Source organism: Sphaerodactylus townsendi, linkage group LG16 (genome assembly GCF_021028975.2).
Source record: "Sphaerodactylus townsendi isolate TG3544 linkage group LG16, MPM_Stown_v2.3, whole genome shotgun sequence".
Taxonomy (NCBI): Eukaryota; Metazoa; Chordata; class Lepidosauria; order Squamata; family Sphaerodactylidae; genus Sphaerodactylus; species Sphaerodactylus townsendi.
The window spans coordinates 9,084,916-9,226,542 of record NC_059440.1 but is presented as its reverse complement, the minus strand read 5'-3'; the positions used below and the strand labels follow the sequence as shown (position 1 = coordinate 9,226,542).

The 141,627-nt window shown below is 47.8% G+C and overlaps 4 protein-coding genes across 6 annotated transcripts in view; 2 read left to right on the top strand and 2 right to left on the bottom strand.

Moving 5' to 3' along the window:
* Positions 1 to 15,307, bottom strand: part of TMIGD1 (transmembrane and immunoglobulin domain containing 1) — a 22,101-nt gene extending 6,794 nt beyond the window's left edge. Inside the window, exons 1-4 of one of the 3 annotated variants that reach the window (XM_048518689.1) lie at positions 15,191 to 15,307; positions 5,097 to 5,180; positions 4,203 to 4,481; positions 401 to 679 (exon numbers count right to left, since the gene is read on the bottom strand). In XM_048518689.1, coding sequence (XP_048374646.1) covers positions 401 to 679; positions 4,203 to 4,481; positions 5,097 to 5,157 — 619 coding nt within the window. In that variant the 5' untranslated portion in view covers positions 5,158 to 5,180; positions 15,191 to 15,307. Of the gene's footprint in view, positions 1 to 400; positions 680 to 4,202; positions 4,482 to 5,096; positions 5,181 to 5,421; positions 5,494 to 8,614; positions 8,815 to 15,190 lie in introns of those variants that run through there. The other 2 variants (XM_048518690.1, XM_048518688.1) reach the window with 2 other exon arrangements.
* Positions 15,212 to 56,910, top strand: CPD (carboxypeptidase D). Its single transcript, XM_048518687.1, has 21 exons — positions 15,212 to 15,971; positions 21,499 to 21,746; positions 29,481 to 29,623; positions 30,550 to 30,719; positions 31,688 to 32,052; positions 34,403 to 34,594; positions 35,414 to 35,581; positions 36,863 to 36,972; positions 37,746 to 37,848; positions 38,872 to 39,014; positions 40,240 to 40,409; positions 42,818 to 43,126; positions 44,863 to 45,058; positions 46,150 to 46,285; positions 46,586 to 46,735; positions 47,442 to 47,537; positions 47,620 to 47,684; positions 47,799 to 47,930; positions 48,960 to 49,145; positions 53,440 to 53,539; positions 53,846 to 56,910. Exons 1-21 carry the CDS (start codon positions 15,262 to 15,264, stop codon positions 54,070 to 54,072), a joined length of 4,119 nt encoding a protein of 1,372 aa, XP_048374644.1. The 5' UTR covers positions 15,212 to 15,261; the 3' UTR covers positions 54,073 to 56,910.
* An 8,157-nt stretch (positions 56,911 to 65,067) lies between these two features.
* GOSR1 (golgi SNAP receptor complex member 1) lies at positions 65,068 to 125,302 on the top strand. Its single transcript, XM_048519405.1, has 9 exons — positions 65,068 to 65,149; positions 67,535 to 67,655; positions 69,242 to 69,329; positions 70,826 to 70,933; positions 72,319 to 72,410; positions 74,994 to 75,068; positions 107,186 to 107,215; positions 119,733 to 119,815; positions 123,332 to 125,302. Exons 1-9 carry the CDS (start codon positions 65,107 to 65,109, stop codon positions 123,454 to 123,456), a joined length of 765 nt encoding a protein of 254 aa, XP_048375362.1. The 5' UTR covers positions 65,068 to 65,106; the 3' UTR covers positions 123,457 to 125,302.
* Positions 125,303 to 129,493: 4,191 nt separating this feature from the next.
* TRARG1 (trafficking regulator of GLUT4 (SLC2A4) 1) lies at positions 129,494 to 141,381 on the bottom strand. Its single transcript, XM_048518428.1, has 3 exons — positions 140,738 to 141,381; positions 131,671 to 131,800; positions 129,494 to 130,627 (listed from the first exon to the last, which is right to left on the bottom strand). Exons 1-3 carry the CDS (start codon positions 141,113 to 141,115, stop codon positions 130,608 to 130,610), a joined length of 528 nt encoding a protein of 175 aa, XP_048374385.1. The 5' UTR covers positions 141,116 to 141,381; the 3' UTR covers positions 129,494 to 130,607.
* Positions 141,382 to 141,627: the final 246 nt, after the last annotated feature.

Here is a 141,627-nt window from a genome sequence, read left to right as displayed (position 1 = left end):
AAGTATTTGAAAGTATTAAGTATTTGACAGGCAGTCAATTTTCTGTTGGCAGTAGATGATAGGACTTGCTATAATGAGTTTAAATTATGGACAGAAAGATACCAGCTGGAAATTAGGAACTTTTTTTTACAGTAACAGAGAAATTATTAATGCCCCACCCCTGGAATGCCCGCCCCCGCCCCTGTCGTGCCACGCCCAGCCCCATTGGCGCTACGCCACTGTTTGAATCCCACCACCATGGGAACCTGTTACTAAAATTTTCGGATCCCACCACTGGACAGGGTGGAATGGCAAACATCAGGCAAATTGGGGTGAGCTGTTCAAGCTAGACCCCAGCAGACTGCCAGTGGCCACTTGCTATTGGCCATGTGGCCGGTCAACTTCCTTATTGCAGGATTACCTCCGACAGTCAAGTGAAAATTTCTCGTTGCTGTTCCAAGAGCCGAACTGGCCTCGCACATATAGGCTCCACCGTCAGAATCCTGGGCTTTCTTGATAATCAGCTGAAAGAGGTCGCTGGACTGGAAAATCTGGAAACGGGCAGGCTCCAAGACCAAGGTGTTGTTGTCCTTATACCAAACCATCCGAGCTGGTGGGTTAGCCTTCACGTGGCAGCTGAGGGTCACATCATCCCCTTCTGGTACTGATGGATGATTTTCTCCACTTAGGGAAGGTGGGACTATTAAGTACCAGTAAAGAATCATGTCAACATAATGTCTTTCACTGCCCTTTCCCCCAAGAGAGAACAGGAAAAAAAACCATCTAGAAACACCTTCTTTTTCTAGTTCCAAATGACAACGTGCAAAATAGTTATAAAAATTAAAATCAGCGCTATTAAAATCAGCTCTCAGTTTAAATTTCATGGTGCTTCTGGGGAGGATTAGAGATTTTAAAAACTGAACTCATTTCAGATTCTGTGTTCTCTCCCTTTTCATCTAGGGCAGTGATGGTGAACCTTTTTGAGACCGAGTGCCCAAATTACAACCCAGAACCCACTTATTTATCGCAAAGTGCCAACACGGCAATTTAACCGGAATACTGCGGTTTTCGTTTAGAAAAAACGGTTGGCTCCAAGGCATGCGTTACTCAGGAGTAAGCTTGGTGGTACTCAGTGGCTTTGCTTTGAATCAACCGCGCAACTCTTCGAACATGTGAATCATGACCCTAGGAGGGTTTACTCAGAAGCAAGCCCCATCGCCAGCAACTGAGCTTACTCTCAGGTAAAGGATCGCGCTTTAGTTCTTCCCATAAAAACCTGTGGGGTTTAACAGTGCTTTCCCCCCCCACATGACGCACTCTGTGTGCCCACAGAGACGGCTCTGAGTGCCACCTCTGGCACCCGTGCCATAGGTTCGCCACCACTGGTCTATAACATCTGGAGGGCCGCGAGACCATTGGGTGTGTGTGACTTTGCTGTTAAAACACAGCTAACTTTCAATGCACCCTAAGGGTTTTCAAGGCAGGCGATGGTCAGAGGTGGTCTGCCATCACCTGCCTCCACATGGACTGAGAGTTCTGAGAGAACTGTGACTGGCCCACAGTCACCCAACAGGCTTCATGTGGAGGAGTGGGGAATTGAACACAATTCTCCAGATTAGAGTCCACTGCTCTTAAGAAGCTAATTCCTATTAGCTTCTAAAAGGAGCAGCAGTGGTGTAGCGGCTAAGAGCAGGTGCACTCTGATCTGGAGGAACCGGGTTTGATTCCCCGCTCTGCCACTTCAGTTGTGGAGGCTTCTCTGGGGAATTCAGATTAGCCTGGGCACTCTCACACACTCCAGCTGGGTGACCTTGGGCTAGTCACAGCTTTTCGGAGCTCTCTCAGCCCCACCTACCTCACAGGGTGTTTGTTGTGAGGTGGGAAGGGCAAGGTGATTGTAAGCCCCTTTGAGTCTCCTACAGGAGAGAAAGGGGGATATAAATCCAAACTCCTCCTCCTCCTCCTCCTCCTCTTCTTCTTCATTATAGACACATACAGTATTTTACAAAGATATATTTATTGTTTTGATATGACAAATTTTGCCACAATTAATATGTTATAATATGTATGATGATAATTTAAGAGTTGAGTATGTCTAAAATAGCTTAAGGTACAAAAGCGAGCAGCTTTCTTTCTCTGGTATCCAGTGTATTTGCAAGTTTTCTTCTAGAAAACTAAAACTGCAATCCCAAGCAGGTCTACTCGGAATCCTAATGAGATCTACTCAGTGTGGCTTACTCTAGAAAACGTTCTTAGGATCACACTGTAACAGTGCAGTCCTAAGAAGAGTTACTTCAGTCTAAGCCCATTAACTTCAATAGGCTTAGCCTGGGATAACTCTCTTTAGGATTGCATTGTAAGACTTTTTCATGTTTACATTTTGCAAGTTTGTCAAATAGTACATTTTATATGCTAATTTGGTTAATATATGATGCATTTTATGTTGTTAAACACCAACAAAGGTTTAGGTTTGATAGGAAACTAAGTATTGCTCTTTTTCAAACATCTTTCTCAGCATATCTTTTTTCCCCTTAAAAAAACACACAATAGCATCAAAATTCACAGACATTTTTTAACTTCTCTATTCAAACCCCAAGAATGTTACTCGAAAGCCACATGCCCTAAGGCAGCCATGTGAGCAGGGTTGCCCTGTTTGCTTCAGGAATTCCCTGTTGTGGGATTCCAGGGGAAATGGCCCTTCATTCCAGTCGGGCCATTGAGTGCTCCTTGAACACATTCTTGCTGAAAGGAGCAATTTTGCTGGCTGTAGATTGAGTTTTTTCTCAGCTCTCACCTCCTCAGATACAGGCAGTGGACTAGAAAGGGTTAGAAATAGACTCACTAGTTCTGTGAAGATCTAGGACAGTGATGGCGAACCTATGGCACGGGTGCCAGAGGTGGCACTCGGAGCCCTCTCTGCGGGCACCCACACACAGAGTTCGACATGTGGGGGGCGGAAAATCACCCCCCCACACACACACACACATCTAGGCTGGCCTGGGCCACTGAGCACGATGTGCGCGCACCGCAGTGAGCAGGGAGGACACGGCTGGCAGGCCTGGTGCCTGTGCTCCAGGTGGTTGCTACCGGGGGGGGGGGGGGCAGAGGAGGCTAGAGAGGCACAGAGCGGTGCATGCAGGACTTACTGGAGGCTAGAGCAGGTTGGCCCCTGCTCGAGTGGGTGGGGTGGAGGAAATGGGAGCCAACTGGTTTTTTCTAAACTTAAACCTCAGTATTCAGGTTAAGTTTCTGGGTTGGCACTTTGAGATAAATAACTGGGGTTTGGGTTGCAATTTGGGCACTCGGTCTCAAAAAGGTTCACCATCACTGTTATAGACTATAGTTCCCATCATTCTCTGCCAGCATCATGCTGGCAGGGGATGATGGGAACTGTAGTCCATAACATCTGGAGGGGCACGTGTTTGACACCTGTGGAGATAGTCTTCAATAAAAATCTTAGCAGGATCATTCTGATTGACTAAAACATTGTCGTAAAAGTATTTCACTCATTCGAAAGGAGAAAAGAATTTCACTGGATTTTTTTCAACACTTCCCAAAGTGTCAAATGCATTCCAACATCAAAATTGAAAGGAAATTATTGGAGGGAGATAAGACCCTCTATTTTTATTGAGTCTCCCTAGGTGGGAACATGACCATAGGTTTGCCCAGCTTGTTCTTCACTAACATCCCGAGATCAATATATTGGAAAAGGTTGACAAGTTTCAGTGACTTCAAAGTAAAAGTATTATGTCTGAAACTTGCAACACAAGTACCGGGCATAGAATTCAGCAATCTGGGGGTTTCAGTTTTAATTTTTAAAAATTAAAAGTCAATTTATAGCTGGAATCTTATAGCTTGAATCAGGCCTGAATCCCTGAAGCTACAAATAGGCATAAAAATATGCAGATGTTATTGAGAAATAATGGACCCCAGAGTGTGGGCTCAGCAGTGATGGGGGAGGGGGAACTGGGCGAATCCCTCAATGCCTGGCACATTTTTGTTTGCCCATCTTACATCCCTCCCTTCAACCAGTTTGATTGACTTTGGTTTATCCTATCCTTCCCCCAAGAACATCAGGATGGCATACAAAATAAGAGAATGAGTTACACAGATTGAAAAGTCCAAACACCCTGCTTTTCCCCCCAAACACTCAGCCCGCAGCCCTACAACACTCACACAGTCTTCCCCTCGTTACCTGACAGTCAACCACTTTGGCTACTCACAGATGACATCCAGTACCACAGTGATCTGGATGGACCCATCTCGGGCCAGCTTGCAGGTAAAGGAAACCCCATTGTCTTCCTTAGAGACAGGTGAGATGCAGATGCTGCTGGCGTTCACTCGGTTTCCATCTTTCAGGTCAACCGTCTCATCCTGCCGGAGCCAGACCAGCTCCTCCTCCCGGCTGTGATTCCGTACAGCGCACCAGAGGGACTGACTCAGGCCTGGCTCTGTTTGCAGCGTGTGGTCAGTGTCATTATTGTTAATGGTCAGCTCTACACCTGGGGAAAGTTAGTGCAAGCATTGGACATGAGCAGACTTGGACTGCAGCCCTTTGGGGGTGGGCGGTCTATCAAATTAAATAAATACAGGGCAGACATAAAACAACTATTAAAAGAAAAGAAAGAGTCCCTCTGTTCCTTCCCAGCTCTTCCCATTCCAAACATCAGCAGTAGGCAGACTGATGGGAAGGAGAAAGAGCAGAGATTTACCACCCTAACATGAAGCAGCTCTTGATGGCTACCAATCTGGATCCTCCTTGATCTGAGGTTGCCAATGCCTTAGCAGACCAGGTGCTCGGGAACAGCAGCAACAGCAGCAGAAGGCCATTGCTTTCACATCCTGCATGTGAGCTCCCAAAGGCACCTGGTGGGCCACTGCGAGTAGCAGAGTGCTGGACTAGATGGACTCTGGTCTGATCCAGCAGGCTCTTTCTTATGTTCTTAAGGCCATTGCTTTCACCTCCTGCATGTGAGCTCCCAAAGGCACCTGATGGGCCACTGCCAATAGCAGAGTGCGGGACTAGATGGACTCTGGTCTGATCCAGCAGGCTAGTTCTTATGTTCTTATGATTCCGATACTTGGACGCGGCTCTGCATTTCTGGCTCGTCACTTACCTGCAGTAATGTACAGCAAAAGCTTGATTGCGAGGAATCCTAAAATCACCCTTGAGGCCATCTGAGAAGTGTTCTGGTCCAGATCTGTAATGGGCAGGAGGCAACAGGGTGTCACGGCTGCTGTAGATACCATGCAAAGCCAGCAGAATTCAACCCATAGTCACTATCGTCCATACACACACAGATCAAGCCACACAACAGCCATGTGTTCAGACAAACACACCGGTAAAAGTCTTCTTTCATCCTGGGAGAGTTTTGCAGGCAAATTTCTCTCAAGTGAAAGCTATGCCAAAGGGGCTTAGAAAGGGACTTTTTTGTAGCCTACCTTTGTTGCCCTTCTCTCTGCGGCTACCAAAGGCTGACACTTATATTAAGACGGGGCCCAGTGGCAGTGGACTTGTAAGGAAGAGCAAACCGTAGCCTCCCTGACTTTTATAGGTCCTCGAAGCCGCATGGCTTTATTGCAGGGATGCATCCAATGAGTCAGATGAATTAAGTTCAAGGCCTCCTCTCTTTCAAGGACTTGCTGAGTAAATAGCAGGTCCTCCTTACACTTGTGAAAATGCTCCTTTCCCTGATTTATGGCTGGAGTTGAGACAATGAGTAACAAGAGAGTAATTGCATGTGAACGCTGATTTTGACCCGCAGGGTTGCGCCTTATAAGTCATTTTTAAATTTGATTAGATTTTCAGCCTCTCCTTCCTCCTGTGTAGCATTAATGGGATTCTGAGGAGGATCTAAACTGGACTGTTGGACAGCAGAGGAGAAAGCAGTCCTTCATAGGCCCTGGTCCCAGGCAATTTAGGCAGTGGTGGGATCCAAAAATTTTAGTAACAGGTTCCCGTGGTGGTGGTATTCAAACAGTGGCATAGCGCCAATGGGGCTGGCTGGGGCATGACGGGGGCGTGGCCAGGCATTCCGGGGGTGGGGTCATTAATAATTTCTCTGTTACTGGAAAAAACTCTTACTGTAAAAAAAAGTTCCTAATTTCCAGCTGGTATCTTTCTGTCCATAATTTAAACTCATTATAGCAAGTCCTATCGTCTACTACAGAAACAACTACTACAGAAACAACTACCGGTACTTCTCCTCGAATTGACTGCCTATCAAATACTTAATACTTTCAAATACTTAATTTTGTTTCTAGAAATCAAAAGAAGGATACTTTCCTTAAACAAGGAACTTTACCATATTTCTAAAACATGTTTTTAAAACAGCCCAACAGGGAGAATTATCCCGTTTTCTACCTTCACTAGCCAGCCACATAGGAAACAACAGGACTTTATGATTTTTGGACCTAATGGAATTTCTAACGGAAAAGCAGACCCAATTAGTAACCCCCTCTCGGCACACACCAATAATTAGTAACCCACTCTCGGGAACTGGTGAGAACCTGCTGGATCCCACCTCTGAGTTTAGGGCTCTATTGGTAAGAACTGGCACTTTGAATTATGCTCAGAAACAGACAAACAAGTACAGATCTTTCAAGGCCGGGCTAATATGTTCCCTGTATCCCACTCCTGACTGTAGCCTGGTTGCCACATTTTGGACCAACTTCAGTTTCTAGATATTTTTCAGGTGTTCTTCATAGTGCACTAGGATAACTAACCTGGTTGTGATCACTGCAGCAAGATCATTCTTTCTGAAGAACTGCTTTAGCTAGCATTTTAGCCAAAATTGATAAAAGGTACTGTGTGTCCAGAGGACACCTGAGCTTCCAGCTGCAGGTTGGGGTCCATCCAGCAGCAGCCCCAAACTATGAACCCCCAAACTTCAAAAAGACTGCAATGCTCTCTGGGACAGGTTGGCTCAATCCTATTGACAAGCGGTACCACAGTCTCATCTGGACTGAACATCCGGATATTGGTTCTCATTCGTTTCATTCCATTCTCCAATTACCTCTTCAGAACTTCCCCAGATCAATCCAATTGAGTTGTTCAGGAGAAAGAGCTCGATGTCACCCAAATATTGGTTGAAACTTACACCAAATCCCCAGAAACCTTTCCCAGTGATTTGATGCAAGTATTTAACAGCATGGGGAACAAAATCAAGCCCTTTGGGATTCCATAGCATAAATTCCATGGGGTTGAGCAGCAATCTCCCAGCACCCCTTTCTGGAACTAGCCAGACAAGAGTGAAATCACCAAAGAACAGTACTCCCCTATTCCTAACTTGGCCAGTCTCTCTAGAACAGTGATGGCAAACCTTTTCGAGACCGAGCGCCCAAATTGCAACCCAAAACCCACTTATTTATCGCAAAGTGCCAACACAGCAGTTTAACCTGAATACTGAGGTTTTCGTTTAGAAAAAAACGGTTGGCTCCAAGGCATGCATTACTCAGGAGTAAGTTTGGTGGTAGTTGGTGGCTTTGCTTTGAAGCAGCCGTGCAACTCTTCCAACATGTGAATCACGACCCTAGGAGGGTTTACTCAGAAGCAAGTCCCATTGCCAGCAACTGAGCTTACTCCTCGGTAAAGGATAGCACTTAGTTCTTCACATGAAAATCAGTGGGGTTTAACAGCGCTTAGCAGGGTTACCTATACTGCTTCCCCAAACCTAGGTCTTACATTTAATGCTAATAATTGAGCCCAGCGGCCCAGGCAAGCCTAGATGTGGGAGGGGGGGCACTCTGTGCATGCCCACAGAGAGGGCTCTGAGTGCCACCACTGCTCTAGAATACCATGGTTGATGGTGATGGTACTGGAAGTTGCCAAGTGGTCTAAGACAATCAACAGGGACATATTCCCCTGTCACTCACTTGATAAATATCACCACTCAGGGTGATCAAGGCCAATGGAGGCTTCATCTCCAGCTGTTGCTATATCTAGGCACTACAGAGAAAAAACATCTCAAGGAAGGGAAGGGATGGATCACGCATTTCATTCCCAGTTGGCTTCCTGAGGTCACCTTGAATGAATACGTCTCGCTTGGCTAAGAAGCCCTGGCAAACTGGCTTTCAATTTTGTTAGTCTTTGTGAAGCTGATTCTTTGTCCACGAGGGGGAGTGGAAGCACAATTGAGAATCACTCCTCCGCAGCTCTCTGCCTCACCAATGCATATCTATGGAAAGTTTGGAAAATAGCAGGAATTAAGCGGCCAGGAGATAAAAAACCAAGGCCTTGCTACAAGGGCGATACAAATCGATATTTAGAGAAATTTCACATGGCCATATTAGCCAGAAGATATAAGCACAAACATAGAGGCCATGTAATATACTTTATTAAGACCAACCAAAATGACACAAACCCCTCTGCAAGCAACTTTTGATATTTACAAACAGCTTTGAAAAAGCACAATGTGATCTTTGCAAGAAATTTGCCAGGCCAGTTGGTATTGTTATCCTTGAATTATTGCGGCTGAGAAATGACATCTTGCCTTTGAGCAGGCAGCAAGTTCACAACAGAGCCAAGATCTGAAAAGAAAACTTTCTAGTTCGTGGCTAATGATGCTTGTGAGAAATGGAGTAATTTATTCAGTGAACAAAAGATCCAGTCTCACCATGAAGTTCAGCCAATTACCTTTAGATCTGCAACTGATAGTTCTACAGTCCCGAAGATCATCGCTTAGTTCTGCACTGTAATGTTTCTGCCTTTTGTTCTGAAGATGCCTGGCACAGAAGATGATGAGTTGGTTTTTATACCCCCCCCCTTTTCTCTTCCTTAAGAAGTCTCAAGGTGGCTTACAATTACAATCCCTTCTGTTTCGTACAACAGACACCTGTGGGGTTGTAGGATCGAGAGAGTTTGGAGAGACCTGCGACTGGCCCAAGATCTCAGAGGAGGCTACATGTGAAGCAGTGGGGAATCAAGCCTGGTTCTCCAGATTAAAGTCCCCTGTTCTTAACCACTACACCATGTTGGCTCTCAAAGTTCACATGAGAACCTGGAGGTAAGACAACATGAACCATTTGTCCTATAGCTGTTTGCAACTCTGAGCCAAAAGAGGTAGCCCACCCTGCTATAGATGTTGGAGTTTATCGCACAGAGAAGCGGCTAACGTGCTGATTAAAAGTGTAAAAGGTAAATGTTTATTGGGAAATACATTTAGGATAGGAAAGAGAGAAAGATAGCATGCTGCTATCTTGTCAGCTAGAAAGAGTATCCTTTCTAACTTCTAAGAAGAAGCAGGATATTAGACCTGACAATATCAGTCTAAGGACAGACAAGAGGTGACACTAAAGAACGGAGGAGTTACTAACTTTACAGTCCTCTCTAGCTGACCTCCCCCCCTGTACCCCCGCCCCAGGCTGGGTCTTCTTCTCAGTTCCTTTGCACATTAGACATTGCAGCATCCAACAACAGACACCACGGGGTTGACAGGTGAAAGCAGCACAATTGGAAGGGGAATACTTTTCATGACACTATGTCAGAACAGCCACCAAAAAAACTAATTGGTTAGGGATCACCGAGTGTAACCAAAAACCTTAAATGCCTGAGGAGATCTAGGACATGACAAGCTGAAGAGATGCTCGTTTTCCACATTCTAAGCTCTTAACCTTAGTCTGGCATAGGTTTCAAGCATGTGTACGGGGGATAAAATGACAAGCAGCCAGGTGCACAACCCCAGAGGAAGTGAAAAATGTTTTCATTGTAAAAAGATAGTCGACAACAGGTGAAAATCCCCAAAGACAGACAATCAAAAGGGATATATCCTTCCGTAAAGAAACATGTCTTTCCATACGGACTATTCAGATGTCATCTCACTACAAGCAGCACCAATAAATTCACACCGCCACTGAAATCAACTGGAAAACTGTGGGAATCCCCACAGTTCTCCCTCACTGCAGGGTACAATTCTATCAGCAAAATGTACTGAATTTCTTGCTTGGTAATACTTCCTTTCTTGATAGAAATGTTTGAACATAAAGATTCTGCGGTTAGACATCCTACAGGATCTACATGCACACACATAACCAACCACAAGGATGGGTGTGGTGATTTTAAAGCTGAAAGTGCGTCATTCAAGGCATTAGTCCAATTCGGGGGCAATGATCCTCCTGAGGAATAACTGACGGGTCAACGCCTTCTCCCTACCTGCTCTATTTCCTTGATTTCACAATAACATTCAAGACTCAAGGAAACTTTTCCATTAAAAACATCTGAAGAGGTTTAGAATTACAGGTGTTTTGTTTCCCAAGTGCTCTGCTCAGCCAAGCAGCATATGGATTCGACAAAGTCCTTTTAGTCAAACAGATGACATACATGAAGAACGCTGGCTTCCAGTTACACCTTTCTGCCTATTTGTGAATGCCAAGCTTCCACATGGGGCTTTTCCTCCTGAGAGTGAGAGAGGAGCTCCCTGTTATAAAATCAGAATGAATTCTTGTTTCAAATGCACATTTCCTTTGGAGAAGCAAGATCTCAGAGGGTGTCGCTGTGCAGTTTACTCTATATTTTACAGGTGCTGGTTTAATGGGTGACCTTACTTTCTTAGGTAGAGGGGCTAACATTGGTGGAATGCAAGTGACATGGAACAAAATGGAAACCTCACTACTTCCTTTCATCTAAAATATATAAATCTGCCTTTCTCCTACAATTGTAGACCAGAACAATAAAGATAAAATATATCAGTATACATTGAACATAATATCACACACACACACACACACACATGTATTAAAATAACCAGTATAACATCACTCTTTTCATAGCTGCAAAAACAGCCCCTTCAGTCTGCCCTCAAAGGTTTCCAGAAAAATTATATTTTATTGTCTTGCCAGAAAGGTAGAGGCCACCTGAGTAAAAGCCATGAACGACCCAGACAAAGGCCCCTTTGTGTATTAGAAAAATCTACTCTAGGACCTCTAAACCAGAGGACCATTTCATAGTTCCTCCAACATAAGCCGGAGCTGTTAAGGGAATGCCTGAGTATGAGGGGCCATTAGCCAACTGCTGTAAATTTGCTTTTAACATTAATGCATCTTGAATTTACAGGAAGACTGCCAAATGCAAAGATTATTCTCAGGCCTCCAGGTGATTTCCCCCCTTTCATTGGTGAAATCCTTGTTAACAATATAGTTTTTCTGAAGCACGGACTTCTATTTAAAATTGGCATTCTAAAGGCAGTCAGCTTGTCTCTCTATAATAGTTTCTGGAGAGACAATGACTGATGTAATTATGCAACATGAAAATATTCAAAACACTGCAAATGTGAGCTCATTTTTAGACATGTCAATTTTAAAATTATTGTGCTGTTATGTATACAGTAAAAACATATTGTACAGCTTATATTCATGCCAGTATGAGAATATACTGGCTTGGGTACAAATACTAAAGTTAAGGTTCCATAGGGAAAAACAAGGGAGGTACTTGGGGCCAAATATTTTCTCTAACAGTTTCACACTGTGTGTGATTAAAGTTGTTTATCGGACACAATGTGTTTGCCAAACTAGGGAACTGATCCATATTCATCTCCCCCTGTGGTGGCGAACCTTTGGCACTCCAGATGTTATGGACTACAATTCCCATCAGCCCCTGCCAGCATGGCCAAGCTGGCAAGGGCTGATGGGAATTGTAGTCCATAACATCTGGAGTGCCAAAGGTTCATAGCCCCATTTCTTCCTCATGAATTCTCAGCATACAGGCATCACATATGCCTATGAACTCAACATTAATGTTCTTTTAAAAATATTTGCCATGCAGACGTTAAGAGTTGATGTTAAGACGTGCAATAACCACTTCTGCACAAAATGCAGGTGTGGGTAAGAGAAATTCTCTCCAGGTTTCAACATATTGCCTATCTGCTTCCACATATCTCATGGAACAAGACCTGGAACATAAAAACAAGAATAAATTGTTGTCGGCCTTATTAAAATTCACTGAGGGGGAGGTGGATTCTCAAGAAACTTCACAAACTGAAAGTTGTCATTCATTCATGAATTATAAACATAAGCACTCAGCAGCAGTGGCGTAGTGGTTAAGAGCAGGTGCATTCTAATCTGGAGGAACCGAGTTTGATTCCCATCTCTGCTGCTTGAGCTGTGGAGGCTTATCTGGGGAACTAGATTAGCCTGTGCACTCCAGCACATGCCAGCTGTGTTACCGCGCTGCCCTTGGTAACTTTTACTAACTCCGAAGTACCCAGCTCTCGGCAGCGCCCAGGAACCCAAGCAAGACCCGACACGGCGAGTATAATAAACAAAGAACATAAGAACATAAGAACAAGCCAGCTGGATCAGACCAAAGTCCATCTAGTCCAGCTCTCTGCTACTCGCAGTGGCCCACCAGGTGCCTTTGGGAGCTCACATGTAGGATGTGAACGCAATGGCCTTCTGCGGCTGTTGCTCCCGATCACCTGGTCTGTTAAGGCATTTGCAATCTCAGATCAAAGAGGATCAAGATTGGTAGCCATAAATCGACTTCTCCTCCATAAATCTGTCCAAGCCCCTTTTAAAGCTATCCAGGTTAGTGGCCATCACCACCTCCTGTTGATAGCGGAGCCAGGAGAGAATCCCGCTCCTGGACTATGTCTGAATTAAAACGATTGGAGGATTTATTCCGTTTTGTATTTGTTTAGGTAGAAACTGATTTGTATTAGGTAGAAATAGGATTTGTAAGTTTCCCTGTATTTGTGATTGTATGGAACCTCCTTGGCCCAAGGCAGAGAGCCATCTCTGCCCCACCCGGATCCTTCCCATTCACGTGTAAAAGTCTCCTGATGCACGTGGACAAAGGGAAAACCTCGGTCGAAGCGCCTTGCCCTGCCTAATCCCGTCAGCAGGCAGATAAGGGGACTCACGTCATCACTCTTTGCTTCCTGACCCCGGACACCTGGAGAAAACCTTTGTGTGTCCCCCGTCAGTGGACACGTCATTGCCTCGTCCTGCTCTGGCGCGAAACTTGAGAAGGGGATGCCTATCGGACACTGATTGGTTCCTGCATGTTGCAAATGAATGATTGGTTGTTTTGAATTTTGTTAATGAATGGTGGTGGGCTGTCTTTGGTTCTCCCGGGCCCCCGACGGGAGAAAGTGTACTTAAGGGGTTGCAAGGCTGCTAGGCAGCGCAGTGTTTTGTGCAGAAGGGAGGTGCTGACACTTAGGTCAGCATCTCAATAAATCACTTTTATTTATCCAAGCCTTGTCGGGTCTTGCTTGGGTTCCTGGGCGCTGCCGAGAGCGGGATACCTCTGGAACGGAAAGTGTTATCCTGAGCAGCGCGGTAACACTGTGGCAGCATATTCCAAACACCAATCACACGTTGCGTGAAGAAGTGTTTCCTTTTATTAGTCCTAATTCTTCCCCCCAGCATTTTCAATGAATGCCCCCTGGTTCTAGTATTGTGAGAAAGAGAGAAAAATTTCTCTCTGTCAACATTTTCTACCCCATGCATAATTTTGTAGACTTCAATCATATCCCCCCTCAGCCGCCTCCTCTCCAAACTAAAGAGTCCCAAGCGCTGCAGCCTCTCCTCATAGGGAAGGTGCTCCAGTCCCTCAATCATCCTTGTTGCCCTTCTCTGCACTTTTTCTATCTCCTCAATATCCTTTTTGAGATGCGGCGATCAGAACTGGACACAGTACTCCAAGTGCGGTCACACCACTGCTTTATATAAGGGCATGACAATCTTTGCAGTTTTATTATCAATTCCTTTTCTAATGATCCCCAGCATAGAGTTTGCCTTTTTCACAGCTGCCATGTATTGAGTTGACATTCCCATGGAACTATCAACTAAGACGCCTAAATCCCTTTCCTGGTCTGTGACTGATAGCAGTGACCCCTGTAGAGTGTATGTGAAGTTTGGATTTTTTGCCCCTATGTGCATCACTTTACATTTTGCTACATTGAACTGCATTTGCCATTTCTGAGCCCACTCACCTAATTTATCAAGGTCCGCTTGGAGCTCTTCGCAATCCTTTGTGGTTCTCACCACCCTACATAATTTGGTATCATCTGCAAACTTGGCCACCACGCTACCCACCCCTACTTCCAGGTCATTTATGAAGGTTTATTGAGATGAAGGTTTATTAAGAAGAAGGTTTATTGAGATGCTGACCTAAGTGTCAGCACCTCCGTTCCACACAGCCACTCTGCTGCCTAGCAGCCTTACAACATCTTAAATACACTTTCTCCCGTCGGGAGTCCAGGAGAACCCAAGACAGCCCACCACCATTCATTAACAAAATTCAAAACAACCAATCATGCATTTGCAATGTGCAGGAACCAATCAGAGTCCGATAGGCATCTCCTTCTTGGGTTTCGCGCCAGAGTAGGGCGAGGCGATGACGTATGCCCTGGCGGGAGAATCACAAAGGATCCCAGGTGTTCGGGGTCAGGAAATGGAGCTTGATGACGATGGCCCCTTATCTGCCTGCTGACGGGATTTGGCAGGGCGAGGCGCTTTCCCGAGATCTTCTTTTGTGTGCGTCCATCAGGGACCTTTACACATGAAAGGGCGGGCTCAGGTGGAGCCGGGATGTGTCCCTGCCTTGAGCCAAGGAAGTTCCATGCAGTCAAAAATACAGAGAAACTTATAAATCCTACTTTCCTACCTAATACAGTTGGCTTCTATCTAACTAACATAGCAATAAAACATAGTTGAATCTTCAATTCAAACAAAGTCCAGAAGTGGGATAAATTCGCCTCTGGCTCCGCTATCAGCTGGATGACCTTGGGCTAGTCACAGTTCTTCGGAGCTCTCTCAACCCCACCTACCTCACAGGGTGATTGTTGTGAGGGGGGGAAGAGCAAGGAGATTGTAAGCCCCTTTAAATCTCCTACAGAAGAGAAAGGGGGGATATAAATCCAAAACACTCTCTCTCTCTCACATACAACATGGGAAAAGATTTTAGAGCGGGCCAATTAGCCTCTTGGGGAAGTATTGAACTCTTCCGTGTTTCCACCGAGCCGGACGTCACAGCCTGACACGAAAGACCCGAACCTCTGGACAAGAACGAAGTTTCACAACCAACACTCCCAGCCGGCCGGAACTCTCATTGCCTTGCCCATCTCCTACGTCACGGGCTTCTTCGCCCCTTTCCCTTTCATCCATCTTCTCTAGGCTCCCCATTGGCTTCTTTTTAAATACCGCCTCTGTTGTTCTATTGGGCCCCTTCCCCGTCCCTTTCGTGATTGGTGCGCAGCCGTTCCCTTCTCACCCAATCGGGTGTCGAGTTATCTCAGAACGCTTTTCGCCTCACCGCGGCCTGCCTGAAGCGCTGAGGCGGCGATGGCAGGCCGGCAGCGGTGGTCGAGGGGAGCCGCGGCGCCCTGGCTGCTGCTGCCGCTCCTGTTGCTATGGCGCGCGGAGACGGCGCATATCAAGAAAGCCGAGGCTGCGGCCTCCCCGTCGACGGCGAACGCCTCGGCGGCCGGAGCGAACTCGGCGATGCACTACATGGACCAGGCCGAGCTGACGGCGTCGCTGCGCTCGCTGGCGGAGGATGAGGCTCCGCCGGGCTTGGCGCGGCTTTTCTCCATCGGCCGCTCGGGCGAGGGGCGGGAGCTGTGGGTGCTGCGCCTCAGCCCCGGCCTGCCGGAGGTCGAGACGGGTCCCGACGCCGACCCCGGCGGGCCCTCCATCCCCGGCCGGCCTCAGGTCAAGCTGGTGGCCAACATGCACGGCGACGAGACGCTGGGCCGGGCCCTCCTCGGCCGCCTGGCCCGCGAGCTGGTGTCGGGCTGGCTGCGCGGAGACGCCCGCCTGCGCCGCCTCCTCAACGCCACCGACCTCTACCTCATGCCCAGCCTCAACCCGGACGGCTTCGCGCGCGCCGCCGAAGGGGACTGCGCCGGCCGCAAAGGGGCGGGCGGCGGGCGCGAGAATGCCCAAGGCAGGGACCTCAACCGCAGCTTCCCGGACCAGTTCCAAGGCGCGCCGCCGGACACAGCCGCCGCCCCCGAAGCGCGCGCCCTCATGGAGTGGATGCGGCGCAACCGGTGAGGAAGGGGCGGGGCCCTCTTATGGAGGGGAGGGGCTTCTTCGCCCGGAGAGGCCTGGCATCCTGGAAGGAACCAAGGGTGCCCAGTTCCGGCCTCACAGATATTCATGGACTATGATTCCTATCAACCCCGGACAGCTATGCTGGAAGGGATGGTAAGGACTAGGGGTGTCCAGCTCTGACCTTCCAGATGTTCATGCACTATGATTCCCATCAGCCCCCGTCGGCTATGCTGGAAGGGATGGTGTAGGCCAGGGGTGTCCAGCTCTGTCCTTCCAGATGTTCATGCACTATGATTCCCATCAGCCCCTGTCGGCTATGCTGGAAGGGATGGTAAGGACTAGGGGTGTCCAGCTCTGACCTTCCAGAGGTTCATGCACTATGATTCCCATCAGCCCCCGTCGGCTATGCTGGAAGGGATGGTGTAGGCCAGGGGTGTCCAGCTCTGGCCTTCCAAATATTCATGCACTATGATTCCCATCAGCCCCTGTCGGCTATGCTGGAAGGGATGGTAAGGACTAGGGGTGTCCAACTCTGTCCTTCCAGATGTTCGTGCACTATGATTCCCATCAGCCTCCGTCGGCAATGCTGGAAGGGATGGTGTAGACCAGTGGTGTTCAACTCTGGCTCTTCAGATGAGTCATGGGACTACAATTCCCCCCCAGCCCCTGCTGACTATGCTGGAAGGATGGTGTAGACTAGGGTGTCCAACTCTGTCCCTCCAGATGGTCAAGTGAACTATGAGTTCCCATTCACACTCCTTGCCAGTTATGCTGGAAGGGATAGTGTAGATTGGGGTGTCCAATTCTGGCCCTTCCAGATGTTCATGCACTATGATTCCCATCAGCCCCTGTCGGCTATGCTGGAAGGGATGGTAAGGACTAGGGGTGTCCAGCTCTGACCTTCCAGATGTTCATGCACTATGATTCCCATCAGCCCCCGTCGGCTATGCTGGAAGGGATGGTGTAGGCCAGGGGTGTCCAGCTCTGGCCTTCCAGATGTTCATGCACTATGATTCCCATCAGCCCCTGTCGGCTATGCTGGAAGGGATGGTAAGGACTAGGGGTGTCCAGCTCTGACCTTCCAGATGTTCATGCACTATGATTCCCATCAGCCCCTGTCGGCTATGCTGGAAGGGATGGTAAGGACTAGGGGTGTCCCGCTCTGACCTTCCAGATGTTCGTGCACTATGATTCCCATCAGCCCCTGTCGGCTATGCTGGAAGGGATGGTAAGGACTAGGGGTGTCCAACTCTGTCCTTCCAGATGTTCATGCACTATGATTCCCATCAGCCCCTGTCGGCTATGCTGGAAGGGATGGTAAGGACTAGGGGTGTCCAGCTCTGACCTTCCAGATGTTCATGCACTATGATTCCCATCAGCCCCTGTCGGCTATGCTGGAAGGGATGGTAAGGACTAGGGGTGTCCAACTCTGTCCTTCCAGATGTTCATGCACTATGATTCCCATCAGCTCCCCTGTCGGCTAAGTGCTGGAAGGGGATGGTGGCGGACTAGGGGTGTCCAGCTCTGACCTTCCAGATGGCCATGCACTATGATTCCCATCAGCCCCCTGGGTCGGGCTATGCTGGAAGGGGGATGGTGGAGGGCCAGGGGTGTCCAGCTCTGGCCTTCCAAATATTCATGCACTATGATTCCCATCAGCCCCTGTCGGCTATGCTGGAAGGGATGGTAAGGACTAGGGGTGTCCAACTCTGTCCTTCCAGATGTTCGTGCACTATGATTCCCACCAGCTCCTGGCCGGGCAATGCTGGAAGGGGATGGTGTAGACCAGTGGTGTTCACCCCTGGCTCTTCCAGATGGTCATGGACTACAATTCCCCCCCAGCCCCTGCTGACTATGCTGGAAGGGATGGTGTAGACTAGGGGTGTCCAACTCTGTCCCTCCATAGATGGTCATGAACTATGATTCCCATTCACCCTTGCCAGTTATGCTGGAAGGGATAGTGTAGACTTGGGGTGTCCAGCTCTGGCCCTTCAGATGTTCATGCACTATGATTCCCATCAGCCCCTGTCGGCTATGCTGGAAGGGATGGTAAGGACTAGGGGTGTCCAGCTCTGACCTTCCAGATGTTCATGCACTATGATTCCCATCAGCCCCTGTCGGCTATGCTGGAAGGGATGGTAAGGACTAGGGGTGTCCAGCTCTGTCCTTCCAGATGTTCGTGCACTATGATTCCCATCAGCCCCTGTCGGCTATGCTGGAAGGGATGGTAAGGACTAGGGGTGTCCAGCTCTGACCTTCCAGATGTTCATGCACTATGATTCCCATCAGCCCCTGTCGGCTATGCTGGAAGGGATGGTAAGGACTAGGGGTGTCCAGCTCTGACCTTCCAGATGTTCATGCACTATGATTCCCATCAGCCCCTGTCGGCTATGCTGGAAGGGATGGTAAGGACTAGGGGTGTCCCGCTCTGACCTTCCAGATGTTCGTGCACTATGATTCCCATCAGCCCCTGTCGGCTATGCTGGAAGGGATGGTAAGGACTAGGGGTGTCCAACTCTGTCCTTCCAGATGTTCATGCACTATGATTCCCATCAGCCCCTGTCGGCTATGCTGGAAGGGATGGTAAGGACTAGGGGTGTCCAGCTCTGACCTTCCAGATGTTCATGCACTATGATTCCTATCAGCCCCTGTCGGCTATGCTGGAAGGGATGGTAAGGACTAGGGGTGTCCAGCTCTGACCTTCCAGATGTTCATGCACTATGATTCCCATCAGCCCCTGTCGGCTATGCTGGAAGGGATGGTAAGGACTAGGGGTGTCCAGCTCTGTCCTTCCAGATGTTCGTGCACTATGATTCCCATCAGCCTCCGTCGGCAATGCTGGAAGGGATGGTGTAGACCAGTGGTGTTCAATTCTGGCTCTTCAGATGGTCATGGACTACAATTCCCCCCAGCCCCTGCTGACTATGCTGGAAGGGATGGTGTAGACTAGGGGTGTCCAACTCTGTCCCCCCAGATGGTCATGAACTATGATTCCCATTCACCCTTGCCAGTTATGCTGGAAGGGATAGTGTAGATTGGGGTGTCCAATTCTGGCCCTTCAGATGTTCGTGTACTACAATTCTCATCAGTCCCTGCCAGCAGTTTTATGGCTACTCCCACCATGTCAGAATTCCAAAGATGCCCACTGGCTGAAAATGTTTGGGGATTCCTGGCATAAGTTATGCATGGATGCTAACGATAATCAGTCTTATTCTTATTACTACAACAGGGGTGTCTAACTGGTCCTCCAGATGTTCATGGACTTTGATTCCCATCAGCCCTGCCAGCATTTTTATAGGTACATCCACCATGCCTTAATTCTAAAGGTGCCCACAGGTTCAAAACGTTTGGGGACTCCTAGCATAAGGTATGCATGGATACTAATGATAATCAGTCTTATTTTTATGACTACATCAGGGGTGTCAAACTGTATCAGGGGCTGATGGGAAACATAGTCCATGAACATCTGGAGGGCCAGAGTTGGACACCCCTGGACTACACCATGATATAAGTTTGCAAGCTGTGGTGTCCACGCACATACAACACTGCAGCTTGTTGAAAATGACCTGAAAAGGAGGGAAGCACATCAGCCCATGGCATGTATCTGATCCAGTGGCTCAATAAAAAAGCAGCATGGCATTTTGAAGTCTTCTCACAAGCAGCATGGTATTTGGTCCCCTGGGGTAGATTTCGGTTTGGCGCAATGGGCTCCTTGCGCGGCTGTGCCTCACATCGGGGTCTGGAGGGTTTGGAGTACAGTATGTGGCTGATGCTTGTGTTAGTGAGGCATGGAGGGTCAAGAGGCTTGTGCTTCATTAGGTGGGAGAGAGAAACTGACAGGCTTGTGGGGTGGGGGGGAGTGAAGAATTCAAACATACTTTAGCTACACACCCAAGATCTTCTGTCTGATTCATTACATCCCTTTATACGTGTAAAGAGAGGTAATGAATCAGACAGAAGATCTTGGTGGGTGACCTTGGGCCATTTACTCACCTTTAGCCATTTGGGCTGTTTACGCACCTACCTCATATGGTTGTTGTGATGATAAAATGGAAGAGAGGGGAGTGATGTAAGTAGTTTTGTGTCCCACTGGGGGAAAAGACAGGGTGTAAAACAAATCAATAAATCCTGAGAATTCTAGAGGTGAGTGGCAATTGATTAGGATGTCTTCAAGGTTGTGGCTGGATAAGGTTCTGTTGAGGCTGTTTGAATGTTATGGGAGAGCCACATAGCCAGAAAACAGAGTGCTATTATGACTGGGGGGGCTATTGCAAGGTATGTAAAAAACATAATATGCAACATTACGTTGAGTACAGCAAAAGGCCAACTTTTGCCCAGCTTTCTATACCTTGATGTTCTGCAGCTTGACCTACAAAAACAGTTGGAGCTGTAGGAAGGGCAAGCATTTGAGAGGCTGTTGCAGTCTGGTTACATAAAAATTGTCTGTCAGCTGTGGAAGTATTTCAGTACCCTTCAGTTCACCATTTGTCCAAATCTTAAACTCTCATGCCTGACTGTACTTAACATTATGATATCCAATATCAATCTAAACTGGTTCAACAATTGTGGTTGCTTTCTGCCTTGCCACAGCGCTCGCAGCAGTTGTCACTGGAGTAGTCCGTGACTGGCACGAAACTAAATAAACAAACTGAAGCGTGCATGAAATCTAGCTTCTTGAAATAAATGGAAGACACTGCTCTGTTTTGCGGTCAGTGATTTGTTAAAGAAGGCTCTTCTGGTGCCTTTTGAAATGCAAGTTTTATTCTGTTTAGAAGGAATTGCAAAGTTTGCTTTTAACAGGTGAAAAGAAAGTTAAGATTTGTGTAGTTGCCCATGACGAAGCCCGAGACATCCATGCATCCTTTACTTCTGTTTGGTTTCCTCGTTAGTTTATGAAGTAGCATATATCTAGAATCATAATCAAAACTTTGGCCGAATTGTCTTCCTAGGTGCTGTACTCATGGGTAACCTAGAAACTTCTGCCTAAATAAATTTTTATTGTCTAGATTCCTGTGCACTGATGCCTAATAAACTTGTTTGCTGAAGTTTAATAGGTTTCTGCCTCATTTGCTGGTTGCTACATTGCTTGGGAATTTTTGGTGAGCCTGTTTTTCAAAAGTGAGACACTGGCTCATTCCGCACATGCAGAATAATGCACTTTCAAACTGCTTCCAGTGCTCTTTGAAGCTGTGCAGAATAGCAAAATCCAGTAGCAAACAGTTGTGAAAGTGGTTTGAAAATGCATTATTTTGCGTGTGCGGAAGGGGCCTCTGTCTCCTCCTCCCCTGCCTCCCCACCCCCGCCCCAATACCCTATCCAGTATGTTGCATTTCCCTCAGAGAGATACTACTTCTATGTTGCAGCTTTTGAGAAACTACAGTTCTTCCAAATTGGTTTGTAGCTTCTTTAGTCAGATCTAGAGGAGTGGGGTGAAACATGTCATGTTAACTGGATGTGTATCTTTCCTTTGTAATTCTTTCCTTTATACTGTGGGTGACAGATTCACTTCCGTTTTGCACACAGGTTTGTCCTTTCTGCGAACCTGCATGGGGGCTCTGTTGTTGCAAGCTATCCATATGATGACTCTGCTGTGCACCAGACCTCTGGGTTGTATAGCAAATCTGCTGACGATGAAGTCTTCAAGTACTTGGCAAAGGCTTATGCCTCAAACCATCCAATAATGAAAACTGGTACCCCAAACTGCCCTGGGGAGGAGAAAGAAGTTTTCGAAGGAGGAATCACTAATGGTGCTCAGTGGTACGATGTGGAAGGTAAGTTGCTCAAGGGAACTGCAGGGATGTCAGATTTTTGACAAAAGCCTCCCCTTGGTTTTGAGATGTCTGTGAAATTGTGCCTTCTGAAGGGGCCTTGTGAGTAATCAAGTGTTGTCGATCTAACAAGCCAGGCAGCACTGTGGTGATGCTGATACTTCAGCTGAATCCGCGCGTTGATTTTGCTTGTTTCTTGTACCCCAGAGCTGTCCAAGTAACATCAGAGAACTCTGTTAAAATTTATTTATTTACCATATTTATAGTTCACTTTTTTCACTGTGACTCAAACCAGATCTCACAATGTAAGTTGAAATAATCGGTATGAACACATCTAATCAGCAGTGTAATAGAATTACAGAAGTCTGAATAAGCAGCATGTTATGTATACAGTGTACAGATATAAAGAAGAAAAAGTATATTCAGTAGAAACAGTAGAGAGAAGGTTTTGGATTTATACTCCACTTTTCTCATCTGTCAGGAGACTCAAGGTGGCTTACAAACTCCTTTCCTTGCCTCTCCCTGCAACAGGCACCTTGTGAGGTAGGTGGGGCTGTAAGTTCCAAAGAACTGTGACTTGGCCAAGGTCACCCAGCAGGCTTCATAGGTAGGAGTGAAAAAACAAACCTGGTTCACCAAATAAGAGTCGGCTGTTCATGTGGGGAGTCAAACCCAATTCTCTGGATTAGAGCCCACCTGCTCTTAACCATTACATTACACTAGCTCTGTGTAATATGTACAGCAGCTGATAGTATGTCCAGTACATAGTGGTACAGTCTGCAATCCAATACTCTTTATAAAATGCCTTTCTGTACCTTGGTGTTGTATATCTCGATTATCCTGTAATAGAGTTACAAGTAAGCATCTGCATTGGAAAGCTTTGGGTTATTGTGTGAGACCATGAAATACAAGACCAAGTTTGCAAATTGAGAAGGCACCATTATCGGGCTCCTATAGAGCAGAAGAATACAACTGAGAAGTTACTTCAGAATGTTTTGTTGTATGACACAAAAATGCTCCTACATGGGGTTTTTGTCATTACTTGTTTCATCTATTCCACAGGTGTCAGACTTGCGGCCCTCCAGATGTTATGGACTACAGTTCTCGTCATCCCCTGCCAGCATGATGCTGGCAGGGGATGATGGGAACTGTAGTTCATAACATCTGGAGGGCCGCAAGTTAGAATAGCACTAGGACCCAAACAAAGCATTCTAAAACAAAAATGATTCAGAATGTGGTGAATGAAGTTACAATTTTGGTTTTTTCTTTTGGTGAGACAGAGTAGTTTCTTGAAATAGTTGCTTTTTGTACACTGCCTCAAATGGAGCTTTTAAAGCAGTAATGAAATTATTCGAAGTTGAGAAGATTAGGTGAGGATTAGAGGTTAGCTGTTTGTTGTGATGACAACTAGGGTTATACCATATTTATTTGTCTACTGCAACACTTTTGCCATAGATATACTAAAAATATGAGGAACAGAAGAATTTAGAAGTGGCTGTTGTGCTTGCTGGGGGTAAAATGTAAACCGACTAGGGAAGGCAACAGCAAACTGCCCAGTTGACAAAGTTTACCTTGTAAATGTTGTGATGTGAGATCACCCCATGGGTCAGTAATGATCTGCTGCTTGCACATGGGACTACCTGTACCTTTTTGTTGTTGTTGAAAATGTCATGGGTCAAAAAGTTGTGGATGAAGGGAGGCTGCCTTCCAAGAAAGCACATAGAAAGATGTGTGAAAACAATTGAAAAATCAATATTGGGCGCACTCCAGAAGGAACCCTTTGCTTACATAGTGGTAGAGCAAAGACAATTGGCCTCCACTGTCTAGAGAGGGAGAATGTTGGCGTTTCATGTCTCCAGATGCATCCATAAAGATCAGCTGGGCAAAGCAAGGGGGATTGGGTTGGCTTTTTGCAGGCAGCCACTGAGATGGGGTTGGCCCCATAGCCATCTATGTAATTGGGAGTTGAAGAAATAAAACAGCCTGCTGTTTGTGGAAAAGGGCATGTGGAGAGATAGGAGGGAACTGGGGGGGGGGGGGTTCCTCAGTCCTGACTCCTGTCATTCCAAACCCATTCTCCCAAGAATGCTGACTGTACAAAGTAACAAGGCAGGTGGCTGGTATGTTTCTTTTCTGTCCATTGGAAGCTATTCTGTGCAAGTTGATGATTCCTAGCTTTGCCTGTGTTGGTATATTTGAACAGAATGCATGCTAGTTAAATAAACACTTATTTTTAAAAGGGTGTGTGTGAGAGAGAGGTGCCTTAAACTTCTTGGTTAATCTATCTCGGAGTCCCTGATGTAGTGCCAGTGGGTACCATGGATCCTGCCAAGTGTTTTTAGAAAGTAGGTGTGGCCAGGTTTTCTGCAGGGGCAGGGCTTCTGATTGGCTGTGAAGATAAAATAAAGTTGGTTCAGCAGCAGCTGCCACCAGTGTTAGCATTATTTTCTTTCCTCTTCCCAGTATTTTTTAAATTTGGGGTTCAACTGTATTGTGTGTGCCATCATGTCCTGCAGTGGCTGTTTTTTAATTGTGCCTGCCACCTTGTATCAGAATGCTAAAAGTGCTGACAGGCTGGAAAATATTAGGCGTACTTCACCCTTCCAAGAGCCAGCGTGGTGTTGTGATTAGAAGCGGTAAACTCTAACGTGGAGAACCAGGTTAGATTCCCACTCCTCCACATGAGTAGCAGACTGTAATCTGGTGAATCAGAGTTGTTGTTACACATGAAGTCTGCTAGGTGATCTTAGGGCCATCACAGTTCTCTCCAAACTTTCTCAGCCTCACCTGCTTCGCAAGGTGTCTGTTGTGGGGAGAGGAAGGGAAGGAGCTTGAAAGCCACTTTGAGAGTCCTTACAGTTGAGAAAAGTGGGGTATAAATCCAAGCTCTTCTTTTTCTTGATGACTCCAAGCATCAGAGGATTTGGGGGAAATTAATCTTGGAGTAGCTGCAGATTTTCTACTGCACCCCAAAGTTGCAGGGAGAGTTTTGAGGAGAATAGAGAGGAATCTCTCAGGGGTTGTGAGTTCCCTCCAAACTCTCACAACCTCCCCTCTTTTACAGAAGGGTACAGCATGTGAGAAACCCTGAGTGGGATCATGGTATAGATAAGTTTTATTTTAGTGTTGTCTAGCAGCTGTCCACTGCCTCTTCCTTCTTCCCATCTCTGTCCACTGTAAGTGCATACAAATGTTGACAGAAGCAGTGTGTTTACTGAATCAACAAAGATCACTGTATTTAAGGTTGAGTGAATGCTCGGTGTGAAGCAGGATATCCTGAACAACTTAAGTAATTGTAGGAGCAATTCAGTTACATAGGTCTGTCCTAAAGAATATTATCTTCCCCAACAAGATCTCTGTCTCAGGAATGCTGTCTGAAAAGTTCCTTAATGGTGAAGCATTTTACCGAAGCTGTATAATTTAGAGTCTCCTATAAGTGAATATTTGGAATTGGCCTGTGCTGTTGTATATTTCTTGGCTGATAAACTTTAGCTCTTGGTAATATTTTGGGTCATGTGGCACTGTTGTCTACATCCAAAGGTTGCAATCCTTGGCCAATAAAAGCTCCTGCAAGAATAGATCAGCTGATTAGTATTTACTGTCCAAGCCAATGCATGTTTTCTGGTAAGTAAACCACTGTATTCAGTGGTGAAGCTGTCAAGTAAATGTGAATAGGGCTTGTATCTTTAAGTTTCTACAGGACTCATTGATTTCTCACTGAGAACTTCTAACGTACCTACCAACTTGGTATTTCATGGAAGCTGTTTACCTGATATAAACATTGTGCTTTTGTTAATTTAATTAGTCAGTGTCTCATTTAAAACTTAATCTAATCTGCTTCTTGTAATGTGATTGCGTACTTAAGGTGTTTAACACTTATAATATTGATATTATAAACATTAACATGAGCTTTGAACCAGGCTGCTGAGCTGGGAGGATTAGAGGTACAAAATTTAGTGTGGGAAGGCTGTCAGGATGCCCTTAGCTCGGATGTCCAACTGTGGTGCTTCAGATGTTCATGGACTACAATTCCCATCAGCCCCTGCTGGCATGGCCGTTCCAGCAGGGGCTGATGGGAATTGTAGTCATGAACATCTGAAGCGCCACAGTTGGACACCTCTGCCTTAGCTGATAGGAGTGTGAGTCTACACGTTGCAGAATAAAGTAGCATAGAATGTTAAGTAAAATAGGAACCCCGTACTTCATAGGTGTCAAATTCGCGACCCTCCAGATGTTATGGACTACAGTTCCCATCACCCCCTGCCTGCATGATGCTGGCAGGGGATGATGGGAACTGTCGTCCATAACATCTGGAGGGCCGTGAGTTTGATACCTGTGCCGTACTTGTTACAATGAACATATAGTTGTCAGGGCAGTTGTGCTGCTAATCCATTATGTTAAATGGACTAAATGTAAGATATTAAGCATTAAGAAACTCTACCACTTGCTCAGTTCAGTTGACTCTGGGGGAACGAGAAGATATGATATGACAGCCCCTCCCTGTGCGAAATGCAGTTGGCTCCTGCATTTGGTATATTTGCTTTGTTTGGCTAACATTCCACAGCAGACTGAAGCAAAACTTAAACTGAAGACTCTTTCAAAGTTGCCTTTGCAATTTGCTTTAGCTGCCAGTTGCTAATAGATTTTTTTGTCATTGCGGACACAGCTGTTTTGGCTTCTGACTGCTAGCAGGTTTTATTTACCTTTCCAGACAAAGCTGACTGTGCCCAGTTTGCAAAGGGGGGGGGGGGTGGATGGGCTGAGATTTTTTTTAAAAAAACCTCCTCTCTTCCATTTTGAGTTCTTTGCTTTTCTGAATCACTGTCGTGTGGTGTTTGAAATGTCTACAGTGCTTCTGAAAGTGCCACTCCTTTTCCTGCCTTTTCCCACAGCACATTCTGTTTTGCCTCCACCACCCCTGAATGTTCTAACTTTTGCACTGTAGTGCTGGACAAGTTCATCTACATGGACAGCATTCAGATGCTTGCAGCGCTCACTGAATTGCTTTACTGGTCTAGCACTGCAGCACGGAAGTTAAATTATTTTTAAAAAGCTAAAACAGAATGTACTGTGACATCTGTGTGTGCGCGGGGAAAGCTGCATGGTTTCAAATGGGCAGAGTGCTTCTGACACGGTTTATAAATGGATTTAAATGTGCTGACTGAAATCTCCATCCCCATGTCGCTTTACAAAGAATCAGGCCAGCAACGAAAATGTGATTTAATTTCACTTTTCTCAAACACCCAGAGTAGTGCCTCATTTCTTCTCTTGAGCTAGAGAAGATACATGCATTTATATTGCTAAATGTGGTCTAGGGAGGTGGCATAGGGCATCTCTGTGGCTCCGTTTGCTGACACCCTTAGCTTTTAAATACACTGTGCATTTTCAATTTACCAACCCTGGGAATATTATGAATATGGTGAAATGGTATTAATCCTTGTCCGTGTACAACATCTGTGACCTGCAGAGTTGACATATCCATGGAAGATTCATAGCAACTTGACTTTCTCAAAAGATTGAGAACTTCCAGGGTTGCTCTGAAGTCTTTCTCTCACTGTGATGAATTCCTCTCAGTTTCTACTCTTGACATCTCTAAATAGAGAGCTTCATAGAGGTTGCACATTTTCTGTTTAACAGTGGAATCCATTTGGGCATCCTTATTCTGTTTGGCTCTGATGTTAAAACATACTTACGTGGAAAACTAAGGATTTGTTTATGTATTACGTATTTATGAACCGTGTTTTCCCTAAAATAAGACAGTGTCATATATTAATTTTTGCTCCCAAAGATGCGCTATGTCTTATTTTCAGAGGATGTCTTATTTTTCCGCTCCAGCGCTGCATGCTCTGTTCAACGGGCATGCTTCCAAACAAAAACTTTGCTACGTTTTACTTTCGGGGGATGCTTTATATTTAGCACTTCAGCAAAACCTCTACTACGTCTTATTCTCAGGGGATGTCTTACTTTGGGGGAAACAGGGTATTTGGGCACTTTTTTGTTTTGCCCCCCCTCAAGGGAGCTATGAGTGGCATACTTCATTCTTACCTCCTCCATTTTGTTTCTCACAACAACCCTGTGAGATGGGGTAGAGTGAAAGAAAATGACTGGCCCTGATCATCCCCTGATCATTATACCATAACAGAGAGAGAATTTGAACCTGGGCCTCCCAGAAACATGCCCAGTGCTTTAACCAATACCCCACACACCTCCCTGTTGCAAATGTTGAATAAAACTGTGTCTTTAAAAGCAAAGTGCAACAGATTGATGGATGTTTCTGAGGATCTAAAAAGAAAGTTCAGATTTCAGCTGACATTACCTGAAGATGCTTTTGTCCTCAAATGACATAATCTTTTTAGTTTCCACTCAGTTATATATTTACTGAAACAGGCCAGGCTGAAAGCAAGATGCCTCGAGAATGGCTGCAAATAATCTGCTTTGATCTGAAGTGCTATTTAGTCTGGATAATTAGCATATTAGTCCAAATATTAGTCTGTTCTGATGTTCTGGGCAGGTTGTAACTGGACTTGGACATTTTTTTAATCACAATGTATTTCTAAAGATGCCCAGGATAAGATAATAAATTACGGATAGTTGATGGAGGGCTTGTTTACAGTTCTGTTTCCCCTCTTTGTCTTTCACTTTACCCATCTGATTATCACTTCCCCACATTTACGTTTCGTGCAGGGTGGATGGAAGAAAACTCTTAAGTTTTCTTCCATCATCAGTTACAATTATAAACCTCTGCTATACCTTCTGGTAATCTTTTACAAAGGGACAAAGCTTGCTTTTCACAGAGCGATATCTTCCAGAGAGATGCCTTGCGGATAACAAGGGATGACTCACAATGTGCAGACTGTCTACCAAACAACAGAAAGCTTTGTTATTGTGGTACTGAAAACCCTGTAACTCGATAGTGTTTCAGCGGCAGTAGAAGTCTTTGCTGATCTGACCAGTACCTCTTGAGAGTGACTAATCTTGTGTTCATTCCCAGGTGCCCAACCTTGCAAAAACAGAGTTTGACTGATAAAATAGTTGTGGCAGAGATGCGGAAATGCTTGAGATTGCCTGGAAGAAATTGCCAATGTCCAACCTATGCCAGCATGGTATAGTGGTTAAGGTATCAGACTAGGACCTGAAAAAATCAGGTTTGAATCCCCACTGTGCCATGGAAACCTGCTGGGTGACCTTGAGTCAGACTTACATTCTCAGCCTTGATTTGAGCAAGTATTTGGATGGGAGGCCTCCATGGAATACCACGGGTGTGACACAGAGGCAGCCAATAGCAAACCACCCTGAACATCTCTTGCCTTGGAACCCCTATGAGATTGCCGTATGTCAGCTGTGATCTGATGGCAAAACACACAAAGGCTGTTCTAGGCTCCTTGGACTAGTCACTGAGAAAGCACCATGTTTAGCTGGAGATGCCAAATGTTGATGACTTGTGTTACAGAACGTGGATCTCCTTCTGAATTATTATTTTTTTGCCTTAAAAGATTTTGTGTAATTTTCTGCTGCATGGTTCCTCTTCAAAGGAATTGCAGTAATAACCAGGGACAATTTTCTTCCTTGCTTGTTTAACTTCTTCCCCTCCTTCAACCTGAACAAATGAGCTTGTCCGGCTTGCTGAGAGATCCACTGACCTGAAATGATGGCGAGAGGTTCTGCTGATGCGGAGACATCTAATTAATGACACTTAGTTTGATTACTTCAATGTCTCATGCAATTTGAATTCCTTAGGTGGCATGCAGGATTATAACTACGTGTGGGCCAACTGCTTTGAGGTCACCTTCGAGCTTTCCTGCTGCAAATATCCGCCGGCATCAGAACTTGAGCAGGAGTGGGAAAATAACCGGGAATCTCTTCTCACCTTTATTGAAAAAGTAAGTCTTTGTTTTGGATTTGTAAATGTCACAGGCAGCTTAATATTCTCATCTAGTATTTCTGCACTGTCCTGGCTTTCAGGAGTACCTCCCTTCTACATTGTTCACATGCACTTCGTGTTTAGATAACTTTCTCATTCTTCAGAAAGGTCAGGAGAATGATATTCTAGAATCATTTTCCTCTCTGTGCTGAAGAAAGCCAATGTTCCTTCTGTCTGCAGTGCCCAGGGGCCTCTGGGATTGAGGAGAGGAGACCCTGTTCTGTCTCAATCACATGGGCCTCTGGTTGTCCCATTACAAGTGTGACAGAGTGCCTGGCTATGGTTTTCTATTGCTTCACAGTCCTCTTCCATTGCATTTGTTTTGTTGCAGAATGAATGGCAGCCTCTGTTATGTTATACTGTTGGGGCAGCGTGGAATAGATTCTGTTTGTTGGGTCTTCTGCAGGAAAAAAGGAAGATTCAAGCAGTATTTACTAGCCTACTGCTGCAGCATCTCAAATTTCAGATAGAAGTGCGAGCTGAATGTCTTAAATTATGTCTGATTTTCTGCTGAGCATTATATACTTCAGAGAACCATAAATGTACTGTCACATGATACACAAATATACCAGTTTTCTGCAACTCTATTAGGGCAGTCTCTCTCCCAGGCCCTCCGGTTCATTAGTAGCTTGGTCACGGGTGAGGCCATGTGACATTTTAATGCTTTTAGCTGCTGTACTTTCTCTATGTATACGGAAATGTTTTCCTGCCTGATTAATAGTGTCATATCTATCTGAGATCAAGGTAGACTGTTTGCTAGAGGGTGATTAGTTTGAAATAAGAAGCTCTTTGTTGTTGTGAAGAACTACACAGCCACAGTGCAAGGAAGAATTATTTTATTATTAATAGCTTCATACCTGATCCACGTTGTGTTAATCTGCCCAGGTCCAAATTGGGGTCAAAGGATTTGTCCGGGATTCTGTCAGTCAGGCTGGCTTGGAAAATGCAACTATTGCTGTGGCTGGGATTGCTCATAACATCACGACCGGTCGTTTTGGTGATTATCACAGATTGCTGGTTCCTGGGACCTACAACATCACAGCAGCTGTTATGGGGTAATGTCTTCTAGAACATTTATGGGGCTGGGCTGTTACGTTTTTGGCACCTGGCAAGGGTGGTTCTTGATCCTGGAGCTGAAAGCATAGAAACTGTTGTCTGTTCTTTTCCCATGAGCCAGGTGGGTCCTGCCATTTGCTCATATTGTTTGTACTAAGGGAACTGAACAAGTGGTTGCAGAACAGCAAGAAAGGGGAAGGAGGAGATGGGTATTAAATACTATTTTTATTCTTACCTAAGGTGGCTCTTGAAAGGACTTGGAAATGAATTAATTACTTTACTGGCAGCAAGTACTATATGTCCAGGACCCAGGCCTCCAGACTTCCCCAACTGGCTCAGCAACCCCGCCCCAAGCCACTTACCTGCAGACCTGGCAAGTCACAGCAGCCCAAGGAAGTGCGAGAACCAGGCAGCAGCTATCCCAGGTCAGGGCCAGCAGAGGCAGGGCTGGCCTCGGAGCCCCTCCTGGCAGGAAGCTGGCCCGGCAGCAGGAACAGTCCTTTCCTCCCAGGAGCCAAAGAGCAGAGGAAGGGCCAGCAAAGCTTTAAAGGCAGAGGCCCAGGAAGGGTCTGGATAAAGGGACGGGCTCAGGGGTGGGGCTGTAGGGGAGGAAGCAAGCTATAAAAGCTTCAGGAAGCCAGAGGATCAGGGAAAAGAAGGCTAGGTGGTGGCTGCCTGCTGTAAAGCCAGTCAACCACTAGCAGTGGCACTAGCCAGGTTGAGAATATCTGAGACCTGAGGGAGATCCCTGAGGTGATGGGAGCACCATGGCTGAGGTGACCGGGAGTCCTGGTCATGACACTGCATATACTAAACGTTACTGGTCCCAAAGGGAAGGTGTCTCTGTAACTATCATTGCATTGGACAGTTCATTTCTCAAGCTCTGAAACATTGCACCTGGTGATAGAGTTCAGTTAAATATGATGGAGCCTTTTCTTGACAATAACTTAACATCTTTCTTTTGTAGTTACTTGCCAGTCACTGTAGTAAACGTTGAGGTGAAAGAAGGGAATGCAACTGCAGTGGACTTCTCCTTGGAACCGACAACAGCAGTGCCAGTCTCTGATCTGATCCAGGATACTCTGGTACCTGTCACAGACTCTGCTCCAAATACTACTAATTTGACCTCTACAGAAAGGCCAACCCCTGCCCATCAAGTCATTCAGCCAAAGGACTTCCGTCATCATCACTTCCCAGACATGGAAATCTTCTTGAGGAAGTATGCCAATGAGTACCCAAGCATCACCCGCCTCTATTCAGCTGGCAAGTCAGTGGAGCAGAGAGAGCTGTATGTGATGGAGATATCGGACAATCCAGGCATCCATGAATTAGGTAACTCATTAACCATCTTAGGTCTGTTCAGACTGTATAGTTAACTCCAAGCAAAAAGTGTTCCTGTGTCCTTAGTGGAGGATGTTCCTACCAGGGTACAAGCAAAAGAACGCTGATGGCAAATATGGGGCGGGGGTGGGGGGGGTGGGGGTGGAAACGTTCTGTTACCTGTTTGTTTGGCCTTCACATGAGAGTTCAACTAAGTGTACAAAGGGGATTCTTTCACTGCCCAGGGAAGGCACCGCTTAGGTTTCCATTGTTAATTCCTCTTGTGTGCATGCTGGAGAATCAGGTTCTTTAAACTGGTAAGATCCGCATTTCCCTTTTACCTCAGCTGCAAAAATGGATTACAAAGTTTACTTGAGACTGGAAGTCAACTTCCCTCCCCTTCCCTTGCATGCCACCCCTTCTTCCCTCCCCTTGCATGCCATCCCTCCCTCCCCTTCCCTTGCATGCCACCCTTCCCCCTTCCTTCCTTCTCCCTCTGCTAGGGCAGGTGGGCCATGTCCAGATGCCGGGGCCCCTCCCTTCCCTCCCTTGCATGTTACCCCTCCATCCCTCCCCATAATGTATGCCCTTGCTCTCCAGATATCAAATGACCAAAGACTCAGAAAAAAATCTCACGTTTGCTGTATATGGATGATTTGAAGCTTTATGGAAAATCAGACACAGAAATTGAGCCTCAAGGAAGCAAGTGGCTCTTTCAACACTCTTGCCCTCAGATGCAAAAATGGATCAAAGAGTTTACTTGAGATTGGATAGGGGCGCTAATAGGATGTTATGTATTGATGTAGATCAGTTCATAAAATCTTGAAGTCACAGGAAAAACACATACATCCTACCCCTGGTTCCTGAAAAACCTCAGAATTTTGGGAAAGATTGAAATATATGCTATCAAACCTAAATTTAGTTTATTGATAACATAAAATGCATCATTTATAAATTAATTGGCTAATATATTAATGATACTATTACATTTATGGAGCATAATTGTGTAAGAAAACTGCACATATACCCAATATTTCAGGAGTTGCAAACTGCTGCACTGTGTGCTACCATAGTACATGTGTCTTAATTTTTGCCATTTGACAGTTATGAGACATGTGAAAAAATAGTTGAGAGTTAATTTTGTAATAAACAAAAAAAACTATTATTTGAACAGAAACACTTGCCTATACTTGTCATAGGTAGGGCTATAAGTGTATTTGGGTATTAAACTTGTCAACACTGAGCTCTTTAATAATAAGCACATTTTTAATTATAATTAAGCACATTATAGCTTATTAATTCTTGACCAAATTATTTAAACAAAAGAAACTTGAATTATCATGATCTAATGCTGTAAATTGTCTTTCATAATGTTTTCCATTCTGTGCATTTTGAGTAAAAACCTCATCTTTCATTTTACTCATTGCGACATGAAGAAAAATTATAGGAGCATTTTCAGTGAATCCCAAAATTGCTCAGTTTTTCCACTGGAGAAAAATTTGAGGGGTCATTTTAAAAATCTGGGGTTTTTTTCTGGGCCTTCATCTTCACCCTTAGAGCTGTGCTTAAACTGGTTTTCAAATATTTGAAACTGCTAAAATGAGAAGTTTTTCAAAGAAACATGTTTAATCAGGTATAACATTCCCAGGAGACAAGGCTAGGTCATAGGTGTCTTTGTTTAGAACAGGTGTCTTCGTTTAGAACAGTGGGTACATTTGGAATTCTGACATAGCATGGTGGGTGCAGCAACAAAATAGATGCCACAGGAACAAGCCACAAATTGATTGCCACATCTTAACTTGAGTAACACATTGCAAATCCTTGTGCTGTGGTGGCAGCTGCTGCCAAAGCCAATCAGAGCTTCAATAGTCAACTAGAAGCCTTGCTGGGCAAAAGCCCTACTTGGCCCCACCCTCCTAGAAGAGCTGGCTGGTGGGGGCTGGGCCTGAAACAAAATCTGTGGGGTAAATTTTATGCTCCAAGCTGCCCCCCCCATGTCGTCCAGCAGACATGGGAGAATGGAAATGCAAAAGTACACGTCCTGCTCTGAGCCAGCCCCCCTTCAACTGACTGCTAATGGAAACCAAGATGTTTGTTACTGTGTATCTACTTGAATCGTGAAATTTTAATTTGCTGAAATTTCTGTGAGGATTATGCTTATCATGTCTTTTGATTATTGGGCAAGTCCTAGTTTTTGTGTGTCAGTACTGTTAACTTGTGCTGTTAGCTTCTCTGGTGATATTGACAAAAAAGATAGAAGTGTTGTAGATAAAACAAAAACAGGCTGAGCCTGGTGAGAAAGAGACCGCTTGTGCTAACGGTCTGATCTGGCAGTGCTGAGAAACATCCATTTCCCTTCCAGGTGAACCAGAATTCAAGTACATCGGGAACATGCACGGCAATGAAGTGGTGGGCCGGGAACTGCTCCTTAATCTCATCGAATACCTTTGCAAGAACTATGGAACTGACCCTGAAGTAACAGACTTGGTTCAGAAGACTCGAATCCATATCATGCCTTCTATGAACCCCGACGGCTACGAAAAATCTCAAGAAGGTATCGGAGCTTACAAACATTTTCGGCATTCATAACTAGGTGGTTAAACAGGTACTGAACTCTGGAAATGGAGGTAGAAGATAACTTGTTTGCACCGTTCCCTGAGGAAAGGCTTTTGTCGAAGACTTTCATGACTGGAATCAACTGGCTGTTGTGGGTTTTCTGGCGGTGTGGCCGTAGTCTGGTAGTTTCACCTGCATTTATGGCTGGCATCTTCGGAAGCATGTCACAGTGAGATGTGTTTCTCTCTCTGTGGCACAGTGTGGTGAGGTCTTTGTTTTGTCCAGTTCGCAGGGGGGTGAGGCACATTTGCATGTGTCTGGATGTGTTGCAGTTGCAAGGAACATACTTTTTTGAGCACATAGACTTTCCGCAGCAGACTTCCCTGAAATGTATGCAGGAATGTAGGCTGAAGATTCCAGTCAAGTAGGCCTTCCAGGGTTAAAAAGCAGCTCTTTGATTTATTTGACCACCCCAAATCTTGTTTTTCTGATGAAAGTTTCATCCCAAGATACATTTCTGGAGTGATGATGAAAACAGTGCAGCATGGCAAAAAGTTGTGATTGCTTGTACAAGTAGGTAGATCTCTGTCAAACTTAGTAGCTGATAGAGACAGAGTTTTTTGATAAACCACCTTGAGTTTTCCTCTTAATGGCTCCTGTCTCTTTTAAGCAGAGGAAGGATGGGATAGGAATATTTCGGCAATAATGCCTACCATTTCTTTTCCAGTTTCCTGGGAGGGCAAATTATTCTTGGGGTGCTTACGTTGCCTTGAAACCAAGAAAGTGTCATTTCAACAGATTGTGTTTCATTTCTCAGGAGACAGAGAGGGGACTGTTGGCAGAAATAACAGCAACAATTACGACCTGAATAGAAATTTTCCAGATCAGTTCTTTCAGATTTCAGCCCCCCTGCAGCCAGAGACAATGGCTGTCATGAACTGGCTGAAGTGCTATCCTTTTGTCCTGTCTGCAAACTTGCACGGAGGTAAGAGAATGAAGACCAACTTGAATTGAAAACCTGTGGAGCCTCTTTTGTCGAGGCTGAATTGCACTGGGGTCTCTCTGCTGTATCCTAGAGCCAAAGCTTAAATCAGTTGCAGTAACTAAATTGAACCTGGGATGTTTTTTTAGATGCCGTGCTCCATTTCTTTCTGACATCAGGAGTCACTGCAAGAGAATGCTGAATGGGTTGGAAATCTCTGAGAAATCTCCCAGTGAGGGCATTTTGTGAATAGAGTAATAGAACTTTCTGCAAACTGTCTTTTCTTGTTTTTGAGGCCTTCTGAACTATTTCATAAATATAACAATCCTGGAGAAATATGACTTATGATTTTTTGGGGGTTTTTTTGCAAATTCAAAGTTTTGAGTTTTCAGTGAGTGCCTGCTAGGGCTGCGGCATGAGGTCACCTCTGCCTCGAAGAATTATTTATGGTAGCATTTAACCCGCTGAGCGTGCTGATCAAAGGCCGTTGCAGAATACAACCTTCAGTGAAACACGACTTCTTGAACAATGACAGCCCCCCTTTCTATTGTTTCAAAGTCCATGCTTCTCTCTCTTGGGCATCAATGTGCTTTTTTTATGAAGCTGTTTTCCAGAACTAGTGTGGGGTGGAGATTAGAATGTTGGGCTAGGGTCCAGGAAACACAGGTTCAAGTCCCCACACTACCATGGGAATTTGCTGGGTGACCTTGGGGCAGGAGTGCGGCCAGCGCACACTCCGTGTTTTCTGCCTCCCACGGCCCCTGCCCCCCAGCTTTTTCAGCTTTCTGCCGGCTGAAAACGGGCCAGGCTGGTGGGGCAGGGTAAGGGGTTGGGGGGGAACACGATGATTTTCGCATGCCCCCAGGCACGCATCCGGTGCAACACGCACCCCCCACACCCTTGGAGCTTCGCCACTGCTCTTGACCTAAGCCACCCCACAAGATTGTTGTGAAGATGAAAGAGGGGAAAAGGGAATAATTTAAGCCACTTTGAGTCGCCACCAAAAGAGGAGATACAAATAAAAATAAAATTTTTTCCTCCTGTGTAATGTAAAGCTATTTACATGCAGGTTCTTTCTTCTTTAGAGCAAAAGCATTCCAACAAGGTGGGTTAACTGTTGCTTTATAGTTCATTTGTCACCTGTGTTTATCTCATTTAGTTTTGCTAAGTCCTGGCCCTAGAAAAGCAGAAGCTTGTTGAAAAGGTCCCCCCCCCCCAGTGGCAGGATTAGCTGTTGTTCTGAAGATAAAGCCCTGAAAAATGAACTCTTGTTTTTCTTCGCAGGCTCCCTGGTTGTTAATTATCCCTACGATGATGGCCAACGTGGCATTGCCACATACAGTAAATCCCCAGATGATTCCCTGTTCCAACAAATTGCTCTTTCCTATGCCAAGGTAAAGTATCATGTTGTGTGGTTTTTCTCTGTAAGCATTCCTAAACCCTTTTGGATCTGTGTTGATGCATGGCATTTAATTTTCTCCTTGGGGACTTCTGGCAAAAAAAATGTACAGTCAAATCAAAGTAGGAGTATATTTCATAGTAAAATCACAATAGCAGCACATTTTCCTTGGTCATTCCAATGAATTGCTGGAATGTTTTAATATTTTTAGATGTTCACTTGTATGTATTTTAAATTATGTTGTAAGCCGCCCCAAGCCCGAAAGGGTAGTAGCAGACTGTTAAGTTTAATAAATTTAATTATGTAAAATCATGGCAGGAAAATTAGTTATGAAGAAGAAGAAGAGTTGGATTACTATCCCCCTTTCTCTCCTATAGGAGACTCAAAAGGGCTTACAAACTCCTTTCCCTTCCCCCCTCACAACAAACACCCTGTGAGGTAGGTGGGGCTGAGAGAGCTCAGAAGAACTGTGACTCACTAGCCCAAGCTGACTCACTAGCTGGAGTGCACAGACTAATCTGAATTCCCCAGATAAGCCTCCACAGCTCAGACGGCAGAGCGGGGAATCAAACTCGGTTCCTCCAGATTAGAGTACACCTGCTCTTAACCACAATGCCACTGCTGCTCCTGCTCCATGAGAAGATGGGCGAAAGACATGTAGTTGATTTGGCAGACATGAGGATGTCTGCTTTCTGTGAGAGGCAGGTGAATGGTGCTGGCATAATTCTAGGAAGCGCCTGTTTCATAGGGGATTGTTCTTTTTTTCAGGAAAATGTGGAAATGTACCAGGGTCACCCATGTCCAGAAATGTATCCTGATGAATACTTCCCTCACGGTATCACTAACGGAGCTCACTGGTATAACGTTCCAGGTAAGAAGAATTTGTTGTTTATTTACATCATTTATTGCCTACCTTTCTCACTTGGATTACTCAGAGTGAGTGAATACAGTCAGTAGGATGCCTATATTGAATAAACCGTACCATAGGATTAGGGTTGAACAAACCTATCTGAAATCTAAAAATAACTGGAGCTAGGCATAAGTCTTAACCCGTCACATTAAATAATACAAAATGACACAGTAGGATCCTAATTTCAGTAAGCTGAGTACGGTAGCACAGACCACATTCCCTAATAACTTATCTAAGTAACTTTGTGAATCATTTAGTACAGTGTAACTGTGTTGAGTTAGAGCGAGTCTGTGTTCTGGAGTCTGTAAAGCCATCTTTGCCTATGAATCTTTTTGTGCAGGCCAAAGGAGAGGTCAAAACTCTGCTAGGTATGCTTGTGCATACATATAATTCACAGCTTCTCTGTTTAACAGCCAAGGTAGAGATGTGACGGGAATTGATTAATTTAAGGAAATTGGGTTGGGGAGAGCTAATCTAAGGAAATTGGATGTATAGCACATTGTGACTTCTGTCTGCATTTGCACAGCTCAGTGTCACTTTGGAAAGAGCAGCTGTACTTTTCCCCAGGTTTCCTTACCTCAGGAAACCATTTGTGAACTTTCTCCCTTGACACTCCTTTTCTGTTTTGTTTCATACTGTGCTATAAATCTTGTGTTTGTAGAAAGAGACAGACGTGTTATATGCTAAAGAAACATATAATACATCTTGCCTGTCTTTATTCCAGCTCTCTGAATCCAAGGTGTGACTGGTTTACCTAAGAAGTTTAATTTGCCCTGAAGCAATGTGTGTTGTTTAGTTTGACAGGCTCAAAGCAAATATTTTGCAACTAGAGTTGCAAAAGTCTTTGTGACTTAAGGTTCTGGTTTATTGTGTGACGTGCTGTCAAGTTGCAGCCAACTTACAGGAACACAGTAGGATTTTCAAAGCAAACCTGTTGTTGTTAACCAGTAGGTTCTAATGGCTCTTCTGATGTTTTTGTTTCAGGTGGAATGCAAGACTGGAATTACGTGAACACAAATTGCTTTGAACTGACCATTGAGCTGGGCTGTGTCAAGTACCCCAAGGCAGAGGAGTTGCCCAGGTATTGGGAGCAGAATCGCAGGTCTCTACTTCAATTCATTAAGCAGGTGAGGTATAATGTGTTATCCCACTTGGGATAAGGGATGGTCTTCACTTCTGCTGCAAACAGTTTCTTCCTCTGCAGAACCTTTCAGTGGCTCATATTGGCTTGGATGCCTGCATGTCATTGCCATATCCATCTCTTGACTGTATATTTGGCCATAAACCATGGTGTCCACTTAGAGAAAACAGCCTTAAAACTTAAGCCAGTTTTATATTACCTGTCATTCTCCAATATTACCAAGCATTCTCTATGGGTCTTAGTTGATATCATGGTTTTGTTGATACATAGTGATCAACTCCAAAATCTGTTGCCAGATCTTTTCTGTGAATAAGCCTTTCTCTATATTCCTGTAATGCTAATTCACAAGGGATTTTTTTTCCTCAGCATTTCTCCTTCTGAATCCTGCTACTTGGTGGGTTCATCTTCCATTGTGTGCACCTTTTGGCCACTTTGGATACACAGACTGACAAATCAGAAAGCTACAGCCCTAAATGGTTTGGTGCCTGTCTTTGTAATCACCTGCTGTATGTTTATCTTTCAAAATATCTCAATAAGTCCATCCATTATTTGGATTACTGGGATCAAGTGGAATGTTATTTGGTAGCTGATACAGGAGACTCCCATACTAGGCAGATCTTGTCAGATCTTAGAAGTTAAGCAGGGTCTGTTTTGGTTAGTAACTGGATGGGAGACCGCCAAGGAATGCCAGAGTCATGCAGAGGAAAGCAACGGCAAACCACTGTTGGTTTCTTGCCTTGAAAACCATACAGGGTTGCCATAAGTGGGCTGCAACTTGATGGCACTTTACACACACACATAGGAGACGCTTCAAAATTAGAACCTTTTCCAGAGGTGTTCCCAGAATCTTTGTGTGATTTCCCTTCTTGTGACCAGAGATGAACTATTAACTAGGAATTGTTTCAGTAGGTTTTTTGTTGTTTGCACATAATAACTTGTTCCAAAGCTTTTGAAATTGCCTAGTCCAGAGAAAATCCTCACAGATGTCTTCTGTTGAGTATCTTTTGAACATGAAGGGTTTCTCTTGTATTTCATTCTATATGGCTAAGGGCCAGTAAGAATCGTCTAAAGTAGCTTCTTTGGCCCGATTCTCCGCTGCACTCCTCTTTTTTTCTGATGGAGTTTGGATTGGGGAATAGATGCAGACAAGATAAATGACCATGACTGTGCGACAACTGTTTGCATAATCTCATATTCCTCTCACTGCCCAGGTTCACCAAGGTGTCAAAGGGTTTGTGTTGGATGCCACAGATGGACAAGGCATCTTAAATGCAACGGTCAGCATTGCCAACATCGATCATCCTGTCTCCACTTACATGGGCGGAGACTATTGGCGCCTGTTAACCCCGGGGACTTACAAGATCACGGTGTCTGCTCGGGGGTGAGTATTCAGGCACACAGCAGGATGATCTTTTGCTGTTGTGAATTCCTTACAATGCCTTGAGAGATGGGTGCATTTCTTGCTGTTCTTGGTTTATACCAGTGGTGGCGAACTTTTGGCACTCCAGATGTTATGGACTACAATTCCCATCAGCCCCTGCCAGCATGGCCAATTGGCCATGCTGACAGGGGCTGATGGGAATTGTAGTCCATAACATCTGGAGTGCCAAAAGTTCGCCACCACTGGTTTATACTGTGTCAGGGCTCAGAGTTCTGGTTAGAAAGGTATTCTGGAAATCTTACATATACCTTCTGGCAAGAGCTGGTCCAATAGAAGATGCCACTGAGACTTCTTTTGGCCCCTTGCTGTACCTTATTCCTGCCAATCTTGGTTTTTGCCTGGGGTCATTCTTCTGATTAAGACAGCAAGAACTGAGTTTGCTGGATAAGGTTTGAAAAGGTCCACTTAGGGTCGTCTTTTGCTGCCAGCAGCGGCTGCTTAGATGTGGCTGGAATTCACAAGCAGGACACGATAAGAGACGGCCCTTTCCCAGCAGCTGGTGGTCCGCTGCCCTGGTACGTGATGGATGTCCCATTCCTGGCTGACACAACTTAGAACCTGCTTGTGCATTCAGATTAGTTATGTAATATAAATCTGTTGGGGTCTCCTAAGATTGCATCCTTAAATGCTTTCCTCATGAGAAAAATGTGAGCCATTATAAGCAGCTGTAAGGAGACAATCTCTTTTGAAGGAGGGAGCAGGGCTGGATGTTGTAAGAAGTGGCTGATTTAAATTGAATCTGTGGTCAACCGATCAGGTAGATACGCAGCACTCAAGGACTTGTTTGGCAGGTTCTGGGGCATTTCATCCACAGCTGTTAAAATATTTCTGTAGCTTTATAGCCTTTCTTGGCAGTAGTTGAGTTTCAGTCTGTAGCGCCATCTGCTGGTCAGATGACAATACTGGCTTCCCTTGTTCAAATGCTTTCTCTCGCACATCTGCCCACATCAGGCCTTCTGTTTTCCCCTTTTGACATAAACATCAGTCAGCACTTCAGTTCATTCTTGCCAGTAGACTTGTGAACAATATCAGTAGCCGAGACAGGAAATGAAGCAAGGGAGGAAAGAGGAAGAATTTAGGACAGTGATGGCGAACTGTGAGTGGCACACTTAGAGCCCTCTCTGTGGGCATGCACAAACAGAGTTCATCATGTGGGGAGGAAATTGCCCCCCCCCCCCACACACACATCTAGGCTGGCCTGGGCCGCTGGGCTCGATTCTTAGCATTAAACCTAAGACCTAGTTTTGGGGAAGTAGTATAGGTAACCCTGTTAAGTGCTGTTAAACTCCACTGATTTTCATGCAAAGAACTAAAGTGCGATCCTTTACCTGGGAGTAAGCTCGGTTGCTGGCAATGTGGCTTGCTTCTGAATAAACCCTCCTAGGGTCATGATTCACCCGTTCGAAGAGTTGCATGGTTGCTTCAAAGCAAAGCCACTGACTACCACCAACCTTACTCCCGAGTAATGCACGCCTCAGAGCCAACCATTTTTTCTAAACTAAAACCTCAGTATTCGGGTTAAATTGCCGTGTTGGCACTTTGCGATAAATAAGTGGGTTTTGGGTTGCAGTTTGGGCACTCGGTCTCAAAAAGGTTCGCCATCACTGGTTTAGGATATTGCTAATACTTTGCCCTCTTAGGAGTCTTATTCTGTGCATTGGCTGAGCAGCTCATTATATGTCTACTGCTGTTTGGTATATATCAGGGGTGTCAAACTCGCTGCCCTCCAGATGTTCATGAACTACAATTCCCATCAGTCCTTCCCAACATGAGCATTGGCTATACTGCTAAGGGCTGATGGGAATTGTAGTTCATGAACATCTGGAGGGCCACGAGTTTGACACTTGAGGTATCTATAGTTCCTAGACGTTGGGTGCCTGTGTGCTTAATGTGGATTTTCTAATGCCAATGCTTCGTATTTCTGTAGCTATTGAGTATTTCACATCCTTTGTGATCAGCGATACTTACATGGACCTTGTCATGTTAGCCGTTGTTGTTCTTATTTATTATCTGTCATCACCCCCCATATTCCACATGGAGAGCTGAGACTAGTGAATGTTGTGAGGCACCCTGAACTCATCTTGATGGGAAAGGGTAGCCTATAAATCAAATAAATAAATAAAACAAATAGTGCATGTGAGATTTAAGCCAGAAATTTTCTAGTCCCCAAATCAGATTCTTCGCTGCTCATTGTTATTATCATTCAAATGACTAATGAAGGAATAATTCTTCTTAATCAGCATATAAGCCAGTGTTCACCTCGTCTTGTTAGAAAACGTTAACGTCACGAGCTAGCCAGAGCATTCATTTAAGAAAACCTTTCTTCTTTTTCTTTTCTTCTTTTCAAGGTATAATTCAGAAACAAAGATTGTGAAAGTAGGTGACCAGTCTGCAGTGCAAGTTAACTTCAATTTGACTCGAGAAGATTCCAGAAGGGAGGAAGGGAAAGTCCCTGACATTAACATGGCAGATGCCAGCGACCCAGTGGCCAGGGAGTTTGAGATCCTGATCAAAAACCTGTCAGCTGAGAATGGGATGGAACACCTTCTGACTTCCATGGCAGACGTCCTACCTTATAGGTACCGCCCCTACAAGGATCTGTCCATGTTCCTTCGAGGCCTGAACCTGAATTACCCTCTGATCACAAACCTCACGAGGTAAATGATGCTCTTCTCCTGTGTGTTCTGAAAAAAGGACTCTGTCGTGTGTGTAAGACGGAAAAAGGAGCATCAGAAATCCTTTTGTCTGAGATAGCCCTGTTGCCGGGGCTGTGTACTCTCAGTGTTAAAAACAAAATCCCTTGATATTCTGCATCAAAAAAAGGCAGAATATTGAGGCCTGGATGCAAATGTGATGATTTCTCTTATTTTGTCTTAAATACCTGCTTCTGCTTTTGTGAAGAGGAGCTATGCAGGACTCTCCTCCCCACCACAGCTGTTGTTCATCTACCCTTCTGACATATCTGTGTGTACTTTGAAGTGTGTGTTTGCAACTTTAAGAGCGTGTTCTCGAGTGAAACAGGGTTTCTTCGAAGGCATTTCTTCGCTGTGCATTACGTTTCGTATGACTTTAGAATTGTGGCATGCACGCGGCCGTGTCTGTTGCTGTGGATTTAAACGGTTCATCTAAGAGCCATTTTGAATGTTTAGTCTTGACAAGATTCTTTGAAGTGTGAGGGGAAAGATTCTACCTACTGTTTCTCTTGTAGAATGCGGACTGAAAAGTTTGGGGAAAGTGTATGTAGAAACAAGCAGATACATTCATTTCAGCTTATGGTTGAGAGAACGAGGGTATGACAGAAATCCTAAAACTTGCTCAGACTCAGGGATTTCACCTAGATCAGGGGTAGGGAACCTTTAACACTCAAAGAGCCATTTGGACCCGTTTTCCATGGGAAAAGAAAACACTTGGAGCCGCAAATAATTTTTGACATTTAAAATAAAGATAACACTGTATATATTGGGGTTTTTTTACCTTTTACTCCGCTCATTCTGAGAAGCGCATGGATGCGCCCGCCCTGCTGGCTGCAGGGCAGGCAAGGATGAAGCTGGCGGCTTGGCCTCGCCAGCCGCCGAGAAAGCACCCACCCCGCTCCAATGGGGCAGGCAAGAGGGGAAGCCCGTGGCGCGGCCCAGCCGACCGTGGGCAGTTGGTGCGCCCGCCCTGCTGCCTGCAGGGCGGGCAAGGATGGGGCCGGCGGCTTGGCTCGTGGAGCCACAGTGCAAGGGCAGAAGAGCCGCATGCGGCTCTCGAGCCGCAGGTTCCCTACCCCTGACCTAGATCATCTAGGACCCTAGATTGCATTACAATAAAAGTATTCAGCTCCATCCCGCATTGGACCACCCTGGCAGACTCAATCTCTTTCGGATGAAGGATATACCTGTTTAGACGAGACCAGGTATTTGTCATGGGAGTTCAGAGCCATTACCAAGTGCCTGATGGAGGCGGGATGCGGCTCTGATTGGTAAAAGTAGCCTCTGTTATAAAAAATGGGGATTTGCATGGGACTGGATAAATCCACTTGTCAGTTTAGAAAGGAGGCTGGCTTGGGTTTAAGTCTCTTTGCTATACACATCTGTACATTTGGGATTTTTCATTGTCTTCCATTTTTGAGACTTCTGTGGAAACTGATTCCACAGGAAGCTGGGTAGAGGTTCAGAACTCCTTCAACCTCTTGCTACCACAAGGAACTCTGCACAGGCTCTGAGGAACCAGCTGCAGCATTCGTAACGGTTCTAGCTTAGCTAGTGCAACTGTGTTGCTTTTCATTTCATTTTATACTATTGTCAGCCCTTTAAGTTCAGTGGACCTTTCTGCTGAGGATGGCACTGTGAATTTCCCGCTTGTCCCCTTTAAAAAAAACCAATGCTTCAGGTCTCCTCTGTCTTGGCAGTTTGGGCCAAAGTGTTGAATTTCGTCAGATCTGGTCCCTGGAAATCTCCAACAAACCCAACCAATCTGAACCAGAGGAGCCAAAGATCCGTTTTGTGGCCGGCATCCATGGCAACGCTCCAGTTGGCACAGAACTACTCTTGGCACTGGCTGAATTCCTCTGCATGAACTACAAAAAAAACACGGCCATCACGAAGGTAGGAGGGCATTGAAGGGTCGCTAGTTAGAATTATATCTGTAAGTAAACTTGCCTGGACTTCAGGATGTATGGTATCTGTAATTATGTAACTTCATTGTTATGATTCTTATTCAGCATGATATGATTTTCAGTTAAATTTTGTATATAAATTACAAAGTTTAAATCAAATAAAAGTATAAAGGCAGAGGGGCCACCTTGCCCAACGACCTGCTGAAGATCACTCTTCCTATGGGGAAGTTTAGTTTGGTGAAGAGAAGGTTAAGAGGTGACATGATAGCCATGTTTAGATAACAGAAGGGATGTCATGCTGGTGAGGGAGCAAGCTTGTTTTCTGCTTCTCCAGAGACTAGGACCAGGAGTAATGGGTTCAAGGTGAAGGAAAAGAGATTCCACTTAAACATCAGGAAAAACTTCCTGACAGTAAGGGCTGTTTGACAGTGGAATGCACTATCTCGGAGTGTGGTGGAGTTTTTTAAAGAGGTTTTTAAAGAGAGGCTGGATGGCCATCTGTCAGGAATGCTTTGATTGTGTGTTCCTGCATTGCAGGGGGTTGGACTTGATGGCCCTTGGGGTCTCTTCCAACTCTGATTCTGTAGCATGAAGTCTTAGTGCAGTCTAGGGTACAGCTTAAACTGGGAATGTCTGAAATTGACCGTGTTTCTGCGGCTTTACAAGGACATATGGTCAAAAGATGCTGAGCAATAGCTGCCAGTCTCTGCTACTTGTGGCAGGGCTTCAGGCAAAGCACCAGGCATAAAGCACGGTTGTATTCTGATGCATCTAAGCATCTCATAAGAAAAAAATGTCAGCCGGATCCCACTCATGCTGTAGTTCTCCTTTCTAGGCAAATTAAGCTGTGGTAACCAAATGCATCAGTAGTGTCAGTAGTAGGACGAGCGCTCCCCTTGTGAAAATGCCTGAACTTTTTTTAGTCTCATTTCCAGATCTTGGACTCCTGATACTGTGGTGAGGAAATATTAGGTGTCTCTGCCTCCTGTATTCATCTGTGGTGCAGTGACAGAGGAGGGTAGGCATCTGTATTGTTGGCAAGATACTCTTTGTCTTATTAGCTCTGTGTATGTTTTCCAGCTGATTGACAAGACAAGGATTGTGATAGTGCCATCCCTGAACCCAGATGGGCGTGAGATTGCTCAGGAGAGAGATTGCAGTTCAAAGATAGGGCATACCAACGCGCACGGCAAAGATCTGGACACCGATTTCACAAGTAAAGCACACCACATCCTTCCCTCCATCCCAAAGAAGGGAGGCCCTTGATGCAGGGAGCCACCCATGATATCCTGCCTTGCTAATTGCTTTTGTGTGCAGGAGAGTACCTCCGTTAATTTCTAACTACTTGCTGTGCCTTGTTGTGGCTTGTCTGTGAGATGGTTGAATGCCATGGCAGCAGCCCTGTAGAATTAACATGAGGGTGTGTGTGGAATTTGTTGTTGCTAACCAGCTTCTCCCTGTGGCAAGCCTGAATGGATTTGACTCTTATGAACCTCAATATCTGTTCTTTTGTCAGATAATTCCTCCCAGCAGTCTGGTGTGCGTGAACCAGAAACCAAGGCCATCATCGAGAACCTCATACTGAAGCAAGATTTCAGCCTCTCTGTTGCTTTGGATGGAGGGTCACTGCTTGTCACTTACCCCTACGACAAGCCAGTTCAGACAGGTATGGCTTGTGTCTTCCGCAAGCTCATTTGCAAATGGGCGGTTTAAACTGACTTGCCTTCCTACTTGGTAAGTCAAAGCAAACTGACTTCTTGTTAACAACAACAACAACCTTTATTAGGCATTTAAAATAGGCTCTGGAGCAGGAGTCTGCAACCTGTGGCTCTCTAGATGTTCATGGACTACAATTCCCATCAGCCCCTGCCAGGGGCTGATGGGATTTGTAGACCATGAACATCTGGAGAGCCACAGGTTGCAGACCCTTGCTCTAGAACGTTATCAGACATTTATGAAGTACAAATCAAGTGTACATTCAAAACGCAGACAGAAAGACTGTATCTAGCAGTATACTTTACTTAGAAAGTTCTGTCACTTGCAAAAGACATTTTGCTACCTTTTCCAAGAGCACGACATCTGTATTGTTTAACAGAAGCTCCACAACAGAACTGTCAGTCTCTCAGATTTGTCTAGGGCCAGCCTGGGAGAGAAATTTCTAATGCCCACATATCTCAGACAGTCAAGTATGTGAGCAAGAGTCTCCGCTTGGTTTTTACAGTGCGGACAAACCCGATCCTGGAGAGGGAGACTACTTGTTACATAGTGCAGATGCTTGCTGTCTGCCCAAGCAAGCTAAAACTTACACTTCCGTGACTCTACTTTTCTTTAACATCCTTACTGACTTTCTTTTTCTCCCCCCCCCCCTTCAGTCGAGAACAAAGAGACGCTGAAACATTTGGCATCTATGTATGCAAACAACCATCCCACCATGTACCTTGGGCAGTCCAGCTGTCCAAACAAGTCAGGTATGTTCCTCCATTATAATCAACCATTTCGGGACGGGCTAGCTGCTTATGGAGGAGTGCTGATTCCTCCCTGTCTTTGCAGACGAGAACATCCCAGGAGGCGTGATGCTTGGGGCAGAGTGGCACAGTCATTTGGGCAGCATGAAGGTATTTCAGAGTAATTTTTCTTTTTGCATCTTGTGCGTAATGCTGCAGTTGGACTTTTTCCAGTTAATTCTTTTTTTAAAAAAATATTTCTTTCTTTCCTGCTTGGTTTTTCAGGATTTCAGTGTTACGTATGGGCACTGCCCGGAGATCACCGTGTACACTGGCTGCTGCAACTTCCCAGGTGCAGGACAGCTCCCTGCTTTGTGGGCAGAGAACAAGAAAGCTCTCCTTGCCATGCTTGTTGAGGTGAGTTGTGGGGAGACGCAACTGTGTTGAAAGTATGAAGACTGTAGTTTGGAATAGCTCAAAACGGAGCAGAAGTCAAGTGGGATTTGATTCTATTGGTTCTTGGGCCCAGCCCATGAGAAGCGATGGATGAGCTTGGATTTCGGGATGGGGAACAATCCAATTCAAATTCCTGCTTTCCTCCATAATTGGCTGGATTCCCTGGGGTCAACTGCTTTCTTGCAGCTTATCATACCTCCTAGGTTTAGTGCAGTGCCTCCCAAACTTTTCAGGCTGATTTTGCTTTTAAAAAAATATTGCCTTGTGAAGCAGCAGCCACAGGGCTCTTTGCCTTGCCCCCCCCCCTCCCCCCCCCCCCCCCCGGCAACACAGTGAGGAAAGTTCTGCTGCTACTCACCAGCACCAGTATGGAAATACAAGACCTTTTTCTTAGTAGCTGGCCTAGGAATCCTTGCACCACCCCTCTACTCCCCCCCCCCCAATTTTCTGCTTCCTCCCCACCACTCCAAAATTCCTCGCTGCCCCCCAGTACCACCCACTTTAGGAATCTAGTTTAGTGGAATGACAACGTTCACAAAGCAATTTGTAACAAGTCCAGAATTGGAAGAAGAGGTGGAAGAGTTGGGTGTATATCCCCCTTTCTCTTCCATAGGAGACTCAAAGGGGCTTAAAAACTCCTTCCTCTTCCCCGCTTACAACAAACACCCTGTGAGGTAGGTGGGGCTGAGAGAGCTCCGAAGACCTGTGACTAGCCCAAGGTCACTCAGTTGGCGTGTGTTGGAGTGCAGAAGCCTCCATAGCTCAGGTGGCAGAGCAGGGAATCAAAACCGGTTCCTCCAGATTGGAACACATCTGCTCTTAACCACTACGCCACTGCTGCTCCCCTTAGGGGAGGGTAGTTAAGAAATCTCACTAACTGTAGCATCAGGGACCACTCTCCCTTTTGCATGTCTTTCTCTGTGGTGTGCCTTATTCAGAGAAGGTGCTGTTGGTATGGATGTTATTCCTGACTGTCTTTTTTTATTACAGGTTCACAAGGGAATCTATGGGTTGGTCCATGACAGGCATGGGAGGCCAGTTTCTAAAGCAGAAATTGTGCTGAACGAAAGGGTGAAAGTCTCCACAAAGGAAGGCGGCTATTTCCATGTGTTGCTGGCTCCTGGCTATCATAACCTTCATGCCAAAGCCGATGGCTATCAGCAGCAGCATATTCAGGTATGTTCTGCAGCCTCCTCCAGTCCTGGCAGAAGTAACGTTTGAGCTGCTGTGGCTCAGGGTGTAGAGACAAAGACAGAAAAGCAACAGAACCAGTGATGCCATGATCCCTTTAAAAAAAAACTGATGGCTTTCCACAAAAGACAGAATTGAGAGCCTGGGGCTTTGTGATGGAAACCAGCTGACTAGCCCGATGGGTGGTAGGAACTGAAGCTGGTATTGGTGTAAGGGGAGCTCTGCACTGTTGGCGGTGAAGGAGCTTGAAATTTACAAAATTGCAAGAGGGTTAGTTCATTGTCTAGGATATGCAAAGCTTTGTGAGGAGCTGAACTGACTGAACAGGTTGCAGGAAATGATGGGAGTCAAGGCATGCAGTTGCAAGGGGGAACAGAGGACATGCTGTCTAGCCACCATCACTGGGTCATAAACAGCCTGGGGCAGAGAAGGGATTCTTGTCTGAAATGCTTCTGCCAAAGGGGAGGCCCAACCAGTACTGAAAGAGCAGCAGTGGCGTAGTGGTTAAGACCAGGTGTACTCTAATGTGGAGAACCTGGTTTGATTCCCCACTCTGCTGCCTGAGCTGTGGAGGCTTATCTGGGGAACTAGATTAGCCTGTTCACTCCACCACATGCCAGCTGGGTGACCTTGGGCTAGTCACAGTTCTTCGGAGCTCTCTCAGCCCCACCTATCTCACAAGGTATTTGTTGTGAGGGGGAAGGGAAAGGAGTTTTTTAGCCCCTTTGAGTCTCCTATAGGAGAGAAAGTTGGGATATAATTAAGATATAAATCCAACTCTTCTTCTTCAACTCTTCTTAAGTATTCTTAGGACGATAGCATTTCTACTCTCTGCCATATTCAGGGTTGGCTGCTTGGTTCCCCTGACCTTTACCATTCAGGCCATGTGACAGCGGTGTGTTTTGTATGAACACATAACATCTTTTTTTTTGTCATGTTCACGTTCTTCAGATTTATCAGTGGATAATTTGCTAAAGCAGTAGGAAACATTTCTTAGGTTTCAAGTTCTGGTGGTTGTAACCAAGATGGCTTTTTCGTTTGGGATTGAATGGACCTTTCTCATTTCAAATTTATGTGGCCCATAAGTATCTGCTTGCTGGAGAACTGTTTTTTCCAACATATTTTAAATTATGGTACCTTTTGAAGAAGAACATTTAATGACGTGTAAGCTCAGGCGCTGACCTGGATAGCTCCAAGCTAGCTTGATCTACTTGGATCAAGCTAAGTGGGATCAACCCTGGTAAGTATTTGGATGGGAGACCTCCTTGGAACAGCAGGATCATGATGTAGAGGCAAGGAATGGGCTCAACCATCTCTGAGTGTCTCTTGCCTTGAAAACATAAGAACATGCCAGCTGGATCAGACCAAAGTCCATCTAGTCCAGCTCTGCTACTCGCAGTGGCCCACCAGGTGCCTTTGGGAGCTCACATGTAGGATGTGAACGCAATGGCCTTCTGCGGCTGTTGCTCCCGATCACCTGGTCTGTTAAGGCATTTGCAATCTCAGATCAAACAGGATCAAGATTGGTAGCCATAAATCGACTTCTCCTCCATAAATCTGTCCAAGCCCCTTTTAAAGCTATCCAGGTTAGTGGCCATCACCACCTCCTGTGGCAGCATATTCAAAACCCCAATCACACGTTGCGTGAAGAAGTGTTTCCTTTTATTAGTCCCAATTCTTCCCAGCATTTTCAATGAATGCCCTGGTTCTAGATTGTGAGAAAGAGGAGAAAAATTTCTCTCTGTCAACATTTTCTACCCCATGCATAATTTTATAGACTTCAATCATATCCCCCCTCAGTCAGCCTCCTCTCCAAACTAAAAGAGTCCCAAACGCTGCAGCCTCTCCTCATAGGGAAGGTGCTCCAGCCCCTCAATCATCCTTGTTGCCCTTCTCTGCACTTTTTCTATCTCCTCAATATCCTTTTTGAGATGCGGCGACCAGAACTGGACACAGTACTCCAAGTGCGGTCGCACCACTGCTTTATATAAGGGCATGACAATCTTTGCAGTTTTATTATCAATTCCTTTTCTAATGATCCCCAACATAGAGTTTGCCTTTTTCACAGCTGCCATGCATTGAGTTGACATTCCCATGGAACTATCAACTAAGACGCCTAAATCCCTTTCCTGGTCTGTGACTGATAGCACTGACCCCTGTAGCGTGTATGTGAAGTTTGGATTTTTTGCCCCTATGTGCATCACTTTACATTTTGCTACGTTGAACTGCATTTGCCATTTCTGAGCCCACTCACCTAATTTATCAAGGTCCTCTTGGAGCTCTTCGCAATCCTTTGTGGTTCTCACCACCCTACATAATTTGGTGTCATCTGCAAACTTGGCCACCACGCTACCCACCCCTACTTCCAGGTCATTTATGAATAGGTTAAAGAGCACTGGTCCCAAAACGGATCCTTGGGGGACACCACTCCCCACATCTCTCCATTGTGAGAACTTCCCATTTACACCCACTCTTTGTTTCCTGTTTCTCAACCAGTTTTTAATCCATAGGAGGACTTCCCCTCTTATTCCTTCATTGCTGAGTTTTCTCAACAGTCTCTGGTGAGGAACTTTGTCAAAAGCCTTTTGGAAATCCAAGTAGACAATGTCCACCGGTTCACCCCTGTCCACATGCCTGTTTACACCCTCAAAGAACTCTAGTAAGTTTGTAAGACAGGATTTGCCTCTGCAAAGCCATGCTGACTCTTTCTCAGCAGGTCTTGCTTTTCTACATGTTTTATAATTTTATCTTTAATGATAGATTCTACTAATTTACCAGGAACAGATGTCAAACTGACTGGCCTGTAATTTCCCGGGTCCCCCCTAGATCCTTTCTTAAAGATTGGTGTGACATTGGCCATCTTCCAGTCTTCAGGGATGGAGGCAGATTTCAGGGATAAGTTGCATATTAAAGTGAGAAGATCAGCAATTTCATGCTTGAGCTCTTTAAGAACTCTTGGGTGAATGCAATCTGGGCCAGGGGATTTGGTAACATTTAGTTTATCAATGGCTGCCAGAACTTCTTCCTTGTCTACCACTATCTTCGCTAGTTCCTTGGATTCGCCTCCTAAGAAGCTTGGTTCAGGTGCAGGAGTGTTCCTCACCTCCTCTTGGGTGAAGACAGATGCAAAGAATTCATTCAGCTTCTCTGCAATCTCCCTGCCATCTTTTAGCACACCCTTTGTTCCTTTGTCATCTAACGGGCCTACCGCTTCCCTTGCTGGCTTCCTGCTTTTGATGTACTTGAAGAACTGTTTGTTGCTGGTCTTGATGTTCGCAGCCATGCGTTCCTCATAATCCTTTTTTGCCTCCCTTACAGCTAACTTGCTTCTCTTTTGCCACCATTTGTGTTCCCTCTCATATTCTTCATCAGCCAAACTGGACTTCCATTTTCGAAAAGACATTTTCTTTTTTCTGATAATTTCCTCAACCTCTCTTGTTAACCATGGTGGCTTTCTTTTGGACTGGGTGCTGCCTTTTCTAACCTGTGGAACACATTCCAGCTGAGCTTTTATTACTGTGTTTTTAAATAACCTCCAAGCATCCTGGACAGTTTTGACTCTCTTGAGTCAAAAAACACTAGCGGGGTGGCCAATTGGCCATGCTAGCAGGGGTTGATGGGTCATGAACATGTGGAGCACCATAGGTTGGCCACCCCTGCAGAGTCACCATAAGTCAGCTGTGACCTGATGGCACATAAGAAGCTCTTATGATCTAGAGCCCATCCTTCTGGGTTTAAAGGGATTAAACAAATGTTATTTATTTAAAGTATTTCTATTCCCACCTATTTTGCGTAGGCCAAAGTGGCTCATTCAGGAAGGATGTCCATGAATGGCTGTTGGCCATGGGGGCTAAATGGAACCTCCATATTCAGTGGTAGCATTCCTCTGAATGCTAGTTGCTGGGTTGAGCAGGGTTAATAGGGAAGCTTCGACCTATGTGCAGCTGCATTTCTGGGATATCTGGGAGGAAAGGTGTATACTTCTGTGTGTGTGTGTAAAGTCCTGTCAAGTTGCAGCTAACTTATGGCGACCCCAGCAAGAGGCGTTCAAGTCTGATGATTGGCCTACGCCGCAGTCCTTTTTTATTGCAGATTTCTCTCCCCCCTCCTCTCTTCACTCCTTAACTTGATTTATCCCATCATTTAAAAGCTAGTTCCCTCTCCAATTAAATCTTTGCTGCTTAAGCCTGTGTTTCTGCCAGTGTAGCTCCTCCCCATCCCCAACTTGATGTTGATGTGCATCTAAAGTATTGTTAAGCATTGTACTGTTTATTCTCAGGTCTTAGTTCACCATGACATGGCAACTTTTGTGCACATCCAGTTTGATATGGACAACAAGATTTTTGGTTTTCCAAGGGAGTTGGTGGTCACAGTAGCAGGTAAGGAGCCACCGTGTTTCTCTTACAGTCTGAATACCATCTTAAAAGCCGGGCACCTAGACCACTTCACTATGCTGGTCCATAAGGTCTTGAGCCATCCTCTCTTCCTAAGTTTTCCATATTACTCTCTCACCTGGTATGCCTTGGACTTCATGTTCTGTAGGCCTATAAAATGTTATGTCAGTGGAGAAAGGAATGGATAAAAATGCAATTGGTAGAGGATGGGGAGGAGGCGGGGAGGGGAATATGAAAGGGGGAATGCCCTGTATTAGCAAAGGACTTGACGAGCATGCATGTTTTGTTTAGGTGCCACCATGTCGGCTCTGATCCTCACCGCCTGCATCATCTGGTGCGTCTGTTCCATCAAGTCCAACCGGCACAAGGATGGCTTCCACCGCCTCCGCCAGCACCACGATGACTACGAGGATGAGATCCGTATGATGTCCACAGGATCAAAAAAGTCCCTTCTGAGCCACGAATTCCAGGATGAAACAGATACTGAGGAGGAAACACTGTACTCCAGCAAACACTGACCCATCTGCTGGCAGGGGGGCTCCCTGCAGGGACAGATACTGCAACACTGAGAATTTCTGAAGCGGCTGACCTGGTTCACACAATCCAGAACCTTTGTGGATCACTCTCATTCCTATTTATGCACATGGAGGCCCTGCTGTGCCACTGGCTGCTTTTCCAGTGAGAATCTGAACAGGGACTCTCTCAGAACTGGTATTGGTAGCCTGGTTGCTTGCAGTCCACTCCTGGGAAACAGAGCCGCTTGGTAGCATTTTGCCTGTGAGTCTGAGAATACTCACTCAAGGGAAATATGTTGTTGTGACCGCGATTCTTTCTCTGAGCTGTTAAAGCAGCACAATGGTGGCTTCAGAACTTCCTTCACTTCTGCCTTTGTTCAAATACAGCAGTCTTGCTCCCATCTTGGGAGAATAAAACATCTTCTGATAAAGGACTTCAGAGCGCAAACAGCTGGCAGGTCACTGGCCACAAAGATTACGGGACAGGATTGTTTTATCCAAATGTGAGAGTCTCTGAGGCTGCAGCCTTGTGCAAAATAAAAGCCAGTACGTTTGTTTTCACTTGAATTCTTTTGCACAACTACTGATTTTGAAATATCTACAGTTTTCCATGTGAGAATGTAGAATAGCAAAAGATACTTTTCTGTACCTAACAGGATAACTTCCATACTGCCTAATATTAGCTCATACCATTACCAGAAGCCAGATCTCCCAGATGGAATTTTTTGCGGCTCCTTTTTTGGAGTCCACCTCTGTGCACCTCTAGTCTGGAAATTCTTCTTAAAATGGCCTCCAAATAAACGTATTAACCTAGATACTACTTTGACAGTGCATAGGGCCACTTTTACGAAAATAAATCTTCCCCATCATCTTGTCTCCAGGCCAAAGTTGTTACTACAGATCTCAGCAATTCTGCTGAACATGGAGTGGTTTCTGTTGCTGTCCATCTGCAGTGGTCCTATTTTAGACTAGAGCCCGTGGTTCTTGTGCCACAGGTTCTGAGGTACGTGTCAGTCTAGACTTTTCCTCAAAGCCCTTTTTGTTTGTAGTGGGAAAAGAGAGAAGCTGTTGAACCACAAAATCTGTCTTAGAAGGATAAGCTGTCCAGCTGTGTCATTTTAAAAAAAATTCCACATTTTTAACATCTTGTTTTGTTGAGGGAAAAATCAGAAATCAGTTGAAGGAATTGTTAGCCTTGGTAAGCAATTAAGGTAATCTGCTAAAGAATGAAAACTGACTCCCATGTAGCGGGAATGGAGATAACTTCTCAAATGCTTCCTGGCAAGGACAGAAGGCTCGCATGTTGGTTTATGATTAGATAACAGACTCTTTCCCCATAGTGTATATTGCCTCCCTATCTTCCATAAGCGCTTGCAAAGGAGACTGAACTCTACGCAAAATAAGCAAGTGTCCGTTCATTGGCATGTGGTGACTAATATCTTTTACCTCCACCTCAGGTGATCTGAAACTCTCAAAGTCTGCCTACGGAGATTCTCTTTGGTGTCCCAAGCCTAAAACTAAACTATCTAACAAGATGATTCCCAGCTTGCCAACAGTGTGCTTCTCTGATGTGCTTGGCAGCTTTGTTTCTCGGTTCAGGGGTTCTTTAAAAGAATACCTTTAGCCTCCCTTCTGAAATGTGAGAAAGGTTAAGTTACTATGAACTCATAGTAACATCCGAACTTTGGCCTTGATTTCCAGCAGATGGCTAGATGGCTAAAATTTGTTCTGTCTACAGACGTGTAATGGTCAAAGCACATGTTTAAACAATATAATTTTAATCTTCTATTACTTCAAATTTTAAATTATCGAATCATAGTGTGGGGCCAGTTTTCTGCATTTTAAAGTCTACGCTCTGTCTCCATAGATTCTGTGCAGTGTGACGGCTACCATATTAGATTAGACTAGCACCATCTAGTTTCATAACTCCCTGCTCAGCCATGAAGTGCATCACATGAACATTGGGCTAGTTGATGTTTTTCATCCTAACCTACCTTGCAAGGTGATTTTGTGGCTGAAATAAGGGGAGATAATTTTATGAACATTAACCCTGGAAGGACAGGATTAAAAATGATAATTAGGAGATTTTAGGTAATGGAAATGAGGCAGGAAACCAAGTGCCTGAGCCTGTTAATAATAGCTGGAGGTTTGACCCATTTATTCACACAAAGAAGCCTGTTGTGGGTTTCTGTGACAGGATCCTAGTCATATTCTGCCTTAATTGATCTTCAGGGTGTGGGTTTTTTTTGTATCTGGAGCCATGTAAGCTTTCTTTTAAAATTGTAGATTATCATTTCCAAACGTCGATTCTTCCTGCCACATTTCAGGCTTTGCGGGAGGGTTTTTCTAATGCATATCACGGTTTCCCCACAACCTTCTCTATCAAGCAATAAGTGGTGGCTGAACATCACACTGGTCCTTTGATTTGCTTACGGAGCCTGTTCAACATTAGCTAGTACTGCAACTCTGAAGTAATTTTTTCCTTGCTGATGGGGACTTGGCAACCCCCTTCTGGCAGCGATTGATGCACAGTTTTTAGTCTGATGAAAGGACACCTGCCCAAGCTCTTTGTGTCTGTTGCCTTTCCACCTCAGTGTCCGCCACTCTTGGCACCAAAGTGGAGCCTGCAGCTGCTTTTATGTCACTGACCTTCGATCCACACACAGCGTGCCTTTTGAAAACAGATTTTGCAGTGAGGCGCTTGAATGGAGAATGACACCCAGTTGGTGTAGCTGATGACAATTTTGTATCTTTTCCCACACTGACAGTCTCATCTGCGTGTGTGTATTGTTTTGTGTGTACGTTGGGATCTAATCATCTGTATAAAACTATTTTATGATGGCTCTTCTTCCCGTGTCATGTTTGCATCACTGATTGTAACATTCTTTAAAGGTGGAATAGAAGTTGTAGACCTGGCGCTCCCGAAGTCTTCTGGTTTCCTTCTTTTTGTTGGCCCTTAAAGGGGCATATCCCTTTCAGGTAGAGCTACACCTAGCCTATTCCTGCTGGTTATAGGCATATTCTAGAATCTAGATTGTCACTCTCTACCAAGATAACAGGAAGGCTAACAGAAGAATCTGCCCTGAAGTAGTTGTTGAAACATTTTAAAAGTCTTTTTTATTGAGTAAGCAAGTTCCCCCTATTTCCTCCTCTCCCTATCTAACTTAATCTGGGTTTCCTAGAATATGCTTTATTTATCATACTGCATTTAAAGTCTTACCCCCCCTTCTTTTGGCTAATTTTGCAATAAATACCCCCATTTTGGGGATGCCAGCAATAAAAAGGGCTCCTTACAACATCTAAAATGAAAAAGTGGTGTATTCCATACTTGCAATGCATTGATGCCTGTACGTTTGTCTGGGAATTGTAAATGGGCTGTGTTGAGATTCCTGCAAAGGAGCCCTAGTTTATGTATGCAACCCATGCGCAGGTTCCTCGGAACATGAGAGACAATGCAAGATGGAGTGTTTCACACCATGTGTAGCACTTGTTAATGGCACTCCTATAGATTACTATGCAATGCTTGCAAACTGATTGGATGCCATAAAAACTACTATAAACAAAGTCACATTGACCATCTGCCTCCAATTCCAGAATCCTTTGCTTAGGCGGCTAACAGTGCAATCCTATACACTGTCTCCAGTCTGAGTCATTGGTTTCAATGAGGATTGCACTATATTCTATAAACATGGTATTTTGTAAAATCTTGGGGATAGCCACATGGGTCCCAAGGCAATTGAGTTGGTCCTAATTAAAAACTGAGCAGGCTGAGTAGTCCAACTTAGCTCAAGCGTGTCAGAACCTTGGAAACTAAATGTAAGGAATTCCATAGAAGCAGAAATAAAAGGCTTTTTTGGTGTAAAAGACCGTTTATTCAGACATCCTAGAAAGCTCACGTACACGACGTGGCAGGAATAAAGTCTCCCGCCAGAAGCACAGGTTATAACTCTGTCCATCCCATCCCCCCTCCCGGATTCCCATGGGAACGGAGTCCTCATCTCTCTCGCAGAGATAAGGTCTCCGCCGCAGATGCTGGCCCATCGCCCGGGTTGTGGAATGCAGTCAAGGCCAGGCGGCTGACCCGCTCATCAACACCATTGAATCCTTTACACTCTGCCTCCCTTAAAAAAGACTTCTCCCCCCCCCCAGGTTTGTGCGGAAAGGTGCGATGGAAAGCAGAAATGAGGGCGGGGCGCCAATATTTTCGGATAAACCCATTGATTATACCCAGAGGAATATCCCACCCAAGAGACTAAATATTGCAAGCGTTTGCGATTAAAACGAGAGTCCAGGATGGTGTCAATTTCGTAATGCTTGTGGCCATCAATTATAGTCGGTGGGGGTCTCTCCGGTGGGTCGTGCCAGGCATCGGAAACGGGAGCCTCCTTGAGCAAACTGGAATGGAAGACAGGATGGATATTACTTAGAGAATTAGGCAAGTCCAATCGGGCAGTGACATCATTAATCACTTTAGTAATCTGAAAAGGTCCCACCTAATCTGCCCAGTTTTGGTAACAAATTTATGCACGCCTCTGAGATTTTTGGTAGACAAATACACCCAGGCGCCCACACGCAAAGGGAAATCCGAAGGTGCTTATCCGCTTGAAGTTTTTGGGGAGTCTTTAGCCCGCCGTAAGGCAGAAGTCTGGACCATTTTCCACCCCTCGGCCAGAGATGAAATCCACTGCTGAAACTCCGAGGATTCAACGCCCGCAGGTAGTTGCGGCAACGGAGGGAAGGACCGACCAGACACAATTTCGAAGGGGGGTTTTTTTGTACTGCTATGAACCGCATTATTATATGCGTACTCTGCAAACGGAATTAACTCGCACTACAATTGTCTTGGTGGTAGTTGGTGTAACAACGTAAATACCGCTCTAGGTTCTGTTCGCTCTCTCTGACTCACCGCCACTTTGAACGCGGCAACCGCCGGGGCGGCCCCAACAAACCCAGAAAAGCTTTCCAGAACTTTGAAATGAATTAGCCCGCCGTCGGAGACCACCTTAACGGGGGCGGAGTGTAGACGATAAATATGCTGGAATGAACAGACGCGCTAACTTAGGAGCGGAGGGGATGGAAGCACATGGGATGAAATGGGCTTGTTTAGAAAATAAGTCCACCACCACCCACAAGACCGCGGTTGCCCTGACTTTCTGGCAAACCTGTAATAAAATCCATGGAGATGACTTCCCAGGGGCGGGAGGCCACCAGGAGAGGCTTCAACAGACCATGGGGTTTTCCCGGAACGTTCTTGGCTTCCGCGACAAACAGAGCAACCTTTAATATATGTCTCGATGTCCTTGACGCATCGCGCGCCACCAAAATTGACGGCGGGCCAAATGCAGAGTTTTTAGGAAGCCAAAATGTCCAGCCGAAGGGTATCATGACAGGCCCTCGGTGAACCTGCTTTCACGGAGGGGGGAGGCATCGCACCAACAATCCCCCCGCCGCCAAACACCATTCTCCAGGGCGCAATTGGGAGTCACCTTCCTCCGCTGGCGGTTCGCTGCCAGCCCCGCCTCCTCGAAGTTCCCGTCAGAGAGGAAAGGAGAGACCAGGCTGGGAATAGGTGGAGACGGAGGAGTGGACGACCGAGACCGGGTGACAGCCAGCCCCAATTGGGAGGGGAGAGAACAGTGCGCTGAATATCCCGTAAGGCAGCTCCACCCCTCCGGTAGGCGCGAGAGCGCATCAGCCAGTTTATTGGTTTTTCCGGGGAAAAAATGGACAGTGAAAGAGAAACGAGAAAAGAAATCGCCCAACGGAGTTGTTTCGCATGGACATCTTGAGGGGTGGAGAGGGCGGCCAAGTTCTTGTGATCCGACCAAACTTGAAAGGGGTGTTTCTACTTCCAGCCAGTGGCGCCAAGTGGAAAGTGCTACTTTGATGGGTCGTAGTCTCTTTATCCCCTACAGTCCAGTTGAGCTCAGCAACCGGAGAATTTCTTTGATAAATAAGCAATAATGGGAACCTAGCTTCTCTTATCATTCCTTTATTTCTCTGCAAACAGGGAACTTGCCCCAAAGCGCTTTGTCCAGAGGCATCCACGTGAACCACAAACGGAAGATCTGGGTCAGGGTGTTTCAGGATAGGTTGATTCGGGTAGTAAAAGCTGATTTTTAAAAGCTGAAAGGTCTGTCTGACATCTCTTTTTTAGACCAGGGAAAGGGGGGTCCCGGGCTTGGCAGCCTCATGGATCTTTACCCTTAGTGCGTAAGAGGTCTGTGAGTGGGAGAAGTCAGTTCAGCGAATTGGGGAATTATAAAGTCCACGATAGAAATTTGCAAAACCCTAGGGAACGCATTGGAGTTCCTTTCGATTGGTAGGGGCAGGCTACTGGAGGACTGGGCGCGCCAATCTTAGCAGTGATCCATTTTTAGCCCCTCGGAAGAGATCCGGTAACCCAAATAGCTCTATTGATCAGAGGTTTGGTGGAAACAACATTTAGAAAGTTTGGCAAGAGAGCGGAGTTGTTGAGCAAAGCGTTGCTTCAATACTTCCCGAACCAATGCTTCCTGCTCTTCCATGGTTTGTGAGATAAATTCAAAAGCGTCATCTAAAGTACACCACTACTCCCTTTGTATAATGGAAATCATTGGAGAACTCTCGCTTGATAAGTGGGCCATAAAAGCTCTGGGGCCACCACTTAACCCGAATGGCATTATTAAGTATTCAAACTGTCCAAATTTACGTGGTTATTAAATGCAGTCAAATCGTCTTCATAGCCTTCCGCGAATTCTAACTCTGTGGTGTAAGCTTCCTCTTAAGTCCAACTTGAAGTAAAAAATGCCGTCCCTTGCCCAACTTGATGCATCTTGGGTAAAAGGTCCTTGATTAATGGCAAAGGGTACTTATTGGACAGGGAAACCGCATTGAGTCCCTCGGTAATCCGTGCAGAGCCTTAAAGATCCAAACCTTTTTTTTAACAAACAATACTAGGAGCAGCATGTGTGTGTGTTTGGTAGCCAGTTCGACGTATGAACCCGGGCGAGCGAGGTTCTTGTCTAAGAAGGCACGAAGTTCCCTTCTCCTCATTAGGACTCATGCGGTAGATTCTACCTTTGGGCAGCTCGCTAAGCACCTGGCTGTAATACGATTTTGCAGTCTGGCGAAGTGTCTCTATGGGAGTGGCAATTGATCGCATTCTTTGCTCCTGAAATACTCTGGCTAAAATCTTGGTAAGCCGGTGGAATGCCGGTAGAATCGGGAGCAATTAGAGCGTGCATCGCTGATGAAGCCAAGGGGGGGGGGTTATGTCAGGAGAAGGGGAGTTTTCCCCCCAATTCATGTGTTCTCCGCAGGGAGGGTCAGTGAATTCTAAGATCCTTTCTTTCCAGGGATGAATTTCTGTTCATGCAACTTAAATAAACCATGGCATGCCCAGAACTATGGAGTGTTTGGCCACCGGCGCCAGAATAGCAAAACTAATTTTCTCCCAATGGTCAGCGCAGCGGAGGAGAACCGGTTGCGATTTGAACTGGCCCGGTCGTTCGCTCCGGAGAGGACTGCCGTCCATTTGGGTGGAATGGTATGGAGGCTTAGCCAGGGGGGACTCGGTCTAGACCAAGTTCCTCCGCCAACCTGGGAGCCGCATTAAACAATGGGAGCACCCTGAATCTACAAGGGCTGAGGCTATAATAATGGAGGTATGCTTAAGCGAGGTTGGCTGGGTAGGAAACGCTTGAATCAGTAATGGGAGCTTCTGCCTTCACTCACCGCATCTGGAGTCGAACCCATATCCATGGGGGGCTGAAGAGAGGCAAACAGCTGCTTCCCTCCTCTGGGTCGCCTTCGGTAACTGTCCTTAGACGAGCCCGTTAGCGGCCCGGATCTTGGCGTGGTGGCTTGCAGAGATGGGGTGCGCGCGGCGGGAGCGGTTGGCTTCTGTTTTTTCGGGCAGTTATTGGCTAGATGACCTGGTCCCTCCGCGAGTAAAGAACACAATCCCAGACGGGCGACGGGCGCTCGGAGGTGGTCTCGGTAGAAGGCTGCTGGAAGCTTGGCTTGGGAGTCGTGAAAGCGGGTGGAGTGCGTAAGCGGCAGAGTTTTGGGCGTGGGCGGCCCCCGGCACGAAAGCGTACTCCAAAGCGAGACGCCACCTGGGGATCCCAAGTCGATCCAATCAGCACAATAGTCGCTGGGGATCCGAATTAGAAACACCGCTTTCACGCAGAAGTTTGCCGTCGACAGCATCCGGTGAAGTATCTCACATTTTTCATGCGCTCAGGCCACTCAGGGAGGGGAGTCGCAGCAGCCGCCCGCGACGTAGAATTCACAGGCAAAATTCTGCAAACGAAAGCGGTTGCCTTGCTGGAATAGATTTGATGAGTCGCTGGATGGCTTCCATTTTTCAGCAACGGATCTTGGAAGCGCAGCCCTTAAGGCTTGGAGGAATGCCGGCACTGCGTCGCGAAATTATCCTCATCTCTACGTAGATCTCAGAAAAGAGTCACAAACCAGTCGGCTGTCCGCCCCATCTAAAGACGGAACCGATGTCCCGTGATTTTTTTAAGCGTTCAGACCCGGGTACAAATCGTCATAGTCCCTCCAAGTGTGGGCATCGAAGTTGTGGTGGATGAAGCGTAGGGAAGTTTAAAGCCGGTCCCATCGAAACGGGCAGGTATTGGAGGTCTGTAATATCCCTCTCTCCACGCCGGTATGGCTACTGGCTGGGGCGGGCCAGTTCGCGCTGAAAGGGTTGAGGCAGCGAAAGCGCAGCGGGGGGGGGGGCGAATCGAAGTGGAAGGTGGGGGGGAGTGATGCAACAAGCGCCCGGTGCTGCTGGTGTTCTGGTGGGAGCCGGTCCTTGTAAGGTGCGCAGATGCGCTTAGTAGCAGGACCCAACAGCGTCGCCCCTCTGGCGTTAGCTGTACCATGTGCGACAGCGTAGGACTCTCAACTTGGGGCATCTTGTTCTGCTTGCTGCTTCTTCAGTTCCCTCTCCAAAGGCGGCAAGCAAATCTCTCTCACTTGCGAGTCAAAGGCATCCTGAAGATGCGCATGCAAAGCTGCTTTCTCTCGTTCCAGTTTGGCCAGTTCGGCCCTGTTGAACAGCTGCAGTTAGTTCACTTTGGCGTATCGCGCCAAAGGCCTGAGAGCAGCTTTGGCGTTGACGCTGTAAGTCCAGTTTGGAGTGTTCCAGGACTTTATCATGGACTGATAGGTTCTGCATATACTGCCATTGCCGTAAGCGCGTCTTTGGCACGGTCCAATTCGAAGGTTGGATTTCTTTCGCTGCTGTTGCCCCGGTCTCTCTTTGCAGGTTTTCACGCTCTTGCTGCAGCTGCTCTGCGTTCCTCTTCCCATAGCTGGCGCCTTCACGGGCCCATGCTTCTTGAGCATCCATCCGCAGTCGGCCCACTTCCCTGCTATCCCAGCTCTCTTTTGATGGGGAGGGGAATAGATCCGGATGGGGAATGCAGGCTTTCTCTTCCGGATTCCTCTTCATCCAGAGCGTATGACATTAGGTGCCCACCGGGTGGCTCCGCGGGGGGGCACCTCAGGAATGGTGCAGCTGCTGATCCGGGGATCTGGGGGGGTCCGGGATCGGGAAGCTGGTAAATGGGATAACCCCTCCCAATCCCGATATAGTCCGGTTTCAACGGTGGTCTTCGGCGGGCCCCAGTGCTATGCCACGGTGGATTCTTGGGAGCATCACCAAAATACGAGTCCAGGAATCGTTCAATGGACTCCTGTGTTGCCGCATGAAAGGTGGTCAGACCCGTCTCCTCCGTGACAGGTTGCATCTGAGGTTTGTAATCCACACGGAAACGGGCAGATATCCGATCCACAGGCGCTCGATCCATAGACAGCGCCCCAAACGACTCATGTAAGTCCACATGATCGTCTCCTCGTCCCTCGTCCCAACGGAGTAAGGGAAGACTCGTGTCGATACGAGGACAGGAAAGAGTTACCAGCGAGACCCGTTCTCCCGCCGGTTCCTCTAAATCCAGAAGGGAAAGCTCGGAGCCCTCTTTGGGGGCTACCGCACCTTCCACAGGAATATTCGACCTCTCCATGCCGAGACACCAGAGGTCCACTGCACTAGGAAGATAGATGAACTAGGTTTCCTGCCACAATGTAAGGAATTCCATAGAAGCAGAAATAAAAGGCTTTTTTGGTGTAAAAGACCGTTTATTCAGACATCCTAGAAAGCTCACGTACACGACGTGGCCATTGAATCCTTTACACTAAACCAGGTTGGCCTTGGTTAGCACTTGGATGGGAGATCACCCAGGAAGGCTCAGAGTGCTGTCGATTGTGCTGTCATGCCTCAACACCGTGATCTCACACTGCATAATTTAATGGTTGTGTTTATTGCCAGGACTACTTCTCCTGGTGCCTTCAAAAAGAGATCACACAGGCGAAGAAAAGAGGTTGTCAACTATGGCTTGGGAAACTCTTGGAGATTTGGGGTGCCTGAGAAAAGATGCTTGGGAAGGGACTCGAATGGGATATAATGCCATGGAGTCCCTTCCCCGTTTGCCATTTTCTTCAGGGGAACTGATGCCTGGAAATCAGTTGTAGTTCTGGGTGATCCCTAGGAATCCTAAGGCCGTCTATCAAAGGCTACTCCTTATAATCGCTAAATAGACTCTCCCGGCGCTCAGTGAAAACAAGAGGATCGTCTCACGCATTTCCACTTCCTTGCTTATTATGGGGCTGGTAGTGCAACAAATCAGGGGTCTGTAACCTGTGGCTCTGCAGATGTTCATGGACTACAATTCCCATCAGCCCCTGCCAGCATGGCCAATTGGCCATGCTGGCAGGGGCTAATGGGAATTGTAGTCCATGAACATCTACAGAGCCGCAGGTTGCAGACCCTTTCCACGCCTTTAAACCGCCTTAAGGGGCACGAGGACGCCGCCGCGATTTCTTCCTCCAGACTTTGCGGCCAGGGGGCGCTGCAAGATATTCGAAGAGCCGGCTTTCTCGCGCCTCGGAAGCCGGAAGGATGGTCAGGAGAGGGCGCTCTGGCTCGCTCCCTCTCTATGGTTCGGCGCACCAGCCGAAGAGGGCTGACGTTGGACAACAAAGATGGCGGCCGCGGGAGGGAGCAGCGGCAGCAACTACTGGGAGGGTGAGGGGGCAGCGGTGGGGCGGGGAAGTCGTGGGCTGGGGGGCAGAATATGTAAGAGGAATGGGTGGGGCTGCGAAGGTGGGCCGAGGAGGCCTCGAAGGGGTCTGGTGGCCCCGGGTTGGGGGGAGGCTGAGGTAGAGCAACGCTCAGGGAATGAGAGGACCTGAGAAATATGGGGCAGGAGAGGCGGGGTGTCATCAAAGCCCCAGCCTCGCTCCACAACAGGAATCAATACCTTAGAAGCAGAATTCGTGTTCTATGATAATAGCTGTGTTGTCTGAACTGGCCAGGTCTTCACAAGGCACACATCATATACGTTTCCAGCAGTGACACGTCAGGTTTGCCCTCCTCCCCGCGACCCTCAAGCGGGACATTCCCGGAAAAGAACGAACCAGGGAAAGGGGGGAGGAAAGCAGAGGCGGTTTCACCCGGACAGACACAGCCCAAAAGGCGGGTGACACCCTTGACTTGATAACTCTCTTTCTCAGGCCGAAGGCGTGAGAAGGGCCGCTTGACAAACGACGCGGCAGGGGCCGACCCAACTTTGGCGAGAGTCATGACAGGAATACGCTGAGGGGGGCTGAGAGGGAAGTTAAGGTTCGGGAGGAGGGTTATAGCAACAGGTGGGGAGCCTGTCTGACTAGAGAGCCAGCGTGGTATAGTGGTTAAGAGCAGGTGGATTCTAATCTGGAGAACCAGTTTGATTCCCCACTCCACCTGAGTGGCAGAGGCTTATCTGGTGAACCAGGTGTGTTTCTGTACTCCTACATTCCTGCTGGGTGACCTTGGGCTAGACACAGCTCTCTCCGAACCCTTCAGCCCCACCTACCTCACAAGGTGTCTGTTGTGTGGAGTTGAAGGGAAAGGATCTTGTAAACCTCCTCGAGTCTCCTTACAGGAGAGAAAGGTGGGGTATAAATCCAAACTCTTTTACTACAGGGGATCTACTCTTATTGGAGAGAAACTGTGAAGGTGCATCATCTGATGAGTTGATGGGAGCAGGAGCCCGGCTAGTAAAAGAATGGGACAGCCTTGTTGATTCCTTCATGTTTGCCTTGCCCTCCCTCCAAGGAGAGGGAAGATTTTGAAGAGTGTAATTGCGAGGGAGGGAGAGAGGATAGGGGTCAGGGAGTGGTACCGTTGCACTCTGAATGCCAACTTCTGGCCCTAGAAGGGTGATCTCTGGAAGGAAATAATCTTGAGGGTAGAGGAACACAGTGTATGGCTGTAAAGGGGTATGCCATTCTGTATTTCGGTTTCGTTGTTATCCTTTTTTTTAATCCAAGGAGAGGAGAAATGGAAGGGGAAGGATTTTGAAAAAGGAGGAGAAGATTTCTGAAATATAGTGGGATGGAACTGAAACCAAGCCCGACTCTACGCATGAGATCATTTGTGCTCAGAAGTAGCATATACAAATAAAACATGGGAGTGGGGGAAAGATCTATATGTGTGTAGAATGGCAGTTATCATGCACACCACTTTCATACTTTCCCAGGAGAGAATGTGATACGTGTGTGTGGAATAAAACTAAGGTTCTTGGCAAATCACACCACTGCACTGTTATAATTCTCTGATGCTTCCTGTGTGCCTTATTTTTGGTTTCTTTTTATTTTCTTTGGTGACTTTGACTTAAGCCATCAGGCCAACCAAAATGGAGTCCAGGTCTATAGTTGTACTAATTCCTTGCTTAGGTGTCTCCTGCTCTTCTCCCTTGTTGAATTCCCTACTTTTAAATTTTTGTTTGTAAACTCCTTGGAGTGGAGACATTTTCTTTCTTGGTGGACTTATGATGTCTCCTTATCCTAAATCAAGGCATTGGTCAATGTATCACTGAATTGCCTGCTCTGACTGGCAGTTGCTCTCCAGGTTGTTAAACAGGGATCTTTCACAGATCTGTTTCCTAGGATCCTTTTAATTAGATGTATTGGGGCTAAACCTGGAACTTTCTGTATGCGAAGCAACTGCATCTACTGTTGTTTCTATTTCTTCATAAAAGGACTCCTTTTCAGTGGTGGGATTCAGCCGGTTCGCACCACTTCGGCAGAACCGGTTGTTAAAATGGTGTTTGTAAACAACTGGTTGTTAAACTATTTGAATCCCACCACCGAAACTAGTTGTTAAATTATTTGAATCCCACCACTGCTCCTTTTCTCATTCCTTCCTACCATCACATTATTTATGTTACAAAGGCAGTAAGCTTTCCTTTTGAGGGTCTGTGATGGCTCATATTAATTGCTGCACATTTCAGGCTAATGAGGCAACAAGTTTCTTGCAGAAATGACCCTGAACCTCTCAATTTTCACCCTGGGGAGGGATGCAGGGAGATGTGTGGAAGACAGTCGATGAGTTGCTCACTCTCTCTTTCTCTGAACCCTCATTGTGCAGATCTGCGGAAGCAGGCTCGGCAGCTTGAGAACGAGCTGGATCTCAAACTCGTGTCCTTCAGCAAACTATGCACCAGCTACAGCCACAACAATTCCCGAGAGGGGAGAGCCGACAGATATAGGTGCTTGTGCCCCTTGAGTTACTTTTATTTTGAATGTGAAATGTACTTTTTTTAAAAATTGAACGTTCTTGATCTCTTTGGTACTCATTTGTTGGCTATTTGATTGCTTGATGCTTCTGGACATTTGTTCTGCAAACCACAACTTATTGGTGGTCCCTGGCCCGAAAATAATCCTTCTGTCCTTAAGCAGGGCCAGAATCTTTTTGGCTCTGGCACCAGCCTGGTGGAATACTCTGTTGGATGAGACCTGGCTTCTGTGGAATTTATAGCAGGGTCTTCAAGATGGAGTTGTTCCACCAGGACTGAGGTTGAGGGCAGCAACAGTTTCCGTCTTAGCTGACCTCCCGTCTCCTTTTTGTTCCTTATTTCTTTCTGTGACATTATCTCTTCCTGATTGTCCCCTCCTTGCCTGAGTTTGTTATATAGTTGAAGGTGTCAGTAAGTTAGGATTGAATCTGTATTAAAATTGTATCAGCATGCAGTACATTTTTACCCTGCAAATGGAGTGTTGTAAACCGTTCTGAGCCTGCCTAGATTTATTTATTAAATTAATAAACCATTTGAAAAAAACTGGTTGTGGTGGGCTTTCCAGGCTGTGTGGCCGAGGTCTGGTAGATCTTGTTCCTAACGTTTTGCCTGCATCTGTGACTGGCATCTTCAGAGGTGTATCACAGAGAGGATGTAACACACTTCTCTCTGCGGCACACCTCTGAAGATGCCAGCCACAGATGCAGGTGAAATGTTAGGAACAAGATCTACCAGACCACGGCCACACAGCCCGGAAAGCCCACAACAGCCAGTTGAGTCCGGCCATGAAAGCCTTCAACAATATTTTTTTTAAAAGTTCAGGAGCTCTTAGCGTTATTAAGAGGGTCCTCAGGGGAGAAGGTCCTCTGAGTTTTCTCCAACTTTGTTGCTATTTTGCAAATTTGACTATGTCTCACAGAAGCCAATGCTGTAACAACTTTGTGGGTAGTTTGAAAGGTTCTGTATGGGGATATTGTTTCAGGCATAGCAGATTAACCCCTCTGGGCAGTCCGATACAGCACTTGTAAGCCATGCTGTGTTTTTCTTTCCAGTAGCGGAAACAGCTAGTTAAGTCCTTTTAAGACCAGGAAAGTCTGTGTATACCTGTTTCCTCTGTGGGTAAGAGCCACATGCCTGGATATATGTCCCAACGAATGAGCGCATAGAGACAATGAAACCCCTTGTATACAGCCATCAGTCCAATAGTTCTGAAACCTTTGCTAGTGTGGCTCATCAGTAAAAAATAAATTAAAATGGATCTGAGCATTCCTCAAAGCACAGGCTATTTGTTGTTTTCACCCTGGGACTTTGGAAAGGGCAGAAAAACTGGGTCAAGGGCCTTTTCCTCATCTCCCTGCCCCACTTTGTGACCTTTGAATGCCATGAAGGCTGCTGGGGGGGGGGGGGGGGTTAGCAGATTTGCAAAGGAGAGCTGACCGTCCCTTGGCCAGGTGTTAGCAGAGCTGTCTGCATTTTCTGTGTGCTCCGTTTGGCTTTGGGAGACTGAGGTGTGCTTTCCTGTTCATCTCTCCTCTTTCATGTCATTCTTCTCCACTTAGCTCTGACACAACTCCCCTCCTGAATGGGTCAAGCCAAGACCGAATGTTTGAAACAATGGCTGTGGAAATTGAACAGCTTCTGGGGAAGGTGAGTGGCACATTGGCCTGGTAAATCCCTAGCTCAAATGTATGAATTAAGTTAACAGTAATGGTTGTAAAATGTGGAAAATGTGCTTTGAGGGTGCAAAGTGTGTTTCAAAGAATACCAGGGTGGCGTAAGTCAGGGCCATGGTGCCACTGGTGCCAAACCCAGGATGGAAGCTGACTAACGTCAGCTGCACCCCAGGAACTTCCCAGCCATGCCCCCATCACGCCGATGCGACTGGGGGCGGTGCGGGAGTGCCGACATGAAGCTGGGGACTGCGGCTGGACATCACAGGGCTCCACAGCACCTGATGTCAGGACTACAACTCCCAGCATGCACTGGCTCCTGGTTTTTTCCAACAAGAGCGGGAAAACAAACTGAGAAGCTACGTCTCACCGAAGCTTCACGGCCAATGAGAGGACAGAGACTGGGTGGGGGGAGAAAACTGATTGGTTGTTGTTAGATCAGAAATAAAATAAATACTGGAACTGAGCTGTGGTAAGTGCCCTGGGAAGAGCATTTCTGCCTGAGTAGACCCACGCCACCTCCAGAAGGAGATCTCCCTCCCCCGCCCCACCCCCTCCAGATTGGGCTGTAAGGGAGCAATCCAAAGCAGGTCTGCTAAGAATCTTGCTCAGCTTTCTTCAGTGGGGCGTTCTCTTAGGAAAGTGTTCTTAGGATTGCACTGGAAGGCATTTATACTCTTTAACTTTAATTAATATATTAGGTAGTACAATTTTATATGCTGTTATAGGAGGAGGATTTATATCCCCCCTTTCTCTCCTGTAGGAGACTCAAAGGGGATTACAATCTCCTTTCCCTTCCCCCCCACAACAAACACCCTGTGAGGTGGATGGGGCTGAGAGAGCTCCGAAGAACTGTGTCTAGCCCAAGGTCACCCAGCTGGCATGTGTTGGAGTGCACAAGCTAATCTTGGTTAGAAGAGGAAGAAGAGTGTGGATTTATATCCCCCCTTTCTCTCCTGCAAGAAGACTCAGAGGGGCTTACAATCTCCCCCCCCCCCCACAACAAACATCCTGTGAGGTGGGTGGGGCTGAGAGAGCTCTGAAGAACTGTGACTAGCCCAAGATAACCCAGCTGGCATGTGTTGGAGTTCACAAGCTAATCTTGGTTCACCAGATAAACCTCCAGAGTTTATGTGGCAGAGTGGGGAATCAATCCCGGTTCTCTAGATTAGAGTGCACCTGCTCTTAACCACAACACCTTGCTGGTTCAATAAATGATACATTGTATGTTATTAATAACATGGCCTACTGGTCAGGATTGTTGTAAGGATGGTAGAGGCTCCTCTAGGCCGCAGTCTTATTTAGAATTGGATTTAGAAGTATGCCAGATTACACTGTAATCTGTGCTTGGAAGGAGGGTGAAAGGTCTGAGCATCTTTTGTGGAAATGCTCAGTGCAGGTGGTCTTTCTGTCCAAACACATGCTTAATGTTTCTTCCAAGGAAGTTGAATTGTTCTTTGCTCTCCACCACAGCTTACAGGGATAAATGACAAAATGGCCGAGTATGCCAACAGTGCAGGAGTGCCATCCCTGAACGCAGCTCTGATGCATACCTTGCAGCGGCACAGAGATATTTTGCAGGTAAGAAATGTAGAATCTGACTTTTGTATTTAGTTTGACCAGGACAAGATGATATTCTCCTCCATCTTCTAAGAGATTCATGGTCTTCCTTCTATTTCTTTGTTGTTTTTCTCTCCATGGTGTAACCTCCCCCATCGAGGCAAGTCCAAATCTGGACCTGATCTTATTTCAAGGAATCTTTTAAAATGGTCTCAAACTTTTCCCTGTGTTGTCAGCAGTGAGGGTGCTGTTTGCCTGGAAATTGCCTGGCTTAAGAGCAGGGGGATCTGCAAAGAAGGGTTTTGATCCTTCTTTCATAAATGAAGAATGCAGGATCATATAGGGATCACCCTGTTTCCACAGTTAACTTATGAAATTTGCTTGGCCTGTTAAAAAATGCTTTGACAGATTCATGGAGAAACCAGACCATCAGTGGATTCTAACTGGAGCAGCAATATAGAACTTCCATCTCCAAAACAGTGCATTCTGAATAATGTATGCTGGGTCTAAACCAGGGGTCTACAACCTGCGGCTCTCCAATTGGCCATGCTGGCAGGGGCTGATGGGATTTGTAGTCCATGAACATCTGGAGAGCCACCTTGCCTGGTGGAATGAGCTCCCAGCTGAGATCAGGACCCTGCGGAACATCCGTGTGTTCCGCAGGGCCTGCAAGACCGAACTCTTCCGCTAGGCTTTTATATCGTGCCAGCCGGCCTGTCTGGAACATGGCTGCCTCCCATGGGCACCTCCCAGATGGAGTTTTATCGCCATCTGCTCTATTTGATTGTTTTTGGTTGTTGTTTTTTTTTTGAAGTTTTAATTGGTGAGGTTGTTTTATCTGTACTGGTTTACATTGTATTGTATTGTTTTACATGGTTTCATTCTGCTGTTCCCCGCCCCGAGCCCTGTTGGGCAGAGCGGGATATAAATCTAAAAAATAATAATAGTTTCCTAGAGTCAGCTGTCTGATCACCAGCAAAATACTAGTTGAGATGAATAGTTTGTCTCGTTCCTCAGACCTATTCTTCTATGGCTTTTAATGAATTCAACAGAGGTAAAGGCAGGAGAAATTTGCACCTTATTACCCCATCATTTAGAGTCCCAGACAAGCATTCATTCATTAGGGGGTAATTCTAAACGCAACCTCCAGTCCTGATCTGGACCAGGTTTCCAACAGGTTGCCCACATCTGTGAACATAGACTGAATCTTCAGTGAACTGAGCAGTCACTGGTAGCAATGATTATTGTCCTGAACTTTGGACCTGGTTGATATCTTGAAAGATGCTGACCGGATGCTTTGCTGACTAATAGCGTCTTTTGGGCCTTGATTGCCAAGTTAGGCCAACTCTTTTCGCTGGGGTTGTGCAACAGGCTTAACATGCTTGGAAATACTTGTTTTCCTACAGGACTACACACACGAATTCCATAAAACCAAAGCGAACTTCCTGGCAGTACGGGAAAGAGAGAATCTTTTGGGGTCGGTTCGGAAAGATATTGAGTAAGTTCTGCTGCTGGTTATGGTGGGCAACATTAAACTTCACCCCAAAATGAAAGAGTATGGTTTTATGGACCAGTCTCTCCTCTACTTGAAGTTACCTGCTTCGCAATGCAACAGGATGTGAAACTGTATACAGTGGTCCCTTCCACATTAAGAATATAAGAAAGAGCCTGCTGGATCAGACCAGAGTCCATCTAGTCCAGCACTCTGCTCCTCGCAGTGGCCCACCAGGTGCCTTTGGGAGCGCACATGCAGGATGTGAAAGCAATGGCCTTCTACTGCTGCTGCTGCTTCTCCTGATCTGCTAAGGCATTTGCAATCTCAGATCAAGGAGGATCAAGATTGGGAGCCATAGATCGACTTCTCCTTCGTAAATCTGTCCAAGCCCCTTTTAAAGCTGTCCAGGTTAGTAGCCATCACCACCTCCCGTGGCAGCATATTCCAAACACCCATCACACGTTGCGTGAAGAAGTGTTTCCTTTTATTAGTCCTAATTCTTCCCCCCAGCATTTTCAGTGAATGCCCCCTGGTTCTAGTATTGTGAGAAAGAGAGAAAAATTTCTCTCTGTCAACATTTTCTACCCCATGCATAATTTTATAGACTTCAATCATATCCCCCTTCAGACGTCTCCTCTCCAAACGAAAGAGTCCCAAACGCTGCAGCCTCTCCTCATAAGGAAGGTGCTCCAGTCCCTCAATCATCCTCATTGCCCTTCTCTGCACTTTTTCTATCACTTCGATATCCTTTTTGAGATGTGGCGACCAGAACTGAACATATTGTGGGGGGTAGGAGTGCGGCATCCCCCCTGCGATCTGGAAAATCCATGTAAACCCCTGTTCTGGCTTGCCTGTTGGATGAAAGAGCGGGGTGGGGCTGCTTAGCCTGGTGGTGTTGCTCAGCGGTTGCAGGTTGGTACAGGGTGACGGGAGTCCTCTCTGGCAGCCAGTGCGCTCGAATCCTGGACAGCGGCATCTGCTTCAGAGCCAGGACCAGCCACTGCCCTGGGACATTTCCCATTTACAGTAAAATTTTATGCCGCCAACCTGCGATGAGCTGAAACTGTGGTGGGGAAAGTTGTGATGTGGCAGGTACTGTACAGTAAACACCTTCCTAATCAGCATCATTGGGAAAATTGATGTTTGGATATCGTTGTCCACCGCCCGGAGCCCTTCGGGGATCGGGCGGTATATAAATTTAAGAAATAAATAAAATAAATAAAATGGGTTTGTTTCTTAACCAAAAATATTAACTAAGTTTACTGTAGCTGTGTCTGGGACCCACTACCTGCTCCTCCATAGCTTAAAAGCAGGTAGAGGAGGAGCGGACACCTTGGCTGCTGCTTTGTAGAAATGTCATACTTACAAAGTTGAGGTCGAGGTCACACACGCAAGAGCACGAGGCGATAGGATGGACTTCATTTTGAGGATCGCATTTTGGAATTCAACTGTATGTTAATAAAACTCACAAAGCAGGCAAAATGTTGAAGTGGGGAGGGGATGAAACTTACTATCTTGCTGTGCTGGTTTTCTGTTTCCAGGGAGTTATTTTTTTAAATGTTGAAATCTGAAATCCCACTGCCTCATAGTGTCAAGTGTCGCAGCCTATTCTATTATCCCAGGACTGGACCACTTGATTATTTCCTCCTCCTTTTGCATGCATGAACCAAGCATTGACCAGCGACCTACAAAACCTCCAGCTCATGCTTCACTTGAGCTCCGAATTCTCTGGGTGGCTGTTGGCGAGCAGCCTCTCTTCATAAGAGAAGGGTTATCCCCCTTTCCCTGGGGCGCCTTTCATGGCTTCCGTCTGTCCATAGGTGAGGGGTGGGATTAATGAGGTTTGTTTGTAACAAAGGTCTGATGTGAATGTAGAGAAAGGGAAGAGGGTCTGATAGAGCAGTTGGATCAGATTCAAGGACCAGTTGGATCAGATTCAAGGACCAGATTCAGATCCATGAAGATCCATGAAGGTGATCTTAGATGAGGCTGATCTACCCTACAGGATTGTTGTGAGGATAAAATAGGGGAGAGGAGAGACATGCACGCCACCCTGAGTTCCTTGGAAAAAGGCAAGAGAAATTAGATAGGATCTTATCAAAGTTTCTTTTGCCAGCCACACTAACAAGGAGGAGGCTAAGAACTTTAGAATTATAGAGTTGGAAGAGACCATCAAGTCCAACCCCCTGCCATGCAGGAACACATAATCAAACACTCTTGACAGATGGCCATCCAGCCTCTCTTTAAAAACCTCCAAAGAAGGAGACTCCACCACACTCCAAGGTAGTTCATTCCTCTGTCAAACAGCCCTTACTGTCAGGAAGCTGAAATCAAAAATTTGGGGTGCATGAGAAAGGAAACGGGGGGGGGGGGGAGAGACTATTCCTTGTATGGATGGGGTGGCTGAGGTCTTCAGGTGATTTGGGGGGTGTCTGGGGTCATCAGGTGGGTTGGGGGGGCTCATCAGATGCAACCCCTGCTTTGCAGTCTAAATGTGGTCTGTCTGGGTCAGTAGAAATGATCCGTGTGAGGAGATATGATACTCTTTTCTTCTGCGTCACTTCTTGCTTTGAACCAACCTTTCAGGTCCTACAAAAGCGGGTGTGGCGTGAACAACCGGCGGACAGAGCTGTTCCTGAAGGAGCACGAACACCTTCGGAAGTGAGTCTTCTTGTTGTCTTCTGGTTTTGGGGGGGCCTTCCTTGGAGCGAACACGACGACGGTGGGAGATTCTGGAATCTTGGGTGGTGTGTTTATCAGCATATCTCCTATTGTCCAATAGGAGACTCCTCTTTCTTCAGCTCCCTTGGGCAGTACTGATGATCTTACAGTATCTGATGATGCATGGAGATATGATGAAGTAATTCCAGTGCAAAATGGAGCAAGGTGCAATCTAGGTGATTAGCTCACTCTTTACATTTAAATCCCAGAAACTAATCACGATACTGGAGAGCGGAGTTAGCAAAATGTAGGTTCTGGAGGTAGTTCAGTAATTCTGTAGCAGGCATTGAATTCATCACAGAGGCTTTTCGGTTGGCTGGTTCTAGATAAGAATAAGATTAGAAGAGAATTAAGAGATGAGAGAGTTAGGCAAACACCGGGGACTGGAACACATAAGATTAATCATTTTGAAGATAGTTAAAAATCATTGGATTTAATGGATCTCCCCTCAGGGCAGAGAAGCCATGGTAGTGCAGAAGAAGAAGAGTTTGGAGTTGTACCCCACCTTTCTCTTCTGTAAGGAGACTCAAGGTGGCTTACAAGCTCCTTTCCCCTCCTCTCCCCACAACAGACACCTTGTGACGTAGGTGGGGCTGAGAGAGTTCTGAAGAACTGTGACTAGCCCAAGTTCACCCAGCAGGAATGTAGGAGTGCAGAAACACATCTGGTTCACCAGATAAGCCTCTACCACGCAGGTGAAAGACTGGGGAACCAAACCTGGTTCTCCAGATTAGAATACACCTGCTCCTAACCACTACACCACGCAGGGAAGAGCAAGGCAATTCCCAGGACGCAGGTGGCAACTTTAGTGCTGGGAGAGGAAGATTTGCCAGCTCTGGCTCTGGGCCTTGCAGGAGCAGAGTCAGGGAAGATAAGGAAGACACAACCACCCCAGAATTACTCTTCTGTTGGAGACTGCGGTGATCTGAGGGGCAGACAGACTCAACCTTGGTAGGGGTGGGGTGGGGAGAGGCAGACTGTTGCCTGTGGCACTAAAATAGAACAAATAATTAAAAAAAATAACATGGAATTAAAACCAAGCATAGAAATCGTTGTGAAGCTTTCATACATCTGTATCATCTGATTTTACAACATCTTAAATTCCAATCATAATTTTAAGACTCAAGAAATTAAAATACAGCCTCAATTGTTTATCTCATCCATATAGTTATAGAATCATAGAGTTGGAAGAGACCCCAAGGGCCATCAAGTCCAACCCCTTGCAATTCAGGAACACATAGTTAAAGCACTCCTGACAGGTGGCCATCCCGCCTCTCTTTAAAAACCTCCAAAAAAGGAGACTCCACCACACTCCGAGGCAGTGCATTCCTCTGTCAAACAGCCCTTACTGTCAGGAAACTGAAATCAAAAATTTGGAGTGCATGAGAAAGGAAAGTGGGGAGAGCCCTTACTGTCAGAAAGTTTTTCCTGATGTTGAGGTGGAATCTCTTTTCCTTCAGCTTGAACCCATGACTCCTGGTCCTAGTCTCTGGAGCAGCGGAAAACAAGCTTGCTCCCTCACCAACATGACATCCCTTCAAATATCTAAACATGGTCATCACGTCACCTCTTATAATTCTTTTATAGTCCTTATAATCTCTGTATAACTGTCCAATTCATCAATTACTGTAATCCAAAAAGGTTTTCCATCTTCTTCCTTACTCTGCTGCGCACCAGAGGCTCTACTGCGCACCAGAGATGTCAGAGAAAATAAAATTCCTTGAGTTGAAAATTAGCCATTTTGCTTCAGGTTTTCAAGGATTTGTACAACAAAGTCGGTCGCACTGAACAGGAAGAGCTTTCAGTGCTAACTTTAATGTGTTCAGAGATGTATGTCATACTCTTCAGGGATTTGTTCCCAAGGAGATTTTTACATAACTAAGTGAGAATCTTACCTTCAGGCCCTCCAGTGCATCTTGGCTGCTTTTCAGGAGACATGCAGCGGGAGGGGGGGTGGGGGGCGGAGAATATCCTCCCTCCCAGAAGATGGCCAGGTGAGGACTAAGCAGCAGCTGCTTCCAAGTAAAATTGGCAATGTTGGGCTGATGCAGAGTCCTCTTCCGTTGTCCTGGCAGCTGCTTCCTGCTCTTGCTACTGCTTGCTTGGAGGAAGGGAATCATTCTGTTTTCTGGAGAGTGACTGGCTGCTGATGAAGTCTGGCAGAGGCATATTGGGGGGAGATGGTGCCCGGCGACAACACCTGCTCTGGGCACCCCCCTGCCCCTGCCCCACGCTCGAAGGCAGGGCTCGGGGGCAGCTTGAACGGGCACTGCAGCAGCAGCAGCAGGCCAGTAGTGTCTCCGAGCACTGCCTCCGAGGGCCTGGGGAGGGAAGGAGGCAGCTCGGATGGGCACTGCGGCAGCAGGCCAGCTCTGTCTTTAGGCACCTTCCTCACACTGTGTCTGGGGTCTTTTGACAACCTCCCCACCCGCCGCCCATCCCTGTGGGTGGTACACCACTGGATTCTGGCCATAGCTGAACATTAAACACAAGATATGAAGAGCCATGTCCCATTCAAGTTGAAATATCTCTAATCTTCCCCAGTTTCTGAGAGTAATTTTTCCTCATGCCTTGATTAAAACTTGGGACAGCCACAAGGCTCGGACGGGTGGAAAGGATTGCGCATAGAATAAATGGCCTTGAATCACTTCTAGTGAATAAAAGTGTTGTGGATTAACTGTACTGAAAAATACCGGTCATTGTCTGAATTCGTAGGAACTGGGGATCAGGCAGCTAAAACTTAACTGTTCGTCGATGCACAAGGGGGCGCTCGTTCCTTGTGGACTTTCTTGGCTTTCTGTTCCTGAAGACAGTTTTCTCATTCTGTAATTGAAGGTGCATGAAAAAGCCTTCCAGGAAATTGCTGGTTTTCTCTGCCGTATTGGAGTAGGCTGAGAAGTGGGCTAGAAACACACAACAGTTGCGTATCTCATTCTTTGGCTCTGCCACAGCCTTCTGTAGGTGCTCGGAAGACTCGGTGAAGATTCCCTCGGTGGAGATTCACTTGGCTTTTGCTCCGTTTGCCTTTGTCGCAGTAAATTAATAACGGTTGAATGTTGTTAAATTTCACAGATATGATAATACTGTGGGCTTTTCAAAGGTTTGGAACTGAAAGCTCACTTTCGAAGGGGAGGGGGCGTCTACTGGTAGAGCGCCTACTGATAGAGTGATGCATTTTTCCATGTTCTCTCCCCTCACTCCGCCCCTCCGCTTTAATGTAATGAGTTTTATTTTTCATAGAACAGGGTGATGCTTGGCTGAGTGTGTATGCACGAGAGAGTGTGATTAAGAAAAGCAAGGGGGGCTTTGAATTATGTCTCCTTCTTAGCCAGGAATTCCCTTAGGCAAGCAAATACCTTTGATTCCATGCTGGTAAAATGGGGACAGTCATTGTAGAGTTTGAATAGGTCTTTTACTTTATTTCATATTTATACCCCGCCCTAACCTGGGAAAAACCAGACTCCGGGTGGCGAACAACTTCATCATGGCAAGTATAAAAATACATAATGAAACATCTAACTACAGTGGTACCTCGAAAATCGGTGCCTTCGACAATCGGAAATCGACGATTGCCAGGTGCCGATTTCTGCCCTTGAAGATCATCGGCTGCCTCGATTTTCGGTGGCCGCCAAGGGTATGCAAACGCTGTTGCGCGTGCGCAAACGGTGTTGTGCATGTGCAAATGGCGTGCGCAAACAGCGTACCTCAAAATACGCCATTTTCAAAAATCACCGATAATCTCTGGACGGATTATCGACGATTTTCAAGGTACCACTGTATTGCATTCCAGCTTAAAACCTACATCATTTACATACCAACACTTTCCTGCATTGAACCTCTTTGATTCAGGATTAGGTGAACCACTTTCTGTTGTCCTAATCCTGAGAAGCTATCAGGGCAAATGTCGATCAGCTAGGCTACTGAGATTCTGGGTAAGGTGTACAGGAGCTCAGTGGTTCTGTGGCTGTGGGATTTCCAAGTATCAATCCCCCTCCCACCCTATGACTTTTTGCAGGAGAACTTCGTTTTTAGCTCATTTTCATCACAACCCACTGGGAGGTTCTCCAGTGCAGGTTCAACCAAAATGAATAGGGAGCTTTTCCTGTGTGACTCTCGTTTATTGTGGTGCAGTTTGTGCAGGGAGCGCTCCTTGTGGATCCTTGCCTCTTGGGCATAATTTGGAGATGCCGCTTTTCTCTCATTTACAGTCCGGCGCCTGTCAGGTGAGGCACCGAGTGTCTGATTTATCTTCAGCAGGGCAGCGTGAGGCTTTAATTATAAAAGCTTGGCTTTCTGTTACTAAAAAAGGTGGCTATTAATCACCCCTTTTCACATTATACTTTTGATTGAAAGGTGATGGAGTGGGCCTCCGGTGCTTGCCGGCACTTGATGTGCTCCCTTTGTAGAGGACAAGCCCTCCTTTGTTTTGGGACTGATGGAGAGCAGGCGCGTTTTCTACTTGACTATTGTCGTGGCATGGGATTTCATCCGTTAATATGGGACCAGGTTTGTGTGTCAGTGAGAGAGACCATGCTCTCTACGTGGTTTGCTAGAAAGAGTCCTCTGTTATCAGGAAAAGGGCTGTGAAATAGTGAAAGAATACCTGCTTTTCCTCTGAGGGTGTATCCATTCTTCTTTGCTTTGGAAAATACTCTTCTTGCCCCTTCCCCCCCTTCTTGCTCTTTCCAGTGTGGTGTAGTGGTGAAGAACAGGTGGATTCTAATCTGGAGAACCGGGTTTGATTCCCCACTCCTCCACCTGGGTGGCAGAGGCCTATCTGGTGAACCAGATGTGTTTCCACATTCCTGCATTCCACACTTCCTGCATTCCTGACCTTGGGCTAGTCACAGTTCTCTCAGAACTCTCTCAGCCCCACCTACCTCACAAGGTATCTGTTGGGGGGAGAGGAAGGGAAAGGAGCTTGTAAGCCACCTTGAATTTCCTTATAGGAGAGAAAGGTGGGGTATAAATCCAAAATTCTTCTTCTTCTTCTTCTTCTTCTTCTTCTTCTTCTTCCTCTTCTTCCTCTTCTTCCTCTTCTTCTTCTTCTTCTTCTTCTTCTTCTTCTTCTTCTTCTTCTTCTTCTTCTTCTTCTTCTTCTTCTTCTTCTTCTTCTTCTTCTTCTTCTCCTCCCTCTTCCTCCTCCTCCTCCTGTTTTTGCTCTTTCCTCCTTTTCTCCTTTTTCCTCTTCACCCTCCCACAGAATACCTGCAGAGGGGCAGTGCCTGCTGATCAGATACTGCAAGAAAGAGGAATGTGTAAAAAGCTGTGAAGGGAAAGTGGTTACTAATCCGAGCGACCATCTTCTAGAATTCAAAAACTATAATTTGGAGGCTCCTCCCCCCCAAGGGAAATCGACAGAGAAACAGCAGTTCTTCATGCACTGAAGAATTCACTGTTTCAAGTTGGTGTGAGGCTGGATGCCTTCAAGTAGAATCTGTTAAATTTATTGAAGCAAAAAGGAGCTCGGTTGCAATTCTGAAGTTTCTCCGGGGACTTTTGCATTTGCTCATTTTGTCTTGCAAGTCGGAAGCTGCTGAGGTTTGGAAGCCGTAAGCTGATTTTAGTTGATCATACTGGGAGAAGAAACATGCCCACTCGTTCAAATGTACATGCATGCCCACAGCTGCCATAGATATTTGGCAGCAAGGGTGGAAAACCCCAAAGATATTGTTGTTTAGGACACCCCTGCCTTTCTGTTTTGGGGGCCCCTTCCACACATGCAGAATAATGTACTTTCAGTCCACTTTCACAACTGTTGGCAAGTGGATTTTGTTATTCCACACAGTAAAATCCAGCTGCAAAGTGCATTAAAAGTGCATTATTCTGCATATGTGGAAGGGACCGGGGTTGATGTGGGGAGAGCCAGAGGGTAGATCTGCCTGCCATGTATCAGAAGGGAGGGAAAACCCCCGTGGGATCCCATTGGGCCTTTTCATCCTTTTGTGACTTCAAATTCATTGCTGTTCGCTGTTCATCTTTCTGGTCCACTGTTTAGTGGTTTTGCAGACTCTCTTTTCAAGTTGCTTGTTTCTCTTTGTCGGACTGCTGGAGGTCCCCGCCCTCTGTTGATCTCATGTTCACAAGCTTTCAGGATGGTTTGGCAGTCCTCTCTCCTTCCCTGACACATGAGACAGTTTGGATATCTGTCCACTGAATACATGTTTGCATATGTGAACAGCTGTTCTAGCCCACTCCACACCCACTTCTGTTTGCACTGCCACAAAGGAACCACCTTGCCTGTCTGGCTCCCGTGCCAGTTGGCAGAAGTTTATCCTGTTTGGGATAATTGCTTTATTTTCCATTGCACAGTGGTGTTTATAACTGAGCCATGAACATGAAAACTGACAAGGCTCGGTAGTTACAGTGGCAGATTGGGAAGACCCAAGTTCCGATCTCGACTCAGCCGTGGAATGTATTTTGTGCTGGTCAATCTCTGTCTCACTCCCAGGGTGGTTGTGAGGGAAAAAATGGAAGGGGAAACCAAGTATGCCGTCCTCCTTGTCGGGAAGGGCAGCATAATCATATAAGAGCAATTATATGCAGGACACAAAACAGGATGCTTTGGGGATAAGAAGACAGCAGTCCAAAAGGGGCACATGTGTACATTCACCCCTTGCCCAAAGAGAGAGAGGTTAGCCAAATGTGTTGGGTTCTCAAGGGGTCTGCAACCTGTGGCTCTCCAGATGGGATTTGTAGTCCATGAACATCTGGAGTACCACAGAGTGCAGACCCAATGGATGTTACGTTCTGCTAAAGTTGCCTCGAAGAGTTCAGCCAGGTGGATTCCTTCCTGTCGGGGCTTCTGTCGCTTCCTTACAGGAGCCATGGCCTGTGCATGTTAGGAATGTTGGCAGCCTCCTGATTATGCCAATTAGCATTCGATTCTGGTCAGACAAAGAGAAATTCCTCTTCATGTAAGGAACTCAGGGCAGGTCTTGGCTGGCTTTTCTTTTCCGGCCAGCATTCCTTCCTTCCTCTGCGGCCCTCCAATATTTAATGAATTGGCCAAGTCAGACTTCGGATCCCCGAAGCGGTTCTGCATATCCCTTAGTACTGGATTGTTTATAAGAACCCTAGTGAACTGCAGGCTTATGGGAGTCAGCCATAAGAGGCAATAGGGGCCACTGGTTTAGAGGACTTTTAAAGACAGGTGCCAGATGCATGAAGGAGAAGATATCTGTTGGGAGCTGAACGACAGCTCCCATGCCCAGAGGTGGGCCGCTGTCACAAATGGGGCGAGCTGTTGCTCTCACATTCTCCTTTGTAACGAACTTAGACCAGACAATCAGAATCTCCATAGAAGAAAGGGATCTTTATTGAAAGGCTTAGATTCCATCCAAAGGCTTGCGAGCAATGAGGTGAAAACGTCAAGGAAGTGTCCAAGAGAGTTTTGGTCCAACCCCCACAAAAACCTTCACACGCCAGACCAGGCCAGTCTGGGAAAAGTGCCAAAACAATGCAGATAACACAGACAGCAAAACTCTACAGCAGGTGCTAGTCAGTAACTGCTGCTGATATGGCTACCTGCTACTTGCTTGCTGCTGATACAGCTATGTGATACTTGTTACCATTGCAGCTATGTGCTGTTGTTACGAACTGTCTTACTTGTGTCTTGCATATCTGTTGCTCATTACGTGGTGTAGTCCTGAAAAATTACTTACCTGTATGAAACTGAAGCAATTGCGGAACCATCACGTCTTTGGACTATACTTACCCGCATGGAATTATCACTAATGTAAAACTCTATATATTTATGAACGGACTACCCCCATTGATGTTTGCTTAATGCACTTTAGTTTGTGAATGAACTATTCCATTGATTCACTTTATTTCATGTTATTCACCTTAACAATATAGGATTTCACACCTTCCCTTGTTGTTGGGCGAGTAATTGGGTCTTGGCCGATCTTGTTGCTTTGCTTTGAACTGAACATCATTCCAATCCACTCTTCACATCCTTAAGGGGACCCAGAAGCACTCTTCGGATGGGCCTTTGGTCTGATCCAATAAGTGTCACTCACCTTAATTCATGAGAGCCAGTGTGGTGTAGTGGTTAAGAGCAGGTGCACTCTAATCTGGAGAACCGGGTTTGATTCCCCGCTCTGCTGCTTGAGCTGTGGAAGCTTATCTGGTGAATCATATTAGCTTGTGCACATGCCAGCTGGGTGACATTGGGCTAGTCACAGAGAGTTCTTCAGAGCTCTCTCAGTCCCACCTACCTCATAGGGCGTTTGTTATGGGGGGGGGGGAGAAAGGAGTTTGTCAGCCCATTTGAGTCTCCTTACAGGAGAGAAAGGGGGATATAAATCCAATTCTCCTTCTTTCAATGGTCGGTCCGAAACTGCATTCAGAGAAGACAGGCCTCTCTGTGTGTGTCTGGATGTGTAATAGAGTAGCCTGGTTGCCTGCCTGTCTCTCCTCCTGCCTGCCCTGTCCACTTCAGCTGTTAATACTCTTTCAGGCAAAGAGAGTAAATAATGCATGCGTTCTGTGGTTCTTCTCTCCACCTGCCCCCATCCGTGATGAGGCTTTCCATCAAACAGGACTTGGTAATGAACGGACAAGCTGCTCATTCTGCAAAGCACTGGGATAAGAGGAAAAAAGAGAGGTCTGTCAGCTCAGCACTTGTATTTTGGGAGAACAGAATCCCTGACAAGTTCTAAAACTTAGTGATGGATGGCAGGGTTGGGGGAGTAGATTTCCTGAATCGACAGCTGAGGGACCAAAAGGGAACCTCCATGTCCAGGCGGAGCAGCATCCGGGACAATGTTTGTGTCCTACTCCTAGAATTTCCGGGATTATGTTGCTGATCGCTGTTGGAAACAGAGCACTGGGGGAGACGGCCCTTTGAGCTGATCTTGTGCTGCTGCAGAGGCCCAGTTTGCAGTGGGAGGCCTGGGTGACTGATCCAGTCCTTCTGAAGTTCCTTGAAGCATAAATTGCCACTTTGCTTTCTATTGTTTATCTACAATATTTACATCCCACCTTTCCCCAAAGTATCCAGGTAGCTTCCCAGAAACTTGCCAGTAGCCGTCAGAATCACACTGAAAAGGTCATCAACAGTCAGATTAAAGTGTGCTCCTAGAGTTTAGGGAGCCCTCCACACTCAAAATGGGAGCAAAGTGGTGGACCTTAGTGGAATGGGTGATTGAAGAATATCCCCCAATCCCAAACGAAAGTCACTTCTGATAGAAGAAGAAGAGTTTGGAGTTATACTTCATCTTTCTCTCCTGTAAGGAGACTCAAGGTGGCTTGCAAGCTCCTTTCCCTTCCTCTCCTCACAACAGGCTGAGAGAGTTCCGAAGAACTGTGACTAGTCCAAGGTCACCTGGCAGGAATGCAGGAGTGCAGAAACACATCTGGTTCACCAGATAAGCCTCTGCCACTCAGGTGGAGGAGAATGGAATCAAACCCAGTTCTCCAGATCAGAATCCGCCTGCTCTTAACCACTGCACCACGGAATGTAACAGTAGGAAACAAGCACTATAGAAATGCCAAGTATTTTTAGTAGCAAGATTTCCACACAAGCAGCACTCATTCTTTTAAAACCTGATAGCAAAGCTTCTTGGTTTGCTTCCCTGCAAATAAGTTTTCTTAAGTTTCTAACTCGTGTCCATTTTTAATAGCCTGCCACCCTGTACTTGTCTTTGTTTAAAGTATTTGTTAAACTGCATTTCCCCTCAAGTCCTCTTCCCCGCAGCATTAGATACTTGTTCCCTGAAAGCTGAAAACAGGAGAAGAATAGTTTTGTGGGGAACCCCCCCCCCCGATCACTTAGGTGTCAAACTCACAGCCCTCCAAATTTTATGGACTACAGTTCCCATCATCCAGCAGGGGATGATGGGAATTGTAGTCCATAACATCTGGAGGGCTGTGAGTTTGACACCTGTGAGACTATTTTTCAACATTGGTGAGTGGCAGTTTATAAGCCTGGATAATGCTGGTTCACATCACTGTTTACTCAATGAGTACTTGTGAAACTCACTGCTAGTAGAAACGCACTGCTGATGACTACAAACACAGGTGGCTTTAAAAGGAAATTAGACAGATTTGTGGAAGAGAAGTCTGTCAGGGGTTTCTAGGTGTGATGAGTAAAGGGAACTTTCATTTATAGAGGCAACAGACTTCTGTGCCGTGTTTCTTGGTCCACCAGGGCAATTGGTTGGGTGTTATATGGCACAGGATGCTGGACTAGAGCAGGGGTAGGGAACCTGCGGCTCTCCAGATGTTCAGGAACTACATTTCCCATCAGCCCCTACCAGCATGGCCAATTGGCCATGCTGACAGAGGCTGATGGGAATTGTAGTTCCTGAACATCTGGAGAGCCGCAGGTTCCCTACCCCTGGACTAGAGGAATCACTGGTTTGATCTGGTAGTGTTCTTCTTACATCCTGCACTTTTTCAACAAAAGGCTGGTTCTCAGTGCAGAAGAATGAGATGACAGAATGGTCTGCACCACTTTGGAATGCAGGAGTTATATTCCTGCTCAGCATATTCCTTTCCACATGTAGTGGTTAAGAGCAGGTGTACTCTAATCTGGAGAACCGGATTTGATTCCCTCCTCTGCCACTTGAGCTGTGGAGGATTATCTGGTGAATCAGATTAGCTTGTGCACTCCAACACATGCTAGGTGGGTGACCTTGGACTAGTCACAGTTCTTCGGAGCTCTATCAGCCCCACCCACCTCACAGGGTATTTGTTGTAGTGGGAGGGGAAAGGAGGTTGTAATCCCCTTTGAGTCTCCTTATAGGAGAGAAGGGGGGGATATAAATCCAAACTCTCCCTCTTCTTCCATTTAAAAAAGACTCCCTGCAAGTAGAAAAGTTAGCCCAATAGGGAGAAAGGGTCAGTCCCCTGATTTATTGACTAGTTACGTACCTGCAAAGTGTTTTTGCCAACTCATTTTCCTGCATGTGTGGACCAGACTTCTAGGTGTGCGTGGTGGAAATGATTGTGGTAAAGAATGCAACTTGATTGGAGGGGGGTCTGTCATTACGTAAGCAAGGGGGTGTAAACTTGAGTAGTGAGTAGACCATTTCTTTCTTCTTTTCTTTGGCGGACATTCCAAGGGGGAGACCGACTCTCAAGGGCTTCATTATTATTGTGTATAAATAACCTACATGAAAGCTAAAGACAGTTGCCTGCTGGCTTTGGCGTTTTAAAGCGAGCCTCTGCCTTGTGCTTCATTTGCATTTGAAGCAGGCGTTGTTCTCGTGTTTAATCTTAATGCTTTTTAATGAGTCCCCATCAGAATACTAGTAGGACAGCAGTTACTGGCAACTGAGATCATACTTGTGCTGGGATTGTGACTGTAGAAAGTGACTGTGCTTTGTGATGGTGAAATTTTGCCATTCCCTTATCTGGGATAGGGGGACAGAATGTGGCAACGAGGTCTGCCGTTTGATTTCTCATCCCTCCCGCTTTCACTTGGAAGTTCCCATTTAGGTGTTGCTTCCTCTTGGTATACTGTGAACCTGTGAATTCTTTATTTGTGCCATTTTTCTGTGGCCTGATTCTGGATTTTTCCTTGAAAATGTAGACAGCTTTAGGAGGAGGAGGAGGAGTTTGGACTTGTATCCCCCCTTTCTCTCCTGTAAGGAGACTCAAGGTGGCTTACAAGCTCCTTTCCCTTCCTCTCCCCACAACAGACACCTTGTGAGGTAGGTGGGGCTGATGGGAGGGTTCCGAAGAACCGTGACTAGCCCAAGGTCACCCAGCAGGAATGCAGGAGTGTGGCAACACATCTGGTTCACCAGATAAGCCTCCACCACTCAGGTGGAGGAGTGGGGAATCAAACCCAATCCACCTGCTCTTAACTACAACACCACGCTGCCTCAGCATAATAAAAGTGGTGTAAAGGATTCAATGGTGTTGATGGTGAAGTAACCTTGAGTGCATTCCACAGCCCGGGCGATGGGCCAGCTTCTTCGGCGGAGACCTTATCTCTGCGCGGGAGATGAGGACTCCGTTCCCATGGGAAGCAGGAAGGGGGGATGGGGTGAATGGTGTTATAACCTGTGCTTCTGGCGGGAAGTGTCATTCCTGCCACTGCGTGTACTTGAGCTTTCTAAGATGTCTTAATAAATGGACTTTTACTCCCAAAAAGCCTTTTATTTCTGCTTCTATGGAATTCCTTACATTGTGGCAGGAATCCTAATACATCTATATTCCTAGTGCAGTGGACCTCTGGTGTCTTGACATGGAGAGGTTGAATGTTTCTGCGGAAGGTGCGGTAGCCCCAAGAGGGCTCCGACCTTTCCCCTCTGGATCTGGAGTCACCCACAGGCCAACCGGCCCCTCTGGTGCCTCTGTCTCGTCCTCCTATCAGCACGAGTACTCCGTTCCTCCGTTGGACCGAGGGACCTGCCGACCACCATAGGGACTTCCATGAGCCGTTTAGGGCGCTGTCTATGGATCAGCGCCTGTGGATCGGATCTCTACCCGCTCTCGTGTGGATTACAAACCTCAGATGCAACCTGTCATGGAAGAGACGGGCCTGACCACCTTTCATGCGGCAACCCAGGAATCCATTGAACGGTTCCTGGACTCGTATTTTGGTGATGCTCCCAAGGAACCACCGTGGCACAGCACTGGGGCCCGTCCAAAGGACACCGGGACTAAACCTGGAATTGGGAGGGGTATCCGTATCGGCTTCCCAATCGGACCCCCCTGATCCTCGGGCCAGCGACCGCACCTGAGGTGCCTCGGGGAGCCACCGGTGGCTACGGCGGCTACGGTGTCTCCGATGTCTCGCTTCCAGATGAAGAAGAGTCCGAAGAAAGCCTGCACTCCCAGCCGGATCTGTTCCCTCTCCCTTCGAAGGAGACCTGGGATGAGGAAGTAGGCGACCTGCGAGATGCCCAAAGAAGCATGGACCCGTGGAACGCCAGCTATGGGAGGAGGAACGCACAGTTGCAGCAAGAGCGTGAAAACCTGCAGAGGGACCGGGAGCAGCTTAGCGCAAAGAAGTCAACTCGAGTTGGACCGCGCCAAAGATGCGCTCCAACGACAATATGCCCAGAATCTGTCAGTCCATGATAAAGTCCTGGAACACTCCAGACTGGATTTACAACGGCAACGCAGCGTTCAGGCCCTCTTGGCGCACGCAAAGTGAGCTCACTGGAAGCCCTTAAACGGGACGAACTGGCTAAATTGGAACGAGAGAAAGCTGCTTTGCATGCGCACCAGGATGCATTGACCCAGCAAGGAGAGGGAGCTGGCTGCGTTGGAGAGGGAGCTAAGGAGGCCGCAGACCAGGAAGCCCCAAGTTGGAGTCTATGCTGTTACTGATCACGCCGGTGCCAGGGGCCACGTATCTGGGTCCTGCCACTAAACGCCAGCTGCACCGCCAGCACCCCCGATTCCGGCCCCCCCCCGTACAACAGCTGCCTGCCCAACCTGCCCAACCCGCGCAACCACCACCCCAGCAGGCACCAAGAGCCGTTGAACGGGGCTACTATCGGCCCCCGATACCAGCCCGCTTTGATGGGACCGCTTCCAAACTTCCCTACTTCATTTTGCAACTCAATGCCCACTTGGAAGACTATGATGATTTATACCGGTCTGAGCGCGAAAAAATCCGGGACATCGGCTCCGTCCTGGATGGGGCAGCAGCCGACTGGTTCGTGACTCTTCTAGATTTGCAGGATGAAGACTCTGCGCGACGGTGCCCGCATTCCTCCAAGCCTTAAGAAGCTGCGCTTCCAAGATCCAGGCGCCGAGAATGAAGCTATCTGCACCATCAAAACTATCCAGCAAGGCAACCGCCCGTTTGCAGAACTTGCCCGTGAATTTCGTGCGGCGGCTGCTCGACTTCCTCCTGAGTGGCCTGAACGCATGAAATGCGAATACTTCTCGGATGCTGTGGACGGCAAGCTGCGTGAAACGGTGTTTTTAATTCGGGTCCCTCGTACTATTGCAGATTGGATCCAGTTGGGATCCCAGGTGGCATCTCGTCTGGAATACGCCAAAGTGCCGGTGGCCGCCTTCACGCCCAAAACCCACTACTGTGTCCACCAAGTCAAGCTTCCAGCTGCCCCTACCGAAACCACCTCGGAACGCCGTCGCCGACTGGGATTGTGTCTTTACTGCGGAGGGCCAGGTCATTCAGCCGCCAACTGTCCCAAGAAACAAAAACCAACCGCTCCAGCTCCGCGCACCCATCTGCCAAGCCACCGCGCGGAGTCAGGGCCGCCGCCGACGGTTCGGCTCTAAAGCGGTCATCGAAGGCGACAGAGGAGGGGAAGCAGCTGTTTGCCTTTCTTCCACTCCCATGGACATGGGCCCGACTCCTGACGCGGTGAGTGAAGGCAGCGCTCCCATTACTGTCCAAGCATTTCTGGCCAACCCCGCTAAACACACTCGCATCATAGCCTCGGCCCTTGTGGATTCTGGCTGCTCCCACTGCTTAATGCGGCCCCAGGTGGCAGAGGAGCTAGGTCTGGACCAAATTCCCCTGGCCAAGCCCATACCATTCACCCAAATGGTCGGCGGCCCTTGGGAACGAAGGACCGGCCCAGTACAAAACACAGCCGGTTCTCCTCCGCCATAGCGACCATTGGGAGAAAATTAGTTTTATCTTGGCACCAGTGGCCAAACACTCCATAGTTTTGGGCATGCCTTGGTTACTGTTACATGAACCAAAGTTCATTTGGAAAGAACGATCTTAGAATTTACTGACCCTCCCTGCGGTGAACACATGAACTGGGGAAAACCCAACTTCTCCTGACACACCCTCCCTCCCTGGCTTCTTCAGCGATTGCTCCCGATCTTATTGGCATCCCACCTGCATATCATGATCTAGCCAGAGTTTTTCAGGAGCAAGAATGCGATCAGTTGCCACCCCACAGAGACACTGACTGCAAAATTGTTATACAACCGGGGCGCAACTACCCAAAGGTAGAATCTATCGCATGAGTCCCAATGAGGAGAAGGAACTCCGTGCCTTCTTGAACCAAGAACCTTGCTCGCGGGTTCATACGGCGGGCTACCAAACACACACACGCTGCTCCCCGTTTTGTTTGTAAAAGAAAGATGGGTCCTTACGGCTTTGCACAGATTATCGAGGTCTCAAGGCTGTCTCCCTGTCCAATAAATATCCTTTGCCTTTGATCAAGGACCTTTTAGATGCACTTTCGGCAAAGGGCGCATTTTTACTAAATTGGACTTGAGAGAAGCTTACTACAGAGTCAGAATTGCTGAAGGCTATGACCACTTGACTGCGTTTAACACAATGTTCGGCCTGTTTGAATATTTAATAATCCCATTCGGGTTATAGGTGGGGCCCGGGCTTTTATGGCCCTTATCAACGAAGTTCTTCATGATTTATTGTACAAGGGAGTTGTGGTATACTTAGATGACGTTTTAATTTACTCGCAAACCATGGAAGAGCATGAGACATTGGTTCGGGAGGTGTTGAAACGCTTGCTCGACAACTCTCTCTTTGCCAAACTCTCCAAATGCAGTTTTCACCAGACCTCCGTTGACTATTTAGGTTACTGGATCTCGCCGAGGGCTTGAAAATGGATCCTGCTAAAATTGACGCGAGTCCTCCAATGGCCTGCCCCCACCAACCGCAAGAAAAGAACTCCAATCTTTTCTTGGTTTTGCTAATTTCTATCGTGACTTTATACCCCAATTCGGCTGGAACTGACTCTCCCTCTCACAGACCTCTTACGCACTAAGGGTAAAGATCCACTGTCCGCTAAGCCCTGGGCCCCCCTTTCCTGGTCTGAGGAGTGTCAAACAGCCGTTCAGCTCTTAAAGTCTGCTTTTACCACCGATCCTATCCTAAAGCATCCTGACCCAGATCTCCCGTTTGTGGTTCACGTGGATGCCTCGGACAAAGCACTTGGGGCAGCCCTGTTGCCAGAAAAAATAAAGATGAAGTAAGAGAGCTGGTTCCGTGTGCTTATTTGTCTAAGAAATTCCTCTGGTGCTGGAACTCAACTGGACTGTGGGAGATAAAGAGACTGTGGCCATCAAAGTGGCACTCTCCACTTGGCCACTCTGGCTGGAGGGAGCCAAACACCCCTTTCAGGTTTATCGGGTCGGATCCATAACAAAACTTGGCGAAAGCTCTTTCCACCCCCCCTCAAGATATCTGCAGGTAAAGAGCAACCCGTTGCAAGGGCCGATTTCTTTTCTCGTTTCTCTTTTACAGTCCATTTTTTCCCTGGAAAAACCAATAAACTGGCTAGCCAGCGGCTCAGCGCGCCTACCCGGGGAGGGAATTGGAGCTGCCTTCACGAGACATTCAGCGTACTGTTCTTTCCCCTCCCAGTTGGGGTTGGCTGTCCACCCGATCTCTTCAAACGGGCCTTCACCATCCTCCACCCCCCATTCCTAGCCTTGTCTCTCCTTTCCCTGCAGTGGAACGCAAGAGGCGGGGGCTGCCACGAGCCTTCAACGGAAGAAAGTGACTCCCACCATTCTGCGTTTGGAGAATGGAGTTTGGCGGAGGGGGGACTGTTGGTACGATGCCTCCGCCCCTCCGCAAGCAGGTACTCATTGAACAGCTTTGCCACGATGCCCGTTCGGCTGGACATTTTGGCTTTTTAAAAACTCTTGCATTTTAGCCCGCCCGGCACTGGCAGTTCTGGTGGCGCGCAATGCGCAAAGACGACATTGAGGCATACATTAAGGGCTTGCCTTCAGTTTGTGCAGAAGCCAAAACCATCCCGGGAAAGCCGTCCATGGGCTGCTGCGTAACCTCTCCCGGTAGCTCCAGCCCTTGGGAAGTCATCTCCATGGATTTTAATACCACAGATTTGCCCGAAAGTCATGGCAACACGGTTTTATGGGTGGTGGTAGACTTATTTTCTAAACAAGCCCATTTTATTCCATGTGCGTCCATCCCCTCCGCTCCTAAGTTGGCACGGCTGTTCATTCAACATATTTACCGCCTCCATTCCGCCCCCATTAAGGTGGTCTCCGACCGCGGCCCCCAATTCATCTCAAAGTTCTGGAAAGCGTTTTTGGGGTTGTTGGGGGCCGCCCCATCGCCGCCCTACCACGTTCAAAGTGACGGCGAGACGGAGAGAACGAACAGAACCCTGGAGCAGTATTTACGTTGTTACACCAACTACCACCAAGACAATTGGTGCGGGCTTATTCCGTTTGCGGAGTACTTGCCTACAACAATGCAGTTCATAGTAGTACAAAGAAAACCCCCTTTGAAATTGTGTCTGGTCGCTCCTTTCCACCGTTGCCACAACTACCCGCAGCAGCTTTGGACCCCAGAGTTTCAACAGTGGATTTCATCCCTAGTCGAGGGGATGGAAAACGGTCCAGACCGCTTTACAACAAGCAAAGGACTCCCAAAACTGCAAGCGGATAAACACCGCTCGGATTTTCCTCTGCGTGTGGGCTCCTGGGTGTATTTATCTACAAAAAATCTCAGAGACGTGCATAAATACTCCAAACTTGGCAAAAGATTTGTGGGACCTTTTCAGATTACTAAAGTGATTAATGATGTCACTGCTCGCTTAGATTTGCCTAACTCTCTTAGTAACATTCATCCTGTCTTCCATTCCAGCTTGCTCAAGGAGGCTCCCGCTTCCGATGCCTGGCACGACCCGCCGGAGAGGCCCCCACCGACTATTATTGATGGTCACAAGCACTACGAAATTGACGCTATTCTGGACTCTCGCTTTAATCGCAAACGCTTGCAATATTTAGTCTCTTGGGTGGGATATTCCTCTGGGTATAATCAATGGGTTTATTCCGAAAATATTCCCACCCTTATTTCTGCTTTCCACCGCGCCTTTCCGCATAAACCTGGGGGGGAGGGGTCTTCTTTAAGGGAGGCAGAGTGTAAAGGATTCAATGGTGTTGATGGTGAAGTAACCTTGAGTGCATTCCACAGCCCGGGCGATGGGCCAGCTTCTTCGGCGGAGACCTTATCTCTGCGCGGGAGATGAGGACTCCGTTCCCATGGGAAGCAGGAAGGGGGGATGGGGTGAATGGTGTTATAACCTGTGCTTCTGGCGGGAAGTGTCATTCCTGCCACTGCGTGTACTTGAGCTTTCTAAGATGTCTTAATAAATGGACTTTTACTCCCAAAAAGCCTTTTATTTCTGCTTCTATGGAATTCCTTACAAGTGGGGGAAGAAGCACGGAGTGATATTTGCAGCATAGGATCACAGGAACTAATTATTCTGATTTGAATGCACACAGAACCAAGCCATGCAAAGACGGGCACTTCTTCAAACAGAGCCGGCATGCTGATGCAGAGCCACAACTCTGAGAGGATTGTTTTCTCTTTGCTTTGCTTTTACAAAAATGGGGAAAAGGGAAGCAGCTGTGCGGGCCTTCTGTTGAAAACTTGATGTCTGGAGAATGAAGGCTTTTATCCCAAATAATGAGCAATTTTGTGTCTGCAACAGGAGGGATTACTGTGGATCTTCTTGGTGCTGATCTGCAGGTAGCCCCTGATTCTCAGGTCTGTCAGCAGGTGCCTGGCTCTGTTCTTGCCAGAGTCATTAAGTAGCCACGGCATTAGTGACCTTTGGGTTCCCCCACACTTATGCACACTCTACTTATATCATACAAGGGCTGCACCAAACAGTGGCTGTAGCTCGCTGTGGAGTTCCTGCTTGCCAAACCGCAATGTATGCTATTTTAAAAAAACAACAACCTTAAAATCCAGCTTGGCTGTTCATCCCACCCAGTTAGCAAGACTGCAAATAAAGTCGTCTGATGCGTTCTTGTGCGTCTTGTTTCCTTCCAGATGGCTGGGCTGCTTCTGAAATGCAGGGTTTGGCGTGCCAAAAGCAGCGTTTCAAACACTGACATTTTTAACATTCCTGCAGATTAAAATGAAAATAAACTTGCTCTTTGAAGAAACGCCCGATCTGGAGACCAACAAAGACTGCGGTTGGACCTGCTGCAGATGCTAGTAATGTTTGTATTTGTTTATTTGAAATAGTCGTACGCTTCCTCTCTGTGTCCCAACAGAAGCAGCTCACAATCGATTAAATGGGGTGGAAAGGAACCACTGACTTATGGCTACCCTGTACGGCAAATATGTCAAACTCATTTGTTATGAGGACTGAATAGGACACAGGTGTCAAACTCGTGGCCCTCCAGATGTTATGGACTACAGTTCCCAGCATCATGCTGGCAGGGGATGATGGGAACTGTAGTCCATAACATCTGAAGGGCTGTGAGTTTGACACCTATGGAACAGGACATAAATGAGATTTGCTTGAGCCGGGCTAGTGGCGGGGGCTGCCTCAGCTGGCGAGCCCCCAGAGCAGCATGGGGAGAGGCGCTTGGCTCAGGGGTGGGGGTGTCTGCCTCAGTCCAGCCTGCCCAGATCAACCGGGGGGGGGGGGGGGGTTAGCTGCCTCAGCTGGTAAAGCTGCATTAGGCTCGCCAGTCCAGATAGGCACTGGGAGGGTGGCTACCTCAGCTGGTGAGCCCTGGGGAAGATGGTTGGCACTGTGGGGTGCTTGCCAGCCCAGAGCAGCATTGAGGGAAATGGGGAGCACTTGTGGCCAGGAGGGGGGAGGGGAGTAGCTGGCAAACCCACAGCTTCCTTGCCAGCCCAGATCAGCACTGGGGGGTAGCTGCCTCAGCTGGAGTGCCCGCATCGGGTTCGCCAGCTCAAATGAGCACAGTGGAGTTGGGGGGGGGGGCGTGGTTTGCCAGGCCAGATCGGGAGCCTAGCGCAGGGGTAGGGAACCTGTGGCTCGAGAGCCGCATGCGGCTCTTCTGCCCTTGCACTGCGGCTCCACGAGCCGAGCCACCGGCTTCATCCTTGCCCACCCTGCAGGCAGCAGGGCGGGCGCACCAACATGCCGCAGGCTTCCCCTCTCGCCAGCCCCGTTCAAGCGGGGCGGGCGCTTTCCCGGCGGCCGGCAAGGCCGAGCCACTGGCCCCATCCTTGCCCGCCCTGCAGGCAGCAGGGCGGATGCATCCATGCTCTTCTCAGAATGAGCGGAGTAAAAGGTTAAAAAAAACCCAATATATACAGTGTTATCTTTATTTTAAATGTCAAAAATTATTTGCGGCTCCAAGTGTTTTCTTTTCCCATGGAAAACGGGTCCAAATGGCTCTTTGAGTGTTAAAGGTTCCCTACCCCTGGCCTAGCGGAATGGGTGCCTGGACTGGCCAGCTTGCAGTGGCCTTGCCAGGCTAGATCAAGAGCTGTGGGGAGGAGCGTGCCTGAACTGGAGCAGGGAGGGGGGTGTCCCCTGGACTGGCGAGCTGACAATGGGGGTGAGGAGCGCTTGGACGGGAGAGCCTGTATCGGGCCCACCAGCTTGTATCGGGCCTGGGGAGGGAAGGAGGCGACTCGGATGGGTGCCGTGGCAGCAGGCCAGTTCCCCCGCGCCGTTGTACCCCGGGTCATTTGACACACACACACCCCGTCCCTGTGGGCGTTGCGCCCATCTTTCAGTGGCTTTCACCAGGACTGGACTGAGAGGTCCTTCAGTGGCTGGCTGCCCTGAAGAGTAAAGGGAATTTCTGTTTGGAGGCAGTCTACCTCTGAATGGTAAATATAGGGCCAGCCCTGCTGTGCCTCCTGCTGTGGACACTCCAAAACATCTGGCTGGCCACTATCGGGAACAGGAAGCAGGACCCAGTTGGACCGTTGGTCTGATCCTACAGGGCTGTTCTGATAATCTTGTGTCCAGCATTGTGGAGCACATCAGGGTTTTTATCCCTGCTTCTTAGAGCTGTTGTGTTGGCCTTTTGCTTTACTTTGAGATGAAGAAAATGAGGAATATATTTTGTAGGGTGGGAGAGGGTTTAGAATCCAGGAAAGCATGTCAGGTTAGGGACAAAAAACAAGACGCTTCCTGCCTGCCTGACCCCAAAGTCTGTGTTCATCCTTTCAAGAAACTTTGTAAAGGTCTGATGGAGCCAACTCTGGTAAGAGCTGCTTTCAACCTTTTTAAAGGTATGCATCGTAAAACTCGTACTTTAAACTGTTGTTCCTTGTTGTTCATATTTAATGCAAGTGTGGCGCTTGCAGAGGGCAACATCTTGCCAACCTCAGTTTTGGTTCTGGTGGGTTTTCCGGGCTGTGTGGCCGTGGTCTGGTGGATCTTGTTTTGTCTGGTGGATCTTGTTATGTGGCCACACACGGCCCGGAAAACCCACCAGAACCAGTTGAATCCGGCTGTGAAAGCCTTCAGTTTTATTTTGTTTGCAGGTAAGTTTCAAGCCCTTAATAATAAGGACCGTTTGTATTCCACTGTTTAAAAAATGCATTAGGTAAAGGTTGTGACATTGCACAATCCTGCAGTTTTAACTATCAGATATCAAATAGAATTAGGTATCAGATAACAGAATTTTTGGAAGGGTGATCCTGCCCTGATTTCTCTCTCTCTCTTTCTTTATGTTTCTGTGTCTGCTTATATCGAGTTTCTGGCGTGCCTTCGCAGTCCCTTCTCTGAATTTCAAAATAATGAACCCCCATGAAGGAAGCAACGGTGTATATTGAGGAAGAGAGCTTTCCGATCCAAACTTCTTTGCAGTTTTCAGTAAAGCAGATTCTCTAGCTCTTAGTAGCATAGGCTGTGAAAAATGTATTGGGGGAAGGGGAGGCTTGCATAGTCCATTAGTGAATTACCGGAATTTGTTCTGACAGATGTGGTTGGTGGAAATGACTTACATTAATGCCCGTTGTGCTGTTTTGAAGTTCATTTAGCCCCTTCCTTTGAGAAATCTGCTGCGTTCATTTGGGAGGGTCAGTTCCTTTGGTAGCTGGTTTTCCTAAGAAGGAAAAAGCGTTAGGTTGTCAGCACCGGCGTTCAGAGGCAGCAGAGTATTTGGAGGGGTGGGGAATGAAAAGGCTGAAGGTGGGGGGGACGCCGAAGCAGAGTCAAACGAGGGCAGCACAAGCTGTCACCGGCCCGCAGCCAAACTGAGAAACCCATCCTAGGAAGATGATCCAGTGGTTAGCATGATAAGCAAAAGTGCAGTGCAGCGAGCTTGCAAAGGGCGGGCAGCGAGATGGGGGTGAGGTAGGGTAGGCCTCGGGACAAACCTAGAGTCACTGGGGTGTGGTGGGTTTTCTGGGCTGCATGGCTGTATCCCAGTAGCATTTTCTCCTAACGTTTCGCCTGCATCTGTGGCTGGCATCTTCAGAGGATCAGAGCTCCTGTGATCCCGGCCGTGAAAGCCTTCGACAGTAAACCTAGGGTCGGTTAGGGAAGCACGTAAATAAGACCGGAGCAGATCTGCCCTCTCTCCCTCCATTTCCCTATGCTGCTTTCATGGAGGTCAAACAGTCTGATATGCTCTTCTTGTAAGTGCTTAAGTGTCCTCTATTTAGCTCTTTGGTAGGACTTCCCTTCAGAAGCACAAAAACAAAGTTTGCAATCTAAGAGTCATCCTTTGGGTCATACCTGATTTTCTCATGTCTTCCCCTTGTGTCTTTCCCTAGGTTATTCTGATTGGGTTGCACACAAGCTAACTGTGGATAACGCTAGCTGATTCACTGGACTTTGAAGTGGGTTTGCATTTGGGTGAGGGGTTCTCTGTCTCCAAGCTGTGCTGGGGCACGTGTGCAGGCACATCCTGAACGATTGCAAGGGCGGGTCTTTGTGTCCTGCCCCTTTGTGCTGAACCCGGCAGATTGTTATCTCAGACTAGCCTGAAATGTTATTGTATAAAGCAAAATCATCTTGCAAGCTTGTGCTTTGACTGGAAATCCGCACTCTTGTCCTTTTGCTCTGTAAACAGAAGCTGTTCAGTTCTAGACGCATCCATTTCTTCTCGAGTCATTCCTCTCTCTCTTTAATGGCTTCTGTATCTCTCTAAACCAGCAAGACTCTAAAATCCTTTTTTGGGAGGTGGGGGGGAGGACTGAAAATCACTTGGAAGTCATTTATTAACTTAGGGAACAAATGTAATATATTGCACCAATTGACTCTAAACCAGGTAGTTTTATGTCTGCATATTCATAGTCATGCTCTATTGCTAGCGGCATTGACCGCCAGATGTCACATATCTATCAGCTGATTTTGTTGTTGTTGTTGTTGTTGTTGTTGTTCACAGCTGCCAGATCTTTAGCTGGTTGTTGGCCTTCATTACAATTCGAGTCTCACCCAAAGGCCTAGGAATTTGTAATGTATCTGCGTAGTATTCATTCGGATCCCAGCAGGGCTGCCTTCTGAATTTGACAGATGTTAATTTTATCAATTCAAAAATGTTTTAAGTGCTGCCCTAGTGTTTTCAGGATGGCGCCCAGCGTGCCGATTACCACTGGGACTACCTCAGCTGGTTTGTGCCATAGACGCTGAAGCTCGATTTTCAAATCGCGGTATCTAGTGACCTTCTTGTGTTCTTTTTCAATGACCCTGCTGTCACCGGGGACTGCTATGTCGATGATGGTCACGTTCTTGTCCTCGATCACGGTGATGTCTGGTGTATTGTGTTTCAACACTTTGTCCGTTTGGATTCGAAAGTCCCACAGGATCTTGACCTTCTCATTTTCCATAATCATTTCTCTGGACAATGTTCCCACCAGTTCTTAGCTGTTCTTATGTTGTAATTCTTGCATAAATTCCATTGGATCTTCTGCAAGAATTACAATATCATCGTCGTCGTCGTCGTCATCATCATCATCATCATCATCATCATCATCATTATTAATTACGTTTGTATACCGCCCTCCCCCGAAGGGCTCAGGGCGGTGAACACAGAATATACAGTCAGAGCACAAGGTAAAATCAGCAACAACAAGGAATAATTAAATTGTGGCTCTGTACATTTTAAAACTAAACCCCATTAAAACACAGCGTTCTAATTACAAAAATGTCAGGTATCATAAGAGGACAAGAAAGTTGTTTACAGCCCTGCGTCCAAATGAAAGACCCTAGAACCAAGAACAGGCAGCCAGCGTGGTGTAGTGGTTAAGGTGTCGGACTAGGACTTTGGAAACCCAGGTTCGAACCCCCACTTCCTCTAAGGAAGCTTGCTGGGTGACCCTGAGCCAGTCACGCACTCTCAGCCTTCCACCCTGGCAAGCATTTGGATGGGAGACCTCCGAGGGAGACCAGGGGCATGATGCAGAGGCTGGTAGCGGCAACCCAACTCTCAACCTCTCTTGCCTTGAAAACCTTGCTGGGTCTTCCTAACTTAGCTGTGACTTGATGGCAAGCGCCCCTGCCCGCTTCTAGAACACAGGCCGAGACAGGGCCAACCCGGGGATGCACAAGAGTGGGCAAGCTTTTGTGGGGGAGGAGCAAGAGCATCCAGCCTGAAGAAAAGTTCTGGCGAACCCAAAAGCTTGCATGCAGCTATGTGGCATTGGCTGGATCCTAATAAAAAGCATTGCATGGGTTATGTTTTTCATTCTTGCGTGGCTAACAGTATAAAGCTGGAGCCAGTCATTCTAGCTTCTCAGTTCGATCCTGAACTCTGCGAGGTTTTGCTTAAAGCCTGCAGTTTAAAGCTGGACCCGGACAAGCTGTGCCCAGTATCGAATGTGCCTGCCCCGCTCCGAACTCTACGTGGAGTTCAGGGTGGGACGAGCTCACACTGACTGGCTCAGCGTTCAACTGCATCCCTTCTCCTGAACTCTACGTGGAGTTTGGTACAGGGCACAGTTGGGGGGGGGGGGGCTGGCTCAGCAATGTGCCCCCATGTGACCTGGATAAGCAGCACCCAGGGCTCCACCCAGAGGCGTAGCTCCAAGGGGGTGGGGGGTGACACACCTGGTGCGCACCCCTATGGGGGGCGGGGGGCGTGTGAAGGATGCATCGGTGCACCAGGTGCTTCCCCCCTTGCTATGCCTCTGGCTCCCCCCCCCCCCCAACACCCCATGGTTACGCTATTGACCTCTCCAGGTTTCTATTGTGGGAAGGCATAGGGCATAGTTGTAAGCTGCTTTGAGACTCCTTGTGAAGGAGAAAAGCAGGGTTTAAATCCAATTCTCCTCCTTTATTCTATCCGTCCTCCATGCAGCTCAGGGTGTTCGTGTATGTCTATCCCCTTCTCCTTTTTTATCAGTTTAATTGCCTTTTATTGGCTTATTTAAGTGGCGGTAAGCAGTTCCGAGAGCACTGTTTGGCCATAGGACGGGATGTAAATTTAATAAATGAAAATTCACAAGATGAGAGAGTGCGAAGCATGGAGAAGCCATTGCAGGCACTGGAGGAAGGAGCAGGCGAGGAAAAGGAATTGGCAAATTTATGGAGAGTAGAATGAGTGGGCGCCTCGGTTTGGCTACCGTTCCTAATGGGCTTGCTTTTCTTCAAGCTCCTTTTCCGCTGGCACAGTGGCCCAGGGCTCGTCCGTACAGGAATTGCCTAATGCAGGCTGCTTGGCCGAATCTAAGTTGGCAATCAATCTTTCCGCTGGAGGAATGACAGGATAAAATTGCAAGCTTAATAAATGAGCTTTGGCTTCAAAGGAGTGAAAGAAGGAAGTGCTGCGCTGGTCATTTCGCTTTGGGTGTGTGTTTGTTCCCCTCGGTTTTCATTTTTAAGTTTCCTCTTTTTAAAGTAACATTGCTGGGGGAAGAAGGAAGATGCTGGGTGTTGTGCTAGTTGGACCTCTGGCCCGATTCAGCAGGACTCTCCTTACATCCTTGAGGAAATTAGCAGTGGGCAAATTCAAAACAGGAACCCGCTGGCTGGGGAGGAGCAGATTGGCTCTTGCCTTGCTTGGGGCTTGGTCACTGGGAGAAACGAGGTGTGGGAGGATATGAAGAAGACGAGTTGGATTTATATTCCTCTTTCTCTCCTGCAAGGAGACTCAGAGGGGCTTACAAACTCCTTTCCCTTCCCCCTCCCAAAAAACTCCCTGTGAGGTAGGTGGGGCTGAGAGAGCTCGGAAGAACTGTGACTAGCCCAAGGTCACCCAGCTGGCGTGTGTGGGAGTGCACAGGCTAATCTGAATTCCCCAGATAAGCCTCCGCAGCTCAGGCGGCAGAGCGGGGAATCAAACCCGGTTCCCCCAGATTAGCGTACACCTGCTGTTAACCACTGAGACTGATTCAGAAGGGCTCATATTTTGTACTTAAAGTATCTGTCCAACACAGGATGTACAAATGTGGCCTTTTTTGTTTGTTTTCCTTTTGATTAAAACAAAAAATGCCCCGTTGGGTCAAACCAGTGATCTATCCAGTCCAACATACTATTTCACACAGCAGCTAACCAGTTGTCCTGGAGGACCAAACAGGGCATAGAAGTTGAGGCCTTCCCTGATGTTGCTCAGGTCCATTTCAAAATAACTGATGAATAAATTAAATGCCGCTGGTGTGTTGTGGGTTTTCCGGGTTGTATGGCCGTGTTCCAGTAGCATTTTCTCCTGACGTTTCGCCTGGCATCTTCAGAGGATCTGATGGTAGTAAAGCAAGTGGCGTGTATATACCTGTGGAATGTCCAGGGTGGGAGAAAGAACTGTTTGCATTGGTTAAAAGTATTAAGGGTTCTATTTGCAAGCGTAATTTGCAAATCGAACCCTTACCACTTTTAACCAATGCAAAAATGCTACTGGAACACAGCCATACAACCCAGAAAATCCACAACACCCTAGTGATTCCAGCCATGAAAGCCTTCGACAACACATAAATAACACTGGTCCCTTGTGGGACCCCACTTCTCATTTTCCTCCATTGCGAGAACCGTACATTTATTCCTGTTCTTCTTCCTGTTTAATTGATTGTTAATCCATAAAACAACCTGTTCTGTGATCACATGACTACTAAGTGTACTCAGGAGTCTTTGCTGAGGTACCTTGTCCAAAGCCCCTTGGAAGTTCAAGTACGTAATGTCTACTAGATTTCTATTATCTGCATACTTGTTAATCAGCGCAAAGAACTACAAAAGGTTGGTGAGGTGGACTTAAATTTTTTTTAAATTTTATATAAACCTTTATTAGGCATAGAATCCATATAACAGCCAACATTGTCCAAACAAGTATCCCATACATGAGAACCATCGCAGATAATCATTTCAAAGTTTCTATAAGGAACCTAGCTACAAAAGTTAAAATCTCGGAGGCGGAATTGTTTAGTAGAAACGTAATCTTCCCCACAGCAGAGTATTCATTAAAGATTACAGGACAAAGAGCAAAAATTCTGGTCCTAGATCCCTCGTATTCGGGGCAGTCGAGCAATATATGTTCCATGGTTTGAATCACTGTGATACATTGAGGACATTTCCGCTCTTGCAGGTCGATTTTTCGGAACCTTCCTTGTAGCATAGAGCAAGGGAAGGAGTTACATCGAGCCCTAGTGATTATCCATCTATGCTTGGGCTCCTGAAGTAAACTCAAATAATCTGCCATGTGATTGATTTTAAATTTGATATTAAAAAAGAGGGGGGAGCAATTGCTTCTCGCCTTGTCCTGCAGAACCTGAAACTCTTGATCTAGCAGTCGCCTTTTTAATTGAGAGAAGATTTCAGAAGCAGGCAGCATTTGCAAGGCTTCCCAGGAAAATCCCAGGGAAAGTATTTTAGTTTCCACTGCCCGAGTGAGGCGGACTTCAGAGAGCCATCAAAAGCCTCCCCTTTGGTTGGAAACCCTGGTTAGTTTGCCTCTGAACTGTTATTTTTGGTTCCGCCTCTTGCCATCCCTTTTGGAGGCTGGGTTTTTAAAAAGCCTGTTCTGTCAGCTTTCCTTCCGCCTTGCCAGGTGAGAAAACCACCCTCCCTGGCATGTGAGTCAGATGGCAGATCCTGTATCTCAGCAGTCTGTGGAGAAAAGTTGCTGCTTATTTTTAAATCCTTGAACTTAACGTCTGATCCCGCCATCAGCGTGCAGTTTTTCTCTGCAGAACGGTGCACGGCAGTCTCACAGAGGTTTTGGACAGTGACCTGGATTTCTCCTCCCCCTACGGTGACTTAAAATTTAAATGCAACTTTCTTGGCTCTGCTGTTAATTACTCCTTCAGAGCAGATGGAGGTAATTTATTTCTTCTCATCAAAAAACAACATTGCTACCTACTAATGAAGGCATTGTGGTCTCTCTGGAGCTGCTTTCTTCTATCAAAAATTATATGAAGCCCTCAGATCTAAATCCCATGAACCCATATTTGGGTCTCAGTGGTGTTTGGAAATGTAGGGCTGTCTTAAATTTTAAGGCACGTTGCACCTACTTTGTTCTTAAAATCTGGATAAGTGGTTTGCTAACAGAAGTTTTAAGCATTGTGTTGTGCTGTGGAAAAATGGGTGGGACTTTCTAAACCCAAACTCATTTGTAATTTTAGTCTAATTATTCAGTGGCCAGTGATCTACCAATTGTGACTGGGTTTTCTGCCTGACTAGTATTTGTGATTCCTGTTAGTCTGCATGCGCTCACACACACAGAGGGAGTGACTCAGTCTAGTCCTGGGTCACCCCATCTCAAAAAAGTACCACTGACCTAGGAAGGGTGAAGGAAAAGCCGGTCCTTAATGACCAAAGGATCAGAGCATCTTTTTCTACCAGGAAAGGCTAATGAGAAAAATGTAAGATTGAAAGGCAGGGGAAATACGACAGCAGTGTATAGAACTGTGCCTGGAGAAAGCTAATAAAGATTGTTTCCTATTCTTACAACTTGATGTCAATTGACAGTATGCAGTCAGTTGACAGTAGGTTCATGATGGACCGAGGCAGAAGTAAATTATATACATAGCTCATAATTGGCTGATAAAATTCACAGCTGCAAGATATGTGGATGTCTGCAACCACAGAGGATAATCATAAGATGTTATTTTTTTTTTTGTGCCAACCAATTGCACCCCATTTATGGTGACCCCGCAGGGTTTTCAAGGCAAGAGACATTTGGAAATGGGTTTGCTCTTGCCTGCCTCTGTGTCATGACCCTGGAATTACGGTGTCATGACCCTGGACTCCTATCCAAATAGTGACTGGGTTGACCCTTCTTCATTGTCAAGGTCTGATGAGATCAGGCAACCGGGGCTATTCATATCAGGGCTATCATAAGACGCAATAGGGTAAATTCATCAACAGCCATTAGAAGAAGAAGAGTTTGGATTTATGCCCCACCCTTCTCTCAAGTTGGCCTACAACAGTGATGGCGAACCTTTTTGAGACCAAGTGCCCCAATTGCAACCCAAACCCCACTTATTTATCTCAAAGTGCCAACCCGGCAATTTAACCTGAATGCTGAAGTTTTAGTTTAGAAAAACCGGTTGGCTCCCTCTTCCTCCGTCCCACCCGCTTGAGCAGGGGCCAGCCTGCTCCAGCCTCCAGCAAGTCCCACGTGCACCGCTCTGTGCCTCTCTAGCATCTCTGCCTCCTCTGCACACCCCCCCCCCCAGGCAGCAGCCACCCGGAGAGCAAGCACGCGTTGTGCTCAGTGGCCCAGGCCAGCCTACATGTGTGTGTGGGTGTGATTTTCCGTCCCCTACATGACGAACTCTGTGTTCACGTGCCCACAGAGAGGGCTCCGAGTGCCACCTCTGGCACCCGTGCCATAGGTTCGCCATCACTGGCCTACAAGCTCCTTTCCCTTCTTCTCCCTACAACAGATACCTTATGAGGTAGGTCGGGCTGAGAGAGTTCAGAGAGGACTGCGACTAGCCCAAGGTCACCCAGCAGGAATGCAGGAGTGTGGAAACACATCTGGTTCACCAGATAAGCCTCTGCCATTCAGGTGGAGGAGTGGGGAGTCAAACCCAGTTTTCCAGATTAGAATCCACCTGCTCTTAACCACTGTGCTGGCTCTCTTAAATAAACAAAGCCTCCATGTTGAGATGCAGTGTGCCTCTGAAAAGCAGGCGCCTTGATGCCCTGCTTCTAAGCTTGCAGAGGTGTCAAGTTGGCCACCGCTGGAGACAAGATGCAGGGCTCGTTGGACCTTCAGTTTGGGTACGTCAGTGCCTGATTGTTGAACTTAACATGGGGGCAAGTCTTGATTCGTTAGCATTTAAAAATGTGGCTGCGGCTCCATTCATGTTTCTCCTTCCCCTGCCCCCCTCTCCGTTGCAACTTGGATGTTGAAATCTTTCACCCAGGCTGTAATATCGAGCCTCTTCCACTGGACAGTTTCTGCGATCTCATCTCTTGATTAAATAATGAAAGCTGACTAAAAAGCATCCGCAGAGAGCAGCCGCTCACTCTCCCTTTTGCCAAAAGAGGACAAGAGAGCTCTCCATCTCTGCCGGAAAGCCTTCATAATTAGAAAACTGCAGAGAGCCCCAGGAACATTCTTGGTGCCGCCAATCAAAGCCTGCTTCCATTCAGTAGTTGCAGTTTCTTTTGCCCAGTCCAAAACTGCTTAACTGCCCCGTGCCTGCTTTGGGGCAATGCAGCCTCCCCCCCTCCCCCCGCCAAGGTCTCTGAGGCACCCCTTGGGACATGCCTGGCCCCCATCAAGGGGCAGAGTGGGTGGAGGTGGGCTTATGCCCACAATCTCCCCCCCCCCTCAAACTTGCACTATGAGGGGTACTTCAAAATACTTTAGGCCAGCCCCAGCCTTTTCAGGAGCGGCAGTGGCGTAGTGGTTAAGAGCAGGTGCATTCTAATCTGGAGGAACTGGGTTTGATTCCCCGCTCTGCCACTTGAGCTGTGGAGGCTTATCTGGGGAATTCAGATTAGCCTGTGCACTCCAACACACACGCCCGCTGGGTGACCTTGGGCTAGTCACAGTGCTTCGGAGCTCTCTCAGCCCCACCCACCTCACAGGGTGTTTGTTGTGGGGGGGGGAAGGGAAAGGAGATTGTAAGCCCCTTTGAGTCTCCTTACAGAAGAGAAAGGGGGGGTATAAATCCAAACTCCTCCTCCTCCTCCTTCTTCATCATCATCATCATCATTCAAGTTTAATAAAAAAGACAGGTTCCGCAGTGCTAGATGTCCTCGAGGCTGCTTGGAGGTGGATCCGCAGATGTTACCAGCCATTAGTCTACTGGGTGTGCTCTTCGGTTCTGGCACTTCGACAGCATGAAATGAGAAAGACCTGCCCCTTTCCAGTTTCCACCCGCCTCTCAACCTGGAAGCGGTCCTGCTGCAGGCAGGTCGCTATTTTCAAAAGTCTGCTTTGGGTTTTTTTCCCTGACTCAAGTTACCTTTTTTTTCTCTGCTTAAAAGTCCGCAGGCTGGCAAGAAAGAAAAACCATCTCGTTCTCTCAGTTTTAAGTGCACGCATTTGCCGTTTTCTTCCTCTCTCTCAGCATAAGGAAGGAATTGAATACAGTTTTTAAAAATGCAGCTAGCATCTCTCTATTTCTTCCCAGGCAAACCATTGCCATAAACAGGCAGCTTTGGCTTTCTGTGCCAAAAGAAGATCTCTTGGTGTGTCTCCAGGGCAGCATTTCCCCAGTTCGGGTTGCCAAGGTGTTCATTATCCCTACTTTACCCTCAAAAGGTCGTGCCCTCTCGTCCTAATTGTCCACTTTCAGAGAAATCCAGCCACGATCACTTTTCCACTGGAAGAAGCAAGCTCAGCGCAGCGATTCGCTCTGGGGTGCAAGTGTTCGCCTCTGCTGCGATTGATTACTGGATGACCATATTTCTCATTGCACACAAGTGTATTTCTCTTGTTCTGCATGTTGTGGCAAATAGTCTGGGAAGCTCACTAAGCAACCCAGTGAGATTCTGCTGGGTGCACAGAAAATTCTTGTGAGGGCAGGGTGCTTAGGATTAACTTTAGAGCAGTGGAACAGTTTCTGCAAATTCCAACAAAGCATGTTAAAATAACTCAATCTTTGAACATAAAAGAGAGGCAGCGTGGAATAGTGGTGAAGAAGAAGAGTTTGGATTTATAACCCCGACTGGCAATGGGGCTAGCTTCTGAGTAAACCCTCCTAGGGTCGTGATTCACCCATTCAAAGCGCCTCGGAGCCAACCGCTTTTTTCTAAACGAAAACCTCAGTATTCAGGTTAAATTGCCGTGTTGGCACTTTGCGATAAATAAGTGGTTTTGGGGTTGCAATTGGGGCACTCGGCCTCGAAAAGGTTCGCTATCACTGTTCTATAGGTTCTGAATATTCTGAAAACTGTACACCGCCCAGAGTGCTCAGGGGATGGGGCGGTATATTAAATTGAAACAATAAATAAAAGAAAGTTGGGGAGCCGAGAGCAGTTCCCAGCCCTGCTCTGAAGAGCCTGTTTCTCACTCACGTGTTTCTTTTTTCTTGCTTTCAGCTCTGACCGACTGATAGAAGAGACAATAAGGTAGGAACCATCATTCCCAGTGTGTTGTGAACCTCCTTTGTTTTACAGCTACTCACGTGGAATCAAGGCTTTCCCTACCTGCGCTGGGCTGTGGGAAAATCTCCTGAGAGTGCATTTGCGCAGAAGTGAGGGACCAGTCCATTTAGCAATGTAGGCTGTGATGAAGAGTTGTTTAATGGCAGAGGGGTAAAAGCGGTCCTGAGGACAGTATCCTACCAGCATGGTGTAGGGGTTAAGAGCAGGTGCACTCTAATCTAGAGAACCAGGTTTGATTCCCCGCTCTGCCACTTGAGCTGTGGAGGCTTATCTGGGGAATTCAGATTAGCTTGTGCACTCCAACACATACCAGCTGGGTGATCTTGGGCTAGTCACAGTTCTTCGGAACTCTTTCAGCCCCACCCACCTCACAGGGTGTTTGTTGTGGGGGTGGGGGAAGAAGATTGTAAGCCCCTTTGAGTTCCCTTGCAGGAGAGAAAGGGGGGATATAAATCCAAACTTCTTCCTCTTCTAAAAGCTGGCCTTTTTTTCTACATGTCTCAGTAGGCATTTTCTTAAGAAGTGGGAGTGAGATCCCGATAACCCTTGGGCAGAGTTTATCCTGGCAGAAGCAGATAGCGAACGAGAAGTTAGCCTGGGTGGAGGTATCCCTGTCATGTCCTATCTTGGTGGGCAGCATCAAGTGGGACTCAAGATTTAAAGACACGATCTCCAATCTTTTGCTTCAGGACCGCCATCTGCTCTCCACACCTGCCAGCATGTATGATGGTTCCATGCCTGTCCATAGAACGGGAGAAGGGGGCCAGCCCAAACAACACTGAGGTTTTGGCATGTTTGGGGCGGGGCTCTCCAGATAGGAGGAAAAAAATCATGAATCAAAACATCATCATATATGCGAAGTGGGAAATATAAATACAGAGAGAGAAGGGGATAACATCCACACAGAAGATAACAATCCTCAGGGCAGATAAAGCACAAACATAGAAGACAACCAACGGGGGGAAAGAGGTGTTTTGGTGCTCCAAAGCCCCTTTTGTTACAGGGTGATCCTGTTTACAGGTTCCTGGGTCTTTCTTCAGTGAGCAGATCCTAGTGAAAAGCCCTTTGTATGAAGGCAGCCCATTGTTGGTTCTGCCTTCGTAATAGCCGCACCTGCTTTCCAAAAGCACGCGACAGGTGCCTGGGGAAATGTTGGTAGGTACCCATGATCACCACACTGTGGAACCCTGCCTGAACACCTTTAGTATCCTAGTGGGAGGGGGTGGGATTAGAGCTGGGGAGAGGTATTCATCTTGTCACGCCTGTTTCCTCTGCTTTTATTTCCTGATGTAAGAGACTCCAGGCGGCAGCAAGGCAGCCAGGTGAATTTATATTACCTGGTTTCCAGTGTTGTTTAAACAAAACACCCTCGAGAAAGAGATGCCAGTTTTCGTGTGCGCTCTCTCTCTCCTTCATCCCCCCCTCCAATTCTCTTTCCCTCATTGCAATTGCAAACATTTGTATATGTGATTAATTGGGGCTCGAGCTGCCTGCTACTGCAGCTCTGGGGAATTTACTTCCAAGAAAATTACTCGCCTCCTAATGAGCCTGCGTGCCCCTTGTCGCCCAGTTAGGGGCGCAGGGGGATTTTGCATGAGCTTTGCTGAGTCACAGGGAAATGCAGCAGCTCAGCTGCTGTCCTGATTGAGGGCTTTTCATGAGCTCCTTGATGGCACGAGGTTTTCTCCAAGTGCCTGGGTGGGAAGCTAGCCAGCCTTGGGCCATGAAGACCTGAATTGGGATTCCCGTTCAGGATAGCACCCAGAACTGTCTAGTGCCAGCTGGTATTGCTCCACTGAACCTGCCTCAAGGCAGCACATGCCTTTTGTCTCTGGTGGGTGTCTTGGCCCCCAGCTCGCCTCCTGGGGCTCATTGTGAGGAACTGGGGCTCATTGTGCGGAACTGTCCCACCCTGGCCCTTTATTTCAAAGATGCCCAGAGCATCTCCAAAGGAGATCTCTTTGATGCCCAGCACTAAATGCTGGGCATCAAAGAGATCTCCTTTGGAGATGTTCTGGGCATCTTTGAAATAAAGGGCCAGGGTGGGACAGTTCCGCACAATGAGCCCCCGGCTCAGAAGGAATGGGGTTTTTCCGTATCATTCTGCTCACGAAGACCAGAGCAGCCCTCCTCCCGTATTAGGAAAGGGGTGAAGGATCATGTCTGGGCTGACACTAAGCTTCAAAGGAGCTGTGATTGCCTCCAGGTGACCATGAGATGGCAGGTGGACAGCACTGGGGCAGGTGGATTCTAATCTGGAGAACTGGGTTGGATTCCCCACTCCTCCACCTGAGTGGCAGAGGCTTACCTGGTAAACCAGATGTGTTTCCGCACTCCTACATTCCTGCTGGGTGACCTTGGGTGAGTCACTGTTCTTCAGAACTCTCTCAGCCCCACCTACCTCACAAGGTGTCTGTTGTGGGGAGAGGAAGGGAAAGGAGCTTGTAAGCCACCTCAAGTCTCCTTACAGGAGAGAAAGGTGGGGTATAAATCCAAAACTCTTCTCTGTAAACCCAAACTCTAAAACCAGCAATCGTGAGGTTCCCACTCCAGAGTTCTTCCCCATAGTTAAATAGATAGTATTGAAACCCTATTAAGGGTACAAGATCATACTAAATGGGAGGCTATTCCAGGTTTACTGCTTTCTTTGATACCACCTTGGCTCTGATCTTATTGGCTGCCAGTGTGACCGCAACCATCCTATAGGATACAAGCAGAAAGTTTAATTTATCTACGTCAGAATAAAACTGTGTCAAAGCCCTGCAAAGAAATCTGGTCCTCAGTTCTACATACAGAGGACAGTCGAAAACATAATGTGGCAATTCTTCCACCACTGTTTCACAGCTACAGAAAACGCTGTTCCAGTGGTGTGTGTTTCCTCGACTGTCTTAGTTCTAGAATGCTCCATTTGGGTCCTGATGCCCACCTGTTCGTGGCGCACCTGTGCAGGGATTAGAACCCAAGTGGAGCATTCTAGAACAAAGACAGTCCAGGAAATGGAGGATAAATTCTCAAATCTGGTGTCATCTTTATCCTGAAAAGGGTATAGTACTTGGATGGGAGTCTGCCAAGAAAGTTCAGGGTTGCTACACAGAAGCAGGCAATGGCAAACCACCTCTGTTCTCTCTTGCCTTGAAAACTGTGCAAACCACCATGAGTTCGCTGCCACTTGTTGGCCCTTTCCAGTACTGCTGGAGTAGGTGATACCTTTTGTTATGGTGAGGGAAGAGGGAAACACTTTCTTAAGAACATCATGAAGAGCCAGCTGGATCAGACCAGAGTCCATCTAGTCCAGCACTCTGCTCCTCACAGTGGCCCACCAGGTGCCTTTAGGAGCTCACATGCAGGATGTGAAAGCAATGGCCTTGCTGCTGCTGCTCCTGAGCACCTGGTCTGCTAAGGCATTTGCAGTCTCAGATCAAGGAGGATCAAGACTGGTAGCCATAGGTCGACTTCTCCTCCATAAATCTGTCCAAGCCCCTTTTCAAGATATCCAGGTGAGTGGCCATCACCACCTCCTTTGTCCCATTCATAATTCCTCTGGTTTCTCAACTTTGGTAGACAGTTCCTCTTTGGTGGAAAAAGCTCCTCTGTCTTTCTCTCAACACAACCGATTATTTTTTTAAAAATCTCTCAGTGGGGGAGTTGTTACTCCTTGCCTGTGGAAGCACAGAGCCTCCTTTGTCTGCCCCCCTGCCTTCTCTCTGTCACCTTCCCTTGAAATGAAGAGAAACAAATGTCAGATTCCGCTTCTTGCCCTTCTTAAATGAAGTAGCGTTTCCAGTGTCTCTCTGCTTCCTCGCCGGCTCCTTCAGAGCTTTATGATGGGAAAATGGGGATAATGTGCAGGAAAGCAATAAAGCATTTGCTTGTGTTTTGTTTTTATTTGCGTCCTGGAAAAAAAGTGGGGGTTTTCTTCGCCCGTCAGGCTACATTAAGCCAGACAATCCCGACAGGGAGGGAAGGAAATGGAGCGTGCGTGGCTTCTTTCAGAAGAGTCAGCTGGTAAACTGTTTCTGCGGCTAACTGGAGCTCTTGTGCCCAACACAAATGCCTGCACACACACCAGGGCAAAAGACAGACAGTGGGGATTGCAGGGAGGTGGGGGTGCGGTGAGGGGGTGCCGCCACAGCACCCAGAATCTGTATTTCCTCCTCCATGCTTCCTAGAAAATTCATGATCCGTTGACCGCTTCCAGCAACTTGGTAAAATCAGTTGCTCTTTGGAGCAGGAAGTAGCAGTCAGATCGTAAACTGTCTGGCTTCTCTTGAGGAGTTGAGATTCTTGGGAGGGGGTCACCCACAGAATGAAGGTGGCTTACAATTCCAGAGCCCAACAAGCTGCTTTGAAGCACTTAAGAAAAAGAAGAAGAAGAAGTAGTAGTAGTAGTAGTAGTAGTAGTTTGGATTCATATCCCCTCCCTTTCTCTCCTGCAAGGAGACTCAAAGGGGCTGACAATCTCCTTTCCTTTCTCCCCTACAACAAATACCCTGTGAGGTGGGTGGGACTGAGAGAGCTCCAAAGAACTGTGACTAGCCCAAGGTCACCCAGCTGGCATGTGCTGGAGTGCACAAGCTAATCTGCTTTACCAGATAAGCCTCCACAGCTCAAGTGGCAGAGCCAGGAATCAAACCTGGTTCTCCAGATTAGAATGCACCTTCTCTTAACCACTATGCCACGCTGGCTCTCTAAGAAGACTTTGTGAGTGTGTATGGGGGTGAAGCACTCATCTTTTTGCTTAAATAGAACATCCTCAATCTCAGACACATACTCAGAACTCCCCAACTTTTGGCCTGCGTGATTTTGTGATTTGTTTCCCAAGGAGAGGGCAAAATGTGGCTTGTCGTGTCACACTAAGAAACACACTGTAAAGTCTGGGATGACCCTCCCCCCAATGCAGGAGGAAGGCTTTCATCCCTTCCCCTGGCACTGCTCCCTGTGAGTTTGGCCGGAACAGCTACGGCAGCTTTCTTTTCCCGCCTTCACATGGGCTTTGGAAGGACATTCACCAGGTGAGAGAGGCTGCTTGCCATGGAGATCCAGTGTGTGATCCTGCATAGGTGCACCATAGACTGTAATGAACTGAGACCAATCAGTATCACCTTAGAAGAATGGGATCTTTATTAAAAGGCTTAGACTCCATCCAAGCAATGAGTTGAAAACTTCAGAAAAGTGTTCAAGAGAACTCTGGCCCAGCCCCCACCGAAACCTTCACACGCCGGACCAGAAATGCGCCAAAACAAGACAGATAACACAGACAGCAACATTCCACTGCAGGTTCTAGTCCCATGGTGGCGAACCTATGGCACTCCAGATGTTCATGGACTACAATTCCCATCAGCCCCTGCCAGCATGGCCATTTGGCAGGAGCTGATGGGAATTCTGATCCACTAACATCCTAAGGAATTATAAAGGATTCCTACCGCCACTATGCTAACATAGTCTGTAACTGAACAACATTCCAATCCTTTGGTACATACCTTTGGCTTATTCTAGGGCAGTGGTGGCGAACCTATGGCACTCCAGATGTTCATGGACTACAATTCCCATCAGCCCCTACCAGCATGACCTTTTGGCAGGGGCTGATGGGATTATGTGTGATCCAGCTGAACATCTGCTTCCATAAACTTCATCAAGCACGAGTTCTATAACAGCATAGCAATGCAGTAAGTACAAAGCTCCCCAAAGCACCTGTCCCTTTGGATCCTGGTGTTCTTGGTCTTCTCTGTTGTACCATTTGGGAAACGGGGGCCACGCTAAACACGATGCAGGTTGTGACTTTGGCACCTGGTCGTTGAAAAGGTACGCCCACCCTTTTCTGCTCCCTCCCCCCGCTGCTCCAAACGGGAGCTTGAGGCCCTCGCTCTGCAAAAGAGGGTTTTGCTGGCCGGTGTGACTCGAGGAAGCATTTTTAATTGGCTTTTCGGGAGAGGCTTCGCGTTCAAGCTTTTATTTCCCCCCTTAATGGGTTTTGTTTGTTTGTTTGCTTTAATAAATGCAAGCCAGAGCATCTGGCAGCGTTTTGTTCGTTGCAGCTTAGAGCAGCATCTGTGGCCTTTGCAGGGAGCAGGTTTGAAATGTATTTAATGCTCCTGCTTGGCCGAGGGCCCTGCGCTCAGCTCTGTAGGCTGGGTAGGCGTGGCAAACGTACTGGGAAAGGGTGTCACAGTTGGCACCGTAGACCAGACTGCTGCTATGGGCTCCTATGGTGGACCCAGAGAAGGGCTGCTTTTCAGAACTTCCTACTGGAGCACCAGTGGCGTAGGAGGTTAAGAGCTCGTGTATCTAATCTGGAGGAACTGAGTTTGATCCTCCGCTCTGCCGCTTGAGCTGTGGAGGTTTATCTGGGGAATTCAGATTAGCCTGTACGCTCCCACATATGCCAGCTGGGTGACCTTGGGCTAGTCACAGCTTCTCGGAGCTCTCTCAGCCCCACCTACTTCACAGGGTGTTTGTTGTGAGGGGGGAAGGGCAAGGAGATTGTAAGCCCCTTTGAGTCTCTTTACAGGAGAGAAAGGGGGATATAAATCCAAACTCTTCTTCTTCTTCTTCTTCTTCTGGAGGCAATAGGAGCAGCAGTGGCGTAGTAGTTAAGAGCAGGTGCACTCTTATATGGAGGAACCGGGTTTGATTCCCCGCTCTGCCGCCTGAGCTGTGGAGGCTTATCTGGGGAATTCAGATTAGCCTGTGCACTCCCACTGCGCCAGCTTCTGGGTGGCTTGGGCTGGAATCACAGCTTCTTGGGAGGACTCTCTCCAGCCCCACCTACCTCACAGGGTGTTTGTTGTGAGGGGGGAAGGGCAAGGAGATTGTAAGCCTTTGAGTCTCTTTACAGGAGAGAAAGGGGGGATATAAATCCAAACGCTTCTTCTTCTTCTTCTGCTTCTGTAGGCAATAGCGGGCAGCTTGGTGGCGTGGTAGTTAAGAGTGGGGTGCACTCTTATGGAGGGAACCGGGTTTGATTCCCCGCTCTGCCGCCTGAGCTGTGGAGGCTTATCTGGGGAATTCAGATTAGCCTGTGCACTCCCACACACGCCAGCTGGGTGGCCTTGGGCTAGTCACAGCTTCTCGGAGCTCTCTCAGCCCCACCTACCTCACAGGGTGTTTGTTGTGAGGGGGGAAGGGCAAGGAGATTGCAAGCCCCTTTGAGTCTCTTTACAGGAGAGAAAGGGGGGATATAAATCCAAACTCTTCTTCTTCTTCTTCTGGAGGCAATAGGAGCAGCAGTGGCATAGTAGTTAAGAGCAGGTGCACTCTTATATGGAGGAACCGGGTTTGATTCCCCGCTCTGCCGCCTGAGCTGTGGAGGCTTATCTGGGGAATTCAGATTAGCCTGTGCAGCAAACCTGGCTAGGTGACCTTGGACCGTGCCTATTCTTTGGAGGACTCTCTCCTCAGCCCCACCACCTCACAGGGTGTTTGGTGGGGGGGGGAGTGGGAATAGGGAAAGGAGATTGTAGCCCTTTGAGTCTCCTTTTGGGAGAGAAGGTGGAAATTATAAATCCAAACTCTTCTTCTTCTTCTTCTTCTTCTGGAGGCAATAGGAGCAGCAGTGGCGTAGTAGTTAAGAGCAGGTGCACTCTTATATGGAGGAACCGGGTTTGATTCCCCGCTCTGCCGCCTGAGCTGTGGAGGCTTATCTGGGGAATTCAGATTAGCCACCAATGCACTCCCACATAGCTTCTGGGTGGCCTTGGGCTAGTCCACAGCTTCTCGGAGCTCTCTCAGCCCACCTACCTCACAGGGTGTTTGTTGTAGGGGAAGGGGCAAAGGAGATTACAAGCCTTGAGTCTCTTTACAGAAGGGGATATAAAATCAAACTCTTCTTCTTCTTCTTCTAGGAGGCGGCGGGCAACAGTAGCATGAAGTAGTTAAGAGCAGGTGCACTCTTATATGGAAGGGAGCCAGGTTTGATTCCCGCTCTGCCGCCTGAGCTGTGGGGAAACATCTGGAATTCAGATTAGCCTGTGCAGCAAACACCAGCTGGGTGACCTTGGACTAAGTACTGTTCTTTGGAGCTCTCTCAGCCCCACCTACCTCACAGGGTGTTTGGTGGGGGGTGGGGGAATAGGGAAAGGAGATTGTAAGCCCCTTTGAGTCTCCTTACAGGAGAGAAAGGGGGGATATAAATCCAAACTCTTCTTCTTCTTCTCTTTTCACCCAGCTATTTGACTAGCCTCTGAATTTCTGTCTTTGGCAGGAGAGTGTTGTCAAAATACCAAGGAGACTCTCCATCCAAGCTCTTCTTCCTCTTCCTTGTTGCTCTCTCTCCTCCTCCTCTCCCTCCTCTCTCTTCTTCTTCTTCTTCTTGTACTTCTTCTTCTTCTTCTTCTTCAGCCAGCCAATAGGAGCAGCAGTAGAGGCAGGAGGTGGGGCTTTTGTATGTCATCTGGAGGAAGCAGTTTGATTCCCAGCAGCTCACCTGCCGCCTAAGCCCTAATGGGGAGGCTTTTAACTGGGGGATTCCAGAATCCAGAATAAACCTCCCTCATTGCCATCTTCAAATCTTTCTCAAACTAGTCACAGCTTCTACCAGACTCCTCCTCAGCCCACCACCTACCTCACAGGGTGTTTAATTTGCTTGCCCGAGGGAAGGCAAAGGAGATTGTAAGCCCCTTTGAGTCTCCTACAGGAGAGAAAGGGGGGATATAAATCCAAACTCTTCTTCTTATTTTTCTTCTTCTCCTTCTTCTCCTTCTCCTTCTTCTTCTTCAGCATGTTGGTTGTTTTGGATATGACTGTGATGAGAGCTTGTGAATGGGGGTGGGGGGAACTCCCCTTTTCTCCATTACATTCAAAAACTCAAGGAGGCAGCTGGGTCTCCATAACGGTTCAAATCTTACCCTGCAGGGTGTCTTTAGAGACTCTGCTGTTGTCTGCCTCTCGGTCTCGTTCACTGTCACCCTCTGCCACGGCTCGTACGAAGATAAGATCATTTGGATCGCCGAGACAAAGTTATGCAAAGTGCTTTGAACACTTGGGATTCGTTCCAGAAACGCCTAATACTGTTTGTATTGATTCATCAAAATCAAGCACCGGCGGTTTTCCTCAGCTGTACAGTTTCCGAGTTTGGGCGGGATTGCTTTGTGTGCAATCAATGCTGGGAGACTCCTGATTTTAAAAACTGGCATGTCAGAAAACACAGGCTCAAAGGTCACCCCTCTGCCCACTATTGGGGTATTCCGCAGGCAGGGGAGCTGGCTGCTTTGGGTGGGGAGCATTGGGAGAAGAATTCCCTTCTCCTGCCTCCAGACTGAACTGGTGCCAGCCCACAAAAACTGGACCTTGTGATTTTTCCCTTCTTGAACATATCATCCAAATCAGAGTAGTTGCTGAAATCATTTCTAACCTATCCCAGCCTCAGACCCGGAGTATGTTTTATATCCCGCCTTTCTGCAAAAGTGCGGGGGTGGCTAATGTGAATCTAAGCCGCCAAACTAGCGAAGAAAACCATTGTGCCCCAAGAACACCAGCTGCCTAAACGTCTGGGGCCCTGCCTGCATGAAGGAGCACCTAGGCCAGCGATGGCACACCTATGGCACGTGTGCCAGAGGTGGCACTTAGAGCCCTCTCTGTGGGCACGCACAAACAGAGTTCATCATGTGGGGAGGAAATGCTACTTCACACACATCTAGGCTGGCCTGGGCTGCTGGGCTCAATTCTTAGCATTAAACCTAAGACCTAGTTTTGGGGAAGCAGTATAGGTAACCCTATTAAGTGCTGTTAAACCCCACTGATTTTCATGCAAAGAACTAAAGCGCGATCCTTTACCTGGGAGTAAGCTCGGTTGCTGGCAATGGGGCTTGCTTCTGGAGTAAACCTCTAGAATTTAAGTGATTCCACCTGTTCGAGAAGAGTTTCATGGATTTTGCTTCAAAGCAAAACCAACAACAACCACTGAAAGCCTCCTAAATGCTTGCTTTTACCTCTCAGAGCCAACAATTTTTTCTAAACGAAAACCTCAGTATTCAGGTTAAACTGCCGTGTTGGCACTTTGCGATAAATAAGTGGGTTTTGGGTTGCAATTTGGGCACTTGGTCTCAAAAAGGTTCGCCATCACTGACCTAGGCCTGTATGTACCTGCCCAAGCCCTGGGGTGGGGGCACGTAGGAGGGCTTTCTCCACGATTGACCCCAGGCTCTGGAATAGCCGTCATAAATTCACCATACGTCTACCCTTTATGGGTGTGGGTGCATGGCGAAGACCTTTCTTGAGAGCCAGCATAGCGTAGTGGTTAAGAGCAGGTACACTCTACTCTGGAGAGCCGGGTTTGATTCCCCGCTCTGCCACTTGAGCCGTGGAGGCTTATCTGATGAGCCAGATTAGATTGTGCACTCCAACACACGCCAGCTGGGTGACCTTGGGCTAGTCACAGTTTTGCGGAGCTCTCTCAGCCATACCCACCTCACAGAGTGTTTGTTGTGGGGTTGGGGGGGGGGGGAGGGAAAGGAGATTGTAAGCCCCTTTGAGTCTCCTTACAGGAGAGAAAGATGAGGTATAAATCCAAACTCTTCTTCTTCTCTTTTCACCCAGCTATTTGACTAGCCTCCCTGGAAACCCCCTCTATAGCTACTGGTCTGGGGAGTGGGAAGATCTTGGGGCATGGAGTTTGGGGTTAATTTTATGTGGTTTGTATTATTTCTTTTAACTGTCATAGTGTACAAGGTTTTATAATGGTGTTTTTTTTATTTTGTGGTGTTTTATTGCGTGAGCCGCCTAGAAACTTGGTATAAGGTGGGGTATAAATATTTTTAAATAAATAAATATCCAGAAAGAAGTTCTGTCTTTGGCAGGAGGGCATTGTCAAGTGGGTCCCTGAAAACAACCGTGTGCGGTTCATGCTTTTTGCAGCCTTGTTTGCAAGCCTGCCTTTTGCACCGGGGCTCTGTTGCGTTACAAATCTGCCTCTGACTGCTTTCATTGTGAAGGGGTGGGGGCCTTGAGCTTTCCTTCCTGCCTGATAACAAATTTACTTTGCATTTCCTCTGTGACATCGCAACACAAGAGTGCGTTTTTACATTCAGAGTTGTCGTTTCTAAATAATAGTTTGTTTTTATGGTTCTGTGACTTAGAAAAATTGCCCTGTTCACCGGTGCTAGTTTTGGAAGAGGTAAAGGGTCAAGCAAGCAGCTTTCTGGAGAGGGGGGCAAATAGTTCATCAGCAAGCATCATTATTTATTTACTTGAAACATTTGTTATCTGCTTTCCTTTGTTGTGCGGCTCACAGTAGCTTGGAAACAGATTGAAACCGCTGCAAAAATAGACATTCAAACCACAAATCCAACATTTTAATCCCTAGCAGCAGTGGCGCAGTGGTTAAGAGCAGGTGCATTCTAATCTGGAGGAACCGGGTTTGATTCCCCGCTCTGCCACTTGAGCTGTGGAGGCTTATCTGAGGAATTCAGATTAGTCTGTGCACTCCCACACATGCCAGCTGGGTGACCTTGGGCTAGTCATAGCTTTTCGAAGCTCTCTCAGCCCCACCTACCTCACCGGGTGTTTGTTGTGAGGGGGGGAAGGCTCCTTTGAGTCTCCTACAGGAGAGAAAGGCGGGGGGGAGATATAAATCCAAACTCTTCTTCTTCTTCTACCTAAGACAGCTACTAATCTTTACCAAATGTGGTCCTAAATAAAACTGTCTTCAACTCTCTCCTGAAGACGGACAATGAGGGGGCCAGGTGCACCTTCCTGGGGAAGTTGTTCTATAATTGTGGGGCTACCACTGAAAAGGCCCTTTCTCACCCACCCACCAAATAAACGTATTTGTTTGAGTGCTGTATGGTTTCCGGGCTGTATGGCCATGTTCTAGCAGCATTCTCTCCTGATGTTTCGCCTGCATCTGTGGCTGGCATCTTCAGAGGATCCTCTGGCATCTTCAGATCCTCTGAAGATGCCAAGCCTGGAAACAAAATACAGCGGAAGAAATACAAAGCCATACAACCCATGAAAACTTAAGCACAGCATAAAATTGATTCGACACGCGTGAAAGCCTTCGACAATACATTAAGCGTATTTGGTTGATGCAACAGTCTCCCTGTGATCAACAACATGCGGGAGAGGACGGTCCTTTGGATACCCTGGTCCCAAGCCATGTAGGGCTTTACAGGTCAAAAACAACACCTTTGCATTTGGGGGTGGCTTGGTAGCCCGTGAAATTACTGTAATATCAGCATCACATGTCTCAATAGCAGGCCCTGACCTGCCATCCAGCTGCACCAAAGAGGTGGGTAGCTGTTCAGTGCCCTGCTGCTCTGCAGCACAAGTTAAAGCTGTTATTTGGGAGGAAGAGGAGGCTAAACTACAGTTCCCAGAATCCTCTTGAGGACCCCGTGATGGCTACAGTGGTAGAACGCTGACCAGAGTTCTTAGCATAGATGTGCCCCTGAGTCACATCCTCATGCTCTTCTCATTGCTTCATCTGAGAGGTTTCTTCTGGGTACCAATTTTATAAACCTTTTCCTCTCTCTTGTCTGCCCACCAGCATTGCCATGGCGACAAAAGAAAACATGACCTCCCAGCGAGGGATGCTGAAGTCCATACAAAGCAAAATGAACACCTTGGCCAGTATCCTTTCGGAAGAGCCTTGTTCTGCCAGTGCCCCCGCTTGTTTCGATCTACAAATCCATGTGTTCCCGTCTATGCGTTTTGAAACCTTGCTGTTTGGCCCAGGTGCTAATGGAAGAAACATGTCTTTGGAGGGGCGTCTTGCAGCAAGTTTAGGGAAAACAGCACCACCAGCTCCTCCCCAATATCTGTCACCACATCAGTGGGTGTGGATCTGTAAGGAATCATAGAGTTGGAAGAGACCCCCAAGGGCCGTCAAGTCCAACCCCCTGCCATGCAGGAAAACACAATCAAAGCACTCCCGACAGACGGCCATTCATCCTCTCTTTAAAAACCTGCACAGAAGGAGACTCCACCACACTCCGAGGTAGTGCATTCCACTGCCCAACAGCCCCGATAGTCAGGAACTTTTCCTGATGTTGAGGTGGAATCTCTTTTCCTTCACCCCGAACCCATGACTCCTGGTCCTAGTCTCTGGAGCCGCAGAAATCAAGCTTGCTCCCTCACCCACGTGACACCCCGACCCGGCTTCTCCTCGCACAGTCCAGATAGCGCACGGCTCCTGGCTCACCCCGTGGCGAAAAGAGTTGCTGGTGGCCCAGTCTCCTTTTTCACGGAAGCCAAGAGAAGTGGCCCTGCGTCCCTGGAGCAATTTCATACAAAGCGTAGCCTGGCATTGTCAGTAATTGCTGTCTGATTAGACCCATGCGGGGAGCCTTCGGCAGGGCTGCGTTTGTTTTGAAGATGTGCCTTTCAGTCTCGTGATCTTCAGCTTTGTCCCGTGGGAGAGGCAGCGGGGGGTGGGGGTAATTCTCATCTGTTCATCCTCCACTTGCTCCAGCACAAATCCATAATCTAAGGCGGGCTCCCCAACCTTTCTGAGCCTGCACTTTTGGGACTCTGACACAGCGTGGTGAGCACAGCAGCAAAGTAGCTGCCACAAGATGGCTGCCGCGGGCGGTAGAACCAACGTCAAAATGCCCTGCACTCAGGCTGGGTTCGCACGCACGCGCACGGGAGAATGGAGTGGTAGAATGGACGGCGCCTCTTCAGAACGCTGTAGTGGGTTCCGGCAATCCACATGGGCGTAAAAAAAGCCCATGCAAATCTAGTAGAGAAAAGAGAAAGAGTCTGTCTCTTGTTTACTTGCTGTGCTCCTATTCTGCTATCAGGGATGTGTTTTCTTTTTTGAACAGGGAGCAGTACTCCTCCACCTGCACTTGGAAGTGGCGCGCTCTGTTCTGCCACCCCATTCCCCAGCATACATGGGCCAGGTTTAGCAGTTGAAAGTTAGCCCTGCCTATTGGGGGCGGGTGAGCATCCAGGTGGTCTGTGTTCCACCATCACTGCGCATACAGATTAGCGTCCCCCTTCCCACATTTCCAGCAAGGACGAGCACATGTCCCCTTCAATAAAGCATCCCGTGGGGCTTTATGCATCCTGGACCCCGTGGGCTTCCAGGTCTGCCTTTGGGCCTCTTCCTTGCTCTGCTGCAGGGTCATCTCAGGCTTGCTATGTATGTGCTGCAGGTGCCATTCCTAACCCCAGGGCCGTGGTGGCGAACCTTTGGCACTCCAGATGTTATGGACTACAATTCCCATCAGCCCCTTCCAGCATGGCCAATTGGCCATGCTGGAAGGGGCTGCTGGGAATTGTAGTCCATAACATCTGGAGTGCCAAAGGTTCGCCACCACGGCCCTAGGGTATCGTCTTCCCAGGGTCCTGGTCCACACCTTGTGTCTGCTTTGCCCCGTTTCTCTCCAACACTGAAGAGCGTGCATCTGGCTTCCCCTCCTCCTTTTGCTGCGTCAGCCTTCAGAAAAGCATCCAGCCTCGTTAGATTAGATGGATTTCATTCCAGCGATATGCAAAGCGATGAACCATGAATTTAATTCAGACTCTCCCCATTCCCCCTGCCCCGCCCCGCTTGTAGTGAGTGGAGGAAAGAGCAAGAATCTTGCAAGATTCTTGAAAGCAAAGATGACAAAACTGGAATCCCGGTTGCAGTTTGGGATGCTGCTATTCGAGGCTGACCTTTTATGAGTGCTAGAGAGCTAGAGCAGGGGTCTGCAACCTGCAGCTCTCCAGATGTTCATGGACTACAAATCCTATCAGCCCCTACCAGCACGCATTTCCTATCAGCCCCTGTCAGCACGCATCTCACACATTTCCACTTCCTTGCTTATTATGGGGCTGGTAGTGCAACAGAATCAGGGGTCTGCAACCTGCGGCTCTCCAGGTGTTCGTGGACTACAAATCCCATCAGCCCCTGCCAGCACGGCCAATTGGCCATGCTGGCAGGGGCTGATGGGATTTGTAGTCCATGAATACCTGGAGAGCCACAGGTTGCAGATCCCTGAGCTAGAGCAACATGAGCTCTGTCCACGTAGGATCCACCAAAGGGGGTCTCGAACCCCCTTCTACCCAAAGTGAGCAGCAGCAGAGTTCTGTCTTCACACTTTAGAGCTGCACATTCCCGTTTCCCCGACAATTGACTCAGGGGAGCTAGCCAGCGAGGGGCATGAGAAGCAGCATGGGGAGAGAGTGGCTAGCATCTGGGGCATCTCAGTTCATATCCCTACTTTGCCTTGGAAGCTCATTCAGAGACTTTGAGCCTGTCGCACACACTCCATTTCGGCCGTCTTCCAGGACGAGAGCGAGGCTCAAATGGAGAAGGACCAAACAGTGTTGCCAGCCATTTGAGGAGAAAAACAGGCTGTCAGTATTTAGGTAGCACAATGTCCTCAGCGTGCATGAGAGCCAGTGTGGCATAGCAGTTAAGAGCAGGTGGATTCTAATCTGGAGAACCAGGTTTGATTCCCCACTCCTCCACCTGAGTGGCTGAGGCTTATCTGCTGAACCAGATGTGTTCCCGCACTCCTACATTTCCTGCTGGGAGACCTTGGGCTTCTTCTGTAAAGGAGCAGCAGTGGCGTAGCGGTTAAGAGCAGGTGCACTCTAATCTGGAGGATCTGGGTTTGATTCCCCGCTCTGCTGCTTGAGCTGTGAAGGCTTATCTGGGGAATTCAGATTAGCCTGTGCACTCCAACACACGCCAGCTGGGTGACCTTGGGCGAGTCACTCAGTGCTCAGGGGCGTGGCTCGGAGGTGTAGCTCAGGGGCACCGAGCCCTGGCCTCTGGGCAGGCCAGCTTTTGCCCTCCCTATGCCATGGAGACCCCCCCCCCCGGCACCATGCAGGCCAGCTGGGGCTGGGGAGGGCAAAAGCTAGCTGGCAGGGGGGCGGGGCTCAATGGCATGCGGTTGGGGCATGCATCTTTTGGTCACGTGGGGGGGGGGTACCTGACCCCTGCCATGTGACCAAAAGGCATGCGCCCGGGGACATGGGCCGTAAGCCTCTGCTTCTACGAGATGAGAATTTTGTATTTCATGCATTTGTTTTCTGCTTCTTTGTAGTGCAGCGCATTTCTCCATAGAAGGGGGAGGGGAGGGGCCCCCAGATGTTGAGAATCACCAAAGTGCCTTGCTTGGCAACCTTAACCCTTGCCTCTCAAAGATCGTTTTCCAGCTGTGAACAACCTGATCCAACGAATCAACCTCCGCAAGCGGCGAGACTCGCTCATCTTGGGTGGCGTCGTCGGCATTTGCACCATCTTGTTGCTGCTGTACGCATTCCATTGACGGCTGCTTTCTGTAGAGACTTCTGCGTCTGGGTTCTGCGTCCTGATCCAGGAGGCGAGGGCAGGCAAAGACTGCGGGGCGGCTCTCTCTCTCTCTCTGGCTAGACCAAGTGCGGTGACCTACGGCAGGTGCTCTCTCCCTCTCCGATGCTGCTCACCTGTTCCGAAGTGACAGCATGTGAATTAAAACTTTGCTCTTAACATTTTTCCCTCGCCCGTGAAAATCTCCTCTGTTTTTGACTCATGGTGAGTAAAGCTTAATTGCATCCCAGCAATGCTCACAGTTGCCTTTGAAATTAAGGGAAAGACAATGATCTGCCTCCTCCAGAATAGAAAAATGTCTGCACACCGTTCTCAAGTCTGTGTCTGAAACCCCCCCAAATCTTTCATGGCCAAGCCCTTCTTGAACTATTCTGTTTTCTCTTGGTTTGTAGCCAAGGTTTGGTTAAATACAAGCGGGCAGCTAATTTCCTGGTTTGCCATTAACTTCCACATTCTGTTGAAAGCTTCAGAGTTCTGCCACTCTCCTCCCAGACCTCCTGAGGGAAATCAGATTGCTTTGCATACTGTGCTCAAAACTCCAAACTGTGTTTCAGGAGAACAACTGGCAGGGAATTGTTGGGTCACATGAAGAAGGAAGACCTTCCAAAGAGAGGGTAGGAGTGAAACGTAGAACTCCTGCACGCACACTTTAGTGAGACGGGAGCAGGGGAGTTCCTTCTGTAGGTCTCTTGTCCACAGCGTTGAGAGTGACCAAAGTATCTCAGATCGCATTTTGGCTTGGGTCAGACTTCACGCAAGAACCGACTTGTTTAAAGATTCTATTTTAATTTAGATGCGAAGCTACTCTGAGTTTTATTTTTAAGTGTAAAAAAAAATTGCACTGGCTAAAAGGAAGGCGGAGGAGATGGGAGTGTGAGCCCCTTGTAGGGGGAAGCCGTCCTGGTGGGGCGTGGCCCTGCCAAGGAAAGTTTTTTTGGGGAGGCCTCTCAAAAAAGCTGAAGGCACCTTTTGGATCCAGCTCTATTCTGGGGGAATCTTCTCAGAGGCTTTCAGCGTTCCATGTCCTCCTTGTCGCATTTACCTGGGGATGGTTATTTTCTAATTTCAGGTGTCTCCTTAACAAGGGAACTCAACAAACTTCAAGTTTTTTCTGTGTGTGCGTCCCACTCTCCTAACTGACGGGTCTGTTGTCTAATGGGCTGCTAATCGTATTCTCACATGGACACACACACTGAACTTCCAGAGCGGTGGGGGTAAAGATGAATGGGCAAATTCTATTGCAAGTTCTCCCAACTGAGCGGATTGGGCTGCTTCTCTGCCCGTATCTTTCCTCTTCTGGACGGGGCCTGACCTTTGCAGCTCTCATTTTAAAGTTCAGAGTCTGTGGAGGGCAACACAGGGAAAGAAATGCTAGATTGGCACACGTGTTCCAATCTGCGTGGATTCTGGAAGCGTCTGCTGTACAAACGAGCATCCTCCGATTCCAGGTAAACTGATTCATCAGCTGTTGATTCTCTTTGAAGTTTGGCTGGCAGTTTTCCGCAGTGGGGAAAATGAATGGTGGGTTTCATCTCTTTTGTTGGTAAGAGGTCTCCTATCTGTTGATTTAGAGGCAATGCCTGGTTTGAAATGAACGTTAGCTTTTTAAGAAAACACAGACAAAATGATAAAGGCTGTGATCAGATCTCTGTGTTTGGAGAAGGAGTGCGCTACTCCTGAACATCTTATTTTCTTGTGTTACCCTCAAATTGGTGGTTCTGCCCTGCCGACTCGGGAAGGGTTTGGTTGCTTCGTGTAGCTGGCAAAGTAATAAGTACTATACTAAATAAAATGCATTTATTTAATCTTAGAATTTGTTCTTTTTTTTCCTTCCCTGAATGTCAGTGAATGATTATTTGCCAAGTATCTTAAACTTTTAAGGGGGGGTGGGGGGGAACCAATAATAAAAGTTGCTCTGAAATTCCCAGTCAGTGTTACCCCCTGCATATGGAAAGCCAGCACAACAAGCCAGACTAGAAACTTGGTCTGCATTGCTAGCTGCAGGTAGGTGTGTGCTGACGTTTTAACGTGCGGAATGATAAAAGAAAAGACATGTGTTCAGTGTTTTATCGAAGGCTTTCATGGCCAGAATGAACTAGCTGTGGTGGGTTTTCCAGGTTGTGTAGCCATGGTCTGGTAGTTCTTGCTCCTAGAGATGCAGGCAAAACCTTAGAAGCAAAAACTACCAGGCTGCAGTCGTACCACCTGTAAAACCCCCAACAGCCCAAAAGCGTGTTCCTCCTGAGATGTTGCCATGGGATGCTAATTCATTCTGCTTTTAGAAGACACTTCTCCCTCCCCCAACAGGGGGCCAGATTCCCCCCCTGCACCCCACAAACTCATATACGCATCTGCACCCTTCAGTAAGTACTGCTTCCAAAACCCTGCTTTGTAGAGGGAGCAGCCGGCAACCTGAATCCCTCCATTGCCGGCCCAGTGAGATCTCTGTACAGCTCACGTAGCGGCTGATCCAGGAGCTCCCGGAAAGCCCTGCCAGGCAGCTGCCCTTGCCTACTGGCCAAAAGTACTTCCCAGTGAAGCCAAGCCGCTCTGCAGCAAAACAACTTCGGGCCGCAGCCCTCCGGTGACTTTCAACCCCCCACCCAACACACACACACACAAACTCTCTCTCCTAGGAATTTATGAACCAGTATCTGACGCAGCCTGGGGAAGACGCATCAGTTGCCATCCCTGGGGACGGGGGGTGGGGGGCGCAAGTTTTCACTGTAGCGGAGTATATCCTTAGACTGCAATATTTGCATGAGCGCAGTTTGGGAGGCATGTGAACCATTTGTCTGCGTGTTCTAGAGCCCGGCAGACCGACCACTGTCCGCTCAGTTCAGATTTCAGATGACTATAGTTTTAGAGGATTGTCGTGTTTGTCTGCAGTAAAACAGCTAGATTTGAGCCCAGTGCCATAGAGACCAAGAAGATTCCCAGAGTATGGGCTTTTGCCAGTCCGAACTCCCTTCGTCGGATGGCAAGCGTTGACTCGGAAGAGCTCAGGTCTGGAAATCCTGTTGGGTTCTAAGGGGGGGGGGCTGCTGGTCTGGAATCGAGCCCCCCTCCTTGACACTTCTTCCCCTCACCCCCGTTCTGAACATCACAGGCTCAAAGATCTGTTGGGGGGGAAGATTTCTGCCCCTCTCCTCCACCAACGGCTAGAAGTCCCGTGCTCCTCCAATTCTCTCCGTCCAAAGCCTCTTTGGGTTTGATATTATTTTTTACAGTTTTAGCTCATGCGTAATTTTGCTCAAAGAAATGGCAAAAAAGAGTCAGCAAACAAATTAGATCCTTCAGATCTTGAGACATCGGAGCAGTGAGCACAGTTATTTATTTATTTTGCTGCCCCCGTGGAGTCTTCGAGGCAAGAGTTCAGAGGTGGTTTTTACCTTTGCCTGCCTCCGCAATAGCAACCCTGACATTCCTCGATCGTCTCCCTTCCAAATACTGACCAGAGCTGACTCTGCTTAGCTTCTGAGATCTAGATCCCGCTCACCTGGGCTATCCAGGTCAGGGCAATGGGCATTTGTAGCATCCTAAAAAGCATCCTATAAAAACCCTGAAAGCTGTTGAATCAAGACTAGCAACAATAAGATGGCAATAAAAGAGAATAAAGTGATGTCGAAGGCTTTCACGGCTGGATTCAAGTGGTTGTGGTGGGTTTTCCGGGCTGTGTGGCCGTGGTCTGGTGGATCTTGTTCCTCACGTTTCGCCTGCATCTGTGGCTGGCATCTTCAGAGGTGTATCACAGCGGGAAGTCTGTTACACACTGTGTCCAGTGAGAAGGGACTGATAAGCCCCACCCGCAATACAATACTACCAACCACATCTTTGCATAGCAAGTTCCACCCAAACACTTACTGATTGGTTCCCCACCCTGGGACATGGACAATATATACCCTACTAAACATTCACACAGTTGCACATCATACAGAGATGCAGTGGGCAGCCTCCATTCTTAATATGTACATTGGCCTCATGTGAGCCTTCTACGATGATTCAACTAATTCCTTTCTCCTGGCATTTCGACAGACTCAAGCAAAGACCAAGTTTTTTGACCATGCATGGTAAATTTTTATTTCCTCATGCCAAGTGATATCAAGAAAAATATATATGATACATCATCCAGAAAAGTTTAAAAAGAGAAAGTTTTATCCTGAACAGGAGTGCCCCCCCCCCCCCAACACCACCCCAGAACTCTGGAGAGCACTCAAGGAAGGCAGAATAAGACAAATTTATCCTCCTGGCCTAAGCAACACCTGGCTCACAAGAAGCACCCCTTTCTCAAGCTCCAGAGGTTTGTCTTGACAGCTCAGAACCCCAGACAGAGTTGGGGGAGAAGTAACAGCGGGGCATCTATTGTCCTCTCTGGGCCAGTGGAACGAAAGCCGGACTCTTCATGCGCGTGAGTTGTTCAGTTGGGTCAAAACCACACGTTGGATGTCTTCTCTTGCACAGCTTTGGAATCGAGCCTCTGCTCAGAAGCACCCTGGCACCAATCCTGGCTCCTAGACCCTTACGACTGGAGGATGCCCAGATTTCCATACACGGGTCATCCCCTCAGAAGACACCATGCCGGAATTCTCTGTCCGGGCTTCGTGAGCAGAGCTAGTAATGTGGACTTGACATATGACAGGTGGACAGGCATTTCCGGGCAACATCTGTAATCAGGATGGGACTAAGATCCCCAGGCAGGAGAGTGGAGTGGGTGGGGCAGTCTAGCTGGGCCAGGAGATAATGTGCAATGTAGGGTTACTGTGTCCCTTTCCCTCCCTGACAATCATTTTGGCAAATGTCTCTTGGACTCCCTGTTCGGCCTGCCAGCGGCTACGAACTCCCTGTCCAAACGCACTGCAGCAGAAATACTATTGAAGTGGATCTGCCTGGGAGACGCAACTAGCCGTCGGCTTTTTGTGAAATAAACTACTTCTTTAATGGGTCCTGATTGCTAGAAGGTGCTTTTTGTCGACTGGCGGCTACCGCCCGCATCACACCCTACTTGCACGGGTGGGGGGGGATGAAGATTCAACACTTCAGCAATCGGAATGACCCAGTTGCAGAGACGGGGCACGGCTGACTCTCCCCCTCAAGAGGCCGACTGGAAAGAGCTCAGCCGCCCTAGATCAACAAATCCTGCAGAGACGCATTGGGCTTTTTAATTTTTAACCGGTTTCCTTCGTCCCAGAACGCAAGCAGCACTCTTGCGGTGTAAAGCTGGGGAACTGCTGATCTGAAAGTTCATTTCAGAAAAAAAATATATTGGGTGGGGCTAGAGGATTTTGTGCAACCTGAGTCTTCACGCCTTTGGAAACTGTCACGCTCCAGGGAGTAACCTCTGGGGCTTTGGGTATCACTGTTTACTAGCTAGTGGCATGCAGCGTCTTTCATGCACGCACAACTAGCAAGTGAAGGATAGCACCAGAGAGGTGAAGGGTTCAAGGAAGGGAAAGTGATTATAAGCCACTTTGAGTGTCCTTAAGGCACAGGTGTCAAACCCCTGCCAGCATCATGATGGGAGCTGTAGTCCATAACATCTGGAGGACCGCAAGTTTGACACCTGTGCCTTAAGGTAAAGTAAAATGGGTTGTAAAGACCGACTCTTCTTTAGTTAGGCAGATAGGGGTTGTTTCATTGTGGGCAGGGCATGTGTGCCATAATTTTCCCAAGGGAAGCCCTCACAAATGTGACGGGTTTCAGTTGCAGCTTTGTCAGTGGCAAGTTATTTCCCATGGACATGTGAAGACTAGTACAACAGTAACTCTTTGGAGCCCTATCAGGTCTGGCTGTCAAAAGCAGACATTATAAGAAGAAGAGTTTGGATTTATATCCCCCGCTTTCTCTCCTGTAAGGAGACTCAAAGGGACTGACAAACTCCTTTCCCTTCCCCCCTCACAACAAACACCCTGTGAGGTAGGTGGATCTGAGAGACCTCCTGAGGGAACTGTGACTAGCCCAAGGTCACCCAGCAGGAATGCAGGAGTGCGGGAACATCTGGTTCACCAGAGAAGCCTCTGCCACTCAGGTGGAGGAGTGGGGAATCGAACCCGGTTCTCCAGATTAGAGTGCACCTGCTCTTAACCACCACACCGCACTGGCTCTCTTACAGATGAATGCTCATGGTTGTTTTGAACAGGACATACATCAGTACAAAAGGGGGAGATGCGTTTGCAATGTCCATGTCCAAATGCTCAAAACCACATGCTCCAGGCTAACAGTGTGCTCATCCTTGTGTGTTTGGCTGCCCGCAGCTCCAGGGTGGGCAGGGCAAAAGAAGAGGTGTGGAGCTATGCAGGGAAATCTACCTCCTCCTGGTCAGAACTCTCCATGCCGATGAAGTTCACTGCCACCGGTCATGGAGTGCCCTCACGTCCCAAACCGCTGTCGTGTGTTAGCTGCTATTGGAATTCAGCGCCAGGGTTGAAAGGAAGGCCCACGGCATCCTTTGTCCGAAACGGGGGGGCGAAACAGGATCTCTTGTGAAAACTCAACACCCGCCATGCAGAGCCAGGCCGAGAATCGGCAGTCGAACCAAGGAAACGGTCCAGTGCTTACGTCTCAAAGGGATATTCCTACAAGGCATGCAATTGGTCAGATTTTTTTGTCATCAAAAATACAAAAGTCCCCCTTGGAGCCCAGAGCTTTTGTGCCTCCGTCCAGGGTTGGAGCGGCCATGAGAAGTCTGCTTCGGATGCACCGCTGTGGCTGCTCTCCTGCTTCTTCGCTGGGTCTCTGCCTCACCTGGTGACGTGTCACCTTAGAGCTTGCGGACTGTTTTCCTCACTCTGCAACAAACGGGCTTCGTCCCAGTGGTACGCCTGTTGCCTCTCTCTGCTGCATCTTTCTCTTCCTTGGTGGCAACAGACAAGATGGATAATCCCCTTGCAGGAAAGACAAACGCTTTTCCCAGCCTCTTGCAGTAAGCCTCTCTGCCCATTCATTTTCCAAAGAAATACAAACTCGTGCTCCAAACAGCTATGGGGATATGGTGCATGCGCTCCTTTTGGGTGGAGACAACTTCCGGGGCCCCTCCCACTGAAAAGTCTCTTCCTTTACTGCTGCTCAGGACTGGAAGACCTGCCACGCCCTTCCTCTCAGATCTTGCTTGTGCTAGTTGCCGTCCAGGACACCTGGAAAACAGACAGGCCAAGGGGAAAAGCAAATCAGCAACCACCAGAAGGTGACAGAAGGCTTTGTTTCTTTTATGTCGTTTTTTACTCTATATTTATGCAACAAAACAGGTGTTAGTTTTATCAAGCAGGAAAAATACTTCAGAGTGGGATTTCCTGAATGAACTGGGAAATTCAGAACATTCAATAACACCATATGTACATAAACAGGGCCCTGCTAGATCAGACTGGTCATCCATCTTTCTCTCCAGTAAGGAGTCTCAAGGTGGCTTACAAGCTCCTTTCCCCACAACAGACACCTGATGAGGTAGGTGGGGCCGAGAGGGTTCAGAGAGAACTGTGACTGGCCCAAGGTCACCTAGCAGGAATGTAGGAGTGCGGAAACACATCTGGTTCACCAGATAAGCCTCCACCACTCAGATGGAGGAGTAGGGAATCAAACCTGGTTCTCCAGATTAGAATCCACCTGCATCCTGTCTCACACAGCGGCCAACCAGTGACTCTGGAGGACCAACAGCAGGGCATAGACCAGGGGTCTGCAACCTGCAGCTCTCCAGGTGTTCATGGACTACAGATGTTCGTGGACTACAATTCCCATCCGCCCCTGCCAGCATGGCCAATTGGCCATGTGGACGGGCGTTTGGGAACTGTAGTCCGTGAGTCACTGCCCTAACCTTTCCAATCAGCCTGTGCTGGAGGCAGGTCATTCTGTTACATCTGTGTACAAAGATGCACAAATGGCAGCAGAATCATTCCTAAATCAGAGGTGCAAAAAAAATTATCCATGCTCCGGAGGATAGTGACCATTGTATCTCTGCATGAACCACTGCTCTAACTCGCTCTATTCAAACCAAAAGCCAACCCAGAATAATGACCCAAGCAAAAGCACAAAGGGATCGGTTCCCTTGAGTGCAGGTAATTCTTACTCAAAAGCAATCCTTTACACCTGTAAAAATTAAGGGGAAAGATTACCATGGTAGTCAGAAGTATACAAAAAACCCTGTCAATCCCCCCTGCAAAGGATCTTTTGCAGTGGCACTTACCTGCCAATTTCAGTGAGCAGAAGATGATAATGACGATGCCCAGAACAATGGAAAGGATGCTGAGATACCTGGCCACACGTCCAAGCCTGTGCGCACCGTCCACATCTCCCTGCTGGCCACTGTTCCTAGACTGGCAGAAAGGAAGAGAGACATGGGACCATCTCATAGAAGGACTGCTTGGTACTCCCTGTCTGGGACTCTCTCAGGGCCCAGCTGGGGCTGTGGGAAGCCACATCTGGAGCTGGATGGGGAGGCTGATGCTGCGGCAGGCAGAAGGTGCAACTCAGTCAGTAGGGCAGGGCAGATGGCCAAGTCCCCGGTTGGGGGAGGGTGGCTGATGGCGCACGTCCCTGCTCCCATTCCTGCAGAATGTATGCAGTCTCAGATGTTCCCCTATTTCCATGGTGGTGAACCTATGGCACTCCAGATGTTCATGGCCGTGCTGGCAGGGGCTGATGGGAATTGTAGTCCATGAACATCTGGAGTGTCATAGGCTCGCCACCACTGCCCTATTTAGATTTCCGACATCAAGCCATGAAGTTTCCGGTCCAAGTGCAGGGGAGTGGCTAGATTGGCAGATCTGGCCAGGGGGAGACGTGGGTTCAAATCCCTCTCAGCCATGAAGCTTATTGGCCTATTTATTTGGCTCTTGCTCTTAGCCTAGCCTACCTCACTGGTCTGTTGTGAGGACAAACTGGAGAAGGGGACCATCATGTGAGCGATCCTGATCTCTTTTTGGCGGAATGCAGTGCACACGATTCCTGCGATGTTCATGATTCCGAAGCTCCTCTAATGCGCAATGTAAAATCATGCGCAGGATTAGAAATTACTAGCAAGCAGTTTCTCTCTCGACTCTGACTCCTTTTTGCCTAGAATCTGGATTTCAGGTGTGTTTTCTCTGAGCTTGCCCTGTCTTGTCCCTGCAACGAACCTTTTTCATTCTTGCAAAAATCCCTCCCGTTATTTTGGGCCTCCCTGGACATCTGAACCTGGTCCCCATGGCGGTCGCTCATCCCTTTGGTTTGTTTTTTTAAGTCTTGTGCCAAGAAAAGCCAGATTCTGCAGTGCATCAGAGGGCCAGCTGAACACATTGGCTTATTTTGCACCATGTGATTCTTTTTGAGTAAGTCACAGGGGTGGAACCAATAGGGTCTTGCACAGAATTTGGGACAGGGACCTTTGAAAAGACAGTTGCTTATCTTACAGGGTTATTGTAATGGAATAGGTAATGGTTGTGAGGGTTTTTTCCAGATTGAACGCTGCATGATAAAGCATAACAATCGTTACAGTAATGTAGGCAAGCAGAAATGTTAACCCTAACAGCGGAATCCTAAACAGAATAATACGCCCTCCTAAATCCAATGAAGTCAATGGAGGCAAGAAGAAGAAGAAGAAGAGTTTGGATTTATATCCCCCCTTTCTCTCCTGTAGGAGACTCAAAGGGGCTTACAATCTCCTTGCCCTTCCCCCCTCACAACAAACACCCTGTGAGGTGGGTGGGGCTGCAACCTGAGAAGAGTTTACTTCCGCTTAGAATCACACTTTTAGCTTCTTCCTCTGTCTGGAGCAAGGGTCTGCAACCTGTGGCTCTCCAGATGTTCATGGACTACAATTCCCATCAGCCCCTGCCAGCATGGCCAATTGGCCATACTGGCAGGGGCTGATGGGATTTGTAGTCCATGAACATCTGGAGAGCCGCAGGCTGCAGACCCCTGGTCTGGAGCAACCACCAATGAAAACTGACCCTCCATCCCCTTACTACAACTAAAAGACTCGTATTACAATCTTGGAGTGATAAACGCCTGCCTCTGGTAAATAAGTGGGTTGAAGATCTTAGAACTCTATCAGTATTTGAACACATGCCATATAGATGACAATTACAGATGAATTTTTTTTAGATATTTGAAAGGCTTTTTAAAGAAACTGATATATAACTTTGCCACCACTGCTGTTATATTTTTATCTCTAATTTACGTATTCATTTTTTCTTTTTCATTTAGTGGCTGGGTTTTGAGGTTTTGTTCCTTTCTTGTTCTTTTCTTTTTTGCTTGAAATATTTTTTTGTAAAGTCCAGGGGGACCACAATTTATAATCAACTTAATTTCAACCCTATATTCAGAGATTTTACTGGGCGGGCGGGGTGGGGGTGTAACGTAGGTTAAGTCATATGCTTAAATTGCACTAAACTCCCCTCCCGATCCGTCGCTTTCATTTTAAAAAAAATCTAATCCCAGATGTTAGTTTGCAGCAATAAAACAAAACAGTCCCACGGCACCTTTTTTGATTGACAGATGCATGGGATCGTACATCCATTGGATAGTTCCATTGATAAAAAACAACGGAAAAGCTGGGGTGGAGCATTTCACAAAGAGAAGCTGATTTGAAGCAAAATCCAGTCCAAACAGTATCCAAGATGACACTGTGACTAATTGTCATTAGACAAACAAAACAGGAGAAAGATCTGTCTACTACCAAATAAGCAGGAAACAGCATAAAGCAACAGAGAGATGAACCAACTAACATCTGCAACGGGGGGATATATACAAGATAACAATGCAGCCCGGACTAGCCCAATCACGTCAGAGCTTGGAAGCTAAGCAGCATCGACCCTGGTTAGTGCTTGGATGGGAGACCTCCAAAGAAGACGCTCCGAGGAAGGCAATTGGCAAACACCTCTCCTCATTTCCTGCCTTGAAAAGCCCATGAGAGGTTGCTATGAGTCAGTTTCAACTTGATAACATACAATTATTAATTATATTGTGTGTATTGATTAGTCCAGCTCCGCCTCCCTAGCGCTTCTCCTTCGCTTGTTCCATCCTGCCTTTTCCTAACTAAGATTTTACATTAATGCAACTTTGCCTGCCTAGTAACCAACTCTGATGACGCTTTGGACTGGATCTTGTTTTAAAACGGCCTTGTTTCGCAGCATTTCCCCTCCTCGCCCACAGCCTTTCTGTTCTGTATATAAAAAGATCGCCCCCAAAAGATGTATACTTCATGTGTGTTTGTACTCCAACGAAGCAAGCTCCGACTTACAAAAACTCCTGTACCAGAATGCATTTGGTCTGGTGCCAGGGGCCTTCTATTTATTTTGAATATTTATATACCAACTTTCTGTCACAGAAATGGTGCGCAAGGTGGCTTGCCCCATGAAACTAAAACAGTCCTCAATTATAAAACAGATAGTCCAGAAGCTGCAGAATAAAAGCCAGCATGAGACCAGCAATTACATTTTAAAATGAAACAAAACGCCAGCCAGTGATCAAAGTCAGAAATTTAGTAATGGGATCCACAGACTGGACCAGCATCGAGGAATTCAGAACCCAAGCGCCCTCTGTTTTACAAAGTTTCAGAAGACCAGAGGCAAGATGCTAACAGATCTCCTGATCAGGGAGTTCCACAACCTGCAACCATGTTAGCATGGACCAGGGCCAGAGATAGGGGGAGCTGTGCCCAAGCCCTGGAACACCCATGCCACACCACACACGGTTCGTGCCCAGTGCATCGCCCCCACCCCCACCCCGCCCCCTTGGTGCTGGCGTGGACACACAGCAGGATGGACTGCCAGTAAATGACCTTAGATCAATGATGGCGAACCTATGACACACGGGTCAAAAGGGACATGCCACCGTGTTTCGAGTGACATGTCAGCGTTCACCAACATCCAACAACAACTCATCTGTTTGAGTTATTTTTCTAAGTCTCTGACATTTCTTTATATAATACATAGCACTGCACATGACTGCGTTTTTTAAAAAATAATAACGAATGTGTAAAGAATTGTTTCTCCTTTGTTCAAGAGGGGTTGCCACGCCAGCAGAGTTAAGTTCTGCATTTTCCAAATGTTGGACACGTCGAGTCCAAAAGATTTGCAATCGCTGTCTTAGATCATGGGCAGGAGTTTCCACCCCACCCCCAATGCCTCCCTATAGGCCAGACCTGAGACAGCCACTGCCTGCAGCGTCTCTGTGTGTTTCCCTGGAATCTTATTTCTCTTGCAGAGGGTTTCAGGTACCATGGACAGCTCCTCGCAGTTTCCTACCAGGGCTGGCCAACGTATAGCGCTCTAGATGTTCATGGACTACAGTTCCCATCAGCCCCTGTCAGCATGGCCAGTTGGTCACGCTGGCAGGGGCTGATGGGAATTGTAGTCCATGAACATCTGGAGCGCCATAGGTTGACCACCCCATCTAGCCTGACTTCTCTCTCCATATGTTCACTTCACCCCCCCACCAGCATCAACCACCAACCCTCAGTGGGTGAAAAAATATCTTTGAACAGGACCGTGTCCCCCTCCCCACCACGCTTCTAGCCTTCCCACAAATGGAATAGCCAGGACACCAAGAAGTACCGAGCATACCGACCAAGAGAAGCTTTCCCGTTTATTTTCATTTGTACATTTACTTAATTCATTTGTATCCCACCTTTCCCCACACTGGGGTCACCCAGTGCTTCTGTGGCACAAGTGGGGATTTGAACCCAGAACTTCCGAAAACTACTTTGACACTCTTCCCCACTATACCACCCCGGCTGTGCAGATTTCATAGAAGTCTGCCGCAGGAGAAATTGGTTCTTCCTCCCCACCCCCCCAGTTATTTCAGCTCCATAATCTCTCTCTCTCTCTCTCTCTCTCACACACACACACACACACACACACACACACACACACACACACACACACACACACACACACACACACACACCCCTGGTACTGTGTAGCAGTCAATCCAGAACAACAAGAACCTCACAAGCTTAGTCAATAACAGGGATAAAAGTTGTCATTTTCTTTACCCATGAAAAGGTGGGTAAACTTCCGTTTCTTTCTCCTTTTTTGCCAAGTCACAACTGACTTATGGCAACCCAGTGTGGTTTTCAAGGCAAGAGATGCTTGGAGGTGGTTTGCCATTGCCTGCCTCTGCATCATAACCCTGGTATTCCATAGTGGCCTCCCATCCAAATACTAGGCAGGGTCAGGGTTGAAAGTGTGTGACTGCCTAAAGGTCACCCAGCAAGTATGCCATGGCGGAACAGGGATTTAAATCTGAGTTCCCCAGATCTTAGTCCAGGGGTCTGCAACCTGCGGCTCTCCAGATGTTCATGGACTACAATTACCATCAGCCCCTGCTAGCATGGCCAATTGGCCATGCTAGCAGGGGCTGATGGGATTTGTAGTCCATGAACATCTGGAGAGCCACAGGTTGCAGACCCCTGTCTTAGTCCAACCCCTTAACCACTACATCACACTGGCTCACTTTTGATCCATGGAAGCATGGGTAGACTCCTCCAGTTCCTCTTCCTTAGCTGTCCTGTTTGTCTAGCAAGGAGGGACTCTGAAAGTGGGCCAAAGGAGCAAGAAATCAAGAGGATTCATTTGAGGCTCCCGCCCCAGCTGGAACATGCTTGCAATAGTGAAGTTAAAAATTCTGAATGTATGTGGAGTGCCACTTCAAACCAAAAATACCCAGCCCACCCCGACATTTGAAAGGAATGCTCCTCACTAGCTCAGGCTTCAGCCCGAGAGCCTTCCTTTTCCAAAATGGTCCATGTAGTTTGCTACACAAAGAAGGCTTCAAACGTGGGCCAAGGCCTGTCTGCGACAACATATAATATAAGAAGGGCCCCACTGGACAGACTGAAGGTCTATCTCACAGGTGACAAACTTGTAGCCCTCCAGATGTTATGAACTACAGTTCCCATCATGCCCTGCCAGCATCATGCTGGCAGGGGATGATGGGAACTGTAGTCCATAACATCTGGAGGGCCACGAGTTTGACACCTAATGTTGCATCCTGCTTTCTACAATGGGCAGCCAGGTGATTCTAGGAAGTCCACAGGCAAGGGATGAAGGCTTCACTGGGTATCTGGTATTCAACAGTATCTAGTATTCAAGAGCACGCTGCCCCTGAAGCTGGAGGTTCCACTCTGGTATCATGCTTGACTGAGCACTCTTGCTGGGCCAGTCACCTGGTACATTGTCCAGTCTCCTTTCAAAGCTAACAAAACCTCTGGCTGTAGCCACATCTGATACATCCCATTTCGTCACTTGGCTCTCCAGTTCCTTTCCAGTAAATTCAATTGGGTGACGCCCTCCCAAATGGGAGGGTTGTGGCGGAGAGAGACGACAGGTCTCTCTGGCCACTATCTCCACACCCTGCACAATGTTATGAAACTCTCTCACGTACCCCCACCCCCATTTTAGTCACCTTTTCAATCCCTGAAAATCGTAGCCTTTCTGGATATGGAAAGTCCTCCAGTCTCCTAATCCAGAGAGCAGCAGTGGCATAGTGGTTAAGAGCAGGTGCGCTCTAATCTGGAAGAACCAGGTTTGATTCCCTGCTCTGCCACTTGAGCTGTGGAGGCTTGTTGGGTTCTGGAATTGTAAGCCACCTTCATTCCGGGGGTGACCCCCTCCCAAGAATCTCAACTCCTCAAGAGAAGCCAGACAGTTTACGATCTGACTGTTACTTCCTGCTCCAAAGAGCAACTGATTTTACCAAGTTGCTGGAAGCGGTCAACGGATCATGAATTTTCTAGGAAGCATGGAGGAGGAAATACAGATTCTGGGTGCTGTGGCGGCCCCCCCCCCCCCCCCCCCCGCAATCCCCACTGTCTGTCTTTTGCCCTGGTGTGTGTGAATGCATTTGTGTTGGGCACAAGAGCTCCAGTTAGCCGCAGAAACAGTTTACCAGCTGACTCTTCTGAAATAAGCCACGCACGCTCCATTTCCTTCCCTCCCTGTCGGGATTGTCTGGCTTAATGTAGCCTGACGGGCGAAGAAACCCCCCCAAACACTCCAATTCCCACCAGCTGGGCAACCTTGGGCTAGTCACCGTTCTTCGGAGCTCTCTCAGCCCCACCCACCTCACAGGGTGTTTATTGTGGGGGGGGGAGGAGACTCTCAGCCCCTTTGAATCTCCTTACAGGAGAGAAAAGGGGGATATAAATCCAACTCTTCTTCTTCTTTCAGCAGAACCCAAGATTTCATCGGAACCCAACCTCTATCCTAGCCTAGGTGCTCTTTTCAGTGCCCAAACTCTCTTTTCAAAACAAGGTTGAGACTTTAAGAAAAGAGCCTGGAAGGAAACCTTCCTTTGACTGCTGAGGAGCAGGGTTAAGGGCCCAGGGTGTGGTTTCCACGCTGGGCACCTCACCCTGTTTCTCCTTCCCTTCCTCAGCATCCATGCCGGAGCCAAGTTCCCTTCGAAGGCTGCAGAAGTCTCTGCCGGCCAGCGGGCACCACCCCAGCCCTGGGAGATGCATTCCCTTGGCAAGCCATCACAGGAGCGGTAGCTTTGACCAAAAAGGGGCAGGGGGAGAGACCCAGAACATCAGCTGGAGAAGCCCCTACTGTTTTCGGTGGTCTCAGGGTGTTCTGGCCAGGGGACACGTGCGGTGGCTTGGAAATCCCGGAGAGGAGAAGCAGGACAGCTAAGGCCAGGCTGGCTCTGGGCCAAGAAAGCCCCCATTTCTGAAAGCTTCTCGGAGAGGGTGGTAGGCAGAGAAGATGCCCCCTATAGGAAGCTGGTGAAGAGAGACAGACTCTCAAATCCCCCCCCCCTTCCCAACGCAGGAGGAAAGAGATGCGAGTCCTGCCTGCCAGTCACACCCTCTGATCTACCAAGTCCCAGAGCCCTGGCAGGAGTCTGTAATCTTTCCATGGTGATAGAGGCACTCTGCACGAGTGCAGAAGCATTCTTCCTTATGTATACACCTTATGTATACACTTCCTTATGTGTACATCACAAGTTTCAGGGCTCCTCTCCGCTCTGTCTCTCGGCCCCTCAGGATAGTTTTTAAACTGGGTTCAATACTGAAAGCATCTGGTCTGTACTGAGATTCATTCACTCAAACCCCGGGGCCACGCAGGTGAGCGAAATCGGTCAGGCGCTCCCTCTGGGAAATCCAGACAGGTGTGTCACTCACACCAGGGAATCCAATTGCAAATGACTGCTATGACTCCTCTGGAGTGCATTATCCAAGAAGGTGCGGAAGTTGCCCAGGAGCCAAACAATAGACTTCTCGAACATCACCTCTGAACACCAACTGGACCAAGCAATGATTGGGGAGCGTGGAAACCCCCAGGACTGAATAGGTGCATGGGATTCTTATTTCACTAATGGTACAATCATGGAGTCGGCAGAGACCCCAAGGGGCCATCCAGTCCAACCCCCTGCCATGCAGGAACACACAATCAAAGCACCCCTGACAGAGGTCCATCCAGCCTCTCTTTGAAAACCTCCAAAGAAGGAGATTCCACCACACTCCGAGGTAGTGCACTCCCTCGGCACAAACACCGGGTCAATACTGACCCCCGGAGTGACGTCACCTTTCCCAGGCAGGCTTTGCTTAGGGGGTGGTCTGCCACTGACTTCCCCAGTCGTCTACGCCTTACCCCCAGCAAGCCAAGCTGGGTGCTCTTGCCTTGCTCGTTTTCTGCCCCCCCCCCCATTTCCTCTGTGCTGTAAGCAGGCTGGTTACTACAAGGCATGCCGCCCACCCACCTTCTAAATAGGCTAGGAGGCTCAGAGCTCCAGTTCTACTCTACCGGTGCCCGAGGAAGGCGGCTTTGGCTCTTGAAAGCACAGCCCAGGAAACCTCTGGTTGGTCTCAGACTCCCAGGCGCAACTGGACACCAACCCTCTGATTTAGGGGTCCTGTTTTTGCAAACCCAAAGGAAGACGCCCGGGACATTAGGTCGCTCTGCAGAGTGGGGCACAGGGGTGGGGGGGTTGAATCCCGTTCCCTTTATGAGCTCCGGTATCTCTGGCCGCCACCTTTTAGGAGCAAGTCGCGGGCGCCCTTCCGATTCCCCCGCCCAGCTTGCAGCAAATGAGCGTCCTTCCTATGCTTGGAGAAGTCTATCTGATTCTCCAGTGCGCGCGCGCGGGGGGGGGGGTTGCTGGAGGGGACGCGAAGCCCAGCCGGATTAACATCGTGGTCCAAAATGGAGAAGGAAGCGAGCTCGCCAGCACCCAGGGGTGGGGCAGGGGGGCGAAGCCAGGAGAGCCCTGCCTAGCTAGTTTCCCCCTGGCCCCACAGAGGCGCCCGAGCGGGGCCGCGAACTCACCATGATGGAGAAGACCAGGGCCAGGACGTTGATGGGCCAGACCGGGCAGAAGCAGGAGAAGATGGCCAGCAGCAGGTAGTCGTCCGGCCGGTCGGGCTCGTGCAGGTTGGAGGTGGTGGCGGTGGAGGAGGCGCGGCCCAGGCTGAGGCGGGAGGGCGAGAGCGGCGGGCCCTCCAGGCGCCCCTCGGAGCCGGCCTTGTAGGGCAGGCCGCCGCCGTTGCTGTCGGCCCGCGCCGCGCCCCCGGGCGAGAAGGACTCGAACCCCTGGCCCGCCGTCAGCAGCTGCTCCGTCTCGTGCGCCTCGGCCGGCAGCGGCGGCGGCGACGACGACGAGCCCTCCAGCGCCTTGGCCAGCGGCGCCTCCGTGTTGATCGCCATCCTGCCGCTCCTGCCGGGCCACCAGCCCGCTCGCCCGCCTGCCCGGCTCGCCCGCCCGCCCCACCCGGTGCTGAGCTCACGGGGAGGAGCCCCGGACGGCCGGACCGGCCCACGAGGGGGCGCCTGTCCAGGCCCGGCTGCAGGGCTCCCTCCCACTAGCAAGGAGGAAGCGGGGCGCAGCCGGCGGCCCCCCCACTCCCCCCACCCACAAGCACAGGACTGGGCTCCGAAGAGGGCAGCGCGACCCTCCCTGCTGTCGGACCGCCGGAACCTGTTGAATTACTCCTGAGGAAGCGGCGCTGGACGCTGGGGCACGGCCGGGCTGCAGCCCACGGCTCTCCCCACCCAGAGACCCCACTCAGGCTGTCCCCAGATAGAGCCAGGAGCGCCCCTCGAGTATAGCACCAGTCAGTACTGGGCTGGGAGGAGCTGGGGGCGGGGGGTCGGTGCAGGCAGGGTCCCTCCCCGGGGTTGGGACTAAATGCCCCCAGGGGGATGCTCACTCGCTCCCC

Excerpts from the sequence above, each read along its gene's own strand:
- CPD (XM_048518687.1), top strand. The coding sequence starts at position 15,262 with ATGGCAGGCCGGCAGCGGTGGTCGAGGGGAGCCGCGGCGCCCTGGCTG. Across the intron at positions 43,127-44,862 it reads CTGATCACAAACCTCACGAG|TTTGGGCCAAAGTGTTGAAT; the intron begins GTAAATGATGCT and ends CTGTCTTGGCAG. Across the intron at positions 47,931-48,959 it reads TCCTTGCCATGCTTGTTGAG|GTTCACAAGGGAATCTATGG; the intron begins GTGAGTTGTGGG and ends TTTTTATTACAG.
- GOSR1 (XM_048519405.1), top strand. The coding sequence starts at position 65,107 with ATGGCGGCCGCGGGAGGGAGCAGCGGCAGCAACTACTGGGAGG. Across the intron at positions 67,656-69,241 it reads GGGAGAGCCGACAGATATAG|CTCTGACACAACTCCCCTCC; the intron begins GTGCTTGTGCCC and ends TTCTCCACTTAG. Across the intron at positions 69,330-70,825 it reads TTGAACAGCTTCTGGGGAAG|CTTACAGGGATAAATGACAA; the intron begins GTGAGTGGCACA and ends TCTCCACCACAG.
- TRARG1 (XM_048518428.1), bottom strand. The coding sequence starts at position 141,115 with ATGGCGATCAACACGGAGGCGCCGCTGGCCAAGGCGCTGGAGGGCTCG. Across the intron at positions 131,801-140,737 it reads CCCTGGTCTTCTCCATCATG|TCTAGGAACAGTGGCCAGCA; the intron begins GTGAGTTCGCGG and ends CCTTTCTGCCAG. Across the intron at positions 130,628-131,670 it reads CTGCTCACTGAAATTGGCAG|GTGTCCTGGACGGCAACTAG; the intron begins GTAAGTGCCACT and ends TCTGTTTTCCAG.